The 144,179-nt window shown below is 40.0% G+C and overlaps 2 protein-coding genes across 2 annotated transcripts; both read left to right on the top strand.

The window, feature by feature from the left end:
* Positions 1 to 32,359: 32,359 nt before the first annotated feature.
* On the top strand, positions 32,360 to 79,739 carry nup58.S (nucleoporin 58kDa S homeolog; the record flags this gene model as incomplete). Its single annotated transcript, NM_001095809.1, is given in 14 exon segments — positions 32,360 to 32,623; positions 37,643 to 37,788; positions 39,664 to 39,813; positions 40,943 to 41,077; positions 43,254 to 43,508; positions 44,492 to 44,516; positions 47,965 to 48,030; positions 48,800 to 48,974; positions 49,213 to 49,292; positions 52,248 to 52,366; positions 54,333 to 54,415; positions 55,774 to 55,975; positions 77,923 to 78,018; positions 79,507 to 79,739. Coding segments are annotated over 14 exon segments (1,800 nt in total). The 3' UTR covers positions 79,674 to 79,739.
* Positions 79,740 to 107,410: 27,671 nt separating this feature from the next.
* On the top strand, positions 107,411 to 126,778 carry shisa2.S (shisa family member 2 S homeolog). The gene is made up of 2 exons (XM_018250278.2): positions 107,411 to 108,809; positions 125,725 to 126,778. Exons 1-2 carry the CDS (start codon positions 108,470 to 108,472, stop codon positions 126,276 to 126,278), a joined length of 894 nt encoding a protein of 297 aa, XP_018105767.1. The 5' UTR covers positions 107,411 to 108,469; the 3' UTR covers positions 126,279 to 126,778.
* Positions 126,779 to 144,179: the final 17,401 nt, after the last annotated feature.

Raw genomic sequence — 144,179 nt, 5'->3', positions numbered from 1 at the left:
AACTGAGAGCAATCTTCTAACCTGCCTGATCGACTAAACGACCGATCGTCATGGTACGAAAAATGTCGGGACGATCTGCACATGGTCCGAAAATCGTAAGAAACTTCGATTCGTACGACTATATCTTTGCGTCTATGACCAGCTTAAACCATCCCTTTAAGGTCCTGAACGGAGTAGATCACCCACTATACCCTGTTCTCACCTACATGTGCGTGCTTTGGTGTGGCCTCAATTTTGGTGGCACATATTGCTGCACAGACATGTGTATCGGCGCTTTGATATGCACATGATTTAATTGAAAACGAAACCCCCCAAACAATGGATGTGTCTATAAAAAGATACTGCATAAAACAGCTCATTTGTAAAACCCTGCTTCATGTAAATAAACTATTTTCATAAAAATATACTTTTTTAGTAGTATGTGTCATTGGGTAATCATAAATAGAAAATTGCTATTTTAAAAATCCCCCTGGGATCCTAAGATTCACAGTGCACACAAACATGATAGGTCACATGAGCCAATTAACAGACAGAGTTCTGTCTTTTGCTTCCACACTTCTTCCTGTTACAGTTGTAGTATTTCTGGTCAGGTGATCTCTGAGGCAGCACAGAGAATATAATAAAATGGGGGCTCAAGGGAAAAGATCTAAAAGGGCAATATTTAATTAAAGGAACAGTAACACCAAGAAATTAAAGTGTTTATAAAGTAATGACAATATAATGCAGTGTTGCCCTGCACTGTTAAAACTGATCTGTTTGCTTCAGAAACACAAATATAGTTCATATAAACAAGCTGCTGTGGAGCAATGGCGGAAATTGAAAAAAGTCTATATAACACAGGTTACATAGTGGGTAACAGATAACACCATTATGTTCTACAGAGCTTATCTGCTGTGTAACTTGAGCCTATTCTCCTTTGAATGGCTGCCCCCATTGCTAGACAGCAGCTTATTTATATAAACATTAGCAGTGTTTCTGCATCAAACACAGCAGTGTTACCAGTGCAGTACATTATATTGTCATTTCTTTGAAACACTTTCATTTTGTTGCTTTTACTGTTATTTTAAAAAAATATTCCAATGTTGCTTAAGTATTCATTTCGGGGATATAGTTATCCTTTAAGCTGGCCGTTATAAGTTGCTGTCTCGGGTCCTTTTAGTCTGAGTTGGCAGCTGATTGGCCTATGTGTGAGGAAAGTTGGCAGATGTTGGGCAAGTGTGAAACCTTTGTGGGGGAGACCCACTGTATAATCTGATCATTGGACCCCAGGCTATCAGTTTGGCTCAGTCACATGGTTGTTCAATTCAGGCAGTTATCTGCTCATCTGATAACTTCATTAAACAAATGGACCTCAGTGTATATCACGTCTTAGCATGTGAATCACTGTTGTTCCTATAAATGCCTATAGTTTTCACTTTCTATTGCATTTTCATCCAGGTCCTTACAAAAAAACTTGGCCTTCTATTACTCAGTTATCCATTTACCCCAAGTTGTGACCTAGCCTGTTCCTTGACCTTTCCCTCTTGCCAACTGCCCTAATATGACTCATTGTTTTGAACCTGACTTGTTCTGCTTACCTGGACCTGTTTTGTTTTAATTTTTTTTCAGTACCCTGATCTCTGTGATCTCTCTCCACTGTGATCTTACAGGCTACTCTGAACCCTTCTAGCAGATTAAGGGCAGAGACACATGTGGAGATTCGGGGGAGATTTAGTCGCCCGGCGAAAAATCGTCTCTTCTTCCGGCGACTAATCTACCCGAACTGCCTTCCCACCAGCTAGAATCTAAATCTCCGGCGGGATGGTACTCGGAAAGCTTTGTTTTCCAAAGTCGTCCGAAGTTGCCTCACGAGGAAACTTCGGGCCACTTCGGAAAACGTGGGAAGATTAGTCGCCCGAAGAAGAAGCTATTTGTCGCTGGCCGACTAATCTCCCCAAAATAGTGCAGGGGAGACCAGCATACAGTGACCAGCATAGTGTTCTGTTAAACATCAATGGAGAAAGTTCTGCAGGGCAAATATTTTACAAAAGGCCAGGGCCCCCCCATATTTCTAACTCAGGGCTTTTCCTGGAATCTAGACATACTGTATTCTGTGTATAACCTACATTTAGGCTCTTTCCGTTCATCCCACAGCACAAGGCTGGTGAGTGCAGTTTGAGTATATGTGTATAAAATATATATATGTAGTTGTGTTTATTGCACTCTGCTGATAACCTGAATTGCCCTAATCTAAACCTGATGAGCTGGTGTTCCATCAAATTATGCCTTGAATCCAAGATTGTGATTTTCAGCAAGATTCTGCCAAATCCAACTGCGTGGCCCGAACCAAATCTGGATCCTTAAAATCACGTGACTTTTGGTCACACAAACAAGGATGTAAAAAATATTTCATTTTTTACAGGTATGGGATCCGTTATCCGGAAACCCATTATCCAGAAAGTTCTGAATTACTGCATGGTGGTCTCCCATAGATTCCATTATAATCAAATAACTCAAATTTTTTTAAGGTGATTCCCTTTTTCTCTGCTATAATAAAACTGTAGCTTGTACTTGATCCAAACTAAGTTACAATTTATCCTTATTGAAGGCAAAACAAGAGGTTTGTTTCTATTTTTTGTTTATTTCGTTTTTAATTAAAAAACAGGGGAGAGGTCACCTGAATCAGTGGCAATTTTCTATTCCCCAATGACCTTCATATTCATAGCTAGCTGTATCTGTCAGGCTTTAGCCCAGCAGAGCAACACTGTGTCGATTGTTAGTGATGTGATAAGTTGCCAGTAACACTGGGGCCTCATATGATTGTGTAAAACATCCTTGGCCTAATTCTGTGCAGAGACAAACATGTACAGCTGCTGCTTCACAATTAAAGGGACACTGACACTTTCTGGGATTTTGTAGTTGCTGAACTTATAGGTGAATAACCCCTTTAAATGCAGGACCGGCTACTAGGGATGGGCGAATTTGACCTGTTTCGTTTCGCCAAAAATTCACCACTGGCGAAATGTCGCCGACGCCCATTAAAGTCTAAGGGCGTCAAAAAAATGTTGTCGCGCTGTGAAATTGTTTTGACGTGCGTCTTTTCTTCGGCAAAACAAGGCGAAAAAATTCGCCCATCCCTACCGGCTACCAGTGGAGCTCACTGCAAGTTGCTAAGGAGTAAGTACTTTTTTGAATAGCGTCAATAAGCAAGGCTAAATGGCTGTGGGGAATGAAATAAATAAACTATACATCCAGTGATAGCCTTTGGGCAAATCAATAGAAAAAATATACAACATGGCCCTAACTGTTAGTTCAGACCACCCTGTGTATGTATATATATATATATATATGTAGGGATGTGAAAATCTTGGACACCCTTACATATTACAGACAGGCACATCCCTAGTAATATGGACACCTCAGTGGGTCCTTATGGGGACCTTGTGCTTATGTAACCCCTGCAGTTCACACAGTGTACACTAGTGGCACTGTGCCAGAGTATAAAAGGTTTAGGAACCATGTGCTCTGGGTCCATTGCTTTAGCCCAACCAAGCAGGCTGGAAGGGAATGGGTGATGCTGACCCTAGTCGCCTTGGCCCTAGTAATTAGACAGCTATACTCGTTTTATAGATCGCTCTAGGAGTGATAGAGAGGTTAAATAGTTGAGCAGCTCAAGGCTCCCCCGAGGAGATTAGAGGGATTAAGATCCCAGGGTATTACTGACCCAAGTAAGGAACCAAGTGTTGAGATAGGGATGTCAGGAGTTCCCCTAGTCTGCCACTTGAAGATATCCTGAAAACCGGGCAATACCCACCACATGCTGTCAGCTTACTCTCTGCTATATATTCCCTAGCCTGTGGGGATTCAGCTTATACGTGCTTTGAGTATATGCTTCCTTTATGCTGCTGTGTATGTTCTATACTCCATTGTGGATCAATGTGCTTAATGATTTCTGTGCTACTGTTCAATAAATACTGTTCTTGGTTCAACTGTTAAAGAACTACTGGCGCCCATCATTGTGCTATTGCATCAGGTTACAGTTACACTACACCCTTGCCTCCACCCCGCTGCGAGGGCTTACCCCTGAGAAAGAGAGCTCATCGGTGGTCTCAGCCCACCAAGGAAAGTAGAGTAAACGGCCCTAGCACAAGTCAGTTTACTATAGCGCTATATATATAACATTCGCCCATAAGCGCTGTCTCTGCTGGCTCCCCTTTGCGGTTGCTAGCAGTTAAGTGCTCGGCGACGGACATGGGTTGCCTAGCAATGGTACAACACCGCTCACTGTGGGTTTGTGGTGCATTTCCAGCCCATCTATACAGGGCATAGGATGGGTAGCTCGCTACACATCAGAATAATGTGACAGAGTGGGGTAACAGTAGGACGCACCCTGTGTATAAGCAGAACTCTCCCATACAAAGGGGCATACCTAACATGGATAACAACATTTGCCTTTGTATCCACATGTATATACTGCTTTGCATAACAAACGATGAGTGACAGGCATCGTATACAGGTGTCTTGGAGCCATTTTTTACCCTATTTAAACCCCCAAACACTTGTGCACTGCTTTTCTTTCCCTGACGAAGGCTTCTGTGCGGAGCCGAAACGTTGGATCACCAATAAATCTCCACTTTCATTTGAATTATTGACTTGATGTATTTCCTTGGAGTGCTGTCAATCCCTGCATTTTATATATATATATATATATATATATATATATATATATATATTGTCATCCGCTGCTGGTAAAGAGTCGTTTTGTGGCAGTTTGACCTCATGAAACAGCAACAACACTGACTGCACTGTAATGTGCTCTGTTCAATATTTTACATTTTCTCCAGTACTTAGAGGAACTAAATAATGCATATGAGCTTCTATCCGTGATTTTAAATCCTCCCTAGGATTAATAGTAACCCTTACGTCTATATAAAAGGTTTGGCAAGGTTTCAATTCTAGAGGAAAGCAAATGTTACTTTATTTCATTGTTAAATAAAAGATTCAGTAAAAAAGCATTAGCAGCCCCAGCAGTTTGCAGGATGCATGGGTGTTCTTAGTATATAAAGGGCTCGGCACCCCCTGGAGCACGGCAAATGCATTGGACCCAAGTCATAGATGCACCTTGTTTACCAAAAATGTAGGGATCGTGCAAAACATGATGTGCAAATTGTTACACTTCTAGAATAAAGCAAGTCTGGTAATAGTTGGACACAAATGTGTTAATCAATGCAGAAAAAGATGGTGCAGTGTTAGCAATGGTTTTGCAGGTGACAGTCAGTAGCAGAAAAGGAACGCTGGTTATAGTATTGGGCATTATATGTGTGTATCAATGGTCTTGAATGCAAAAGAGTACAATGAATTTGGCTGGCTACACATAAACAATTAGAGGGAGAAGACTAGTCAAGTTTAGAACAGGAGCTCTTGTTTTTCTGGACATTTAAACTTCAGACTCATTCTCAGCCTTCCTCCATTTGATATGCAATTCCCTGGTTTTGTTCAGTACTAAAGTTATCATTTACCAGCTATCTAGAGAATATATAACTTTATTTGTTATTTCCACTTTATATTTTTTCTAACATGCTCCTCGATGCTCTATAGATGGGCTACTGGAGATGCTTATTAGTGAAAAGTTGACTATATTACAACCTAACCAACAAATGACATAAGTCAACTAAAATAAATTTTTCTGCTAAAAAAAAATCATGTTTCTGCATTGATGACCTTATTGGAGACATACACTGGCTGATCTACCAGAAATCTGAGTGGTTAGTATGCTGGATATGCTTCAAGATATCATGCAACTGGGCCATTCCCAATAAAACCCAAACAAGTTAAAATTAAATGAAATGATGAGGAGCTATGTCTGTATCTGTAGATGTATCATGCACCTGTTGTGACAATGACCAGAAGATTTCAGTTTAAAGTGGCCATTTGTGAGACTATACATTCCCAGATGGCAGGACAGTATGATCAAACTCACTAAATTGCCCAATCACATATGGGTAGGTATTGCATTCAAGATACAATAAGTTAAGATTATCTCATTTGGCAAGATCACCAAACAAACGGATCTTTGCCTCCTACATACTGGGACAAATCAGGATGATCCAATCGTTTGGACCCCAGGCGATAGGTCTCTATGCAGGCCATTAGGAAGAGGACCACATCAATGCCCCAATGCAGTTCTTACTCAATGGGATTTTGAAACCTGATAGATTTCTGGCTAAAGCAGATAAGATGGTCTAAATGGACCATTTCAGCAGTTTAAACCTGCTGCTGTATGACCAGCTTAGAGCAAGGTCGCCAAACAAGCAGATCTCTCCCCAATGTGCCCATCTTGATATAGACAATATTGGCCTGATTTGATCATGGGCCCTAGAGCCCAACGATCGGATCACAACAAACAGACCACATCAACAAACCGATGCAGTCCTCGATCCAACGGGAGTTTTATCCCTGCCGATCGACATCAGGCCAACAGAGCCCATCGCAGGGCCCCATACACAGCACAATAAGATGCCAACTTAATCTGTTAGTAGCTTATTTCTGCTTGTGTGCATACAAATAAAAAACAGGAGAGCCAAGTGTTGGTGCTGGCAGATGGAAGTTGCATCTGGGTCTTGCAATAGATCATCTTCCTCAAGTTTTGCAGGTGTGACGAATTTTCTAAGGAACTCGGTAACTTCTATTTACACCTGTGAATATATATATCAAAAAACTCAGCAGTAGTCGGCACTTCTGGAAGGGATTTTATAACAGCAGGCTGCACGTATATAACACCTAACGATTGCCGAGTATGTGATGTGGATGCAGTGGGGACACTGAGGACTGAACACCTGGCAAGGAAATAGGGAACTGGAATGGGGCGCTGGAACGGTCTCTTTGTTTTTTGTTTTTCCCCGCAGTGTGAATATATATAAGCAAATATACAATGTCGGGAGAGCACACCAATGTAACTCAGTAACAAGTCAATTAATAGTAACAAACAACATTTTCTTGGGCATTTTATTGAAATTAGCATTGGTATATAGAAAGCAATGAATAAGCACAGTACTCACCTATAAGCCTAATTGGATAATTGATCTTAAACGATCATCCTTCTCTGACCAATCATCGCCTTATCTCTTTAATCTTATGGTGCCACATACCTTAATAAACACCAAATAGTCAAGTGGTTCCTGAAAATAGTATCTTGAAATATGATGAAAGATAAATGAATTCCATAGAACAACCTATTTGCTGGTGCAAGTCAGTTGCATGGAGGGGAACCCTACTCAAGGCAGGTGTTCATTTCCCTTGCTTCCATGTGCGCAATGTTCTGTCAATGATTTTACATATTGCTATGTGTTTGATGGATATTTTTAACTTGTCAGTGACTTATATTTGCATATGTTGTAACCCACATATGAAATAATTTTTTTGTAGTTATCTTGTTCAGTTTTACATGAAAATTAATCTATTGTGACCACCTGAATGAGGAATAATTGAGTATAATGATGTATTTCTAGATGCTGGAAGCTATAGTGATCTATCCTTTTGACCCAGCCTTGGTGATCACAATTCTATGGCCATAGTTTTCTGATCACCAAGTCTGGATCAACAGGACAAATAGGTCAAAACAGATTCCATCATGAAGGTATTTGGCTTGCCTAAAGTCTTTAAGGGTTCTTACACACGAGCGTTTTTTTCCTGTGCTTCCTTGCACTTTCTTCCGTTTGCGCAGGAGTAGACGCACTCAATTATTGTGAAGGGGGCTGTACTCACACAGACGCATGCAAGCGCCATGACGCAGCATGTTGCATTTTTCCTGCGTTCAGCTCATACATGCGTCTGTGTGAGTACAGCCCCCTTCACAATAATTGAGTGCGTCTACTCCTGCACTCCCCTGCGGCTGAACAGAAGAAAGTGCAACGCAGGGGAGTGCACAAAAAAAACGCCCGTGTGTAAGAACCCTAAATCTAAACACCCTTTTGGATAAGGAGAGCTGGAGGGAATTCACAAAATTAAAGTAAATTGAAATCAGAGTAAGAAATATTATTGGAGTTAAACTGGATTTGAAAGCCCATCGAAGTCACAGAAGTCTTTATCCATTTCGTGAATATGTTGGTTTTATAAACTTTGGATTTAAATTGTTGTTCCAGAATAGCACTTTAGTCAATTATGAGTACTGAATTTGTCCATGCAGATCTGGAGTACAACTTATAGTTACATTGAGAAAGCTACAGTTAAACTAGCGATATTGGTTTCCTTTAAAATAAATTTGTCAAAAAAGACATTTTGCCATAGACATCAGGTGGCATAAAAAATGTAATTCAGACAATTGTGGATTTGCATTTTGATGATTTCAGTAAAGAAACAATTTGCACCAATGTACAGTAACTCTAAATTCTTGTTAATGGCAATTTTGTGAAGCCCCCCCTCCCTCTGGATTTAGTGATGGGCGAATTTATTCGCCATGCGTGAATTTGCGGCGAATTTGCGCGATTCGCCACCAGCGATAAATTCAAGAAAATTCCCCCGAAAAAATTTGGGCGCCGGCGTCAAAAAACGAGACGCCAGCGCCGTTTCACGAATTTTTCGGCGTTTCATGAATTTCATGCAAAATTGGCGAATTTTCCAGCGAAGCGAAACAGTGCAAATTCGCCCATCACTTTCTGGATTTCCTTTCCTAATTTTATAATTTTATATTTTTGCTCATTGTCCCTTGGTGCTGTGAGAAGGTTTCTTAAAGGAGTAGTTCACCTTTGTGTGAACTTTAAGTATGTTAAAGAGTGGCCAATTCTAAGCAATTTTCAATTGGTCTTCATTATTTATTTTTTTAATATTTGCCTTCTTCTGACTCTTTCCAGCTTTGATCACTGATCCCATCCAAAAAAACAAATGTTCGGTAAGACATTTATTGTATTTACTACTTTTTATTACTTATTTTTCTATTCAGGCCTCTCCTATTCAAATTCCAGTTTCTTATCGAATCAATGCATGGTTGCTAGCAGTGTCAGACTGGGACACCAGGGGCCCACCAATTAATCTTAGACCAGGAGCCCACCAATTTATCTTAGACAAGAGGCCCATCCTCAGTACTGTTATTCTTCCTCTCCTCACTCAACCTCTATTCTCCTAGTCTCTTTTCTTTACATACTATAATCTATTATTCCATCTATTTAGCCTCTTTGTTCTCATAGAAATAGGGAATGGCCATGAAATAGGCCAAATGTTTAGCAGCGTGAGGGTCCACTGACACCTGGGCCCACCGGGAGTTTTCCTGGTATCCTAATGGGCCAGTCCGACACTGGTTGCTAGGGTAATTTGGATGCTGATGATGTGACCAGATTGCTTTGATATGGAACATGTACCCATTCAGCCAAACTACCCTCTGGTTACCAGACCATTTGAAACACCAAGAACCTTCCTAATAAATGTTTGCTGGGCTGGGTTTGCTTGAACAGCGGTCCCCAACCTTTTTTGGCCCGGGGCAGGGACCGGTGTAGAGCCAATTTTTTTTGCAAGGACCGGGGGGGTCGGGGGTAGGGGGAGTCAGGACGGGGTTGGGAGGGGTTGGCGTCCAATTCGGCGCACCACGTTAATTGTTCGCTAGGCTCGGCAGCCCAATTCAAGACTGGCCGCAGCCCAGTTCTGGGCCATGGCCCTGTGGTTGGGGACCCCTGTTCTAGGTGTATCACCAATTTATCACGTCATATGGGAAACACAGTGGCTCAGTCTTACCATGCTGGAGTCCTGAGTTCAGTTTTGACTACAGTCTGCTACTTTTCTACTTGTGAATGTAATAGGGACATTAGATATCAAGCTCCTGTGGGGCAGGGACTGATGTATAAAGCCAGTGGCATAATTTTACAGAAAGCAGACCCCGCAGTGGCAGGGGGGCCTGAACTGTGGGGTCTGCTTTCTCTATAGCTAATAAGAAAACCCCTCCTCTTCAGCCACTCTCTTACCAGCGAGGAAGTTGACGAAAGTTGGGAAAGGACGTGGGAAGTCGGGACGGGGCATGGGTGGAGTCAGGCAGGATGTGGGCGGGAGGATGGGGATAGGAGTGCGCCGGGCCCATCGCAGGGGGCCCATCGCACTCTAGTTACGCCACTGTATAAAGCACTGATTTATATAAAGGATACCAAGTAATGATCTGGGCCACTGGGACGTGCCAAGGGAATAAACAGCGTGTGTGGGTTCTGCTCTAAAAATAAAAGGGCAGTTCAAAAAGCAATCAATAAAGCCACAATAGCTGGAATAATATATGGTCTCATTGCAGAGAACCCCAGTCTGTGGGTTACATGTTATCGCCAATGAAACAGCCTTAATGCAAAGGCACATCAAAAATTCAGACAGTAGTGAAAATTATTTTGATTAAAAGGTCATTCATAAGGACAAGGAGAAGCGTTTAGTTTTTAGCCTATGTGTAAGTGCCCTGCAAGGCACAAAACACATTAAGCTGTTCTCCCTAATAAATGATTTTTTAAAATCATTTTTACTACTGTCTGAATTTTTGATGCTCCTTTGCATTGAGGGTGCTTCATGACCCTTTGATAATAAAACCTATTACAAATCTATATCAGAGGCCCAGGTGCTGTTATTTTTTTTACCACATCTCTGGGAAATTAGCAGCCAGTCTATAGTTGCAATGTTGCATATCAATGTGCCGCATAGTTGACCTTCATGCCTGGAAACGAATAAATAAAAAATTAGCAATTAAATTCCGTATGGATGCGGTCACGCTTCTATATCACAGCAGAGATTATAGCACGAGACAGCTGATGTGACAGATTTTTTTTAAAAGCTTCCTACTCTGCTCGTCAAAATAAAATGGAATTGATGGTTTAATACTGAAAGTTATTATGAACAAACAGAAACAGTTATAGGGTAAATGTCCCTTCTGTGGCTTGGATTGGTAAATATATAATTGGCCTTTTGTGTGACCACCACCAGGGACCTCCTGCACCCATGGTCCTTCAGCAGTATTATTATCCTAGTATTCACCTAGTATTATTATCTTCCTCCCAATTAGCTAATGCCCAGAGAAAATACATGCAATCACAGTTCTTTGGATACAGACCAGCCTCTTATAGTTGACTATATGTATTTTGTGGTCACAGCCTCATTGCACCCCCGCCTAATGGTTTTAAAAAATAGTGGTGAGCACAACTTTCCCTTGTTTGTTATAGTTATACAGGAGCAGTGACCAGCTCCATGTTGTAGCTCCCACCCTTCCCAGCTATAGTCAGGTGATCCCACTGGTGTCTAATAAAAGGGCAGCCAAGTTTGGGAGTTTTACTTTGAAAGCAGCAAGTAAGTTGCAGATAAAACTTAGTCCCTGTGTAAAATGTATAAAGAAGCAATAGAATTCTTAATGAATCAGATGAAAATTGAGCGTAGGACTGGCCAGATATGGGATGACTTTGACGTAGTTGGCCAGCTTAAATATATTGCAATATATGGACAAACAATCCCTATGTTGTTTAAAGGGTAAGGCATTTTTTAGTAGCAGTATGCACAAAATGTCTCTGTCTTAAATATATTGATAATGGGTTGAGTGCAGAGGACTCTTGTAGTTGACTATATGTATTTTGTGGTCACACCCTCATTGCACCCCCGCCTAATGGTTTTAAAAAATAGTGGTGAGCACAACTTTCCCTTTTTTGTTACAGACCAGCCTCTGAAATGTACTAGGCACGCTTCCATTATCAAGAAACCTGTTATCCAGAAAGCTCAGAATTACGGGACAACCATCTCCCATGGATTCCATTTTAATAAATAATTCAAAATTTTAATATTGATTTCCTTTTTCTCTGTAGTAATAAAACAGAACCTTGTACATTATCCCAACTAAGATATAATTAATCCTTATTTGAAGTAAAACAATCCTACTGGGTTTAATTAATGTTTACTTTTTTTAGTAGACAAGGTATGGAGTTTCAAATTACGGAAAGACCCCTTATCCAGAAAAAAAACAGGTCCCAAGCATTCTGGATAACAGGTCCCATACCTGTATATATAAACTCTGAGAGTACCATAGATCCACCAACACCATTCTACACACAAATATATACTGTATATATATATATATATACACATCTCATTATACTGTATGTAGTGCCCAGATGCACCCTGGAAAATCTTTTCTGGAAGATCTAGAACAGTGTGCCAATACTTATGAGGCGTCTAATTCTAGTGATGTAGTCCCATTATGATCTACATCCATAAAAGCATTGTCCCATTGAAAACAAATATAAATTTCTAACAACTATTTATTATGTAACTTTAATAAATAAACTGTAATAAATATCTGAATGAAAAGCATGAAACAGGAGGGTGATTTAGACAAGCTGTTTGTGGACAGTGTATTGAGATCTACTGATCACCAGCTAAGGGCAGAGAAAGACGCTCCTATTTTGGGAGATTAGTTGCCCATCCGGCTAGAATGTAAATCGCCGGCGGGATGGCACAAATTGCCTCACAAGGAAACTTTTCGGGGAGATTAGTCGCCCGAAGAAGAGACAATTTGTCACTGGGGCGACTAAGTTTCCCCGAATCTAAGCGTGTGCCCTTACCCTAAAGCATGAAGTCTTTTCTCATATATTTTGTTATTTTGACCAGTGATTTCCATCTTAATTAATGCAGCAGGCAGATTATTTCTCATTAAACATGTCTGAGAATTTTAAATTCAAATGATGAGCCTAGAACACAGATTAGGCTATAAAGGTCTATACTTTATATTTTAGCCTTACATAACAGCCCAAAGCCACCACAGCCCTGCACAAGGAAGGTCTGGATCATTATTAGGGTTGTTGAACCTCTGGGCTGGTACTGTAAATTTAGTTTCAGTATGTTCATCTTTTTTTAGGCTTTAGTTGTCCTTTAACGTTAATGGCATATGGTCTTCTTATGGAGAATAACAGTGATGTCTAACCATCCCATATTCTGCTTTATTTTGCCCTGATTAGCTTAATTTGAGAGACACATGTACGTTCTTCCAGTTTCTTAACGTGTGCCCTTATCCTAAAGGTCTACTGTTAGATCCTGTTCTACTTTTTGAGCACCCCTGATCTGGAAGGTCCAGAACCATAACATCCTAAACTACCAGATGCTATTTGATCCATAATATTGTTTGCTTTATGTTTAACACTAGTAACATTAAGGGGCAAATTCATCAAGGGTCGAATATCGAGGGTTAATTAACGCTCGATATTCGACTGGGAATGAAAATCCTTCAAATTTGAATATCGAAGTCGAAGGATTTTGCGCAAATACTTCGATCGAACGATCGAAGGAATAATCGTTCGATCGAACAGTTAAATCCTTCGAAACGAACGATTCGAAGGATTTTAATCCAACGATCGAAGGATTATCCTTCGACCAAAAAATTTTAGCCAAGCCTATGGGGACCTTCCCCATAGGCTAACATTGGGTTCGGTAGCTTTTAGGTGGCGAACTAGGGGGTCGAAGTTTTTTCTTAAAGAGACAGTACTTCGACTTTCAAATGGTCGAATAGTGGAACGATTTTTAGTTTGAATCCCTCGATTCAAAGTCGAAGGTCGAAGTAGCCCATTCGATGGTCGAAGTAGCCAAAAAAACACTTTCGAAATTTGAAGTATTTTTTCTTCTATTCCTTCACTCGAAGTTAATGAATTGGCCCCTAAGCATTAGCATTTATATAATATGAAAATGAACATTGCCTTTTCCATCATACATTCAAATGTATCACTTTTGCTTATAGCACATTAGCATACAGATTACTAACATTACTAACCTAGTGCCCCTATATTTTAACCTCAAATAATCTGTAACCTGAGAGTGTTTGGATTAGATGAGCAGACAGAGCAACATCTTATTAGAACTATCAGAGGAGATTATGTTGCCATAGAGTTCACTCTGGGGAGACACAAAACAGTGAGTGCATGCATTGAGATTGAAGATTTTCTTACAGAAGGGCATTGGGCATCTTCCACTGTGTTGAATTCTGCATCTTGGAAAAAAATGCCATCTATCAGATGTACACGTGGGCTTTTTATAATGACATCTCATAAAGCACCTACCATTGGTTGGACTTTAAGAGGCCCAATTTTTTAGACTGAAATCTTAGCATGGACAACTGGTAGTAGCCATTGTTTTCGGATGATGCAATTTCTGGAGTTTGCTCAAATCTAAATGTAGGAATTGAGATTGAGATTCAGCTGTGGAGGGATTGATATTGGGCAAACCTAAAAATGATCTCTTGTAATCCTCTTGCTATACAAAAGTGCTTCCCTTTGTACTTTTCCGATCTGCTCCCTCCAAATTCACATAGTGTCTCCTGGTTCTACCCATATTCTGCTTCACGAAAAATGCCTCCCTCTGGAACACCTTTCCTTTGATTTAAATGCTTCTATCATAGCCACTTTCCTACTTCTCTCTTAAAGGGTATGGGCACATGCTAAGATTCAGGGACAAATCACCTCTTCTTCAGGCAACTAATCTCCCCGAAAAGCCTTCCCGCCGGCTAGAATCTAAATCGCCGGTGGGATGGCACTCGGAGTGCTTCATTTCCCGAAGACGCACAAAGTTTCCTCATGAGGCAACTTCGGGCAACTTTGGAAAACAAAGCACTCCGAGTGCCATCCCTGAATCTTAGCATGTGCCCTTACCCTAAAGCATGAAGTCTTTTCTCATATATTTTGTTATTTTGACCAGTGCTTTCCAGTTTAATTAATGCAGCCGGCAGATTTCTCATTTAACATATCTGAAAATTGTAAATGTATGATGTCATACAGTGCAGTCTAAGGAGCCTTTTAGCTGATTGGGAGCCATAAAAATCATTGGAGGGCTGCATCTGACACAAGGGTCTCCAGCTGGACTGCCCTCGATTAGACCATGAATCATCTTAGTTGCTCTTCTCTTTAGATAGAGCCTAGAAAACAGATTAGGCTATAAATGTCTATACTTTATATTTTGGGCTTCCATAACAGCCCAAACGAAGATCTGGATCGTTATTAGGGCTGGTACTGTAAATTTAGTTTCAGTATGTTCATCTTTTTTTGGCTTTAGTTGTCCTTTAAGATCAATGGCATATGGTCTTCTCATGGAGATCAACAGTGTCCAGTGATCCTACATTCTGCCTTATTTTGCCCTAATAAGCTTAATTTGAGAGACACATGTACATTCTTTCAGTTTCCCATTTAGAATTAGGTTTTCTAATTCTAATATATATTTTATATAAAGAACTTATTGCACCAGCCCAAAGTTTCAGCTTGTCAATAGCAGCAACGATCCAGGACTTCAAACTTGTCACAGGGGGTCACCATCTTGGAAAGTGTCTGTGACACTCACATGCTCAGTGGGCTCTGAGCAGCTGTTGAGAAGCTAAGCTTAGGGGTCGTAGCAAATTATCCAGCAGAAAATGAGGTTGGTCTGTAATATAAGCTGATGCTACAGGGCTGATTATTAAATTCTGATGCTAATTGCACTGGTTTCTGTGCTGCCATGTAGTAATTATCTGTATTAATTACTAATCAGCCTGATATTGTGACATTTCTATTCTTTGTGTACTGTATATTATGAGTCGGTCCCTAAGCTCAGTAAGTGACAGCAGCACAGAGCATGTGTAGTGAATCAACTGAAAAGAAGATGGGGAGCTACTGGGGCATCTTTGGAGACACAGATCTTTATTGCTAAATGGCTGTGGTTGAATTGGGCTGGTACAGAAACTCAAACATAATGTACAACATTTCTAGCTACTACTTTAGTTAGGCTTTAGTTATCCTTTAAACCTTTCTATTCTTTTCCTAAACAGCACAATGTGTCTGGAAATGCCCCAGCTTCCACTCCCAACACCCTCTATCCTCACCTAAATGCATCTCCTCATGCTGAGCATTTTATGTGTATCCCAGTGGATTTCCCTCTGCTTGGAACCTTTAAATTAGTAATTAGCACAGCAACCTGACTTCAGCCAGGCCTCCATGTAGTCTATATGGCTGGATCAGAAACATGCTGAATATTGTCTGGATCCATGGCTCTGCAGCTCTTTTCTAGATAAACTACTAATGTATTAAGAACTGCTATTAGTGGGAGCAGGATCCAGGGAACCCCATTGCTTATACATTGTAGTTAAGCTCCAAATATGAACAGCCTTCATATAAAGTGCTACTAACATATCTTACCTTGACATACACACTATCTCACACAGGGTTGGAGTTGGGGGGGTGGGAGACGAAATGCAGCAGAAACATTCAAGTATATGAAAAATAATTATGCAGTTCAGCCTTTGTGGGAAACTGAAATTGCAGTTCAATGACAACTGGACAGCTGCTGTGGTATATAGTAGAAATATTTAGCAGTTGTTATTCAATAATAAGTATAATATAGGAACTGCATCTGCCTGAAAAAAAATGCAAAAATCCATACCTCCCAACATTTTGGAAATAGAAAGAGGGACAAAAATATTTTCTGCACATAGACATTTTTGATCACGCCCATTTTGTGGCCACACCCCCTAATTACCATGTTCACTTTACAAAATGTGGCAGGTTCTACAAGTTTGAACCCATTCCTGTGGTTTTTATGTGTCATTATCTTGCTAATGAAGGTGAATTGCCCTTTAAGTCACAGTTTCCCCAAGAGACCTGCTTATCTTAAATTGTGACAATTGTCTCTTTGCTTATCTTAAATTGTTACAAAAGTATCTACGTGCACCTGCCGTGTATTCTGGGCTCTCTGATAAAAGCCATTTAAGTTTCAGAAACTTTGTATCTTTTTTTGGCTGTTCAGTGCAGGAGATCAAAGAGAAAGTCGGGACATTTCAGTAACCATCTGGGACTGCAGGTTAGCTGTCAAAATCGGGACTCTCCTGCTCAAAACGAGACAGTTGGGAGGTATGAAAATATGCCCCTTGTGTGCACTGCATTTGGAGGCAGATCCTGTCAATGCTCATGGAATTTGGGGCAAATCAGGGGAGGTTTTTGATCTTCTGGTGGTATAGAAAACAAGTATAACATTATCATTTTTGTATTTACTATGCCACCCTTACAGCCCCTTCCCCTACACTGAATACACACTCTCCCATAACTACAATGCAGCAGTAAAATTAAAGCAACAGGGCCACCCCCCCTCAAAAGAAAAATGTCAGCCCTCAATCATGTGTCACACATAACCCCTGCCCCTTGCCCATTCTTGCAAGGTCCCTACTCCCTGGGGTCCATTATGTCCTCTACTTACATCATCACTGCTTCCTTCACCCTGAAATCATTGTGATCTACTATACACGCTATCCCACAGTTATAGAGAGGCACCTTGTGTCAATGTCAAGTGCTTAAAACACCAAAAAAATGAAATAGTTTCTAAAGCTATGAAAATATAATGTAGTGTCGTGCTGCAATGGAAAGGTTGTGTGATTGCCTTAGAAAAACGACTATAGTTTATATAAACAAGCTGCTGTGTAGCCATGGGCAGCCATTTAAGCACAGGATACACAGTAGATAACAAATAAGTACTACTATAGTTTATATAAACAAGCTGCTGTGTAGCCATGGGGCAGCCATTCAAGCACAGGATACACAGTATATAACAGATAGGTACTACTATAGTTTATATAAACAAGCTGCTGTGTAGCCATGGGGGCAGCCATTCAAGCACAGGATACACAGTAGATAACAGATAGGTACTACTATAGTTTATATAAACAAGCTGCTGTGTAGCCATGGGGCAGCCATTCAAGCACAGGATACACAGTAGATAACAGATAGGTACTACTATAGTTTATATAAACAAGCTGCTGTGTAGCCATGGGGGCAGCCATTCAAGCACAGGATACACAGTAGATAACAGATAGGTACTACTATAGTTTATATAAACAAGCTGCTGTGTAGCCATGGGGGCAGCCATTCAAGCACAGGATACACAGTAGGTAACAGATAAGTACTTCTATAGTTTATATAAACAAGCTGCTGTGTAGCCATGGGGCAGCCATTCAAGCACAGGATACACAGTAGATAACAGATAGGTACTACTTAAGTTTATATAAACAAGCTGCTGTGTAGCCATGGGGGCAGCCATTCAATAAAAAAAGGAAAAAAAAAGGTTGCGGATCGGGAAAGGAAAAAGGAAAAAAGGCACAGGATACACAGCTGATAAAATATAAACTCTGTAGTATATAATGGGATTCTTCTTATCTGTTATCTACTGTGTATCCTGTGCTTGAATGGCTGCCCCCATGGCTACACAGCAGCTTGTTTATATGAACTATAGTAACGTTTCTGAAGCAAACGCACCAGTTTTACCAGTGCAGGACAGCTGTACCCTATATTGTCATTTCTATAAAACACTTTAATTTTCTGGCATTACTGTTCCTTTAAGGCTAGGGCCAGATGGGGTTCTCGTCGGGAAGCGTTGTGTTGGCTCCGGTACAAACACTCAGCCAAAGAAGCAATAAGGATTAAATCATCAGAATCAACAAATATTTACTGAAACGCCAATTTCTAATGATGTCACTTACAGTTTACAATGACAGCACTTCCTGTTTCTTGATGGTCAGCAGGTCGCGGATCGGGTTGCGTATAAGGTACTTGCGGGTCAGGTAGCGGGTCCAATCGGGTAAGTATGTGGGTTGCGGGTCCGGGTAGTGTTTAACAAATTGGTTCCGCGCAGGACTCAAGCAGGACGGGGGCTGAAATCAGACCCATTACGTCCCCACACCCTCTCATTGTGCTCCCTTCTCTGCCTGTTTCTGAGAACATTTGGGTACATTTTTAATGTTTTTTTTTTCAATGGTTGGGGTTAAACCTAGGGTGGAGCTGACCTTAGTGATATAAGAGCAAACCCTGTGAGCCTTGGGGACATTGAAGCACAGAATAGATGCCACCTGGCACCCTCCCTCCTGGTCAGGGGGTCATGGCAACTTGACATGGGCATATAGGCAAGTGATGTTAAACCACTGACTGGGCTGCTATTGCTGGTGACCGGGGGCAAATGAAGGTGACCCCAAACATGCAGTTTGTGCAGTTACAGGCTCTTCCTGTTACCCCATCCAGGCTCTTCCTGTAACCGCATCCATCCTACCAGTGACACAAAAATATTTGTGTTTTGTTTTTTTACTTGCCCACTGCATGCTGCTGCTGTGTCACAGGGCCACACTCCCAAAGGTGCTAAATAATCCGCAGAAAATACTCCGATTTAGATAAAACAAGAGAATTTTTCCATCCGGTATTAAAACATGCTTTTTTGACAATCCGCTAAATGCATTTAATGAACAGGCTTTTAAAATATGAATTCATGTATCACTTTGATCCCAAAGCATCATTTTTTTTTTAAAGTGAAATATTATCCTTTAAATGTTTTTTTTTTTTTACAAGCAAAAAGGAAGCTTTTAAAGAAGAGTGATAATGACAATGACACCTATTTCTGAACAGAATTAATGCTAAACAGTGAGATGTCTGGCTAAGCCTCAGCTTGGATGACAGCTCAATTGGAGACACAAAAGCCTGTGATTTCACGGATGAGCAATTGACACGAGGCAGAATTAAAAGCCCCACACCCGGTGCCGAGTGCCTGTGTATTGTGAGCACTGTATTTATTAAGAGGATTTTCAGGTTCACTGCTTTTTTTTGTGTTTAATTGGCAAAAATTGAATTAAATGTATCCTATTATTGTGGGGTAAGGAGCTTTATTAGGTTAGTTGTTATGTTTATTGTATGGGAAAAGCTTTATGTTAATAGAAAGAAAAGCAGATGAAAGGCAATGGGCATGGCTAGCATGCTTCTGCAACAAGGTTCACCCCCAGATCCTATGATTATCGTGAAAGTTGGCCAGGAGAGGTAAATGTATCACTTGTGCTGTCCAGGGCCATGATCAGAGGGCCACGGGGTACAGTTGTAAGGGGCCCGGGCCTAACGGCAGCCCAGCTGTGCTGCTCTTTCCGAATTAGCCGGACCTCCCTTGACAGCACGCAGGCTGAACCCGATGTCCTAAAGTGCTTATTTTCTATGGGGTCCCTGACCACCAAGTTTTTTTACTTGTAAGGGGGGGGGGTGGCTGACCACCAATGGGTTTTGTAACTTGTAGGGGGTGGCCTGGCCACCAGTGAAGTTTTTATAACTTTTATGGGGGACCCCTGACAACCAATTGTTTTTATTTTTTAAATTTTAGAGGGGACCCTGGCCACCAATGGGTTTTTAGCATCCATGTTTGCCTGGCTTTTTACTGTGGTGGTGTGTGGGGTATAGGATGGGACCTGTGGCGGTGGGTGGGGCCCAAGAAATTTTTGTCTTACGGGGCCCCCCGATTTCTGATGGAGGCCCTGGTGCTGCCTATGCAGATGCACTGGGGCCCTGGGGAAGCCACCTCTGTAGTTTTTAGTAGAACTGTTGACCTTAGAAAGGTTGGGGCTAAATGACAACCCTCACATCAGCAATTCATTTTGATCAGTATACTTGAAATCAGAACATGAAAAAAATTTGATTGGTTGCTATGCGCAACTGCACTGGTGCAGTTTATATATATGCGTTACCACGTTTTGAAAACACAATTCAGTCTCAGACATAATTAAGGCAGAGCAGTGTTGTAAAGGACAGGGACGATGATGATGGTGGATTGAGCAAGATGAGCCAGTTCTGTGTAACCCTCAAGTTTATTGATTGTATCATCACTGTGGTGTTGGTAAAGGTAGCCTTATCTCATGACAACCTCCCAACAACCCTATAATGCTCCACTGCAGCCGATTCAATTGTGTCTTATTCAATTATGTTGGATCAACCCCCCCCCCTTGAAGCTGCAATGATGCTGGAATTTTATGGGGAAACACTACATTCTGGGTAAATATCATGTTGAAGTGGTTTTTAAATTGCACTTTGCATTGGTCCAAGCAGGTGGGAACCTGCCTCGATGTGGTCTATTGCCTTGGTCTTTCCTATATACCTTGACCCAAGATGCAGCTTTCTATATGAGCTTATGTGGATTTTGGGGAGGCATTGAAACCCACACCTGAGTTGGTTCAGCATGTGCCGAAAATGTCCAACCTCTCCATCGCTCTCTAGCTGTCACTGATTTCTAGTTCTCTTTAGGAGTAGAGGTAATGGTAAACCAAAAGCAGCTGGAGGACTACAGGGTGGACAATAGCACCTAACAAACTGATGTCCTAAGGGTGCTCTGCTTCCAGTGGCACCCTAATAGGCTGCATTTCCATAAAGACATCTGAATATTCTCAAGGCTCTCGCTCGTCCTCTCACATCAACTCTTCTGTGAACAATGGTTCTGTTGTAAGAAACATCTCAGAACAGGAATGTTCCTGTGTGATGGGCACATGAAGTCAGCATTTATTTACATACATTGTATCTCTGGCCTGTGGACACCACGATCCCATTATTTACCAACACTCTCCAAAACAAGCCATTGTACGGAAGACTTCTAGTCCATTCCGATTATTTATTCCCATTCCCCCACTTGTCATAATCAGGCAAACAAGTGCGAATGCAAAAGGATGAACCTTGAAGGTGGAACTCATTTTAAATATAATAAAAGGGGATTCCCCGCAAAATAGTTACAGAGTTAATGGCATCTGGGAAGGTACTCTGATGGCTTTGTGAGATATTACAGGTTAAGGATCTGTTATCTGGAAGCCTGTTATCCAGAAAGCTTCAAATTCCAGAAAGGTTGTCGCTCTATTTTAATCAAATAATTTACATTTTGTTTTTTAAAGAAATTGATTTTTCCAAACAAGATATAATAAATCCTTATTGGAGCTAAATCAATCATATTGGTTTTATGTAATGTTTAAATAATTTTTTAGCAGACATGATATGGTGATCCAAATTATGGGAAGACCACTTTTCTGAAAAACCCCAGGTCTTGAGCATTCTGGAAAACAGGTCAAATACCTGTACAGTCTGTATGAAGAAAGGTTTATAATAAGAATAACATTCTGACACAAACCCAAGGTCTTTAGTCAGTTTATTTTTATCATACATATTTCAAGCACCCCGATGGCTAAGAGAGGCACTAAAATATTAATCTCTAAACAAAAATGCTCTCATGACAGATAAGCAGACAGACACATGAATTCCAAATAGTTCTAATTTGGACCAACAACCAGTGGACTATGTACACCAACAGGCATTATGGACACCCACAAGGCTCATTAAAGGGGAAGCAAATGCAAAATCAGTGTGGAGGGCAATTTGTTTAAAAAAAAGGGTGGTTCTAATTTCAAACTTCCTACTCCAAGCCTATGCTCCTTTAAAAATGCACAGGCCCATTGTACATTTGTGCAAAGTACACTACTGCCATCTTGTTCAAAGCTAGGCAGGGGTGATCCTGGCCCCTCCGCCGCCTGAGGCAGCAGCAGTTGCTGCTGCCCCCCTCCCCCAGAAATTCGCTCTTAAAGTACCAGGAGCAGCATTTTTGCTGCCCCTGGTACCTAGTGGGGTGCTGCCGCCTGAGGCAACAGCCTCAACTCGCCTCATTGGCGAAGCACCCCTGAAGCTAGGGTTGCCAGTCTCCCTATATTTTTATGTTTTTTTCCCTATAAATAACATTGGCATCAAGCAACATTTTTACCGACCAGGCCGGTAAAATACTGGCCAGGTGGCAACTCTATTCATAGCCCTCAGTGCCACCTTTGGTGGTCACATGTCCAGTACAGATTTCTCTACTATGTATGTGCCCACTCTGTACAAAGTACCCATGGCCAGTGCATTTTGAAAGCTGTCGCATGTTATGTCATTAGTGATTAGAATCAATGGCGGAGCCTAACAACTGGCACCCCCCCCCCACACTGATTTTAGGTTTCCTTTAAATCAGGAGCCAGTCAGTTTGCTTTTATTGACTTGGAAGAATTCTGAGAATATGAAGTCACACTAGGCTGTTCGTGCCTTTGGCAAAATACACATAAAAACAGTGAATTAAAGACACTGTAACAGAAGCCAACACTCACAGACTGGCCGTGTGCAAGAGCCCCTTGGCTGCAGGAAGCCGCACGAGCAATTTCTAATAAAACAATAGAGAATGTAGTGAATGTACTGGAAGGCTGATGTTTTCTGCCTAATTCAAATATCCATATTTCTCACTCTATCCCAATCTAACCCCCCCCAGGATTTGGTTTATTTAGATTTAATAATCTCTATTGAGTCCCTCCCTCTCCCAAATTGTCTCAGGTTTAGAGATAAGGAGTAGTTCATTTCAAAGGGGTTTAATAGGGAAGGGTAATTTAATAAACAGCTTTTTTCCTACAACAACAAAGGGTGGGATTAGGTGTAAACTGACCATTGTCTTCATCAGATTCAGAAAACATTTATTCATTACAATCGTGATACAGCCCTTTTAGGGTCAGGGCACACAGGCAGATTCGGGGAGATTAGTCGCCCAGCGACAAATCTCCTCTTCTTCAGAGCAATTTATCTCCATGCCTTCCGCTGGCAAAAATGAAAATCGCCTGGGGGCAGGCACTCGGAGCGCTTCGTTTTCCGAAGTCGTCTGAAGTTTCATTGTGAGGCAATTACAGGGCAGGGGAAGGAGATTAGTTGCCCTGAAGAAGAGGATATATCTGGCCAAGGTGCTCTTTTGGTGTTGCCATCTGGCCGGAATTTCATGGGCCTTGCTGGTAAAATACTGTCCGGGGCCGGTATTACAAATTTACCAGCAATGTAGCTGCCTGTAAATTTGTGATCACCAGTCAAACTGCTCCCACCCCTTTCTTCCCTTTATAACTACAATACTTACCGATTTCACACTCCACGACTCAGGTCCGCCCCTCGACATCATGACCCTGCCCATGTGACATCACGACCCCGTCCATTTACATCATGATCCTCCACCTCGTGCACCCGCCCCCTTCCTCCTTCTCAAACAGATGGCAACCCTATGCTCTATATGGTTATTTAGCAAATAACTGCATGACCTGTTTAAGCCAATATGGCTTCCTACGTTCATTCTCTTTTCTTATGCCTGCCACTGACAGATCATGGAGACACCCAGATCACCAGCTGCGATACAGTTCAGCCGATGGTATGACTGGCACTTAAAAGATTTGCCTCCGCTTAGAAGCATTTTCTTGGGGAAGAGTAATCAGACCACATACTATTAATAGAAGACCTTCTTGAGCAGGGATTTGAAACAGTGGCCCTCCAGTTGTAATGAAACTCCTATCTTCCCTGGATGGTATAAGGATGCCAGAGGATGCTGGGAGTTTAACAACAGCTCAAGGATTTCAGGTTAGACATCCCCATTCTAATGAATTCATTCTATAGACTGGTAAAAGTTTTCTGATGAATACAGTATATATATAAAATATCTACAGTATCCGCACTCCAATCAAGCAATCTCAGGGGTGCACGGCCAATTTTCAATCATATAATCAAAGTTTGGAATAAAGCATTCCTGGGCCAGCACTTCCCTTAGTGAAACAAGTGTCTTATTATTTTAATAGATGAGTTATACCTGGCTTATAGATATTTGATTAGTACACTGGAAGTGAATCCCAGACACACATACGATACACTATGAATATCAATATATGCTGGAGATCGATCAAACAGTATAGGACTAGACTCAACCCGTGGGGGCCTATCAGGCAGGTGTATAGCTGTAATCATCGAAGGATCAGTTTACAGAATGAACAGTGCATTTGTAGTACAAGCTTGGGCTGATATGCAAGTTTCTATCCATACAATGAGAAAGAATAGCAGCCCCCCAGCAATGCAGCAATGCTGGGGCCCCCTGCCTAAAAGGGGAGTTTACAGCTGTTGACTGATGAGAGCTTACTTCTTATGGAGGTGGCGGGATCTGGGGTGGTGCTCTGCACATCCCTAATGTATATATTGAACATATCTAATCATTGTTATACAATGCAATATGACTTCTGCATTTTATCTACAATATTCCCCCAAAGAGTCCCTCCGATGCTGAAGGCACTGGGGTATATTCCCTTCTTCCTTGTGAGAAATGACAATTTGTAGCTAATTAATAGCAGGCCATGGACCTTTATCCAAGTCCAAGTGCTGCTTGACGCTGTCTCCCAGCACCTCTGCAGCTCATGTTTGCCAACCATGTTTCTAAGCCTGGGGGATCCCATAGTTATTGCAAACCCCAAGGTTCCAGTGTAGCTGGCTGAACAATCCCATCTGATTCATGAAGCCCAATCTCTACGCTTGATCCTAAAACCTGTAAAGAAACATCTCACTTTCCTTCCAGTGTTGTATGAGCTACAGACCGGGGTCCTCCGAAAGCCGATAATCACACAGCAGTCTGTCCAGGAAATCCAAATTACTAACTGAAAGTCATTTTGGCAACACCAAACTCCAGGGTGATAACAGAGGGCTCAGCCTTTGCCAGTTCCTCAGTATACTCGCTGTACCGGTTGTCTGCTGTGTTGCTGCCCTCTTCTGTACAAATGGCATCACTGACTGGGCACATATCAAGCTCCTTCTCAAAGCCTGGTGAGTTCTTCAGCTCAGGGGAGGCTGGAGTAGTGGAGTGGAGAGAATCAGTGCTTCCAGAGCCCTCTTCCTTTGTCAGGTTTTGGATTTTCTGCAAGGGATTCAAAGGGAGAGTTTAGGCCCTCAAGTTGTTAGGAGCTGTAGTTCAGAGATGGAGGGATGAGACACTTTCCAGAACAATGACTTATAATGCAAATTATACAAATATCCCAAATATAGAATCTCCCTTTGTATATACAATCTCACATACAAACATATAGGGTAATGAGTTATATCTTTATGCATGACATCATGACCACTCCCTCCATTCACCAAAGACCCGCGTACCCCTCATCGCCCAGCTCCACTTATACAGCAAGCACACAAATTTTTTTCTTAAAAAGAGTATATTTTTAATATAGGCACCCAAAGGCTGCCACCCTAGGCACAGGCGTATTATTTATATATATATATATATATATATATATATATATATATATATATAAAAACGTTGGTTATCCGCACTCCACTGTATTCAGCAAGCAACCCAGGTGCTACTCAGAATCCGCATAATCAATATCTTCCAAAGTAAATTAGTGCACACTGGGAACCTATCGGCAGTTTAGTTTAAAAACATAATTTTATTTAAATAATTAAAAAACAGGCCTGTTTTTTAATTATTTAAATAAAATTATGTTTTTAAACTAAACTGCCGATAGGTTCCTATATATATATATATATATATATATATATATATATATATATATATATATATATATATATATATATATATATATATATATATATATATATATATATATATATATATATATATATATATATATATGCCACGAGGGACAGGAGAAGCCAGCTTTTTTACTCCTACCCTGGAAAGAACTGGGCAACCTGCAAGGGACAGCTAATTTTACAAAAACGCTTTTGAAACCTGATTAAAATGTGAGCGCAAATTTTTTATATTCTTTTAAATATAGATTGAAGCATACTACACAATATAAGTCTCTATTCTATGTACGAGTGACTACATGGAGTGACGGAAGAGGAGAGGGGTGCAGGTACCATTACATGCGATCTAAAGATTAACGTCTTGTAAGTAGGCATTTTAGCCATCCCTTGGTGGAAGCCACGCATGCTTGCTGAAAAGTAAAATTAAACACAGCCCCCTAAGTGGATGACAAAAAAAGAACTTTAAAGGGGAAACGATAAAACACAATATAAACTCTGTATACCAACACGTGGTGTGTAACTATCATCTTGGAAATACTACACTATATATCCATTTATTCTCTTTTTTTGTTTTATCCATTTTATATCCTATGTGAAGCATTCTACAGTTGAGAGACTGAAGTAGGATCGGTAGGAGGAAACTAAACTAAAGGACTAACTTTTTTTTATTTTATGTGCATATTTTGAATTTTTTGCACTTTATTGCATTTGGAGTATTTCTTTTGTAAATTTGATATACAGAGTTACAAAGTAAAAAAGCTGAGAGGTTTTCCTGACACACAGCTTGCTTACAATTCTAGCTGCTGGTTATTTATTTTAGACATGGCTGTCATGAAGAAATGTGTTCTTGGCTAATCTTTCAGATTTTGTAATTTCCTTTTTTCTATCTGATAGGAAAAAAACTTGTTATTTTAATCTAATACCATTGTTAAGTATGTAAAATACACTTAGGCAGGACAAAAACCAAATGTTAGGCACCCCCAAGTGAATGTATTTACCTATCTGAAACCCCGGGACGGGGTTATTCCAGTGAGCACCACGGAACGATCCTCTAATCCATCTTCAACTGCATAAGAATTAAGAAGCCAACCTGAACCCTGCAGCACTTATTTGGCTTTGCCTGGAAAAACATTCTTGATTTGTATCAGCAGCCCAATTAAATTTCACTAAAAAACTTCTTATCTAAACAAATATTATACAGTCCCTTAGGGTGAAGACATGGAGCTACTTGTCATGGCTAAAGAAATAGACAATGTTGATTATTACTGATAATTGTCTCTAAGTGTGTTTTAGCAGAGGCAATTCTCAGTTTTGTCGGTGGCAGAGAATTTTCTGATGTTTTGTAGCCGGTTGAGTCTTCACCCTTATTCTGGGTGACATTCAAGTGCTGTAATGAAAGAAGCAGAAATGGATTTACAGGATAAACAGACTGATCGGATCCCAGGAATATACTGTTTGCCTTTTCATATCGATCATGAGATTATGACACAATAGAGAACAAGACCTGTATCCTTTTGCTGGCAGCCCATAAATACAATTTAAAGGAATGCAGTCATCTGAGTTTGGTTTCTGTCTGTGACAAGACCCAGAACTAAGCTGGCCATACACAGGCAAACATAACTTGCCACCTCCTAGTTGACTGCTTTTGGCCCATGTATGGTACCTGTTGATCGTCTTTACTGACAAATATATGGCCAAAATCTGGTCAGGTTTCAAAATCCAGTAGGGTGAGGGCCACGTCAACACTCAGGGCCAATCCTCATAGGATCAACTGTATATTCCAAATATTACAAACAGAAATTTCAAGACAATTGCAAAAATGCTCACAAGAGCACACTTAGCTGATTTACTTTCATTTCCTTTTTAGACTCCAGATCCCCTTTAACTGCGTACCTACACCTTGTACTGAATCTAAAATCTGGGCACACAGCCAAGTGCAGTTATTTGACTCAGGGATAAATATATAATTTTGTGGTTCCTCAAAAGACTTTGATTTACATAAGTGTTCGGATATATGTTTTTGGAGGGAGTACTAAATGCTGAATTGTAGGGTAATCCTGTGCCAGTATAAGCACTTGGGCTCTTTCTGACTGTAGCATGTGTGAGTTGTACCCAGGGTTGTGAGGTTTTGCATTGCTAGGTTGTTTGCTGACTGTGCTGTTTGTCTCGTTTGGTTGCTCTGGTGTAGAGAGCACATTCACAATGTCACCTCCACTCTAAGCAACATCCCGACTGGTTGAAAAAAAACCCCCATCATTATGTTACAGTAAAGCGATTGTGTTCTGATTTTTATGATGTAGTTTTTATTTCTAAATTACACTGTTTACACTGCAAATAATTCACTCTACGATATACAATTTCATTCCTGAACCAACAAGTGTATTTTTTTAGTTGTTATATTGGTGTGTAGGTGCATTTTGCCTGGTCATGTGCTTTCAGAAAGAGCCAGCACTTTAGGGTGGAACTGCTTTCTGGCAGGCTGTTGTTTCTCCTACTCAATGTAACTGAATGTTTCACAGTGGGACCTGGATCGACTACTGAGTGCTGTTCTTAGATCTACCAGGCAGCTGTAATCTTGTGTTAGGGATCTGGTTACCTTCCCATTGTTCTGTTGTTAGGCTTCTGGGGAGGGGGGGGCGGAATGGAAGGGGGCTGATATAACTCCAGCTTGCAGTACAGCAGTAAAGAGTGACTGAAGTTTATCAGAGCACAAGTCACATGACTGGGGGCAGCTGGGAAACTGACAATTTGTCTAGACCCATGTCAGATTTCAAAATTAAATTTAAAAAAAAAAAAAAAATCAGGTTGTTCTTTTGAGAACCACTTTCAGTGCAGAATTCTACTGGAGCAGCACTATTAACTGGTGTGTTTTGAAAAAAACATGTTTTCCCTTTAATATAACACATTCCCATATACATTCATTACAGACCTTCAGCGTAGTGATGTGCAGGTCAGAAAAAAACAACCTACAGCTGGTGCTAACCTGCAAACCTAACCAAAACATACGGTCATTGTAGTGCCCGCGCCCAACCCGTACCTATATCTTCTCGTCTGTGGACTTCTTCTGTGCCCCTGGTTCCACGACAGGGAAAGCAGTTGTCTCTTTTCTTCTCTGCTGGTATTAATATTTCAATTACTTGCCTTGCCTCTTCTGCTTCTTTCCAGCATTCAAACCCTTGCAGCCAAATATATATAAATAATAGCTGAAGTTTCAGCTAGCACTCCAGCCTTTCTCAAAGTGATAAAGGCTAGAGTGCTAGCCGAAACGTCAGATTTATTTGCTAAATAATAGCTGACACCTACTTTCTGGATATCCATGGTTCTCCTGGTGCTGATAGCACCCAGGCACAAAACACAGCAGATTACGGGTTGTGCCGGCTCCCTACTGAATCAAGTTGGGGAGAAAACAATGTATCTAATCATAATCCACAATGTAAAACTTCAAAGATGTAGTGGTTACAGTTCATAAAACACCTATCCTGTGTAACCTGACAAGTTTAAATGAATGTGGAACATATGTTAAAATAAATGCAGTTGTAAAGTGTTGTAAAGATAGCTGCAAGGCTCGGCGGCGGCGTATGAGGCTAAATCTTAGCTTACACTTAAAGAACGCTAGGTAATAAAAAGCATCAATCCGAACATACCGATAGAAATTCCGGTGGCAAGTGGGAGAGAGGAGTGTCTCTCTCTTGTTGCAAAATGTAAATGTCCGGTATCGGTGATGGTGATGTTGCTCAGCCTGGGGGGGGGAGTCGGCGTGCTAGGATATCAACGTAGGGCCACAGTCCAATCAGCCATAGACAGTTGTTGGGCCAATAGAGGGCGCCAGAGAGTACATATTCGGGAAGCCGACTGGAGGCAGGTTACTAGGGGATGTGGACATAGCAACCAGCACGCAGTGGTGACAGGCTATCAGAAGTATGAGGCACAAAACAGTAACAGACATACTGAAATAGAGAGGAAAGTTTAGAAAAGTGCAGGCAGCATGTGAGAGGGTAAAAGGTAGGATCTAGAAGTAGAAAGGAGAGAGGAGTTGGGAATATGACCGACTGTGTCTGGGCTCACGTTGGGGCTAGTAATATAATGAAGTAGAACCACTTTTGACTGGGTAGGCGAATTCGATGCCATTGGAAGTCCTCGCACAATTGAGGTTACAGTGTGGAGGATTAGTGTGTGTCCGACAATATCGAGACACCTCTCAGGGCTAGTAAAAGATAAAATGCCCAAAATAGAGTGCGAGTGCACCGTGCCACTTGTGAGACCTCTGAACTACTGGCCAGAGGTGTAGTAGGAGACTCTTTATATATATATTGTAAGCTGCGGAATCCACGACAGACACTTCTCTTCTCTTTAAGGCAGTTTATTTACACACAGGGGTGCCCACTGGGCACTACCTTTACACATGAAGAGTTCCCTTACTAAACTGGGCCCCTTGTGGACTACCAGTAAGCAAACACATAAGTAGGGGTCACCCCTGTACTCACGAATCTCCTGGGGGATTGCTCAGTCTCCTGGCTTTCCTCAGACAGACAAACCCTCTGTCACTTGGTCTCCTCTCTCTGCACCTTGCAGTAGCAAATGGCACCCCCAGCCCCTCTGGGAGTTCCTCACACAGACAGGTGTCCTTCCTGCTCTGTGTCCTGCTCTGAGAGATTCCTAACAGGCCCACTAGAACTAAATACCTTTCCACAGGACAGCCTTCCTGTGGAAGGTGAGCTCTAATCCATGAGCTGGACTACTGGATCGGAGTACCTGGCTTGCCTGTTCTTTCCAGAATGCTCCAGCTTCCAGAACCTGGCCACCAAAACCTTTAACGAGAGAACCTATTCTCTCTTTATGAACACCCTTCCTGGTACCTACCTCTCCCACTAAGGAGAACGTAAAGGTAAAACACACATTTTCCCACATTGTTTTGGTCACTTTACCACAATATATATATATATACCAGATTCTGGGTTTCCTCTTTTTTAATGCTCTGCCAGGCCTTTACTGCAGCGGCTTTCAGTTGCTGTTTGGTTGTGGCCATTTATGTTTCAAAGTTAAGTCTTCAACAAATGAAATGCAGCTCAATTGGGTTCAGATCCGGTGACTGACTTGGCCATTCAAAAATATTCCACTGGGTTGCTTTGGCTCTATGTTTTGGATCATTGTCCACCCTAACTATAAAATGCTAATCCCTATTAATATGATAATAACTCCCCAATAGGGCACCAACAAGAGGTGTGAAATGAAGATTGGTTGAACCAAAGCAGAGCACGTTACTTTAGAATTGATTTTACACATGGGGAAGAGTTACACTGATCTTTACTCCATATTTAAAATGTCAGGAGCAAATGTAATTTACAATGTCGTTTTTGCACCATTTTATGTTGTTTAAAAGGCAAATTCACAAAAGTGGAGAAGTGGTTTGTGAATTTGGTGGCAAATCTGACACTTTTATCTCCACTTTTATTTTGTCTCAATATCACCGCTTTGTGAATTCCCCCCATTGAGTCGGGCACCCCAGACACATAATAAACAGTAAAAAGCTGTAGGTACTGACACTCCAGGCATATATACATATAAGAGACATTGATTTGACACTTGGGGGGGGGGGCAGAATAGCTGTTTAAAGTACAAAAGGGGAGATATTCTGGCTCCAATTGCTGTGATAGTGGCTGATTTCGCCATGAAATCTCTCTGCCCGGCATGTATGGAGCTGTAACAACCACTGCAATTGGCAATCTTTGCCAGATAAGCTGAACCAGGGACTTGTCACAGGGGGTCACCATCTTGGAAAGTGTCTGTGACACTCACATGCTCAGTGGGCTCTGAGCAGCTGTTGAGAAGCTAAGCTTAGGGCTCATCACTAATTATCCAGCAGAAAATGAGGTTGGTCTGTAATATAAGCTGATGCTACAGGGCTGATTATTAAATTCTGATGCTAATTGCACTGGTTTCTGTGCTGCCATGTAGTAATTAATATTACTAATCAGCCTTATATTTAGGTTTGCCACCTTTTCTGGAAAAAAATCCAGGCCTTCATATATATTTATTTGTTTCCCTATTAATAGAATAACATTGTGACCAACCATCATTTTTTCCCACAGGCAGTTAAAATACCAGCCAGGAGGCAGTGTGACAAATGTTACTCAGAATGACATTTTCTTTTGTTAAACAAATAAAGTTTTGGGTAGGAGTTTAACCCTCCGTCACAAAACCAAAAAAAAAAGAAAAGTTCTTGTCCACCCCAACACCCTTAGCGCGAATCCTGTTTTCTCAGTTTGGGAGCTTGCAGGACCCGTAGAAAGCACTTCGCGCAGCTCTTGACGTCATCAGCAAGCGCCTTTCCCTCGCTCTCACTCTCTCCCTGCAGCTACTGAGCGTAGAGTGACGGAAAACGAATAAGGCGCGTTTTCTCTGAAGTGGACGGACATGGCCTCCGGTTTCTCTTTTGGTACCGCGGCGGCCAGCACTACTACACTGAACCCAACGGCCGCAGCTCCTTTTTCATTCGGGGCAACTCCGGCAGCCAGGTGGGACGCGCGCAACCATAGTCTGCGACCCTAACTGACTGTTTGATAGACATGGCCAGTGTGGTGTTTATATGAGAGAGGCTCAGGCCTTGCCCACACAGATAACATAAAGCACAGGCAGAACCGTGTCTTTTTCCCTCAAGACTCGGCATTGGCCTCTTTCTATTGGCTTTCCGTATTAAAAGAGCCTGTTACAGACTTGACGTACTCGGGCCTCGTTTCTGCTTGTGTTTCTATATATAATGTACATTTCCATGCGTTCTCTTGCTGCCCTTGGCTCAGGGCTGGTCCTATCAAATGTGGGGCCCAATTGGGACCATGTTGGCGGGGCCCCTAGACAAAGTTTTGCTGGCTCCCGACACACCAAGTATTTAGGAAAATAAGGGCATACAGGCACAAAATAGAAAGGAAAGGGGCAGACAAGGTAAGAGAGTGAGAGGAGTTGGGGGCAGGCCAGGCAGCATCATGTGCTGGGGGAAATATTACCTGTGCTGCCCTCTGGTGCGGGGCCCCCAGAGGCGCGGGGCCCAATTGGGCCCAATTGGTCCAATAGGCCTAAGGCCGGCCCTGCCTTGGCTGTCTTGATTGACAACTACTGACCAAAATTTAAAGGAGACATTTAGTGTAAAAAATAAGAATGTACCAGTGCGTTATACTCATTTAGCTATAGAAGAATCGTACTTCAAAAAGTAGTGTTTCAAGCAGAGTTATTGAATATTTCTGCCTAATAATCCTTCCCTTCCACTTCCTGCTCCCTGAATTCCCAGACTGTGCAGGGGAGACCCGGCCTCACTGCACTGTAGGACATGAACCAATCAGCAGCTAGCAGGACCTGATAGGGAACTGAAGCCTCTCTGTGCTTGTGAGACTGCAGGACTGTGATTGGCTCTCCCCCTCCTACTGTGCTTCTGGCAGGGACCATTAGGACACGCCCACCTCTCATTTGAAACGGGACCAGTGAACATCTATAGGGAGCTCCAATAAAGGGGCTATTTTTAAAGGAGAATTCAACCTGTGGGGGAAAAACCCATACCCCCCCATCCCAGGTAGATCTTTCTCCCTCCTCCCCCCAGGCTAACTACCCCCCCCCAGGCAAATGCCCCATACTCCATACTTACCCCATCATCGCAGATTATTCCAGCGGAGTTTGCGAGCGCCCATCTTCCAGCTCCTCAGTAAGTTGACTGAGAGAAAATGAATGAAATTCTGCACATGCGCAGTTTTCGCAAACTGCTCCGACTGTGCATGCGCTGAAAGTCCGATCTCTGTCAGCTCACAGAGAACGCGGAAGATGGGTTCGTGCAACTCCGCTGGAAGAATCTGCGGCGAGGGTTATGTATGCGGTATGGGGCATTTCTGGGGTGGGGGGGGTAGTTAGCCTGGGGAGGGAGGGAGGTCTACGTGGGGTGGGGGGGTAGTTAGCCTGGGGGAGGGAGGGAGGTCTACGTGGGGTGGAGGGTATGGGTTTTTTCTCCAAAGGTTGAATTCTCCTTTAAAGATATTAATTTTAAGCACCATGTAAAAGCAACACCATATATTACTTCTAATTGCCTACAAATTTAGGGTTTTTTCATTTATCTTGTATGTCTCCTTTAATATCTGGCAATTTTACCAACTGGGTATTTCAGGAAAGGGGGAGATACTTAGAGCTGTGGTTCATGTTTAATTTAACTTTTAGTATGTTGTAACTGTTTGTATGTTATTGCCTAATTCTAAGCAACTTTTCACTTCGTCTTTGTTTTTTGTTATTTGCCTTCTTTTGACTTCTCTGCTCAGAAGTGGGGTCACTGACCCCTATCTAAAAAATAAATGCTCTGTAAAACTACAGATTTATTGTTGTTTTTTTTTTTAAAAATACTTGTCTTTCTATTCAGGCTTCTCCTATTCATATTCCAGTCTCTTATTCAAATCAAGGCATGGTTGCTAGGGTAAGTTGCACCCTTAGTCTACTGACACACGCTAAGATTCAGGGAGATTTAGTCGCCTAGCAACAAATCGCCTCTTCTTCGGCGACTAATCTCCCCAAAAAGCCTTCCCGCTGGCTAGAATCTAAATAGACAACGGGATGGCTCTCGGAGCGATTTGTTTTCCAAAGTCGCCCAAAGTTGCCTCTCAAGGAAACTTCTGGTGACTTCAGAAAACAAAGCGCTCAAAGCGCCATAGTTGCATCCTGTTGGCGATTTCAATTCTAGCCGTCGGGAAGGAGATTAGTCGCCTGACTAAATCTCCATGAATCTTAGCGTGTGTCACTAGCCTTACAATCTGCTTTAATTGCAAACTGGAGCGCTGCTGAATAAAAAGCTAAATAATACAAAAACCACAAACAAAAGAAAATGAAAACCAATTAAAATTTGTCTCGGAATATTACTCCCTACATCATACTAAAAGTAAATTTAAAGTTAAACAGCCCCTTTAATTTCATACAAATGAGTTTGAGTGACTTGGGACATGTCTCAGTGTGGCATGCTCTGACCTAAAATGCCCCATTTTTCAATTTCATATGGTATGGACTAGATAGGCAGTAGTTCTTAAAAGATACTATTTTAAATTTTAAAAACTGCGAATTGTTAGAGAGTATACCTTTCTAGCAAGAAATATGTATCTGAAGCAGTCATTGGACATCTCCTGTGTCCCTGGCAGTGTTGGGTGACGGTTAATGACAGGCAGTTAGTATCTGGAAGAATGGCAACGTCCAGGCAGCTATCATTATCTGATTTAATTTAGAACACATATTAACACCAACAAATCACACTGTTATTGCCTCATTAGAAAATGCTTTTGGCACACATACAGGCTGCAAATACCTTTTCTCAACATGAACCAAATGAAAAGGACTTGTTCATGTTATTATTTTAAATGTTTTTGTTTCTTGCCCTTAACAAGAAAACAAAACCACTTTGTTTTATGTACTTCCTGGCTCTGCCAAACCACAGAGGTACAGCCAGTAAAACAAAATGCTGCTACACAGATACATCTTTTGTATAATAAAGCTGCTCCTCAAAGCTTAGGCTGGTGGCACATGGGGAGATTAGTCGTTTAGCGATAAATCTTCGATACTAAGGGCTCAGATACTATGGGCTCAGATGCTGAAACCTCCGGCTGTTAGCCTGCATATATTTCAAGCAGATCTGCTCAGTGCTGCTGCTCCATTGATTTGAATCTGACCAGCCTGTGTGCGCTCACACACAGCAGAGCTGAAGCAAACAGGCTGCAGTTTGTTTATACAGAGACCTTTATCTCCCTAATATCTAATATCCTGATCATGGAGGAGAGGACAGGACTGCACAACTTTCCCCTGTCTAATTTAAATTTCCAGTTATTTTGTTTTCTTGCACATCACGCACAGGCACAAAAGTGTGAGATGTAATATACCGAGAGAGGAAAACATGACACTTTTTACATGTTTTAAGTACATTCTTTCTTGCCCCCTTTTTTGATTGACAAATCTCAAATTGATATTTAAGCTCCTACTTGCTAGAGTCCAATTTACCCTAGTAGCCAGGCAGTGCTTTGAACGCGAGATTAGAAGATGAATAGGAAGAGTCCTGAAAAGGTACTTAGAAACTAAAAATAACAATACAATTATAACCTCACAGAGCAATAGTACTTTGGCTGCCAGGGTCTGACTCCCACATTTGCACGTTGGAAAGCACACGGGTTATTTTGCTGCTTAGTTGTTAGTGAAATCCCTGAATATGAACCATGTGCCTCTTTATGCAAGCTCAGCTCTAAAGTATTCAAAGGAGAGAAACATTTATAAACACATATATGGAACATACAAACAAACAAAAGCTGATGCATTTTAGCGGTCAGGACTTGCAAGCCCAGAACATGGTATAGTGTAGTGACTAGGAAAATGCAAATCGGGGATCTTGAATCTGGCTGTGTTCATTGAGCAGGAACCTTAAAGGGGAATTATCACAAAAATGAAAATTTAATATACGCTTCAACATACTAAAATAAGAAATTTTGTAATTACAATCAATTAAATATTTTGCATAATTTCTGAAATAATCAAGTTTATGTTCACTATCCCCCTCTCAGCATCTGTTTTTCTTCATTCTGTCTTCATGCAGCAGTTAAGTGTCAGATATTCATTGACAGATCCAATATATCTTATAGGGGGCTTCCTTTCCTAGCAGATGAATTAGGGCTCATTAAACCAACTGATTCCAGAACAAAGAAAATATAACAAAATAACTGCCTTTTGCACAAATTCTGCATTTAGACAGACATAATTTCTTGTGATTTTAATAAATTGAGCTCTAATACATCTTCTAGGCAAAAGGAGCCCCCTTATAAGTTATGTTGGATCTAACCGTCAATGAATATCTAACACCCAACTCCTTCATGAAGACAGAAAGAAGAGAAACAGATGCTGAGAAACCAATAGTGAAGATAAACTTTATTATGTCAGAAACAGTTCATAATTTTTAATTGATTGTATTTAGAAAATTTCTTATTTTAGTATGCTGAAGCTTTTCATTTACGCAATAGTTCCCCTTTAATCCCCTGCTCTGCCTTTTTATATATATATATATATATAGATATATATCTATATATCTATCTATATATCTATCTATATATCTATATATCTATCTATCTATCTATCTATCTATCTATCTATCTATCTATCTATCTATCTATCTATCTATCTATCTATATATATATATATATATCATTTATTGGGTTTTTAAACTTAATAGAAATACAAATCCAAACAAAAATAACTCCGTAAGTTCTGTGAAACCTGATGTCAGCACTATATTTTCCATATCACCCTTGTCTGGGATCAGTGGATCAATAAGTCCATCTAAGTTTGTGGTGTAGTTGACCCTATATAATTACTCATATTGCAACTTTTATTTGCTTATAACTCTGTTCCTGTAAATGACTCTGAGCTGGTGCTTCAGCAAAAAGGAGCACTGGCCATGGTCTGGCAAAACTTGCATTGAAAGTAAAATGGGGAATCTGAAAATATCCCATTTAATATCTCTTTTTTAATATCTCATTTAACAGTAACACTGGCACAACTGGAGGACTTGGTTTTGGCGCATTTAATGCAGCTGCAACCCCTGCAACAACTACAGCTACAACAGGCCTTGGGGGAGGGCTTTTTGGAGCAAAACCTGCCGCTGGATTTACATTGGGTGGAGCAAATACAGGTACTCCTTTCTTACTTACATGGGATTCCAAGCAAAAAGCACTTAGAACATTTCAATTGGTTTTTAGTATGAAATACCAATAGTACAGCTAAAAAAAAATACACTTGTTGGGTTAGGAATTACATTTTACATGGTAGAGTGAATTATTTGCAGTGTAATCCGTGTAATTTAGAAATAAAAATGCCATCATAAAATCATGACAGAATCCCTTTTAAAGGACTAAAGCTAAACCCCCCTTCCCCCCGCACTGTGCATTAGTCAAAAAACAACCCGGGAGCTCCACTGCACTGCTCTGCATCATTTTAGGGTCAGATTTTTTTAAGGGGTTGTTTTTTGCCTATTGTACAGTGCGGCGAAGTGCAGCCTTTTTTGGTATGGGGGGGTTAGTTCTCCTTTAAGGTTTTCTGAATATTTACATATACATGCAACATGTAGAATTAGCTGCCTTGGTGTGTGTGTGTTTATTTTCCCTGACTGCCAGTTACTTGTGCTGTTTTATTTCTACACTGCAGCAAAATGGTGTATGATATTAAGGGGGTTATTTATTAAAGTCTGAATGCCAAAAACTTTAAAAAAATCCATAATTTAAAAAACTTGAATTTTTCGGGATTTATTATACCCGGAAGATGGAAAAAGTCCATAACCAAAAATCCGGCATCTCAGACCTGACAAGGTTTTATTTGTCAATGGAGAACTCCAGAAGTTCTCCTGATCTGAGCTGGGTTTCGTGCAATAATCCGATGATTTTGCGGTTTTTGGGCAAAAATCTGAGTTTTCAGGCAGATAATCCGAGAAATTCGTACAATTCAAATTTTCTTATGATTTTCACTATTTTTTCGAGTTTTTGGAATTTTTCAGAAAATGTATTGATTAGTAAGGGAAAATAACCCTTGGTTGGAGTTTATTTCACAAAATAATGAGAGATTCTCAGATTTTGATAAATACCCCCTAAATGATGGTGCTGTATTATGGAAGAGGCATTTTATTGCTGTTTTGCAAACATGAGCTGTACACACCACAGTTTGGAAGGAAATAACTGTGGTTGCCAAAAACGGTAGAACATTATTGTAAAGTTCCACTGACAGTTTGTTTTTGGTGAGGTCAATCTATCCATAGACTTTACAGATGAGACTTCCTCTGTATCAACATGAAGGGCATCTGAAAGGGTTGGAGCTGATATTTATCTGGCTCTGTAACTAGATTTGCATGAGCTATGGATATATCTATTTGCAGTTTGTGAATGCCATTGACTAAAGTTGAATTTCTTATACAAACATGTGTAGAAGTGCAGTCTGTTTAGAAGTATACTTAAAGGGGACCTGTCACCCAAAAAAAATATTCCAAATCCTATTTTTATTACATTAGTCAAGCAACATTAACTTTAATTACACTGTATAAATTATATGAATCTTGTTTCCTTTGATCTGGGAACTAATAATAATAGCAAGCAGGCAGGAGGCATTTTGTGGACACTGTTATTAAGACAAGCCTTGTATCATCTCAGAATCTTGTTTGTGCACCAGAATGGGGGACCTGATGTCCATCCCCATGCACTGGCTACACAATTAAATGGTTAAGAGAATGGGGGAATGTAGGAAGTGCTGAATGGAAAGTGAAAGTAACTGCCTGCCCACCTCTATGCCTAAGGCCTTGAGGAGGGGCAGGCAATATTTGATTGACAGCTGAGATTTTTAAATGCGTTTACAACAGCTATGAATGCTTTATTTAAAAAAAAAAGAATTTGGATTTCATGTTTAATTTGAAACATGTCTGGGTGACAGGTCCACTTTAAATGCTAAAGAATAAACAGCTGTGGTTAGTGGTGTGTATTTCATGTTACCCTTTGATAAAATGCTGCTATTTATCTTCTTACAGCCACTGCTACAACAACAGCAGCTTCCACAGGTTTTAGCGTTGGTTTCAATAAACCAGCAGGATCTGCCACCCCCTTCTCTCTTCCAGTTACTTCTACCTCTTCTGGGGGCCTCTCCTTGGCATCTGCTCTCACGTCTACTCCAGCCACAGGTACACTAAGCGTTCATATTCATGTCTTGTAATTACAAATATTTATCAGATCACTGATTAAGCTTTTAGCTCTAATCTGCCCAATTTAGGGACGAAGCTTGTTACATATTGTTGCTTAAATAATTGTCTGCTTTGGGTATTTAAAGAGCCTCAGTACATACAACTATAGAAGTGTTCCCATACAAGTAAATTAAGTGTGTTGGCCCATTTAGGGCATATTTAAGCTGATAGAATGGGATCAGAAGAACCATTTCTCTTTTGTGTTGGTGACATAGCCAGCTAAAATCAGAAAGAACAGTCCTCAATGTTTCCTCCTAACCTATACAGAGATGTGCCATTTAATATGAGGTTAAGTTCCCTAATTAATAACTGTTCAACAATACCATTGGACATTATGTAGCCATTTAATGGGGAATTTCCAAAACTTTTTTAGTCTCCTTTTTAATATTAAATGGCAGCACGTTGCACAGGTACCTTGCTTATCTACATATTTGTTAGTAGCAGCAGTTTTGACTACTCTCCTAAAGGAATTTGCATCCTAATTAACAAAATATTTAACAAATTAAAAACCTAATAGGTTTATTTAATAAAAGCCACCAAGTTTGCCCAGGAGCAGTTACCCATAGCAACCAATCAGCAGGTAGAATTTAGTAGTCACCTGTTTAAATGCATGCATCTTATTGGTTGCTGTTAGGGTTGCCACCCGGCCGGTATTTTACCGGCCTAGCCATTAAAACACCTGCAAAGGCCAAGACTGGTATTACAAATTTACCTGCAATGTTGCGGCCGGTAAATTTGTAATACCCTTAAAAAGACGCCTCGGCCCACCCTCTTTCCCCTGGAGACGTAACTTTTGTTCTCCGTCTTGAAATTTATGCGCCGCAGCCCTCCCCCTTTTACGTCATGACCCGCCCCTTTTGACATCACACTCTGCCCCTTTTTTTGCCGCCTCCCACCATCTGGTAAAAAATTTAGGAAAAGGTGGCAACCCTAGTTGCTGTGGGTTACTGCTCTTGTGCAAACGAAGTGCCTTTTATTAAATATGGGGGTTAATCATTTATGTGTAAGTGCATTGCCAACAAATGTGCCTCCTGCAGTTCTATCTAACACTGCTTATATTTTATTTTAGGGCCCTCTCCATTTACATTAAACTTGGGTAGTACACCTGCCACAACTACAGCAGCCGCCACTGGCTTGTCACTTGGTGGAACCCTGACTGGGCTTGGTGGGTCACTGTTTCAAAACACAAATCCTTCAGCAACAGGTACAATTTATTTGCTTTTTTATATGCATGATTGTGTACAGGGTTTAAACGTTTTTTTTTTTGTTTTTTGTTTTTATAGATCAAGCTCTTTATAATAATTTAAATTGTTTGTTTCAGACATTAGGGCTTTATTTTCAGCAATCAGCTGATGGTGTTGCCTTTGCTATCCAAAATGTTTTGCTTTTGCATATAAGAAATCTTTCCCTTTGGAATATCGTGCTTTGAGCCTTCCAAAGATCATACTACAATAAGTAATGGGCATTAGTGTTAGCTTGTGTTGGCTTAATTAAGTGTAATGCGGTGTCTAATAATTGGGTATATATGTTAATGGATCAAAAGTGACTAACTGTATGTTTATCCAAAAAGTTCTGCGAAATGGGAATTCCATTTCCAACATAGTCCTTCTTAAAGTCTTAACCCACAGTTACATAGTTTACTTGAGTTGAAAAAAAGTCAACTCTCCATCAAGTTCAACCTCCAGTGTATCCACTAGAATCACTAATCTTAAAGGGGCTTAAAAAATCACTGCTGTACCTACACACTAGTACTTTATTGACACACGATTCAGTATGCACTTTAGTTTTCATTTTAAGGTGTAGAGCACTCCATGGGGTTTTAACCCCCATGGCTCCTGTCCCTCCTTAAAGGTCAAGGAAAGTTAAACTAAAGAACAAGCTAGAAATGTTGTACATTATGTTTTGTGCTTCTGTACCAGCCCCAGGCAACCACAACCCTTTAGCAGTAAAGATCTGTGTCTCCAAAGATGCCCAAGTAGCTCCCCATCTTCTTTTTTGCTGATTCACTGCACATGCTCTGTGCTGCTGCTGTCACTTACTGAGCTTAGGGACCCACTCACAATATACAGTACACATAGAATAGAAATGTCACAATATAAGGCTGATTAGTAATTAATACAGATAATTACTACATGGCAGCACAGAAACCAGTGCAATTAGCATCATAATTTAATAATCAGCCCTGTAGCATTAGCTTATATCACAGGCCAAACCGAAAACCAATTAGGAGCAGGCACTCAATGAAGGCAAACTTCCACCAGGACAATAGTTCAGAGTGAAGAAAGTTTATTGTGTTCACAGCCTTACGCGTCTCGTGTCATAAACATTTAATGATAGGCTATATTACAGGCCAACCTCATTTTCTGCTGGATAATTAGTGACGACCCCTAAGCTTAGCTTCTCAACAGCTGCTCAGAGCCCACTGAGCATGTGAGTGTCACAGACACTTTCCAAGATGGTGACCCCCTGTGACAAGTTTGAAGTATATAAAACATGGCATTTTTAGTCCTATTAATTTTTAGGGTTTAGTTCTCCTTTAAACACATCAATCCCACTCCCAAAATCTGCCCTGTTCTCACCTACCTGTGTGCCAACTGCAGAGCTGTGCAATGGTATTGGCAGCCTGTTTAATGGCACTAATTGCTGAACAGACATCTGCACAAGTAGAGGCCAATTTATTAATGTTCGAGTTTGAATTTTTATTGTGTTTTTCTGAACTAAACCTCACGAGTTTGAATAAGAGTTTCAAAAGCATTTTAAAGATTTATTAAGCGCAAAAACTCGAATAAAAAAATTCGGCATCTAAAAGCTGCTGAGTTCATATAGAAGTCAATAGAAGTTCCAGGCAAAATATATTTGGATTATTTTAATAAATAAGCAAACATTCAGAGTTTGTTTTTTAAATTGTGAGTTTATTCAAAGTAGAAAATAACTAAAACCTCACAAATTAAAATTTTGATAAATATGCGGCAAAAGCCAACATTTGTTTAGAGGTTACCTAAATATGTGTTTTATAAGTGTAGCTTGATACCATATATATTAGGGATGCACCAAATCCACTATTTTGGGTTCAGCGGGAACCTTCGCGAAGGATTCGGCTGAATACCAAACCGAATCCTTATTTGCCTAATTTGGGAATGGGAAAGCATTTTTTACTTCCTTGTTTTGTGACAAAAAAAGTCATGGGATTTCCCTCTCCGACCCTAATTTCCATATGCAAATTAGGATTCGGTTCGGTCGTGCTGTAGGATTCCGACGAATCCTGCTGAAAAAGGCCGAATCCCAAACCTAATCCTGGATTCGGTGCATCCATAATTTTGTTATTTGAATGTAATTTGTGACTGTAAATCTTAACTGAAATCTTTGTCGTTTAATTCTAGGGCTTGGCCAGAGCACACTGGGCCAAAGCACACTGGGCCAAAGCACACTGGGCCAGAGCTTACTGGGCCAGAGCTTACTGGGCCAGAGCTTACTGGGCCAGAGCACACTGGGCCAAAGTACACTGGGCCAGAGTTTACTGGGCCAAAGCTTACTGGGCCTTGGTTTAAATTTAGGAGCTGTAGCCCCTGTCTCACAGGTTACAACACATGAAGGACTTGGAGGTTTGGATTTCAGCAGCTCTTCTGACAAAAAAAGTAAGTGGCCTTTTTGAACGTTGATACTGGTGTAATTCCACTGGTATACACCAGTTATAATATATGTTCTTTTTGTAAAGCAGACATGTAATCCCAGATAGAAAAATATGGATAATAAGAGGTGCCTCTTATTATCTGAGAATATGACACTCAACGTATTTTTATAGCAATTTACATTTACAAACAAAATTTGTACAGCATAAAAAAGTAATTAAATGACATGCAACTAGAATATGAAAAAGGAAAGAAAAATACAGAAAATAAGGTATGATGGAATGGCGAATTTCAAATATCCATAAATTTCAATACAGCAGCACCTGTAATGAGAACATTTTAAACCTTTGAAAAAGCAGTGTTTGTTTTTCTCTGGGAACAGAGAAACACTGGTGGAGAAAATGCCATTAGGCCCAAAAATGCTCACTTGCCAAAATATGACCTGTGTGAGCACCGACTTGTAGATTTTGCAGGTGCTTTCTCTGCTGGTGGAGACTTCTTGTTTGACATTGACCTTACATTGAGCAGACAGTAAGGGGGTTATTTATCAAAATCCGAATTTATCCCATTCTTTTCTGAAATATATTCCGACCAGTTCCGCACAGGTTATTCCCCCTTATTTATCAATACATTTTCCTGAAAAATTCCAGTTTGCGGAAAAAACTTTAAAATAAATCGTCTGAAACTTCAACTAGTAGGAATGATTCAGATATTCCACCCCGAAAACTCAGATTCGGATTTTTGCCTGAAAACCAAGAAATCTTCAGATTTTTTGCACGATCAGGATATCTTCGGGACTTCTCCCATTGACTTATATACATCCTCGGCAGGTCTGAGATGCCGTTTTTCAGATTCTGACTTTTTCCATCCTGGGAGTATATTAAATCCCAGAAAATTCGAGTTATTTTTACTCAAAATTCAGGTTTTATAGTAAAAAAAAAAAAAAAAACACATTTTAATTTAAAATCATGCTTATTTATTTCTTGCAGGTGACAAAGCCGGTACCAGACCAGAGTAAGTGTTGTCTTACTATTCCACCCGTATTTTTTTTCCCCCTACACCAAAATCTTACTGTTAACAAACCACCTATACTTAGGTCAAAATATTTGTAATATATATATTATTCATTTCTATCACTCTCTTGTATGTCTGACTATACAGTACAGGTACTAAATGTAGTGTTTTATAGGCTCAGCTAAAAGTTGAAAGGGGCATGATATCCATCAGGCATAGACCATTGAGTACTGCATTTAGCAGGGGCCAGTGGCTTATAGTAATCTTGAAGGAGTGCTGAATGAGTGAAGGCTTTTTTGAAGGGATCCTGTCATCGGAAAACGTGTTTTTTTCAAAACACATCATTTAATAGTGCTACTTCAGCAGAATTCTGCACTGAAATCCATTTCTCAAAAGAGCAAACAGATTTTTTTATATTCAATTTTGAAATTTGACATGGGGCTAGACATTTTGTCAATTTCCCAGCTGCCCCCATTCATGTGACTTGTGCCTGAAATGGGAGAAATGCTTTCTGGCAGGCTGCTGTTTTTCCTTCTCAATGTAAATGAATGTGTCTCAGTGGGACATGGGTTTTTACTATTGAGTGCTGTTCTTAGATCTACCAGGCAGCTGTTATCTTGTGTTAGGGAGCTGCTATCTTGTTTTCAAATGAATATGTAGAACACGGAGCACCAGCAGTAGTTAAAATCCATATTTTATTGAGCCTTCATTAAAAAGTTAAGCAGATCCTATGTTCCAACAGCACGCTTGACGCGTTTCGTGGACTAAGCCACTTTCTCAAAAGCTATGCTTGGCCTGTCCAGGTGAGCATTTAAAAAAAGGTAACACCACACCCCCATTAAAAACATTAACCCTTACATTGCTGTTCATCAGAACACTTAGAAACTTATGAGTACTGGCTATGAAACGTAAGAAGGGGGGGGTTTTAATCAAATTAACCATATTTTTATAATATCCTATTACAGTATCACACATCTCTCAAGTTACCATACAATTGACATATCTTATTAGCGAAAAAGTCTATCTTTTCTAATAGTAAATCAACTAATTCACAATGCATTCATGGACATAATTATCAAAGGGACAAATAGTAAGTAGAGAGAGCAGAGGGGCGAACCGGCTAAAATATATATATATATATATATATATATATATATATATATATATATATATATATATATACGATTAATATAGATAGTTAGTTATATAAATCTCAATATATAAAGAAGAAAGAAACCTACTGAGGCAGATTATTACCGATAGATTAGCCACAAAAGTGCAAATTATAACACTACATTTATTCTGTGGAATGCTATACCATACCACAGTAAACGGCTCTAGAAGCTCTATCTGGTTGTTCTTTTTTTATTTGGACTTTTAGCAGCATCGGGGTTTAATAAATCACAAAAAAGTTTTTTTTTTCCTCCAAAAAAAATGGTGTTTCCCCCTTTAAAACTCCATCCAGAAAAAAATAGAGTAGTATTAATAACTATAATTATATAATATAATTTGGCGATGTTGGTATACTGTAAAAAGCCCTAGTTTGAGTCTTTGCAAGGGATGCCTGGGAAATAAAATATGTCGGCACTCACCAGGCTGGTGAATTTTTTTTCTGAAGACCAGCACTGGACCAAAGAAAGACTTTGCAATCTAATTGACGGGGGAAGGAATGCACAAAATCCACATTTTTTTTTCTGATTCAGACATATTTGCTATGAAGGTTTTATATGAATCCCTAAATGAGTCTGAATTGTAATTTACATGTGCAAATAATTAAAATCGTTTTGGTTCAGATCTATTTGAGGTGTCATCCTGTTACCTAAACCCCACCATCTTGGAACTAGAACCTTTGATACTTATACGTTCTTAGCATTGGTTTTAATATAGATGACCTTAAAATAATGGGACAGGTATAGGATCCGTTATCTGGAAACCCATTATCCAGAAGGCTCCAAATTATGGAAAGGCTCTCTCCCATAGACTCCATTTTATCCAAATAATGCAAATTTTTAAAAACGATTTCCTTTTTCTCTGTAATAAAAAAACAGTAACCTGTACTTGATCCAAGCTAAGATATAATTAATCCTTATTAGAGGCAAAACCAGCCTATTGGGTTTATTTAATGTTTACATGATTTTCTAGTAGACTTAAGGTATGAAGATCCAAATTACAAAAAGATCCATTATCCGGAAACCCCCAGGTCCCGCTCGGGTATAAGCCGAGTTTTTCAGCATCCAAAATGTGCTGAAAAAGTCTACATCGGCTTATACTTGGGTCAGCGGTACCAGACCCGAGGAGCTGAGATTGCAGTCACTTTTAATCATTCCTATACCAACAGTTCACTTGGGGAGAGACTGCAATATCCCACAACGCCCTCTGTTGGTTATATGAAAGAATAACAGTGCGCCCTCTGTTGGTTTTATGAACGAATAACAGTGACTGCAATATCACACAGCACCATCTGTTGGTTGTATGAAAGAATAACAGTGCGCCCTCTGTTGGTTATATGAAAGATTAACAGTGCCTGCAATATCACACAGCGCCATCTGTTGGTTGTATGAAAGAATAACAGTGCGCCCTCTGTTGGTTATATTAAAGAATAACAGTGACTGCAATATCACACAGCACCCTCTGTTGGTTATATGAAAGAATAACAGTGCGCCCTCTGTTGGTTATATGAAAGAATAACAGTGACTGCAATATCACACAGCGCCATCTGTTGGTTATATGGAAGAATAACAGTGACTGCAATATCACACAGTGCCCTCTGTTGGTTATATTAAAGATTAACAGTGACTGCAATATCACACAGCACCCTCTGTTGGTTATATGAAAGATTAACAGTGACTGCAATATCACACAGCGCCCTCTGTTGGTTATATGAAAGAATAACAGTGACTGCAATATCACACAGCGCCATCTGTTGGTTATATGAAAGAATAACAGTGACTGCAATATCACACAGCGCCCTCTCTTGGTTATACGAAAGATTAACAGTGATGGCAATAACAAACAGCACCCTCTGCACATGGTAGTGGGACAGTGGGAAAATGCACACAGTAATCATTTGGCAATTCTCTGTCACCATCAACTTTGCAAAGAAGTCCGGTTGATCGCTGGGGGGGTCGCTTTGGCAGAATGTGCGCTGCTGGGAGACAGGGCTGTAGTTGTGTCTAGGCTTATACTAGAGTCAATAAGTTTTCCCAGTTTTCGTAGGTAAAATTAGGTACCTCGGCTTATACTCGGGTCGGCTTATACTCGAGTATATACGGTAACTGTCTTTTGCTACACTTGCATGATATTGAGGTTTATTTTAAGGTTTGTTTTGAGGTTTAGGATTGAGTGGGGGTTCATCTGGATGACAAAATCTTATAGCATTTTTAAAATTGTATTTTTTGCTTGCAAACTTTTTCTTTATTAATCCATAGTGGATATATTTTCTTCACAGGGATAGCAAAGCACTTAAAGATGAAAATCTACCTCAGTTGTTATGTCAAGATGTAGAAAATTTCCAGTAAGTATGGACGGAGAATTTCGATAACCAGTGACACAGTGGTTGACATTTTGGCTTCTGTTGATTTCTAAGAGTATTGGCAATCTTTTACAAGTCTTAAAGAAAAACGATATATTCGTAATTAATAGATAAAGGACTTGTAAATGAGGGGTGGCTAATTCAACCAGTAATAAAAAAAAACAAAAAACCTTCCCCTGGGTAGACCCTCCTCCCCCCAAGCAAATGCCCCTAATTTTTTACTCACCTCTCCGTACAGACTCTGTCCTAGAGTTCATGGGCGCCATCTTTTTTCTTCTGTCTTTTTCGGAAGTTTTCGGCGCATTTGGAGTACATTTCCAGTCCCGAACCACTGTTCATGCTCCGAAAGTCAGGAACATTTCTGAGGAATTTTCAGAAACTTTTGTGACTTTCGGCGCATGCGCAGTTGTTCAGGACCGGAAATGTATTTCCATTCTATTTCTGAAAAAGCTCTCCAAAAAGGATCTTTTTTGGGACTACGGGCGATTTCAAATAGTATTGTGTTTGTAGTAGCTGGCAATTTACATTTGCCAGCTGCAAACACATTTTCCTATAAATAGGGATTTTTTTTCATGGAACCATGAAGCATCCTCCCCTTTGTGTTGTGTGTGCATTCTTTTCAATGCTTGTTTAGAAAAATAGGAGATATAAACTAGGAGATACATGGCTTTATTAGCATTGCCAAAAACATTTTGGCTCTTTTTTAAACTTGCATTCTGAAAACTGGTACCTTTTGGTTCTTGGCTCACAGGAAATTTGTGAAGGAGCAGAAGCAAGTCCAGGAGGAGATCAGCCGAATGTCCTCCAAAGCAATGCTGAAAGTACAAGAAGACATTAAGGCATTAAAGCAGCTGTTATCTGTTGCATCCAGTGGCCTCCAAAGGAATGCATTGGCAATTGACAAGCTGAAAATTGAAACAGCTGAGGTAATTGTGGTGATGGCAGTGACTATAGTCTAAATACAATCAAGAAACCTGGGCCTGATATTCAGTCCAAAAAACATCATGACCACCCACATATATATATTTACAGCTAAATCATATAATGCATAGGGTATAAGAATGGTTGGAATTGGGTGTCCGTTCCAACAGTTCAGACCCTGTTAAGTATTTTACCTGTCATATTTTTTTATATTTGCTATATTTTTTGTTTCCTCTGTTTTAGGAACTTAAGAATGCTGAAATAGCTTTAAGGACACAGAAAACACCTCCGGGGCTTCAGCATGAAAATACTGCTCCAGCAGAGTAAGTTTATCTCTATAGTTATTGTTAAACATGCTGCCTTAGGTTTACTTAATGCCAAATAAAGAAAAACACGTTGATTGTAATCTAATAAAGATGCAAAGTCTGTGCCAGGTCTGGTAGCCCATAGCATTGTAATGCAGTTTTGTTAATGTTTAACAGGTTAAATTTAGGACCGAGTTTTTCAAGACTTGGTTGGAGCTTGTGTTTGCAATCTAACTTGTAGTCAGAGGTCCGTTCCTTAGTTTGAGTATCCAGTTCACCCCAAAATATGTTATGTAGGGATGCACCAAATCCAGGATTCCAGCCTTGCTGAACCAAATCCAAAAATCACGTGACTTTTCGTCACACAAACCACTTCCCCCGCCTTGATTTTCTAATTTGCATATGCAAATTATTGTTTGCATTTCAGTATTCTGAGTCTTTCTAAAATAGTGGATTTTCGGTATCCCTTATATTATGTAGTTTTCATTTCCAGCTACATTACTTAATGTTTACGTAATATTACCATCTACATAGCCAACTTAAAGTATTCAGACATTTCTGTTTGCAATTGTAGATAAATATCACCTCTATAGATGAGTCCTAACATTCATTTAGATTCATTTAGTGTTTCATTTAGTGTTTCATTTAAAAGGTTTCTCCAAAATGAAAAAATGGTTTAGTTCCCCTACAGCTCTAAGCACTGGTGCCGTGTGCAGCTTTATCCCCCTTGATTTCCTAATTTGCATTTCAGTATTCTGCTGAATCTTTCACAATGGATTTGGGGTTTGGCCGAAACCCTAAAATAGTTGATTTGGGGCATCCCTAATATTATGTAGTTTTCCTTTCTAGCTACATTTATCAAGGGTCATATTTCGAATTTATGTGAGTTTTTTAAAATTCACCTAAACTCCCATAAATTTGAAAGTCCACTAGTCTAAATTTATTAATAAAATCAAATTTTGTAAACTTTTTCTCCGAAAAAATTTGAATGTCAGGAAGGCTACAAACCACCAAATTGATCCCCGGACCTCTCCCATTGACTTATACGGTAATTCGGCAGATTTTAGGCGGTGAATATTGAAATGTGAATTTGAATTAAAATTCGAATCGAGTTTGGATAATTCACAATTCAAATGAGAGTTTTGACCAAAATTTTGTTTTTCAAAAATTCAAATTTTCACTTTGACCCTTAATAAATCTGCCCCTTAATGTTTACTTAAAGGAAAACTATACCTCCCAAACAATGTAGGTCTCTATAAAAAGATATTGCATGAAACAGTTCATATGTAAAATCCTGCTTCATGTAAATAAACCATTTTCATAATAATATACTTTTCTAGTAGTATGTGCCATTGGGTATTCCTAAATAGAAAATTACCATTTTAAAAAATAAGGCCCGCCCCCTGGGATCATACGATTCACGGTGCACACAAACATAACAACAAACCATACTTGTTAGGTCACATGAGCCAATTAATTGTCTTTTGCTTCAACACTTCTTCCTGTTACAGTTAGAGCTGTAGTATGTCACGACTGGCACCCAATACCAGAACAAGTGCCAAGCACCCTGGTCTCGGCTCGGCTTCACCAGTAGTGTGGCCACCGTTGGGCTTCGGGAGGAGCCCTCAGCTTACTTGGGTGCCACCTGGACTTAACGAGGGATGCAAGGCGAGATGTTCTGGCTGGCAAAGGGGCACGGCTGTTTTAGCAGAGTCTTTAGGCCAAAGGTCACAGTACAGAGGTCAAGGCAAGCGGATGGTCAGACAGGCTGGGTCGAGGCAGGCAGATAACAGAATCGTCAGGCAGGCAAGGGTCAAAACCGGGTATCAATCAGGCAAATGGGATCAGGCGAAGAGTAGTCAAAGTTCAGGCTGGGTCAATATACAGAGTTCAGAGTAGTCAGAATACAGGCAGGGTCAAACACGGATTAATCAAACAGATCTAGGTTCAGGCAACAGAAAGCACAGGGCTACGAGCACCAGGATAACAATCCTATCACGGGCAGTAAGAAAAAGCAGGAAGGTCCCTTTTAAACTTTCAAATATCGCGCCATTGCTCGCTGACGTCATCACGCCAGCGCGAATGCGCCTACTGAACCCGGAAGTGCGCGTCGCGCGCTCACTAGGCAGAACCTGGCGCATGAGAAGAGGAGCGGCGTGGCGGGCGTCCCCGCCGCACCACTAGACCACCAGGGTTAGTAATATTCCTTACATAGTATTTCTGTCAGGTGATCTTTGAGGCAGCACACAGACCATCATGAAATGGTGGCTCAAGGCAAGAGATGTAAAAGGGCAATATTTACTTAAATATAAAATATAGACCAGTTTGGTAAGATTCTTTAATATGCCACTTAATGTGATGTAAACTATATGTTGCTTAATTGTTCATTTTGGTGGTATAGTTTTGCTTTAATATCTACCGTCTACCTAGCCAAGGTAAATTATCCAGACATTTCTGTTTGCAAGTGTAAATAAATATCACCTATATAGATGAGTCCTAACATTCATTTTAGAGCACTTAGAGTGTGTTTCATTTAAAAGATTTCCCCAAAATGAAAAATGGTTTAGTTTGCCCTACAGCTCTAATCACTGGTGCCGCAACTTAATTAAGCTGATGATACAGAGGATGGTCAAGTTGTTAGTTGATTGGCATGTGTCGGACAGTTTAGAAAATACTGTAGGGTGATGACATCATCAAGCTGTTTTTGAAGTCCTCTCCCTAACATCTTACAATGACCCATATAATGATCAAATATTGTCCATAAGGGCATGCACTTAGATTAGGCCCACCAACTGGTGCAAAGATGGCCGTCTGGCAACTTTGTCAAGCTAACAGATATTTTGTTTCATGGGCAACTTTGCTAACATTCTGCAGATTCTCCCCTTTACTAAATGACGGTATACATAGTGCAACTCACAATGGCTGTTCAAATGAAAAGATAAATACTATTTTCTAAAAATTGTTTTTTTTTAGTTATTTTCACACACTGGTGCAGCAGTTTGAGGTTCAGTTACAGCAATACAGACAGCAAATTGAGGAACTGGAGAACCATCTAGCAACACAGTCAAATACTTTGCATTTGTCTCCTCAAGGTAATTTCTTTTATTTCTTTTTTTTTTTTTTTTTTAACTGTCATGCTTTATAAACTGGCAAAGTCAGAACAAACTATATTCCTGTTTGGGGAGTATAGAAAATATCACAAGAGTGTGCCGGCAGCCACAGGGCATACTTTCTGTTCCCAAATCGTATTTGTCATTGTGCAGACCAGCCGCTGGCAGCTGAGCTTTCTGAATAGAAATATGTTGAAAATGCTGTTTAAAACTAACAGTTTTAAAAGCATTTTTGGGCATTTCTTTGCTTTCTATACTAGTATATTCTAGCTAAACATTTCTTGTTAGTTTTCTATACTAGTACATTCTAGGGAGGGTCTAAACATTTCTTGTTAGCTTTTCTATACTAGTACATTCTAGGGAGGGTCTAAACATTTCTTGTTAGCTTTTCTATACTAATACATTCTAGGGAGGGTCTGATGGGGGTTGATATTGACCAAGGGTCTGTTTGCTTTAGGGATGCACCGAATCCAGGATTCGCCTTTTTCAGCAAGTTTCGGCAGAAACCTTCTGCCCTGCCGAACCGAATCCTAATTTGCATATGCAAATTAGAGGTGGCGAGGGAAATCACGTGACTTTTTTTTCACAAAACAACAACGAATTTTCCCCCTTCCCACCCCTAATTTGCATATGCAAATTAGGATTTGGATTCTGTTCGGTATTCGGCCTAATCTTTTGCGAAGGGTTCGGCCCAATCCAAAATAGTGGATTTGGTGCATTCCTAGTTTGCTGGTTTTTGTTATGCAAAAGAAGAACTGTTCTGAACAATGGAACCATTGGTACTTCTAATTGGGTGCTTTTTAAGGACCTTTAAGGGGCCAGGTTGTAAATAATTTTGGTTGTGCGAAAGCTTTAACTTAATTAGGAAATTCTTAGCGAGACAGGGTCAGGATAGGGAGAGCTTCAGGGCCGCTATCCAACTTTTGTCCATTGATTCAAATGCAGAGGTTTGTTCAACAAGCGATAGGGAACAGTTGAGTTTTCCTTTCTGTATGGTCTGGTCGGTTTGGTGAGTTTTGGGTAGGGTTTATAGTGATTGATAATAGACTATAGGTATGCATTCTGTGATTCCAAATGATTGGGATCAGGTGTTTTTGTATAATTTGCAGCTACATATCTTTAGGCATCTAACATATTTACATAAAAATGGCCAATAGAATTGTTTTGCCACAAACTGGAAAATATGCAGAATACATGCAGTTATCTTCATGCACAAAGTACTTTATAACAGGAAATAGCAAGTCAATGAAAGAAATGACTGCCATATTTCTAATCTTTTTGGATAGTGGACTATTGAATAATATCCCGTCTGTTACCCATTGTGGGGGTTTGTCTCAGAGCCATATAGTTTATAAAGTTTCTACCAACTATATTCACAAATAAGGGTCTTGGGGGAGGGGGATACTTATTTGTGTGTCTGGCCCTATATTTTGCTGCCTATGAATAAGTGCCTGTGGGTGCGAAACGCGTAGGGCGAAGTATCGGTTGGTCTGTATGCCTACTTTTTTAATATTTATGATGAATAAAAAGTGATTTTTTAACTTAGAGAATTGACTGGAAATATATCTTTGAATTTTTGAATTGAGTGCCCTTTGGAGTTGGGGGCTATATTCCAGCACTTGGCCCTTTTTGACAGGCCTATATAGACTGCAGCAGTTTAGTAAAGTTTTTTGGCCTATATTTTGCTGACCATGTTTTTGAAGTGCTTTTCTATCTGACTAGACTAGAACCTAGGAATATAGAATAGAATGTAGGATACAACAAAATGGCAAGTGCTAAGTTCATTTCATATGAAGAAGGCATTGTAGATCTTAATCATTTGTAAAGATTTAGGTACTGGTCAGTCTGCATTTTACTTTATATTGTCACTTGTTGCATCTTTTTATGTTCTGTATTATGCATTACCATCAACATTTCTAAACTATGCATTTTTGTTTTCCCATGCTAGATTTGTCCATGGCAATGCAGAAGCTTTACCAAACATTTGTGGCCTTAGCTGCCCAGCTTCAGGCAGTGAATGAAAACTTTAAGGTAGGCGATGTGGGAACTGGGGTTCATTTTTCTCTTGTTTGCTTGAGACTATATATCGGACACCAACTGGAACATGTACTGAATATATTTATGTATTTTATTACTTATCTGTATGTAAGAGGTATTATAAGATGCTGTGTTTATTTCCATGTTTGCTTTGCCTCATGCAATAAAAACCCAGGACTTCAGTGCTAAGTAAAACGCTATTCAAATACAGAGCAACATTGTTAAATGATAATAATTCCACCTTTACAATTGTATGTATAGCAGGGCATGAATTTTCAAATTTTTCAATTTTTTGTCATGGTTTTTTTTAATGAGCAATTCAATGTCTGTCTATATTCTCTGCCATTCCAAACTAAATATGAATCAAAGACCTTAACAGTTTTTTTTTTAATTACTTAGAGCTGTAGAAAATTGGGGTTGGGGAACTTGTGGATACCATCTAATGTAATGCTAACTAATACAGGTATGGGATCCGTTATCCGGAAACCCGTTATCCAGAAAGCTCTTAATTATGGAAAGGCCATCTCCCAGGTCCGGACTGAGAATTAAAACAGGCCCTGGCATTTCATGTACATAGAGGCCCAATCAGCCCAAACAGCCCCACCTGCCCACTAAATACTGACTTTCTATGGCAACTTATAGCAGCCCCTCTGGCATTTGCCAGAACCCACAGATTGCCAGTCCGGGCCTGGCTTCTCCCATAGACTCCGTTTTATCCAAATAATCAAAAAAATTTAAAATCATTTCCTTTTCTCTGTAATAATAAAACAGTAGCTTGTATTTGAACCCAACTAAGATATAATTAATCCTTATTGGAAGCAAAACCAGCCTATTGGGGTTATTTAATATTTATATGATTTTCCAGTAGACTCAAGAAATAGAGATCCAAATTACGGAAAGATCCATTATCCGGGAAAGCCTAAGTCTTGAGCATTCTGGGTAACAGGTCCCATACATGTATTTGATGTCTACTTAAAATCAATACTCCTTTATTTGCCAAACCACTGTAATAGTGCCCATAGATATGAGTGTATACACAGAATTGATGTTCTTGTCAAGCCTCTGGCCAAAGCAAAAGATTTAAATACAATTGGTAGCTGGGGTACCTCTAATAAGTCTGGTGGCAGTGTCCCTCTCATATTAAATTATAAATCCGCACCAAAAGGGCCAGTATTTTCTTTTTTCAACATTCTTTCTTTTTGGATTTTTAAAAACATGGGGGGGGGGTTAAAGGGGCAGTATTTTTAATTTGTCACAAATAACTTCACAGATAAGGGGATCTTAATAAATTGTGTCCAGTTGCTTTCTGTTATGCGCCTTTAGCTGTGCGAACTAAAATGGCTTTCCTTCAGATGCTCAAAGAACAGTACCTTGGCTACCGGAAAGCGTTTTTGGGCGATTCAACAGATGTGTTTGAGGCGAGGCGAGCAGAAGCAAAGAAGTGGCAGAATGCGCCTCGTGTTACCACAGGCCCCACCCCCTTCAGCAACATACCAAACGCCGCTGCCGTTGCAATGGCCGCAACATTAACGCAACAGCAGCAGCCTACCACAGGTCTGAATGCATTCAAGTTATAGATCTCTTCTGTTCTGACCTCAGTAAACGCCTGTCGACTTTTACACTGGGTCATCTTCTATGCTGACAAAACATTCATTATTTTATTTTTTTTTTACTACATAAAGCTTTTAGACTATGCGGGGTTATATTTGAGCAATAATAACGAGTCAGAAGTAGATACACGTGTGACTACAATATCATTTTTTTTAATAATATTGCCTCATCTCTGCTTAAAGCAGCAATTACACCTGCTTGTTTCCATTTTATTTTATTTTTAAACCAATGGCACTTTGAAGGTTTTATGGTATAGCTGTTCAACAGACTCTTATAATTACTCAATAAATGCAACAGATCACTGAAGCAAAACTTGAAAATAACCAGTAGGAATTGTAACCTGGCAACTCAAAATACTTTTTTTGTGTTTTTTTTATTTTTTTAAAATTGACAAGTATGGACAATCTACAGCTCTCCAGACATTGCCAAATAACAGTTCCCAACACCCCTTGACATCCTTTTGTTGTTAATGGGATCCTGGGAGTTGTAGTTCAAATACATTATAAGGGCCACTGCTTGGACATAACTGATTTTATAGGGTAGAAAAGCCATCAAATCATTGTTGTAAATGTATATTTTAAGAAACGCATAACACTTATTTTGGGTAAAACTTAAAAATTGTATAATACTCTGAAAAAAAGATTCGGAAAAGTGTGATATTTCCGTGCCAATGAAGTTGTAGAAGACAAAACATCATTTAGAGCAGGGATCCCCAACCTTTTTTATCCACGAGCCACATTCAAATGTAAAAAGAGTTGGGGAGCAACACAAGCATAAAAAAGTGCCAAATAAGGGATGTGATTGGCTATTTGGGAGCTCCTATATGGACTGGCAGCCTACAGGAGGCTCTACTTGGCACTATACTTAGTTTTTATGCAATTAAAACTTACTTCCAAGCCCGGAATTCAAAAATAATCGCCTACTTTGAGGACACTGGGAGCAACATCCAAGGGGTTGGAGAGCAACATGTTGCTCACGAGCTACTGGTTGGGGATCACTGATTTAGAGGAACATTTATCAAAGGTCGAATTTCATTCATTCCTTTTTTTTTTAACTCCTTTAAATTCGAATATACTCAAATTTCGATTAGAGTGTTATTGTTATAAAAAAATTTAAATATCTAAACGTTCACAAATTTTACCGACTTGGAAGAATCGAATTCAAATCAAATTCAACGAAACTCGATTTGGGGTTTTTTTTCTGACAAAAACTCGGAGGTCAGGAATGCTAGTAACGTGTCCAAATTGGTCCCTGGACGTCTCCCATTGACTTATACATGAACTCTGCAGGTTTTAGATGCCGAAATTTGAATTCGAATTAAAACTCGATAATTCACAATTCGAATTTGAGAGTTTTGACCATAAAAAAAGTCAAATTTGAATTTTCAATTCGATCCTTAATAAATCTGCTCCTGAATGGTCCCATTGGTATCTTGGTACAATGCCATCAGGCTATACAAAGTTGCAATATGCTTTTCAAAAAAAAAAAGTCCTTTTGTGAATATCTTATGAAAATGTGTTTGTGTTGAAGACTTTTTCCTGGGAAAGTAATGACAACCAAAGGCTTAGTATCGTACTTAAAGGGGTTGGTCACCTTTGAGTTAACTTTTAGTATGATGAGAGTGATATTCTGAGACAATTTGCAATTGTTTTTCATTATTATTTGTGTTTTTCGAGTTATTTCGCTTTTTATTCAGCAGATCTCCAGTTTCTCTGCAATTTCAGCTATCTGGTTGCTAGAGTCCAAATTACCCTAGCAACCTGACTATGAAGATTTTCATTGATCCAGGTCATGGTTTATCCAACAATCATACACTGATTTGAATAAGAGACTGGAATATGAATAGGAGAGGCCTGAATAGAAAAATGAATAATACAAAGTAGCAATAACTATACATTTGTAGCAATACTGAGCATTTGTTTTTTAGATGGGGTCAGTGACCCCCATTTGAAAGCCGGAAAGAAACAGAAGAAGAAGGCAAATAATTAAAACAAAAAACGATAGAAGTGCCAATTGAAGCCCAATTGAAAAGTTGCTTAGAATTAGCAATTCTATGCCATTCTAAAAAGTAACTTAAAGGTGAACCACCCCTTTCATCACTTTCCGCTGGGGATAATTGGAATGCCTCCTGGTATGACACATAGACTGTAAAATGCACCTTTTAATATTTTAATAATATTTTGTGTAAAGATCATACATCCTTCACTTCAGTACCTGCCCCAGTGGAGCTTACAGTCTAAGGTCCTTATCACATTCACACACACACACCATGGGTAATTTTACAAGGAGCCGATTAACCCGCCTGTATGTTTATGGAGTCGGCAAGAAAACCGGAGTATCCGGAGGAAACCTACTCAGGTGCACAGGGAGAGCAATTTTAGGGTTTGATGGTAAACACTTTGAAGTACCTGAGCAGATTCCATTTGCTCCAAAAGAGAGGTGATTATTCTACTGCTACTTTTTTAGAAAGTCTTATATCTTCCTATTGCCGACTGTGCCATACGATTTTAATAGAGGCAGATTGCTATTCAAGGTGAACTAGCACGAAAATGAAAATTTAATATAAGCTTCATCATACTGAAAATACAATCCGTTAAATATTCTGCATCGTTTCTGAAATAATAAAGTTTCTCTTCACTATTCCTCTCTCAGCATCTGTTTGTGTTCATTCTCTCTCTATTCAGCAGTTGGGTGTCAGATATTCATTGACAGATCCAAAATATCTTATGGTGGGCTTCCTTTCCTAACAGATGTATTAGAGCTCACTCAAATAACTGATTCCAGTATAAACAAATAACTGCCTTTTGCACAAATTCTGCATGTAGAGAGACATGATTTCTGGTGATTCCAATATCTCCTAGGCAAAAGGAGCCCCCCCCTATAAGATATATTGGATTATTCATCTGACACAGAGAGAATAAAGAGAAACAGATGCTGAGAGAGGAATAGTGAAGATGAACTTGATTATTTAAGAAACAGTACAGAATTCTAATTGATTGTATTTAGAAAGTTTCTTATTTCAGTATCATGAAGCTTATATTAAATTTTCATTTTCGCAATAGTTACCCTTTAAAATTCAGTAGTACTCACTATGGAAACAAGCAGAGTTGCTGTTTTAGGCAAGCTTACCTGACAGTATGAAGGGTAGTATATATATGGTTTTACTATGAACATTAGTGTTGTTACATAATTATGTATACGTGATGTGTGTGTTATAAACCTATCTGGTTTCTGAAATTCAAAATGATGCTGCATATTTTCTCTGATGCCATAAGTTAGTGCAAAAAGATTGTTTACACAATGTATTTTAAACTGAGAGACCAATGTTTACCTAGTTTTTATCATGGCTGTCGTGCATATTTTTTTTTTTGTTATGTGGCAGGCAGCTAATTACGTTATTTATTATGCAGATTCTAAAATAATTTTTCAAACTGGCACTACGGAAAAAATAATACCCTTTGCTTTGTATAATATGGCTTTGTGGGGTTTTTTTTTTGCAGCAGCAGCAGTGGAATTTGGGGGTAGACATTTGAAGTTTACTTTGTGAGATCAGTCATATTATGGAGGCTGTAGAAAATGTACCATGCCATTTATACATCATATTTATACTGGCGCATGGCAACAGGAGCTGGCTCGGGAATGTATTTTAGAGAATGCAATGATAGACACTAAGTAGGGAAACTGTAGACTAAACCATGCTGTTCCAAAGTCTCTTCACAACTACTTTTCTCATCCATCCGGTATAAACAATACATTGATGAGCATTTATCACTTATTTATTGTAGGAAAAGCTACTTTGATATTATTTTCCTTCTTACTATAGTACCTAGTGAAATATGCAGCTCATCAAGAAGAATATTTAACGGCATGTAAAGCCTACATTTTCCTACAAAAGAATATGATTTGGGCATATCTTCCCCACCAAAGCCACATCATTTTTAACGGGATATACCCCCTCTAGTTGCCAGCGCCATCACATTTTCCTAAAACAAATAGCTTTCACCCGGCAGCCATTGTCCCTCTGACAGGTCATCAGTAACGTTGACATCTGCAAAAATGTCCGGTATGCTGTAAAGTAGTAAAAAGCGGACACCCTGCAAAATAAGGGGAAGATGTTCAGGTGCGGGTCGGGTTGCGGGTCTAAATTTCCTATCTTATGTAAAATTGTCTACATTTTACTACTTTTAAAGTTTTACAAACCTTGTCTCTGTCCCCGCCCACTTTTGATAACGTCTCTTCCGGTTTGCAGCACCATCACTTCCTGTTTGATAGGGGTCGCCGGGTTGGGTTGCGGATAAGGCAGTTGGGGCAGTCCCAGTCGGGTAGCGTATCAAAGTGGGTAAATATGCGGGTTGCAGGGTCGGATCCGGGTCTTAGAAAATGGTCCTGTGCAGGACTCTACTGTAAGGTTCATGCAATGCAGAATGCAGCTTTACACAGGCACAACATACTTTGATAAAAAAAAAAGTTCTGCTAGGGTTGAGCACTGTAATGGTTAGGCTGAGCTCTGGAGAGGTGGTTAGCAGAAAGAAAATAGGATCAGACAGCTAGAGCAGAGTTTCTATGGGAACCAGCAATGCCATCTCTTCATTGGCTGTTAGATTGGAGGGTGTGTTTAGTGATCTAAGGTGAGAAGAACTGAGCATGCTTATAAGTTAACAGCCAATGCAAATTCCTGAGGGAGGGGGCTGAGTGGGTTAGAGGAGTAGAAGGATTTCTAAGTGATTAAGGATATGCTGCAGCTTTACTGTTGACCTTTTAAAACCAGATTGGCAGGTATCTAAAGATTTCAAACAGATTAAATTTTTGTGGAGTGGGTTTACATGTCCTTTAATCATTTAATTCAGGTTCTTTTTCCAATAAAGTTTACAATATAATTTTGCTTCATCCAAACATTGTAAAATCACAAAAAGCAAGACTACATCTCCTCATTGAAAAGGGAATCTGCTTTTTTTTCCCCCTCCTAAAATAATGCCTGGTAGAAGGGAATGCAAAGGTGCTGAATTTCAGTTTTTAGATTCGCCAGGAACAGCTTTTTGCCCCATTGGTGCAGCGCCCCTGTGAATACTTCTGTTATTCATATGTTTTCTCCATCAGAACAGGCTATAAACAATTTAAGTATTTAGTGTGTATGTTCCTTTTCTATGATTGCTTTGTACTATAAGTGGTTCCCTTGGTTCTGGCTGGGCCTATTATCATGTCAGACAGCTTTACCATCTGCTTGGCCTCAACAACGTGTATTATACTACATGTGTGGGACCTGTTATCCAGAATGCTCGGGACCTGGGGTTTTCCCGATAATGGATCTTTCTGTAATTTAGATCTTCATACCTTAAGTCTACTTGAAAATCATGTAACCATTTAATAAACCCAAGGCTGATTTGCTTCCAATAAGGATTTATTATACCTTAGTTGGGATCAAGTACAAGCTACTGTTTTATTATTACAGAGAAAAAGGAAATCATTTTAAAAATTTGGATTATTTGGATAATGGAGTCTATGGGAGACGGCCTTTCCATAATTCAGAGCTTTCTGGATAACGGCTTTCCTGATAACGGGTCCTATACCTGTATCTAACTTAGACTGATTTTGGCTGTAATATTGAAGAATTTGGGAAGAGAAATAATAATGGCAGCAGAGTTAGAAAGGATCAAGATGAACTGTTCAGATTTTTTACCTACAGAATTGGTTCTCCGTTTCTTGGCTCAAACTGGTGGGAATAATATAAGACTTTATGTCATAATGAAAACCAGTAATAATAATGAATGTAAATTCAAAATCATTTAGGAAATGATACACGACTTGAAACATATTGCAGGTACCTTGTATTTTTATTGTGTAACTTTTATCTGAGACATGGGGAGGCAGATTTATCAAGGTTCGAATTCATGTGATTTTTTATTAACTCTATTACATTTGATTTTCTTCGGAATCGCATATCTAAAACGCTGAGGAATTTAACCGAATTGAATTTGATTCAAATTCAGCCAAACTCGTTGGTCACTGGGCCTCTCCCATTGACTTCTACATAAATTCAGCAGGTTTTAGGTGGGGAATAGTAGAATTGGAATTCTTAATAAGGGCCAGAGTATGATAAATCTTGAAAATAAAATTAAAATTTTTAAAAAAAACTCTAATCGAGTTTGGACAATTCCCTTCAATTTGACAGTTTTGACCATAAAAAAAAAAAAAAACGAGCCCCTTAATAAATTTGCCCCTATGTATGCATAACCCAGACAATGTGAAATGTCTTTAAAATGTGATGGGGAAACAGAAATGTTTAATTAAAATTCAAGTATTAAACCTACAAAAATAGACTTCCATCTGCTGTTGGAACAGTCCTAAGGGTAGGACTACACCGACGTTTTCGACGCAATCCGACGCGCTGCGACAAATCGCATGTGATGGAAAAAAGCTAAGTGTCGGATGAAGTCGCAGATCATGTCGGATCGTGCCGAAAATGTCTGTGTAGTCCTATCCTTAAATATGGAGTCCTTTGTAATTGGGTTATTCTGTTTTTTTTTTTTTTTTTTGTGTAATACTATTGCTGATAAAAAGTCATATGTATTTTTTCGTTTAATATTGTTTAAGGTGCCTTGCATGGGTAGGTAGGGCAGGTAGGTGAACTCTTTGGTCTTACACAGCTGCTTTGTCCAGTTAATATTCTCTCGCCATAAGTGCCTGCTAGTGATGGGCGAATAAATTCCGCTGGTGGGAATTCCTGGGCAATTTCTGCATTTTGTCGCCGGCAAATAAATAAGCGAAACTGTGAAAATTCACAGGCGTCAAATAATTTTGGATGCATAACCGAAAAGCCGTTCGCTTCAAAATTGCTGCGCTCCAAAAGTATTCAGACTAGGGATGCACCGAATCCAGGATTCGGTTCGGGATTCTGCCTTTTTCTGCAGGATTCGGCCGAATCCTTCTGCCTGGCCAATCCAAATCCTAATTTGCATATGCAAATTAGGGGTGGTGAGGGAAATCGTTTGACTTTTTTTCACAAAACAAGGAAGTAAAACAAAAAGTTCCCCTTCCCACCCCTAATTTACATATGCAAATTAGGATTTGGTTCGGTATTCGGCCAAATCTTTCGCAGAGGATTCGGGGGTTCGACCGAATCCAAAATAGTGGATTCGGTGCATCCCTAATTCAGACTGCCATTGACTTTAAGCCGGCATCAAAATCGACACGGGCATCAATTTTCAAGTACTTCAAGTACTACAGTTTTGCGAATTTTGTAAATTTTTTTGCGAAATGGGAGCAATTCGCCCATCACTAGTGCCTGCTGATATGCCGATTTACTTTGTGGGGATTATCTTCCATTTGTTTTTCTCATTCCTTCCAAACAGTTTTTCAGTTGAGTTGTTTTCAGATTGATCTCCAGAAATAAAGACTTTTTTTCAATTGCTTTTGATTTTTATTTATTTTCTTACAGTTTTTCCAAAATCTAAGTTTAAAGTTGAATGTCCCGGGCTCTGGTGTTTGAGTCGGGCAGCTCAGTAATTCTGTGATTCTGTTACAATTTTGCAACATTTAGTTGATACATTTCTCAGCAGCATCTCTGGAATATCAGCAACTATTGTATCAATTCTAACAGCTGCCTGTAATGAAACTCAGGGATTCTGCTCAGCAGGGACACAGATAACAAATGTATCAACTAAATGTATCAATTTAGAACAGTTTACAGGGTCGGCGACCCACACTTCCCAGAGCTGCTTTACAAGGTGAAACATGACATTTTACACTTTACATTACATTTATTTCTGGTGAACTCTCTGAAACCAACTGAACTGAAAAAAGTGTTGGAAGGTGAACAACCCCTTTAAATGGATAACGGGTTTCCAGATAACGGATCCCATACCTGTATCCGTTTTATGTTTTTTTTATCATATCCTAGACTTTAGTAGTGTTCAGGTTTTTTTTTATTGCATTTGGTGAATTATTTAAAACATAGTCCATTATTTTTCTTTATACTCCTTAAAGTTGTCTAATCCTGATATATAATTTATACTGTTAATTTGAGTTTGAACCCCTAGGAATGTCAGCCTGCAGTGGTATATATATTTTAAAAACCATTCTTAAAGCACTTGTAGCCTTCAGAGTCACATAGTGTTCTGTCTACAGAGAACATGCCTTTAGAAAGCAAGGGGGCATTTGTGTTACTGGTCAAGCATGTATTCCCATTCCCCTGCAACTGTCTTAAAAAATTAGACCCTGTTTTTAAATGGGATCTTTCACAAAAATACAAATTTAATATAAGCTTCATCTCCCCGAAATAAAACACTTTCTAAATATAATCCATTCAAATTTCTGTACATAAAGGAGAACTATACCCCCAAAATGAATGCTTCAGCAACAGATAGTGTATATCATATTTAGTAGGGATGCACCGAATCCAGGATTAGGTTCGGGATTCGGCCTTTTTCAGCAGGATTCGGCCGAACATCTACTAGGAAAGGGAGTCCCCTCAAAAAAAGACATATTAGACCCACTTGTCAATAAAAATCTGACCCAGATCTCTGCATGAAGAGTGACGGGTGTTAAGAGTGAGATACCGAAAGAGTAACTTGATTATTTCTTAAACGGTACAGACTTTTTAATTGATTATATTTAGAAAGTGTCTTATTTCGCTGATATGAAGAATATATTAAAGGAGAAGTCAACCCGTAATAAAAAAAAACCCTCCCTCCTCCCCCCAGCCTACCTGCCCCCCCCCCCCCGGGCAAATGCCCCTAATTTTTTACTCACCCGTCCGTGCATATTCTGGCCTCGGAATTCATGGGCGACATCTTCTTTCTTCGTTTTTTTTTCGGAAGTTTAGACGCATGCACAGTTGTAATAAATTTTTGGTCCTGAACCACTGTGTATGCGACGAAAGTCACTAACATTTCCGGAAAAAAATTTAAATTTTTGTGACTTTTCGCCGAAATGCCGTCAAGACCCAAAATTTACTGGAGAAGAAGAAGATGGCTGCCGTGAACTCCGAGGCCAGAATCTGCACGAAAGGGTGAGTAAAAAAATTGTGGCATTTGCCCCCGGGGGTGGGGGGTGGGTCAGGTAGGCTGGGTGGGAGGAGGGAGGGGGGTTTACCCAGTGTAGCGGAGAGGGTTTTTTTTTTTTTTTTATTACGGGTTGAATTCTCCTTTAAACCTTCATTTTCACCATAGATGCACTTTTGTATGGTAGGTTTGATTCAGACACAAAGAATGTTTAGCTTGTATCTGGCAACAAACAGCACTGTGTGTCATTGCCTCTAAAGGCACCTGACACTTAAAGGAAAACTATACCCCCAAACAATGTAGGTCTCTATTAAAAGATACTGAGTAAAACAGCTCATGTGTAAAACCCTGCTTCATGTAAATGAACCATTATCATAATAATATACTTTTTAAGTAGTATGTGCCATTGGGTAATCATAAATAGAAAATTGCCATTTTAAAAAATAAGGGCCGCCCCCTGAGATCGTAAGATTCACTGTGCACACATACAAACCACATGTAAGGTCACATGAGCCAATTAACAGACAGAGTTCTGCCTTTTGCTTCCTCACTTCTTCCTGTTACAGTTAGTGTTGTAGTATTTCTGGTCAGGTGATCTCTGAGACAGCACAGATAGAGTCACGAAATGGTGGTTCAAGGCAAGAGATGTAAAAGGGCAATATTTATGTAAAATATTCCAGTTTGGTAAGATTCTTTAATATGTCATTCAATTTGATATAAACTATCTGTTGCTTAAGTATTCATTTTGGGCGTATAGTTTTCCTTTAATACAGCACTTATAACTCTCACTGGTTTTTTGTGCCTCTTTTATGGAGGATCAATTTAGATTTTAGTTCTATGTTACTATGGATCTATTGAACAAAGTGGTTGTTCGGCCTTCATACAACTATCAAGTATGGAAAGCTGCCACTACCTATAGTTCACTAATGAATTGATATGGTACCGGTATTGGACCTATTATCCTGAATCCTCGGGACGTGGGGCTTTCCGGATAACGGATCTTTCCTTCATTTGGATCTTCATAGCTTAAGTCTACTAGAAAATCATATAAACGTAAAATAAACACTTTAGGCTGGTTTTGTTCCCAATAAGGATTAATTATATCTTAGTTGGGATCATGTAAAAGCTACTGTTTTATTACAGCGAAAAAGGAAATACTTTTTTTACTTAGATTATTTGATCGTAATGGAGTCTATGGGAGACGGCCTTTTCATAATTTGAAGCTTTCTTAATAACTGGTTTCCGAATAACAGATCCCATACCTGGACATGGTTCTATTAAGTAAATCCTGCCTAAATCGTGCAATGTTTGCCTTGCATCTCCCACAGTGGAATTCTTTTTTACTTCAGTGCATAAAATGAAAGAATCTCTTGCTAGTGGCAATATTGGGAATGCTTTATTGTTTCAATCTGTGCATAAAAAAAATCAGTGCAACGTGTGTCAGAGTTCACCACCACTAAACACTGCACAGTCACGGTACAAGCAACAGTTGCCCTTTAAATCATTTCAATGGCGTTGAAAGCCGTCTAAAACAAAACCATTTTAATAGTGTAAAGCTTTCTAAACTGCGCCACAGAATATGCTGTAGGCTGAACCATTTTAGTTATAATACAAAAATCTAGGGGGACGGTGGAAGCACTCTTAAGGCCAATTTAAATATAATGGAAGTGCCACTTACAATGCACTTCCCTGGGCCCCTGTCTCATAAGTAATTCAGTATAAATGCAAATGCATGTGTTTACAAAACAGGGGTTTTTAGTTACAAAGTTATGATCATAAAATTGAAAAGCCACCATACCACGTCAAGGTAAACCCCATATGGCGGTCCCTAACTTACTTAACTCAGGTCACAATATAAAAAGATACTTCTCTGCATAATAGCATTACCTGTACACAATGTGTGTTGTGCAATGGTTTCAATCCGAAAGCTAAATCCTCCCCCGCCAGCAAGGGCTTTTAAGAGAGAGAGATTGCTTAAACCAACGCCCATATTTAAAAGCATAGGACCACCATTAGTATAAAGGGGTGGGTATGGGGTGCTATTAAAAAACCACACTGAGCTGAGCCACAGCTTCAGGCGAACATACAAAAATCTAGGGGGACGGTGGAAGCACTCTTAAGGCCAATTTAAGTATAATGGAAGTGCCACTTACAATGCACTTCCCTGGGCCCCTGTTTCATAAGTAATTCAATATAAATGCAAATGCATGTGTTTACAAAACAGGGGTTTTTAGTTACAAAGTTATGATCATAAAGTTGAAAAGCCACCATACCACGTCAAGGTAAACCCCATATGTACTTTTTGTACAGAGATCTTAAACCGACACCCGAAATTAAAACCTTTTTGTACATCTATCGTAACATCTTCGAATGTGGTTTATAATTTTGTCATAAAAGTATTTGCCTGATGCTGTACATTTATCGAATCCCCCATGTTCCTCTATGAGGGGGCTGCCATATTTGTGCAGCCGTAATCTGTTAGCATTAGAAACTCTGTCAGGTTAAAAAGGGACAGTCAGGTTGGCAAAACAGTCAGGTTGGCAAAACAGTCAGGTTTAGGAACTTCAAATAACAATTACTTACAAAAGCAGAATTATCAGGGAAAAATTATCAACATGACCTATAGTCGAATTAGAACTTCATCTGCTAGGAAAGGAAGCCCCCCTATAAGATATAGTGGATCTAACTGTCAATGAATATCTGACTGTCCTCAGATGGTAGGAGATCATTTTAGACGTTTCATTGTTGATTTAATAATGTTTTGCTTTTAAGCATATATTTCAGTAGGTTATTCTGCCTTGAAGCTGCCATAACGCTCCAATGGAATGTGCCAACAAATGCCTTGCTAGTATCTGTGCATGACAACTGTTGTGGGCCCGGGTTTTTCTACACTATTTATTCACACAGGCTTGTGGATTTGTTCAGCCCAGAAAAAAATCAACACATATATACCTCGCAACAGTCCCTCTTTTGACAGCTCAACCTGCAGTCCCTCGTTTGTACTGGAAAGTTCCGATTTTCTCTGCACTGAACAGTCAGAAAAAGAAACAGTTTCTAATTTAATTGGCTTTTGGCAGAGAGCCCAGAGCAGCCACAGCTGCAGACAAGATACTTTTGTAACAATTTTGAGATAAGCAAATAAGTAATTGTAACAATATAAGATAACTGGTCTCTTGGGTGAAGTTAAACTCACAGCTTAAAGGGCAGTTCACCTTCATTAGCAAAACTGTAATAACTGAAATAAAAATAACAGAAATATGTTCAGACTTTTATAACCTGCCAAATTTTGTAAAATGAACATGGTAATTAGGGGGTGTGGCCACAAAATTGGGCAGGGTCAATAACATTCGCCACACTGCAACTTTTTTGTCTCTTTTTATTTCCAAAATGTTGGGAGGTATGCACATTGTATATAATCATTTCCTCCATGCCTCCTCATGCCATGTCTTTACAATCTTATTAGGACGTCTAGTTGAATTCAGATGTAATTAGCCGAGCTTAATTATTTAGGAATGCACCGAGTCCCCTATTTTGGATTCGGCCGAACGCCCCAATCCTTCGCGAAACTGAATCTGAATCCTAATTTGCATATGCAAATTAGAGGTGGGAAGGGGAAAAAATGTACTTCCTTGTTTTGCAACAAAAAGTCACGCAATTTCCCTCCCGGCCCCTACTTTTTGCATATGCGGATTTGGTTCGGCCAAATCCGAATACTGCTGAAAAAGGCCAAATCCCAAAGTGAATCCTGGATTCGGTACATCCCTAATATCATCATTATTAAACAGATATGTTGTGGATTCTCTTACTTTACTTTGTAAAGTACTATAAACTATAATAAAGGGTGGAAATATCCACTTAAAGGGCAACTGTTGGGTAAAAATGTTATTCCCAACCAAAGGTGCGGACTAATAGAAGCCCGCATTCCGGTTGGGGATAACAGTAGTTTATTTTTAAAAAAATTCCCCCGCCAGTTACTACTGTTATCCCCAACCGGAATGCGAGCTCTATTAGTCCGCACCTTTGGTTGGGAATAACATTTGTACCCAACAGGTCCCTTTAAAACTTGTAACTTTAAGGGGCAGATTTATCAAGGGTCGAATTTCGAGTTCATGGAAGTTTTTTTTAAAACTCCCATGAACTCCATTCGACCAATCGAAATTTATTAAAAAAAATAAAAAATGTAATTTTTCAAAGTCGGGTGAATAGGATCTACCCGCAAAACTTTAATGTCAGAAAGGCTGCAAACAACTCTAAATTGATTCCAGGACGTCCTCCATAGACTCACAGCAATTCGCAGGTTTAAGGTGACAAATAGTTGAATTTAAGTTATAAAAGGGCCATTGTTTGATAAATCTCAAATCGAATTCGAATTTTTAAAAAAACTCAAATCGAATTCTAATAATTCAGTTGAATTTGACAGTTTTGGCCATCAAAAAACTTGAAAATTCAAAATTTGAATTTGAAATTTCTTATTTTCACTTTGAACCATGATAAATCTACCCCTACATTTTAAAAAAAAATTGGTGTAATTTAATGCTCGTTTATTACATGTTTATGATCATGGCCTTTTTCCCTATGCCACCCAACTGTACAGTCATAGAGGCAATAGTGTATATATTATCTAGAGTAGCAAGGAGTAAAATTATTAAAAAGTGCCAATTAATCAAGTAAGCTATTCTTCAAATGAGGGTCACTGACCCCATCTAAAAACAAATGCTCTGTAAGGCTACACATTTATTGTTATTGCTACTTTTTATTACTCTTATTTCAGGCCTCTCCTATTCATATTCTAGTTTCTTATACAGTGTAGGGTTGTTAGGGTAATTTGGACCCTAGCAACCAGACTGCTGAAATTGCAGAGAGCTGCTAAATAAAAAAACTAAATAACTCAAATGACACAAATAAAAATCAAAAATTAGCTCAGAATATCACTCCCTACATCATACTAAAAGTTTAAAGGTGAATAATCCCTTTAAAGGAAATGTTCAGTATAAAAATAAAAACTGGGTAAATAGGCTGTGCAAAATAAAAAATGTTTCTAATATAGTTAGTTAGGCAAAAATATATAATGTATAAAGGCTGGAGAGACTGGATGTCTAATAGCCAGCACACTACTTCCTGCTTTGCAGCTCTCTTGGTTTCCACTGACTGGTTACCAGGCAGTAGCCAATCAGAGACTTGAGGGGGGGGCACATGGGTCATAACTGTTGCTTTTGAATCTGAGCTGAATTCTGAGGATAAATTGTAAACTCACTGAACAGTTATGTCCCATGTGGGCCCCTTTATAGTCACTGACTAACTCAGAGTTAGAGAGCTGAAAAGCAGGAAGTAGTGTTCTGGCAGTTATGTTAGACATCCAGTCACTCCAGCCTTTATACATTTTTGCCTAACTATATTAGAAATATGTTTTATTTTGCACAGCCTATCTATTTACCCAGTTTTTATTTTTACTCTGAACTGTACCTTTAAGGGTATATTTATGAAAGGGTCAAAACAAAATCACTTTGTTTTTAACCATTTGACAAATAAGCCCCTAAAATTATATAGAAGAAAACAGAGCTGTGAAATTTACTTTTGGTGAACTCAATTTTCACTCTTTGATAAATAGTTTTTTTTTTTTTTTATAAAATGTGCATTTGTTACTTGCCTTCAAATTGTATTTCAGTGTCTTGGAAAACTGGAATTACTGCAATGAAATAAAATTTTGTACACTTACGGGACCCGTTATCCAGAAAGCTCCGAATTAGGGAAAGGTCATCTCTCATAGACTCCATTTTATCCAAACAATCCAAATTTTGAAAAATGATTTCCTTTTTCTCTGTAATAATAAAACTACCTTGTACTTGATCCCAACTAAGATATAATTGATCCTTATTGGAAGCAAAACCAGCCTATTGGGTTTATTTCATGTTTACATGATTTTCTAGTAGACTTAAGGTATGAAGAACTAAATTACGTAAAGCCCCAGGTCTTTATTTTATGGTAGCCATATTGATTCTGGAGAGCACAGTGGCAGTTTATCTTGGCAAGTCGTTGATCCTGTTTATCAAATCACTGCTTTTTTGTAGATGAAGATCAGCACATGTAAAGCTTTACATAGACCTGTGCTTGCTAAAGGAACTATAATAAATCCACCTTTTGAAACTTAAAAAATATTCTTGATGTATTTTAAAATGACACAATGGTACATTTACATTTCCTATTGATTTCTCAGATATGAGCAGATCTTGGCGTAGCCAGTTTAGTTGTCACTACTTAAAGCTTATCTTAGTAGTTGTCACTACTTAAAGCTGTATGCTCATCTTAAGAATTTGTTTGGATTCATATGCAGGTATGGGACAAGTTATCCAGAAAGCTCGGGACCTGGGGTTTTCCGGATAATGGATATTTCTGTAATTAGGAACTTCATACCATACGTTCATGGGAAAACATGTTTTTTCCGAAATGCATCAGTTAATAGTGCTGCTCCAGCAGAATTCTGCACTGAAATCCATTTCTCAAAAGAGCAAACAGATTTTTTTATATTCAATTTTGAAATCTGACATGGGGCTAGACATATTGTCAGTTTCCCAGCTGCCCCAGTCATGTGATTTGTGCCAGCACTTTAGGATGGAACTACTTTCTGGCAGGCTGTTATTTCTCCAACTTAGTGTCTCAGTCTTACTATAAAGTGCTGTTCTTAGATCTACCAGGGAGCTGTTATCTTGTGTTAGGAAGCTGCTATCTGGTTACCTTCCTATTGTTCTGTTGTTAGGCTGCTGGGGGGAGGGGAGTGACATCACTCCAACTTGCAGTACAGCAGTAAAGACTGACTGAAGTTTATTACAAGTCACATGACTGGGGGCAGCTGGTAAACTGACAATATGTCTAGCCGCATGTCAGATTTCAAAATTAAATATAAAAAAATCTGTTTGCTCTTTTGAGAAATGGATTTCAGTGCAGAATTCTGCTGGAGTAGCACTATTAACTGATGCGTTTTGAAAAAAAAACATGTTTTCCCATGACAGTATCCCTTTAGGTCTACTAGAAAATCATGTAAACATTAAATAAACCCAATAGGCTGATTTTGCTTCCAATAAGGATTAATTATATCTTAGTTTGGATCAAGTACAAGCTACTGTTTTATTATTACAAAGAAAAAGGAAATAATTTTTAAAAATCTGAATTATTTGATTATAATGTAGTCTATGGGAGACAGCCCTTCGGTAATTTGAAGCATTCTGGGTTTCCGGATAATGGATCCCATACCTGTTATGCAAAAAATGCTGGGATTTGGCCTTATTTCAAACTGAATCTTGGATGCATCCTAACCCTGTAATCTAGCACCAGTAGGGCAGCCAAATGTTTGGTTCCCCCCAGCTCCTAGAAATCATATTGTAGACAGAGAAGGTGGGATTCTCAAGGGACTATCGTTAAATGTGCTATTGGCGCTTGGAAAGGACAGTTTTGAAAAAGGTTTGCTATGGGGCACATTTACCTAGGGTCGAATATCGAGGGTTAATTAACCCTCGATATTCGACCGTCAAAGTAAAATCCTTTGACTTCGAATATTGAAGTCGAAGGATTTTGCGCTATTCCTCTTGAAGGAATAATCGTTCGATTCGAAGGATTTTAATCCATCGATCGAAGGATATTCCTTAGTTCAGGAAATTGTTAGGAAGCCTATGGGGACCTTCCCCATGGGCTAACATTGGCCTCGGTAGGTTTTAGGTGGCGAACTAGGGGGTCGAAGAATTTTTTAAAGAGACAGTACTTCGACTATCGAATAGTCGAACGATTTTTAGTTTGATTCGAAGGTCAGAGTCGAATTAGCCGTATTCGAAATTCGAACTATTTTTCCTCTATTCCTTCACAAAGACAGTTCCCAGCACACACTTGGCTTTAGTAATTTGCTTTGAGATTTGTAATCCATTAACAACACTATTCATATCCGCTTTATCTTCTCTTTGTATGAGCTGCTTGTGTGGCTACCAGTAAGACATAAAGGGCTTGTGTTATACCTCGACTTGAATGATTGATGCAATAGCCAGGGAAATGCAAGGGAAATTGCACAAACTTGACCTGTTAAACTGCATTTAAGACATTTTTTTCTTTTACCACTTCCATGCAGCAGGGAGCCTACAGATCTCTGCTGCTTTCTTAGCACTGAAAGTGCTAAGGAGAATGAGGCTCTTGTCTTTTTCCTTTTTTTTCCCCCCTCTTTTTTGAAATCATGTAATATGCAGGTCAACCTCCGATTCGATTTCTGTGAACACATTTTAATTGTCATGTTACAGTTTGATTGACTTGCTAAAGTTTGAACAATAAACGACACTTTAAAAAGAGAACGTCTTGTTGTTTTATCTACTCACTCACCGGTTTGTAGCCGTTTCTTGCTTTTCACTAAATTCTGAAATAAGATTCATTTGAAATAAGGTATGATTTTGTAAACATGTAATGGTTGTTTTTATTTTTGTAAAGAGTAAGGAAGTTTTTTTTTTTTTTTTTGTTTTGTGTTTTTCTTTTTTGTGTTTTTAATTTCAAATTTCATATTAGGGCCTCGGCCTTCACTCGGAGTTAATTTTGGAACACCATTCGGTTCAGCTATGAACGCTGGCTTGCAACCAAGTGTCTTGGGCTCTTCAGGCCTCGGAGGTACTTTTAGCCTTTGTTTTTCCTGTAAATTACAATTAAATCCAATTTCACATCCGATCAAAATGAAATCTGCAATTTTAAATGATGGCAGTACAGTTAGCGGCCCATTTATCAAAGGTCGAATTTCGAATTCATGTGAGTTTTTTTTTTACTCTAATAAATTAGAATATACTGGAAATTCAATTGGGAGGTTATTTAAGAAATGACTCTAAAACTCATAGAATTTGATTCAAATTAGACTAAACTGGAATAGTTTTTTCTCCGAAAAAAACTCGAAAGGCTACTATCATCTTCAAATGGGTCACTGGACCTCTCCTAATGACTTATACATGAACATTTAGGTGGTGAATAGTCGAATTCGAATTATTACCAGGGTAAAGGTTTGATAAATATCAAAATTCAAATCGAGTTTGCATTGTCCCCAATTCGAATTTGTGAGTTTTGACCAAAAAATTACAATTTGAAAATTCAAATTTCCTGTTCGACCCTTAATAAATCTGCCCCTTAAAGTGTGCTTCTACTTGTGGTGTTATGAACATTATGTTTAGTTTATACTTGATTGCAACATTAATTGACCTCTAATCTTTCAAACCAATCACAATTAATATTGCCTACTGAAAAATGAATTCTCTTGTGTTGGTAGATGTGGTAACATGTAATGCACATTCAGTGCCAAGTATAATCTGCACCTAAATGATATACAGATTCATCATGTTCCTCTAGACGTCTATTCTGTGTTGGAGAAACCAAGACTTCATAACCTTGAAATATTAGTTTTTTTTTTTTTTATTTTTAAGACAAGCATGTTAATGGTACTAAAAAATCTAGTTTTTTTTTTTTCAACCCTAATATTGGCCTATGCAGAGCTCACAGAAGAGGTGCTCTTGGAATCTTTGTCTGTTTGGCATTTCCTAATCTGTTCAATAGCTATTTGGCTGGTTTGTTTTTTTTTTTGGACAGATCAAATCAGTCACGCCATCAAAAGGCCCCCCCATACCTGAGCCTAGTCTTTGTCACTTTTCTCAGCCCATGTGTAGCCAATTTAAAAGGGGAACTATTGTGAAAATGAAAATTTAATATAAGCTTCATCATACTGAAATAAGAAACTTTCTAAATACAATACATTTTCAAATCAATATTCTGCACTGTTTCTGAAATAATCAAATTTATCATCACTATCCCTCTCAGCATCTCTCTTCATTCTGTCTTCATGCAACATTTGGGTCCACACAAAAATTAATGTGAAAATTTTTTTTTTACAAAATTTGAAACTATTTATTAAAAATACAGCAATCTGAGACTCAAGGTTAGTACCTCTACCGCATCAAATACCCCTTCTTTCAAAGCATTTCAGGGTATGTAGATCATGTGCTGGTACTGGTCTTCAGATTGTTCTCTGTTCAATGGCCTCATGCAACATTTGGGTGTCAGATATTCATTGACCATTAGATCCAATATATCTTATAGGGGCTTTCTTTCCTAGCAGATGAATTAGAGCTTACTCAAATAACTGATTCCAGTACAAACAAAATCTAACAAAATAACTGCCTTTTGCACAAATTCTGCATCTAGAGAGACATGATGTCTTGTGATTTTAATAGTGAGCTCTAATACATCTTCTAGACAATAGGAGCCCCCAATAAGATATATTGGATCTGTCAATGAATATCTGACACCCAACTCCTGAATGAAGAGAAACAGATGTTGAGAGAGGAATATTGAAGATAAACGTCATTATTTCCGAAACAATGCAGAATATTTAAATGATTGTATTTAGAAAGTTTCTTATTTCAGTATGATGAAGCTTATATTAAGAAAAGATTTGAAGAGCACTCCATTCACCCGTTCGATTAAAAGAAGTAAATATTTATTTCAACATATTAAAAACATCAATTCAAGGGAATTGATGTTTTTAATATGTTGAAATAAATATTTACTTCTTTTAATCAAACGGGTAAATGGAGTGCTCTTCAAATCTTTTCTACTGACTGTGACTCACCGATAGCTACCGGCTTGTGGCGATGCACCCGGGCCACCCGTCTGATCTGGTGAGTTCCTTCTCGTTTATTACCCTTCATACTGTTTAAGGCACAAGTGCTTGATGCTTGATAAAGGGGTTGTCCCCGAAACGTTGCATGTCGCACCATTAAACTTTAAAGCAAGGGTTTTTCACCCTGCCAGCAATACCTGTGTGCCGGTGAATTCTTTCTTCGTAAGGCACAAGTGAACCCAGGAGCGGGACCCGGAGTTTATACACCTGGGTCACCATCTATTTTGGGTGAGCGGTTTAAAAGTGCATTTTTGAAAGAACCCGTGAAAGAAACCTGCATCATCTAGCATAGGCTTTAATACAAAGGTGTTGTGTTGCATAGTATTAGTCGGGTTTATCTCCGTTTAATCTATGTAAACGGAACCAAATTTAGCACATAAACCTTTGTATACAAAGCTTATATTAAATCTTCATTTTCGCCATAGTTCCCCTTTAAAACACAGGGATTTGAATTCCAACCTAACTTCATTTATTGGAGCGATATTCAATTTTCACTTCTAACCATGAGAGTTCAAGATATACATTTTGTATAAACTGGTTGATAAACCTGCTTTTTTGCAAAGATTTGGTAACCAATGGTGAAGCTGGGGAGAATCCAGCCAAATTGTGACTATTCGTAACAAGTGCAAAATTATAATATTTTGGGGCTTCCTATGACCCAGCACAGCCAACTATGTTTGTTATGGGCAACTAATGCTGCTCTGCACTTCGTTCAGTTTGATTAGCATCTGCCCTCAATAGGAGGGGCATGAACAATGTTGCTTATACAGTTCAGTTGGAAAGTAAATGGTAATAAAGACAGTAAGGCCGCCTTTATTCTTGGTTAACTACGCTGTAGTAGCCACTTAAAGGACCAGTAACATCATTTTTTTTTTTTTTATTAAAAAATTTGTTTGTGTAGAACGAAAAAAAACCACGAAGCTACAGTAAACTTTTAAATCGCTAAGTCTTTATTTAGAAATAACTGACCGAAACTCCGCTTGCGGAGGCGACACTGTGACGATCCATCGTGCGGCGCTCGATTTCTCCTCCCTGGCTATCTCCTATAAGGAAAGCAGGGAGGAGAAATCGAGCGCCGCACGATGGATCCGTCGGATCGCCTTTTCTGAAGAGGAGCACAAGCGAAGTTTCGGTAAGTTATTTCTTAATAAAGACTTAGCGATTTAAAAGTTTAATATCTCTTTGTTTTTTTCGTTTTACACTAACGAATATTTTAATGAAAAAAATTGATGTTACTGATCCTTTAAGATGTACCAGAAAGGAACAGTAACACTAAAAAATAAGTGTTTTAAAGTAATGAAAATATCATGTACTTTTGCCCTGCATTGGTAAAACTGATGTGTTTGCTTCAGAAACACCACTATAGTTCATATAAACAAGCTGCTGTGTAGCAATGGCGGAAATTGAAAAAAGGCTATGTGGCACAGGTTAAATAGTGGATAACAGATTCAGTAACATCATTATGTTCTACAGAGCATACCTGCTGTGTAACCTGAGCCTTTTCTCCTTAGCTTCAGAATACTGAAACAAGAAACTTTCTAAATATAATCATCTAAAAATTCTCTATCGTTTCTGAAATAATCAAGTCCGTCTTCACCATTCCTCTCTCAGCATCTGTTTCTCCTCATTATGTCTTCATTCAGGAGTTGTGTGTCAGATGAATGATCTAAAATATATTATAGGGGGGCTCCTTTTGCCTAGAAGATGTATTAGAGCTCACTCTATTAAAATCACCAGACATCATGTCTCTCTACTTGCAGAATTTGTGCAAAAGGCAGTTGTTTTGTTTGTACTGGAATCCGTTATTTGAGTGAGCTCTGTTAGGAATGGCAGCCCTCCCATAAGATATATTGGAGCATTGAAGGTGATTATTGCAGAATTTTTAATTGATTGTATTTAAAAAGTTTCTTACTTCAGTATAAGGAAGCTTAAATTTCATTTTCGCGATAGTTCCCCTTTAGTATATTGGCTTCGGAGTTTGCCATAAAACAGTCATTTGTGTTGTGTTGTATCCTATAATGAAGGCAGGGAATTCTTTGGCCATGAGCATTGCCATTAGTTCCTTTTTATTTTCATTTATTCGCAGACCATTAAGGCTGACCTCATTATTTCTGAAGATATGTTTTTAACCAGATGCTTATGTTTTAAGAATAAAATAAAATTAATTGGTTGTATTAAATACCTTTTATTTAATACTATTCCAATAGGATTTGGAAGTAGCTCTGCTTTTGGTGGCAACACCTCTGGCTCATCTTCCTTTGGCTTTGGAACGGCAAATAAACCATCGGGAAGCCTAAGTGCAGGTTTGTATGGAAAAATAGACCAAGGGCATAAAAAAAATGACGTATACCTTTATAGGTGATATCGTTAGTCATGTCTTGGTTTTCAGGGGTTTGTAGGTGTTATTTACACAATACGCTTCTAGGGTTATGACAGCATGGTCAGTCACTTCAGCTTTTTTAGGGATTTATGCTCCAAAATCGGATCAAAGTTGAACCTTGAGTTTACATAAAATTTCCATAAAAGCCCTGGCTGCAAAAATATTAAATAAATAAGTATGGAACTCAAATCTTGCCTTCAGACTGGAGCCAACCATCCATTGCTGTAAGCCATCCTAGCTGGGCAACCTCAAATTTTGAAAACCCATGAAGATAAGTTTGGGCAGCCTTCCCTGTACAGTTAAACGGGAACTATCGTGAAAATGAAAATTTATTAGCTTCAGGATACTGAAATAAGAAACTAAAAATTCAATTAAATATCAATTAAAAATTCTGAAATAATCAAATTTATCTTCACTATTCCTCTTTCAGCATCTGTTTCTCCTCATTCTCTCTTCATTCAAGAGTTGGGTGTCAGATATTCATTGACAGTTAGATCCAATATATCTTATAGGGGGGCTTCCTTTTGCTTAGAAGATGTATTAGAGCTCACTCTATTAAAATCACCAGACATCATGTCTCTCTACATGCAGGAATTGTGCAAAAGGCAGTTATTTTGTTAGTTTTTTTTTTGTACTAGAATCCGTTATTCGAGTGAGCTCTAATTCATCTGCTAGGAAAGGAAACGCCCCATAAGATATATTGGATCTAACGTCAATGAATATCTGACACCCAACTGCTACATGTAGACAAAATTAACAGAAACAGATGCTGAGAGAAGGATAGTAAATATAAACTTTATTATTTCAGAAACGATGCAGAATATTTAATTTATGTATTTAGAAAGTTTCTTATTTCGGTATGATGAAGCGTATATTAAATTTTCATATTGACGGTAATTTCCCTTTAAAGTGTCCATTACAGAATGGCGGTCTCGCATTGACTTCATTTTATCCAAATAATCCAAATTCTTTTAAATAATTTCCTTTTTCTCTGTAATAATAAAACATTACCTTGTACTTGATCCCAACTAATATTAATTAATCCTTATTGGAAGCAGAACCAGCCTATTTTGATTTATTTCATATTTACATGATTTTCTAGTAGACCATGTATGAAGATCTAAATAACGCAAAGATCAGTTACCCGGAAAGCCACAGTCCCTGAGCATTCTAGTTAACCGGTCCCATGAAAAAAATGAACAGAAATAGACAGTTTGTATTAATACAAGCCTTTCTGTTAAATTTTGAATATAGTTTTATCTGGAAAATGTCAGCTTCTTTTATCCTTTAATGTTCTACTTTTAATGCAAAGTTAAATATTAAGGATGTGTAATAGCCTGGCTAAGGTTATTTACTCGAAAGCTTTTCTTCACTTCAATTAATGGTTTCAAATGTATTTTATCCCCCGAAGGGTTTGGCAGTACATCTACATCTGGATTTAACTTCAGCAATCCTGGCATCAATGCATCAGCTGGCTTAACCTTCGGAGTATCCAACCCTTCATCTACAAGTTTTGGGACAGGACAGCTGCTTCAGCTTAAGAAGCCTCCAGCTGGAAACAAGAGAGGGAAACGATAGACCTGTTTTTGTTTTGTTGTTTTGGTGACCTTTCTACTTGTTATTACACAAAATAAATCTATTTTTCTAAATCAGTGCTGCAAGTGTGCCCAAAATAGTTTATACCATTTGGATCTCTTATGGAGAGGTTTTGTTTTTTTTTCACATTCTGCAAATGTACTGGTTCACAGAAATTAAGGAACCTATTATATCCTCCCTACCACCGCCAGTGGTGTTTCCTATGGCCAAGTTATCAACGTTTTCTGTACATACATATTGCACATCATTTTGTAATTTTTTTTTTTTTTTTAAATATCTGATTATTAGGTTAAGGCATATGTAATATTGTCTGAAAATGTAAACTTTTGGGACCATTCCTCTGTACAATCGCACGGGGATGGGGCTGGAGTCCATTACACGCTTATTGACGCCTGTTTTAGAATCTCTAGTGTTTCAATAGTTTCTGATTTATTTGTACAGCGAAAATCCACTATACTTATTACACTCACACGTTCATGGCTGTAGAAAAACAATGGCTTATCTTTTCAAGAATTCATTTTTTTGATGGCTCTATGTATCCGTCCACTATATAGCTGAAAGTTATGATGTCCTACACCTTTCCCTTATACTGTCCGTTTCATGTATTAGTTTAGGATATTATCAATGTCTTGGGACGTGTGCATTGGTTTCCACCAGCCTTTGACTGTGTTAATCTGCCTATAGTGTCTATGAAGTGTTTTAATATCTCTGTGTATGGTGCAATTCTAAAATCTCTTCTCCTCTCTCTTTATTGGGTTTTCAGAACTTCACTCACTTGTTTTGAGTAGGTGTCATGTTATGAGCATAGGAGACAACTGTACAGATGTTTAAATATTCACTTTATAACACTTTTCCTGATTTGTGTCATCCAATTGCAGGATTTATCTAATTTATATTTTGTTTCGCTGACTTTCTCCTCATCTGCATTGTCCAGTCTACAGCTTTAGGTCAAATAACTTCAAAATTTTGCAGTACGATGCATTTCTGAAAGCACACCCATTGGATGGTATACAAATTAAACAAAGAAATGAAGTGTTTTAAAGGAACTGTTCAGTGTAAAAATAAAAACTGGGTAAATAGGCTGTGCAAAATAAAAAATGTTTATAATATAGTTAGCCAAAAATGTAATGTATAAAGGCTGGAGTGACTGGATGTCTAACATAATAGCCAGAACACTACTTCCTGCTTTTCAGCTCTCTAACTCTGAGTCAGTAAGTCACTATAAAGGAGAAGGAAAGCTCCAAGACGGTTTATTGTCAACAGATTAGCCTCAATAGTGCAAGTTAGAACGCTATATTTATTCTGCAGAATGCTTTACCATACCTGAGTAAACAGCTCTAGACACTGTCTCTGTTTGTTTAGTATAGAAGCTGCCATATAAACTTGGTGTGACATCACTTCCTGCCTGAGTCTCTCCCTGCTCACAGCAGGGAGGGGAGAGGAGCAAACTGAGCATGCTCAAGCCCTGCCCTGGAGGTTTACGCTGAAAACAGGAAGTCTGATACAGAAGCCCATGTGTACACAATAAAAGGAAAGAAATACTGTTTCTTTTGACAGAGGACTCAGAGCAGCATTACTTTGAGGGTTAACTGGTGTATTTATATAGACCTTTCTGATAAGGCTTATTTAATTTTAGCCTTTCCTTCTCCTATAAGGGTGGCCACATGGAACAAAACTGTTCAGTGAGTTTGCAATTGATCCTCAGCATTCAGCTCAGATTCAAAAGCAACAGATTTATGACCCATGTGCCCCCCCCCCTCCTCAAGTGTCTGATTGGTTACTGCCTGGTAACCAAGAGAGCTGCAAAGCAGGAAGTAGTGTTCTGGCTATTATGTTACACATCCAGTCACTCCAGCCTTTATACATTACATTTTTGGCTAACTAACTGTATTGGAAACATTTATTATTTTGCACAGCCTATCTATTTACCCGGTTTTTATTTTTACAAAGAATTGTTCCTTTAAGGTTGTTTTTGTTATATAATTATACATTTTACTCTTGTACGGTCTGTTTTAAAAGATGTTAATTTTAAGTGTATGCTGTCATATATATCATCATCTTAAAATGTTCCTTATTTAAATGTTTACTTTTATGCATCAGTGTCTTAGTGCTGGCCAATGTCCCACATGCACATTCCACATGCACTGTAACAAATTTCATATGTTAATATCGGCATGGAGCTATTTTGTGTGCTTTCCTAATTTTTAGGTCCTGCAATAATGTAAGCAGATGGTTTCAGATAAAATTTTGGAGCACGGACAGACTATAGCTAGAATTGCAGCCATTAAGCATGATAGAACTGCTGCGTTGTGAGACAGATTAAAGGAGACTTGGCTGCTTGATCACAATTCAATATTCAAGTCAATCTTTTATAAGTCGAACTATAACTAAAGGTGGTCATACACAGGCAGATTAAAGCTGCCGATATCGGTCCTTTAGACCAGTTAGGCATCTCATCTGCTTCCGTGTCCCCCCCAATTGATATTTCCAAAAATTGGCCTGATATTAATGGGGCAGGTTTGTTTTTTCCTTCGATCAAGTACCGCATTGGCTGGCGATGATGCGGTACTATGACCCGTCAACGCCCTTTCGCTTCGTTGTAATTCGATCCTTCAGATCAACCCAATATCACCCTGCCGTTAGTAGGCATATCGGGGAAAGATCCGCTAGTTTGCAACCTCGCCAAACGAGTGGATCTAATAGTGTATGGCCACCTTAAAGGGATACTGTCATGGGAAAAAATATTTTTTTCAAAATGAATCGGTTAATAGTGCTACTCCATTTCTCAAAAGAGCAAACAGATTTTTTTATATTCAATTTTGAAATCTGACATGGGGCTAGACATGTTGTCAATTTCCCAGCTGCCCCAAGTCATGTGACTTGTGCTCTGATAAACTTCAATCACTCTTTACTGCTGTACTGCAAGTTGGAGTGATATCACCCCCTCCCTTTTCCCCCTCAACAGCCAAACAACAGAACAATGGGAAGGTAACCAGATAGCAGCTCCCTAACACAAGATAACAGCTGCCTGGTAGATCTAAGAACAACACTCAATAGTAAAAACCCATGTCCCACTGAGACACATTCAGTTACATTGAGAAGGAAAAACAGCAGCCTGCCAGAAAGCATTTCTCTCCTAAAGTGCAGGCACAAGTCACATGACCAGGGGCAGCTGGGAAATTGACAATATGTCTAGCCCCATGTCAGATTTCAAAATTGAATATAAAAAAATCTGTTTGCTCTTTTGAGAAATTTATTTCAGTGCAGAATTCTGCTGGAGCAGCACTATTAACTGATGCATTTGAAAAAAAACGTTTTCCGATGACAGGATCCCTTTAAGTCTGTTCTTTTCCAAACCTATTCTTCTAACCGTTTTTCAATGCAAATTTTGTTGGTTGAAGTGAAGTGAGTGGAAACAATATATATTTTCCTCCGTTATACAAGCTAAATTTTAAATTCTTTACCAGTCGCAGAGCAAAACAATGCAGTAGCTATTTATTTCAGAGAGCGTGTCAGCGGTTGTCTCCTGTTAGGGCAGTGATCCACGTATTAAATCCGCATTGTTCGACAGTAGAGTCTACACACTATCTTTCAGTTAAACCTAAGAAATGTTTATTTATTATTTTCATTGTTCATCTTTGAGTTTTCTTTAAAAAATGTTCTCCTTTCTGTATGACCTTTTTGAAGATTTGTGTTACATATTGATGTTTTGTACTTGAAGACGTCTGTAAACTTTGCATTGTCTCCTTTTTCAGAAGCCGTGCCTCAGACAGTAGTTTATTTCATTATTGAAAGCTTTTTCCGTCTCCTGCTTTCTGTTGTACGTGACAATATTTGAAACCATTGATGTCTCAATCAATAAAATGAAATGAAACTATAGCTGCTAATATACTGATTTCAGACACTAAATGTGACCAACTCATGTGATAGACGTAAATGTTCTAACATTAATGTAGTCAGTTTGTAGTTTCTGGAGGCATCACCTCTATGTTGTATCTGCTACGACTATATCATCCGAAAAGCCTAAAATAAGTATATTCAACATTTGTATACATGTTTCTAAAATATATTTTTATCTGACCATGAACTATGCATGGTACAACTGCACTTCGCTGATCCATCATATTTTGCTTCTTTTAATGTTTTTATAATTATCGTTAGTGCAACAGTCTTTATAATAAGATTTCTGGGAAGCTGTTGGCAGGTAAGGTTGCGTGCTTTGACCGCTTGGTTTCTGTTTTTGTTGGGTACATTTTGTTTGTTAATATTCTATATTAGGGACTTTACTATAAACTTCATAATTCCTTATTAACTGGCCCAAAGAGGATATGCTGGATGCAAGTAAGTAAGAAAAAGTTACTAGTTTTACCAATGCAGTTTTGATTCATGGAATGGTGTTAATCTCCTTTTGGAGTCATTGTTTATTTTTTTTGTCCTTCTAAGCTAAATTTGAGAGTGCTTTGGTTGGGGTTCCCCCTCCCCCTTTACTTTTAAAACTGTTGGGCTGCCCACCCTCCCCCCCCCCCCCACACCAATGTCGCCTAAACCAGTAGCTGGGGCCTGGGGGTCTAGGCTGAAGACCAGTTAGAGAAATTTTAAGAGAGAATGCTTATTTGACCTCCTGAATACCGTTGGAAGCCCAACTTGAAAATCACTTTGGTTTGGAATGAACTCTATTGCAGACCTAGCCCCTTGACTCATTGGCTGATACAACAATGTTTTCAACTGTCAATAACTTTGTTAGCTAACTGGGGTCTGACCAAATGTTGGACCAAAAATGTCCAAAAACCATTAATCTGTGAAGTTAGGTAGGATTTACTTTGGCGAAACACTAAACTCCAAGGAAATGTGTCAACTTTAAACCACCTTGTTTCTTACTAAAAGTATGTGTTTATTCTTTCACAAAGCATGATTCACATATGTATCTGGGGGAAACAAATAGATTGGCAAGTGCACAAAGGTATAATAATGGAGCCTTGCAGACCAAATCTATCTGCAACGAGGTAGGAGGTCTTGGGGGGTTTTTAATGAAGGCATGGAAAGGCTGAGCCTCCCCAAACCAACAACAAACTGGATGGAGGAAATATACATGAAGTTGGTACTGTATTTATCCTATGTGTTCCAAGGCGATTATACATTAAACTGACCCCTTATACTACCATGAATTCTTGGGTTTGTGTATATGAAATTGGCTCTTTATACTGCCGTGTCTTCTGGAATGTATAAAATTAGCATTGTATGAAACCTGCCCTGTGTCTGCGGTATGAGAAGGATGCTGTGAAGGAATATGCCTTTAAGTAGCCTCCCAAACACAGAATTTACCCTCCGTTTATGGTCCTTTCCTACACTTCACTTCTCAGACTTAGGTCTGATTGTGACCCAATTAACTTGCACCAAGACGGTCACTCCAGCCAATTTGATAACAATCACACTGTGTGTTTAAATCAGATATTTTGATCAAAATATTACTTGAGGATTTAATCTGATCTTTATGATTTTGTCAGGAGATATTGCTGCTGTGGTCCAATTACAGCATTTGGGTTGGAAATGCGATCAAAGATGTGTCTGAAGAAAGTGACGACTTCTGAGAGAAATTTAAGTTGGGGCGGTATTTGCAATCTTCTGGTATCCCTCAGACAGTGACCAGCCCTTCCTTCAACATTCAATGAAAAATTAATAGAGTGGGGTCTTAGTAGAGCCTATGGGGAAAATTTACTAAAGGGCGAAAATCCGCCAGTGTGAAGTCATTTCGGTACTTCGCCGATTTACTAAAGGTCACCGGCGTAACTTCGCTAGTGAAGGAGATAGACTCTAGCGCTACTTTGCTCCCTAACGCCTGGCGAATTTGCTCTCTGATGATGCTCTCTCAAAAAACACTGGCAACTTTTTATTTTTCAGGGTGATAGGCTGAAAAACAGCGTAAATTTTTGGGTAACCGGCTTCCCCCCTACATTTCCTAACATATAGCACATAAACTATACACTGGGCTCATGTGTAGGGCAATATAACAACTCTATTTTATTAAGGTTTCCTGGGCTTGTGTAGTGTAATGTATTTGCTGCAGCATCTACGTCCATTCAACGTTAACTTCCCGCCTTATGCAAATTAGCCAACGCTAGCGCCAGCATCACCGTTTTAGCCAGATGAAACTATTATGATGGCATTTACCTTTAAGACCATTTACATATTAACCATTTGGAGAACAGCTAAGATCCAAGCACCATCTACTTTCCTACATCTACAACCTTTAACTTGGAGTTATACGAAGACTAGTCCTAGACTCTCTGCTGATGGTGGTCTCAAGGTAATGAGCCTGTATCTTCCTGCGAGGTTGCAAACCCACTATTGTTTGACATAAACAGATGTCTAGAAACATATCTCCAAGATGCAAAAGTGACCTTTTTTTATAATTATCCCAGCAAGGTGAGAGAGCATTTATGGTAATGATGAACAATGTTACTGGGAAAAGGGACACCAGAAGGTGTGGGTGTTTTCGGAAGTGTATGGCAGTATCCTGGGCATTAAAGGAAGAAGTGCATACATACCATTTACATCTCACCACTTACATGAAGTTTTGTCAGCTGATTAGTGGTCAGATTTATCAAGGGTCGAATAGTAAATTTTAATCCCCCTATTCGAATGTAAATTTAAAAGTGAGCTTTATGACACCTCGACCCTGGAAACAGTCATAACTCGAATATTCGCCATCTAAAGCCTGCCGAGTTCATGTCCAAGTCAATGGCAGGTCCGTTAAGCCATTTGGAAATGTTCACTGCCTTCCTGACATTCCGGGAGAAAAACTCGATTTGTACAAATTAAATACAATTGTAATTTTCAAGTTGTCGATAGAATAATAGACATTCAAATTTTTTCTTAAATAACCTCCCAGTCGAATTGTGAACATATGAGAAATCACACGAATTTGACCTTTGATAAATGGGCATCTAGATGTTAGATTGCTGGGATAACTCTAAATTACCACTAGATGTCAGATTTGCCAAGCCGATTGGTTTCAGACTTTGCGTAATGTCTAAAGAAATATGTTCTGTTTATAATATGAACTTAGCTAAGCTGCATAGTAATAACTGTGTTTGTATGATCAGAGATATCCGTGAGTTCTGTAAAAGAGGTAACCCTGCTAACAGGTTGCTATGGTTTACTATACCATGAACAATCATTGCACCTTTTATTACATTGTTTAATTTTATTTTTTGGAATTTCAATATGGTGATTGCTTACCCTTGCCACCAGACATTGGTTAGCATAACTAAATAGGAGAGGGTCTTAAAAGAAAGGCGGATAATTAAAAAAACACTTAAGATAGAAAAAGGTAAAATATCAGTCTTCTGTGTCTGCGTGAACTTTCCCTTTAACACCAGCCTGCTGAGACTGAATGGGGTTCATTTATAAACATTGGGAAAATTTGCACCAGGGCAGTAACCCATAGCAACCAGTCAGTGATTAGCTTTGTTCAACCAGCTGCAGGTTGAGCAGTGAAAGTGACCATCATGGTTGCCATGGGTAACTGCCCAGGTGCAAATTTGCCCAGTGTTTATAAATAAGCCCCAATGTGTTCTCAGGCAAAATGCCATGCCTAGCACTTTTGCCTTCCAGCACCAGAGTCCAAAGTTCAAATCCAACCAGGGCACTATCTGCAAGGAGTTTGTATGTTCTCCCCATGTCTAGGTGGGGTTTCTTACGGGTGCTCCGGTTTCCTCCCTCACTCCAAATATACACAGGCAGGTTAATTGGCTGCTGATACAATTGACCGTATTGAATGTGAATGTTATAGGGATCTTAGATGGTAACCTCCACTGGGGTAGGCACTGATGGGAATCTTGTTTGATGATATATAACATATAATGGTAAAAAATAAAATAAACTTGCTGTCATTTCTATTAGCAACCATATGGTAGTATCAGGAAATTTGGGGGAAAATGTACTGAATTCCCAAAATCATTATCTATGACGTGGGTCTTTGGGCAATGGCACATGTTGGCATATAGACAAATACAAGAGTCCTCTGCACTCAACCCATTATCAATATATATAAGACATTGAGACATGTTGTGCATACTGCTACTGAAAAATGCCTTACCCTTTAAACAAAACAGGGGTTGTTTGACCATACATTGCAATGCAATTTGTGTAGGACTGGCCAGATATGGGATGACTTTGACATAGTTGGCCAGCTTAAATATATTGCAACTGCACTCTGAACTAAAAAAAATGGAAATTTGGACCTTGAAGTTGCTGCCCTCTGCACTCAACCCATTATCAATGTATTTAAGACAGCGACATTTTAGGGCCCATTTACTTAGTTCGAGTGAAGGAATAGAGGAAAAATAGTTAGAATTTCAAATGTTTTTTTTGGCTACTTCGACCATCGAATGGGCTACTTCGATTACGACCTTCGAATCGAACGATTCGTACTAAAAATCGTTCGACTATTCGATAGTCGAAGTACTGTCTCTTTAAAAAATTCTTCGACCCCCTAGTTCGACAACTAAAACCTACCGAGGCCAATGTTAGCCTATGGGGAAGGTCCCCATAGGCTTCCTAACAATTTTCTGATCGAAGGAATATCCTTCGATTGATGGATTAAAATCCTTTGAATCGTTCGATCGTAGGAATAGCGGTAAATCCTTCGATTTCGATATTCGAAGTCGAAGGATTTTACTTCGATGGTCGAATATCGAGGGTTAATTAACCCTCGATATTTGACCCTAGGTAAATGTATACCTATGTAAACGTATACTGCTACTAAAAATGCCTTACCCTTTAAACAAAACAGGGATTGTTTGTCCATTGTCAAACCCAAAAGCACCCCTGGGTGGCACCACCTTGGTAGCAAAATGGTCAGTGGTGCCCTCATGTTGACCTCTCATAATAACCTTGGTGAGAGAAGGTGCAGGACATGGTTAAATACAAGCACCGTAGCCATCCGGCCTGTACTGTTACACTCAACCATGTAATGTTTTGTACCTCATAAATGTATTTGTAGAAATGTTGGCAATCATTTATCGTGATCAGGAAGTAACGGTGACGGATCCCAGTGACAGGGATGCGAGAGCCAATTGCTGGACAAGTTGTGAGCGGGAATGTGGCCTCGCCAGAAGTCAACCTCAGCCCGTGTATGTCATCCGCCAAACTGCCCAGACGCGGTGCTTTCGTTGCTTGCCAAAAAGACTAAAGAGCTGCAAACACACAAATGAAGCAATTTATGAGGTGAGGCTGATACAGAAATCAAACAAAGTCATTACCTACACCCCAAAGCAATGCAAGAATCTCCAAGGGGCACCGCAGCCAAGCTGAGCGAGCATGTATCATGATGATCACTGTTCCTTCCTCCTCCATTAGCAAATGTAAATTAAGAAGTTGATTAGAATGTTTATAATGAATTGCAGTTTGGAGGCAAGGGCAGAAATCCAGAAAAGTCAAGCCCGAGCGTCTGTTCTGGGTTACAATATCTCACAAACTCTGCCTAGAAATTAAAAGTGCACTGGTCTAGAATTGGGTTTGGGATTTGGAGGAATCTTTTTGTTGGATTCGGTTTCGGTCAAATTATAAGTGTTCTATTAAAGGAATTGTTCAGTGTAAAAATAAAATCTGGGTAAATAGAGAGGCTGTGCAAAATAAAACATGTTTCTAATATAGTTAGTTAGCCAAAAATGTAATGTATAAAGGCTGGAGTGATTTGATGTATAACAAGTCAGTCAGAACTCTACTTCCTGCTTTTCAGCTCTCTTGGTTTACACTGACTAGTTACCCTGGCTACCAGACAGTAACCAATCAGAGACTTGAGGGGGGCCACATGGGTCATATCTGTTGCTTTTGAATCTGAGCTGAATGCTGAGGATCAATTGCAAACTTACTGAACAGAAATGTACCATGTGGCCCCCCTTCAAGTCGCTGACTAACTCAGAGTTATAGAGCTGAAAAGCAGGACGTTGGATTCTGGCTGTTTTATTAGACATCTGTTCACTTCAGCCTTTATACATTACATTTGTGGCTAACTAACTATATTAGAAACATTTTTTATTTTGCACAGCCTATCTATTTATCCAGTTTTTATTTTTACACTGAACTATTCCTTTAAAGCGAATCCCAACCTTCAAAGTCAACTAGAATACTCTGGAAACTGAACATGACAATTTAGATGAGATTTTTTTTTTTATTTGAGTTTTCTCAAATTAGGATTCTGCTTTCGTTCAGTATTTGGGCAAATCCAAAAACATACATCCTTACTTTTAATATTATGAAACTTAAGTATGTAGAAACTGCACAACATTATTTAAGGCTGGGATGCACTGAATCCAGGGTTGTGTTCAGCAAGTTTCAAGAACTTGTTGCAAAAATCCGATACAGCCATAGAGTACTGGTTCAACTGAGTGTCTTGTGACTTTAAAAAAGAAAGAAAGGTTAAAACTAAGTAAGCTTTATCAAAAAGGTCTATATAGATACACTAATAAACCCTCAAAGTAATGCTGCTCTGAGTCCTCTGTCAAAAGAAACACCACATTTCTTTCCTTCTGTTGCGTACACATGGGCTTCTGTATCAGACTTCCTGTTTTCAGCTTAAACCTCCAGGGCTAGGGCTTGAGCATGCTCAGTTTGCTCCTCCCCTCCCTGCTGCAATCTTAGCCCAGAGCTATGAGCGAGCAGGGAGAGACTCAGGCTAATATGGCAGCTGCTATTCTAAACATGAGAAGACAGCTTCTAGAGCTGTTTACATATGGAAAAGCATTCTAAAGAATAAAAGTGGTGTTCTAGCTTGCACTGTTGTGGCTAATCTATTGGCAATAAACTGCCTTGGAAGCTTTCCTTCTCCTGGGGGGCAAATTTACTTACCTCCAATATTGCGCCAGTATCGCAACACTTTGCCAGGCATGGATTTGCCAGGACAATGCTAATTCACAAAATTCCAAAAATGCGTCCAGGGTTACGATAAGCAATTCGAAGTTACGCTAGCGATGCCTTATTTGCATACGACATGAAGTTAAAGTACAATGGACGTATATGTTGCAGCAAATACATTACATTACACAAGCCTGGGAACCTTAGTAAAATAAAATAAAGTTGTTATATTGCCCTACACATGAGCCCAGTGTATAGTTTATGTGCCATATGTTAAGAAATGTAGGAGGGAACTCAAAAAAGAATTTACAATCTTTTTCAGCCTATCAACGTGTAAAAAGTAAAAGACGCCAGCGTTTTTTGGGACTTAGAAAAATTTTCAACTTTTTTTTGGAGGAAGTCCTATCTACTTTATTGCACTTTGCCTGGTCTGAGTTGGCAAAGGCAAGTCTGGCGCAAGAGGTAACGTTCAGTAAAATCAGCATCTTAGTGAATTTGTGAATTAGTTACATCCATTCGCCAGAGCGCAAAGTCGCCTAGAGTTAGAAGTAGCGCTAGAGTCTATCTCCTTCGCTAGCAAATTTACGCCAGCTCCCGTTAGTAAATCGGCGAAGGCCCGAAATGACGTCACGCTGGCGAATTTTTGCCAGCGTTAGTCACTTCGCCCTTTAGTAAATTTACCCCCCTCGAGCAATGAAGTTTTTTTTTCGTGAACCTTCTTAGTCCACCCCCTTATGAGGTGGTGATTGGAGGCAGTTCCTGATAAGTTGACTTGTTTCATTCTCAATGCATCTCAATTTGAATTCTGTATTGTGCTGATAACTCTCTGCATTATTTTATAATTCTGCAGTTTGCAGTGGCCTCACCAGCAAGTATTGCAGGGTAGTGCAAGCTGGTTAGACTGTCCTTTTTTTAAATGCACTGGTCTTGTTAAAAGTCTCAGGCATTGTTACATAAGAGCAACCTTGGGCTTACAGTTAGACGATCCTTGCTTCATACTATAATGATTTCTTCAATATTAGGACGTGATGTTTATGTGAATAAGCTTATTTATTGCAAATGATTATGATTCAGGCAGAACTGGTAAGAACGACTCATCCGGATCCCAGAGCCAATTATTAGTATCATTCCATAACTAACTGCTCACAAACAGCTGCAATTTGCACAATTGCAAAGGCTACCATTTCTTTTATCATCGAATTTAATTTCTAAGACAAGCTTTGATATTTTCTGTTAAATTAGAGGTTTTGGTTGATATATTTCAGGGGTAGTTCTTCCCTCAGCATCATCCAAGCTTTCTGTGCTCTTCTATTCCCATTGCTGTCAGTTAAAGGCATCTCCAGCCAGGGAAAGAGGAAACGTAAAGGGTTTCTTGGGAGGTAGAAAGATATTTGTCTTTTTAGATACTTGCTTTGATCCCAATTGTATTTTAGAATTCTCTTCTCTCTTTCAGCCCTTCAAAGGAATACCATAAAATATAGTCAACACACTAATGGCCAACACAGCCCTTGTCTACGGAGGGTGAAGCAACTTTTAGGTGATAGGTGCTCTTAAAGGGCATGTAAAGGCAAAAAAATAAAATACAATTTTTACTTTCTTTAATGAAAAAGAAACCTATCTCCAATATACTTTAATTACAAAATGTGTACCGTAGTTATAAGAAAGCTGACTGTGTGCAGTGAAATTCTCCCTTCATTTACTGCTGTGGATAAGAATTCTCAGACGGTCCCTAACTGCTGAGCAGGGAAACAATCATACTTATGAACAGCAGGGGGAGCCCCCGCCTTACTTTCCAGCCATGCAGAACTCCAGCAGCTTTGTTTGTTTCCCTGTAGAGCAGCCGGCGACTGTGTATATTTGTATTGGATTTTATTTTTGCCCTTACATCCCCTTTACTGTTTCCAACTCCAGATCATGGAGAAAGATTTAAACAGATAAACTAGGATTTTATTTGGAGGATTATTTTGCTGCAGCCACAGGTTCTGGAGAGTTGGAGAAAGTTTGTATTAAACAATACAAAAACTATAAAATCCACATTAGATTACATGACAACCCAGGACCCGGTGCAGTCTGCATATTCTGATTATTAATCAGTCTTGCTGTTTCGGCTTCTGGCAGATATTATTTGACTTGTGCTGTTTTGATAGTTTATGACGATCCCTAAGCAGCCCAGACCACACTGAGCATGTGCACAGTCTTAGTCTTGCAAAGAAGTTTAACAAAGTTACAAGATGGTGACCCCCTGTGGCCAACTTTGAAAGCATAAATGATTTGTTTGATTAGGCTTGTGGTGCAGTAAGTTCATGTTTATATTTAGTATACACAATACAGCATTTCTAGCCTTATTTTATTTTAGACGTTACTTCCCCTTTCATATTCATCATTAGGTGACTGCAGAGAGCAAGGGAGCTTACTTCTTAATGACTCTTATAGGCAGGTGGTCACTCCAAGTGTGGACTGCAATGTTGGGACACGTGCATGCGTGTGGTGTAGGATCAATTATTAGGTGACAGTTGCAGAGTTCAGCTAGCAACACCAATCCAATGGGTGCATGTGCTCTGCTCATGGGGCTCAAGGTTTCTATCTAAATGTAGCACATAATGGGTATGAATACATGGAATGACAAGGCTGATTATTGTAACAATATGTGCAAAGTGCACATTTTGGTTTGTGTTAAGCAAGAAGTGTTTATTGTGTTCTGGCTGTCGTTTCTTGCACATCATTAGAGATGGCTGCTACGCATTGCCAGAGCCGCTTAAGGTGAATTTCGTTTCATTTAGAAGAAAATCTAAAATATTAGTTGCTTTATTATCGTGACGTGTTCCTATCCTTGTACTGGTGAAGCCGGCTCATCAACCCAGGGCTGTGGGAAAGTCTACCCTATAATACTTATCCTCTCCATATGTCTGTCTTCTGCTCATTTCCCTTCTACGTTCTTCTCATTCAAATGGAACCTATACATGTTCATCTGGCCAATGGCTTATTTCTATGTAGCACCAGGGATGAGCCAGGAGTCAGTGTTGGTAGCTGTGCTTTATGTATGGCTGGTCAACAACCTCGCTTTTCCTATGTGTCCTATGCAATCCGGCTGTGTGCAAGTGACTTGGCTCATACAATTCTATTGCACAGGACACATGAGAGTGGATGGCAAGTTAAACGTTTCTGTACACGGCCCAGTTATAACTACTGAGTAAACCTCTAGAATATGGGGGTTGTGTATTAAAGTCTGAATGCCAAAAACATGAAAAATTTGCGGGTTTTTTTTTTTACTGTAAAATCCCAATTTTTAGTGGAAAAAAATAACATTCAATTTTTCGGGATTTATTATAACCCAAGGATAGAAAAATTCAGAATCCGAAAATCCGGCATCTCAGACCTGGCGAGGTTGTATATAAGTCAATAGGAGAAGGCCTGAAGATATCATGATCTGCGCTGGGTTTCTTGCAATTATCTAAAGATTTAGTGGTTTTTGGGCGACAATCCGGAAAATTTCCTACGAAACAAATTTTTCGTGATTTTTGCGTTTTTCCCGCACAGTGAAGTTTCAGAAAAATAAATGGATAAATAAGGAAAAATAGCCTGTGCGGATTTGGTCGGATTATAATTTAAAAAAATACTGAGATAAATTCAGATTTTGATAAATAGCAGCTTCCTGCTCTAGGGATGATAATGAATGGAATCTGTGCGTTTTCTCATAGTGATAAGGAATGAGGGAATGATGAGGAACCACCGTGAATCTGGGAGAAATCACAGTATTGCCTAAAAGGTCCAATAATAAAGTCAAGAAAAACATTAGAATTTATTAAAGGAACTCTAAAAGCAGAAACAAAAGTGCCTGCTTGTTTCCTATTGGCTGACACTCTGCTCAATAGAATTAGTAACAAGCATGGGAAATACACACCCTAAGAAAATAAATGAGGTGCCAATCCACTGGAATCAGCCCACAAACGATCCCGTATCTATTAAACAAAAGAAGCCAAGGAATTGCACACTCCAAAAATAAAGGTACAAAGGTCTTTATTAAATAATCACATCATAAAAAAGCCTAATGCGTTTCAACCAGAAAAGGTGGCCTTCATCAGGGAAAAAAATTACAAAAAGTGTCAGGAATTTGCTCAATAGTGTCTTGGTCTATAGAAGCCAATTAAGCACTACTGTACATAGGGGGCATTTAAAGGCCCCTGGAGCATCACTAGAGTGCAATATCATGCTGAACTCTACATTTTGTTTGGGATTAAAAATCCGGCACAAGGGGAGGGCACAGCACTGGCAGGCACAATGCAGCCCTAACCTTATTGTAGGGACAGGGCTCTTTTGCACCCTGTGACTGTCAGCACTTGCACATCTAGAGGGCAAAGACTTTAACCAATGGTACAAAGTACAGGCCAGAGTGCAACCATGGAGATTTGCACTTTTTATTTGCACTTCGCACACTGCCCAAAACATTTTAAATGACCCCTTAAATTTCTTACTCTTAGACCTTTTAGTGCCGATGAGCTTTGTCCTGTTTATTATACAAGTGAAAATAAATATAAATATATGTGTAGTTTGCTACGCTGCCAACAGAGGAAGAATTGTTGCCCTCTATACCTCCATTTAAAACACAGACGTAACAGCAGGGTCGGACTTGGCCAGTGGGGGAAAAAATGTGGCGGGACCTGCCCATCATAGGCCCTTCATGATTCAGTTCAGCTCCAATGGCACTGAAGCAGCTCCTCTTGCCTGAGCTGAAATAAAACGTATGTGATGCAGAGTGGGGCAAGGGGGAGATGGGGGGCAGACATTGGAGAGGGGGCCCTTGATGTGGCAGACCTGGTGGCCCTGGACACCCAGTTTGAAGTTGTGCCTGCTGACCACCCCCCTGACTCCAATTGTGGCCGCAAGAAGAGAAGGTACGCAACTCGTCTGGGGGTTGTTGGGGTGGGAAGTCCCAAAGGGGGGATGCAGCTGGGGTTGGGGCCCCTGATATGGATGCTCGGTGGGCCACAGCCCCCCAGCGTGAAGCTGAGTAACAGCTCTTGCACACTTCTCTCCTTAATCCCCAATGTGCCATAGGGTTGCTGGGATACTGTGCCCTGCATAACATTGTCCACAGAGATTTTACTTTAGAAGAGGCAGCATGAGACGTCCAACCTGTAGCCCGGCCTCTACTTGTACTACAACTTTCAGCAGTCTCCAAAAGCCAGGTTGCCAGGGAATCTGGGAACTGTGTCCAGCAGCAGCTCAGGGGGTTGAAATTTGGATGGACTTCCCTGACTCTAATCTATATGTGCGATTATATGAAGCATCACTAGGGTTACCACATTTTGGCCAGTCTAACTCCGGGCAGAGCCAACAGCCCTTCAAAAAAACTGGATGTCTGGGTCAAAACCAGACAGGTGGCAATCCTAACCAACACATTTATGGATTTGGAATTTCCTCCCTAATGGAAAACACTGTATATTATAGGAAATTAGAGTCATTACAGTCATACCTAGATATTAATAATTGCCAATAGAAAGCCATGTTTACCCATTACTTATCTTGGGATACAGAGAGAGGAAAGTATTGAACTGGAGTTTACTGAGTTTTTATGAACAGAATGTTTTTCACACTGAGGCAGATCCAATCAGAAGGATAATAAATAAGGATCTACCAGGCATGAACAACAAATATGCTACGTATCCCTGCAGTGCTATGTAAATAAAGTTATACATTCCTGCACGTAATAGACTGAGGTGGAAATTTTAAAGTAAAGCTCATGCCAGCAATGTCCACTAGGGGGCAATGTATTTCTGTGTTTTAAAATCCCACATGGTACTCTAATAAATTCCAAGCTCTGACATATACTGTATGTGTGTACCCTCTTAAACTTGTCAGAGATGTAGATAAAAAAAGCAGGGGCCACCTTTCAACTGTTGTTACACTACAACTCCCAGAACCCCGTGTAGTGCTTCAGTTGGACATCAGCAATGCTTTATATATATTATAATTATCTATATATAATATATTTATTAGGGATGCACCGAATCCACTTTGCGAATGCAAATTAGGGGTGGGAATGGGAAAAAATGTTTACTTCCTTGTTTTGTGACGAAAAGTCACACAATCTCCCTCCCCGCCCCTAATTTACATATGAAAATTAGTATTTGGTTCGGCCCGGCAGAAGGATTCGGCTAAATCCGAATCCTGCTGAAAAAGGCCGAATCCTGAACTGAATCCTGGATTCGGTGCTTCCTTAATATTTATGTATAATATACTTTGCAATGCTCTATTACACTGTAATCACTGAACTTTATTATTATTGTAGAATTATCTGTAATTCTATTTCATATTGTAATAATCTAGATGTGTCTTACTGCTCTATGCTGCACCCGAAATTTCTATGAAAGAGTCTTTTTACACTGACATTGTAGTGTCATCTATCAGGCTGGAATTTGCTAGGGTAGGGGGACAGGTGGCTGTTACCATGAGATTCAGGGTAAAATGTCTAAAGGTTGAAGGTTACTCACAGGCCACCTTCCAAAATCTTCCAAAAGCTCCTAACCTGAAACATGTAGTGGAGCATTCACTTCCCCAATAAAACTATTTCCAGTCGAAAATGACTGCCTTTATCATTCTTTCTTTGAGTCATTTGGGTTGTTGACACAGGACACCCTGCAGGATAACCTACAGAAGAACCGTTATTGGTGAGCTACAGTTTACCGAATTATATGATTTACACCTTCCAAAAGCCCTTCTACTGTCTCTCCCACCAATTCTGCAGGTAGGTTCAATACAAGGGGTCTTACTACACAGCTGCTGTATGTGATTAAAGCACACCCCTACACCAGCTTGGAAAAAAGGGCCTTAGAACCAACCAATCGGCAGTGAGAGTATTAGAATGTTCTCAAATGAGACAACTGCCATTGCCTCGGGCTTGTTTCATGGGGTTCAGCCCGGTAGAGATGACCCAGTCTCTTGCAGACCCGTATACCAGAAGTTGCACAAACAACCATGTTAGTTAGTGAAGCCTCATTGTATGGCACGCACTTGGGATACTTGAGATACTCTTGGGCAATTAATCTGTTTAGTTTGTTTGCTAATTGTTGGCAAGAGCACTTTCCCCTGACCTGCTGCCAAAGGTGAGCTCATGTCATGAGGAAAGAGAAGCAGGGAGCGCATAGATTTATAGCAAATACTCTATGAGACAGGTACACCTACTGTAATTTGAGTTTTGCAAATAGAAGACTTGCCTGATCATATATAATAAGGTTGGTACCTAAAGCTCCTTGGGGATCTGAAGTAAAGACACTTCTGGCCTTTATAAAACCATCCCTTTCATACAAGCCTTTATTTTCTTAAAGGTATTACAGAAAATAAGCTTGTTTGGTTGCTTTTATGATATATTATATATATTATACTAACCCTCCATGGAGCCCCAGTTATGCTTGGGGGACCCAGCTTAAATGCCTTTCCCTACTCATCTCTAAATATTTAGAAGCCCTCTGATTGAGGCTCAAATGCATTGATTGAGTATATCACGCCATATTTGAATTTTCTGGATGCCGCAGATATATGAATTAATATTGTGGTAATTTGAGAGATGGTTGAACTTGAACTCTTGTGGACCAACCTCCAGAACCCCAGAATTATCTTTTACAACAAGTGTGTTTGGCAGCATATCTCCAATCTGCTCCTTCCCTTGTGATTACCTGGGCTAAAGACATGGATCTTTTTTCCTCCTAATATTGGATTTCTTCAACTTTCAAAAATGAATATTGAAAAAAAAGAAAAAACATTTTTTTCTTGAGATATCAAGTGAGAGATTATTTTTTAAACTTTTTAGGCTTTAAGGGCAGAGACACATGCTGCTATTTCGCGGGAGATTAGTCGCCCATCGACAAATGGGCTTCTTCTTTGGGCGACTAATCTCCCTGAACTGCCTTTCCACCAGCTAGAATATAAATCACCGGTGGGATGGCACTCGGAGCGCTTCATTTTCCGAAGTCCCCAGAAGTTGCTTCATGAGGAAACTTCGGGCGATTTCAGAAAGTCAAATCGATCCGAGTGCCATCTCGCCGGCGATTTACATTCTAGCCAGCGGGAAGTCAGTTCGGGGGGAGATTAGTCGCCCGAAGAAGAAGCGATTTGTCCCTAGTCGACGAATCTCCGGAAATAGCAGCGTGTGTCTCTGCCCTAAAAGTAGCAAGGAAATTTTGGTCAGAAGTGTAAATGATTTTTAAGGGTCTCTTTATTGATTTGCTTAATTTTTTATCTTTTTGATTGTTTTATGAATCAATAGACTGGCCAGTCGCTGATTATATTGTGTATGACGTATTTAGTCAATTAAAAGATATTGATTTTAATTCTACTTTGTGTTTTTTAAAACTTACACTATTGCCTCCCACAGGGCCGCTACTGTCTTCATTATCACATTAAAAGAGAAGGCATATTTAATTGGGGTGCCAAAAGTTAGGTGCCCCCAAGTGATCGTATGTATTTACCTGACACCCCGGGCCAGTGCTCCTATCAGAAGAAAACTGCAACCGTCCTGGGGTTCTTCCAACAAGCACCATGGAGTGATGGGCTCCTTCTTCTTCTTTCTTCAAATTTACCAGGGCAGACGCATGTGGTGTACAGGTATGGGACCTGTTATCCAGAATGCTCGGGACCAGGGGTTTTCCGGATAACAGATCTCTCTGTAATTTGGATCTTCATACCTTAAGTCTACTAGAAAATCATTTAAACATTAAATAAACCCAATTGGCTGGTTTTGCTTCCAATAAGGATTAATTATATCTTAGTTTGGATCAAGTACAAGCTACTGTTTTATTATTACAGAGAAAAAGGAAACCATTTTTTAATAGTTGGATTATTTGATGATAATGGAGTCTATGGGAGACTGCCTTTCCTTAATTCGGAGCTTTCAGGATAACAAGTTTCTGGATATCGGATCCCATACCTGTAAAACTAAATAGCCAACTTCTTCATTAAAGTTTGGTTTTTCGCGCTACTGAGCATGTGCACCCGCGCAAAGAAAGAAGGAGCTGGAAGCCGATTACTTTGTGGTGCTCGCTGTAAGAACCCCTGGACCGGTGCAGTTTTCTGCTGATAGTAACACCAGCCAGAAGTAAGTAAATACAATCACTTGGGGGTGCCTAACTTTTGGCACTCCCAATAAAGAGCACCTTTCCTTTCCTTCTAAGCACCCTTCAAAAGGGGAGTGGTCAATCAGCCCAATAGACATGGAATGATGTTACTGGGGGAGTGGTCAACCAATTAGGGCATTAAATTACATTTTTAATAATAGAGGCAATTTGCTACACTGTGAAAATTGTCGAACTACAAGTGTCAGCACCCTCTGTCGCCCCTTAGTGGGGTCATTGGCCAACAACAGCTGAAGGGCCATGGATTGGATATAAATGTAAAATATAACAATTATGAACAAAGTAATAGTAATAATCAAGTTGGTCATTTGTCAAGGACATATTTTGACCATGGGTGCACCAGTGGGTTTTTAAACTGATGCAAATGGTTTCATGTCTTCTCTGCTATAGATCCGTGATCCAAACCCTTTTACTCTCCCCACTCAAGAGTACACTCATTTCCCCTATGCACATTCATTTCCTAGGAGAGACCCTTGGTTGATCAAGAACAGAAATGTATAACATGGCATTAGGCTCTACGAGATACCTACTGGAATGAATGTTCTTCCCATTTTCCCTTCACTGCAATGCTACAGTCTGTGCTGGATTCCTGCCCTGCAGACACGTGTCCCCCCCCCACCCAACACCATCTGACACCAGCCCATAAACAACAGCTGAGCAATGATGATGCTATTTGAGGATTTGGTTTCCCCACAAAATAGGTGTTCTGCTCACATGTAGGATCTTTATGGGCTGGAGTCAGGTGGCCAAGTGGGAAGGCAGATGGTGTTGTGGGGAACTGCTGCCCAGGCTTTTACATATTTCCCAAATGCACAGATTCATCTATACATAGTCTGTTCTGTGCTCTGACACACCAACATCAGCACTGCCCATACTTTAATTAACTGTGGTACTGTCCAACATTTTAAATTTGAACAAGCTTCCTGCACCTTTGTCTGGTATTTGCCACAAATATATGATATAAGCCACAGTCACACTCCCTTCCCAGAGACTATTGTCCCACTGTTACTATAGGCACCATCTCTCCCTACTATACCTGCTATCCCACAGTCACACTCCCTTCCCAGAGACTATTATCCACTGTTACTATAGGCACCATCTCTCCCTACTATACCTGCTATCCCACAGTCACACTCCCTATCCAGAGACTATTATCCACTGTTACTATAGACACCATCTCTCCCTACTATACCTGCTATCCCACAGTCACACTCCCTTCCCAGAGACTATTATCCCACTGTTACTATAGGCACCATCTCTCCCTACTATACCTGCTATCCCACAGTCACACTCCCTTCCCAGAGCCTATTATCCACTGTTACTATAGGCACCATCTCTCCCTACTATACCTGCTATCCCACAGTCACACTCCCTTCCCAGAGACTATTATCCACTGTTACTATAGGCACCATCTCTCCCTACTATACCTGCTATCCCACAGTCACACTCCCTATCCAGAGACTATTATCCACTGTTACTATAGACACCATCTCTCCCTACTATACCTGCTATCCCACAGTCACACTCCCTATCCAGAGACTATTATCCACTGTTACTATAGGCACCATCTCTCCCTACTATACCTGCTATCCCACAGTCACACTCCCTTCCCAGAGACTATTATCCCACTGTTACTATAGGCACCATCTCTCCCTACTATACCTGCTATCCCACAGTCACACTCCCTTCCCAGAGACTATTATCCCACTCTTACTATAGGCATCATCTCTCCCTACTATACCTGATATCCCACAGTCACACTCCCTGCTACTTTATGTAATACTGTGCTATTATCAAAATGTGAATATTCTGAGCCTTTTCAACTTTCTCACAGCATTTCTATCTACAGGACACATTCCCTCCTGATATCATTACTGGGCCTGCAGAGCTGTATGGTGTAGTTGGCACTAGGGCTTCTCTGGGGTGTTTGGTGCAGTTGGGCAACTCAAACATTGTCAATATTTCTTTACTACAAAGATTCTCATGGCTTAGACATACAGTATCTCTGCAGTACCTAACACATGTTGTGTATGCACTAATAAGAAATTCTTAGCAACACGTGGGCTCCTCAGGTTTCACTGGTTAATGATGACTTGTATATGAATGGTTATATACAGCTTGGCAACGGCATGTTGTGTGCCAGCTCTGAAACAACAAACAATGCTGCCCTTATGGCTGTGTGTAGCACTTAATATTCATCCGTGCCAGTTATCTGATGGGGTGTTAGATTTCCCTTGTGCAGTCGGTTAACTCTACCTTGAGCATTAGCATTTAAGTAACAGAATTACTATAAAGAAGATATAGTTATAGGAGTCAGTATCACACAGACCCTCCAACAACTGGGAGTGGGGAGCGACTATTTTGGCTTAGAAGGCAGTCACATAAGGCAGTAATGTTGCTCTGCAGCTGTTGCTGAACTGCAACACACTTATCCTCAGCAGCTGTTTCTGAGGCTGGATACGGTAGCTGCATGTGCCAGTGCTATGGGATGGGATCCGTTATCTGGAAACCCGTTATCCAGAGAGCTCCGAATTACAGAAAGGTGATCTCCCACATCCTCCATTATAATCAAATAATCCACATTTTTAAAAATGATTTCCATTTTCTCTGTAATAATAGCTTGTACTTGAATGCAAAGACATTTAAAAATAGCGTTAAAAACATGGAAACAGTCTGATTAATGAATATTGGATAGAATGACATTTTCTTGTGTGATGCTAAATTTTATATTTGGGTTTATATCCTCTTTAAAGACCACAAGACAGTTTGTTGTATGAAAAGTCTATTAAAAAAACAATTTGCACCTGAACAGACGGAGCAGTTGCAGCTGTTGCGGTTGGTGCAAGATTGTCCCACGTTAATAATACCGCAGTCTAATGTGGCGTGAGCTGGGGGGGGGGTGCCGGCATGTGAGCCCACCTGTGATGCAGGGAATCTCCTAAAATACTGCTCATGTGACGTCACTCTTCAAAAGTCTGCAACTTTTGTCACCAAGATGCTGTGACACTATGATGTAGAAATGGGCAGCGTGTATGTGGCATCTCTTTTGCTCTGTGAGGCTACAGTTTTATTCTTACTCTTTATTCATTCTCTTTCTGTTCAAACCCTCTCTTAGTCTCTCACTATCCCACTGCCTTGTTGCCATGGTAAATTGGACCTTAGCAACCAGATAGCTGCTGAAGTTCCAAACTGGAGTGCTGCAGAACAAAAACCTAAATACAGTGGAACTCCAGTTTTATGTTTTCCCTGGAACCACAAAAAAAAAATCTAAAATATATAATTCCGGAAGGAACGAACGTGACTTAAGTACTCCGGCCTGCGAAGAAAAGACGTCATATTTGGGAAAACTTTAAAATGAGTTTCCACTGTAATTTAAAAACCATAAAAAAAGACCAACTGCAAATTCACTCACTGACTACGTCATGCTGACATTTAATCTAAAGGGACACTCCACCTTTAAAGTCATTAAAGGGGTTGTTCACCTTTGAGTTGACTGTTAGTATGATGTAGACTGAGAGTGATATTCTGAGACAATTTGCAATTGGTTTTCATTTTCTTATGTTACGATTTGTCGTTTTTGAGTTATTTAACTTTTTATTGAGCAGCTTTCAGTTTGAAATTTGAGCTAAGGTCCAAATTCCCCCCTAGCAAAGATGCATTGATCTGAATACGAGACTGGAATATAAATAGAAGAGGACCTGGATAGAAAAATGAGTAATAAAAAGATTGCAATGAGAATAAATGTATAGCCTCTCTGAGCATTTGTTTTAGCTGGAGTCAAAAGAAGAAGGCACATAATTAGTGATGGGCGAATTTATTCGCCAGGCGCGAATTTGCGGCAAATTTGCGTGAAACAGCGTTAAAAAACGGGCGTTGGCGTCAAAAACGGGTGCAGTTTCGCAAATTTTTCGCCGTTTTGTGATTCTCTCTTGATTTCTTATGATGTTGTTTTTATTTCTAAATTACACTGTTTAAACTGCAAATAATTTACTCTATAAAATGTCATTCCTGAACCAGCAAGTGTATGTTTTTTTTAGTTGTAATATTGGTGTGTAGGTGAATCTCTGGTCATTTTGCCTGGTCATGTGCTTTCAGAAAGAGCCAGCACTTTAGGATGGAACTGCTTTCTGACAGGCTGTTGTTTCTCCTACTCAATGTAACTGAATGTGACGCAGTGGGACCTGGATTTTAATACTGAGTTTTGTTTTTAGATCTACCAGGCAGCTGTTATCTCGTGTTAGGGAGCTGTTATCTGGTTACCTTCCCATTGTTCTTTTGTTAGGCTGCAGGGGGGGGGGGGGGAAGGGAGGGGGTGATATCACTCCAACTTGCAGTACAGCAGTAAAGAGTGACTGAAGTTCATCAGAGCACAAGTCACATGACTGGGGGAAGCTGGGAAACTGACAATATATCCCCATGTCAGATTTCAAAATTAAATATCTGTTCTCTTTTGAAAAAGGGATTTCAGTGCAGAATTCTGTATTCAGAATTGTATTCTTATAATGCACTTATTGTTACTTTTTATTCCAATGACCCCTTGTTTGTTACTACTAATTTATTGTTTTGTTGTACAGTGCTTTGCCCTCAAGGAGCGCTTTACAAATAAAAATATACATACATACATACATACATGTTGACGTCGCTGTCCGTTTAAATGAGAATCTCCACCACAAACTGTATCATGAAGCAAAATATCACATCCCTTTCTGTTCTCTGATCCTCGCTCTTGAAACAATATAATCACTTCTCCTCCTCCGGATCTTTTAATCAGCCTTTACCAGGTACACAGTTTCAGGAGTCAGAACCAAGAGTGCAGAGAATATAAACAGACACTGCTTTCAATCAGCCATGCCATTTCCAATAAGCAAATAAAAAGGTTGAAGGGATGTATATTGGAAAGTGACTTATTAATGTCCAATGACGCAATTAACATGGATATTTGAAGGAAGCTGTAATTAAAGAGACAAAGATACTACTGATATATATTGTGTATAAATGCTAAATCAAATGCAAAGATGACAATAGGATCGTTTTCCTCTCGAGGCCGTGCAGTGGCAGGCGAGTAGCTCTGATTCTCTGAAGCACATGTAGCCTGGAGCCTTTACTGATAATGATTTTCTTCTTCTTCTGGGGTCCGGCTTGTTATGATCCAGCAGGGCTTGGTGCTACGTGTGTTTATGCTATTGCTATGGGCGGAAAAATAATATAGAGTTTACTTAAAGACAGCTTGGATCTGAAATGTGAAATACAGGAAATCTTAACCCCAAAAAAATCTCCATGTTTTCTGGTAGCTCTAATGAGGGGAGCACAGCCGTGTCACACTAGGTCCCCAATTAGGGGAAAAGACTGCTGTATGCAAAGACTAGAAGAAAAGGAGGAAGACTCCTATTAAGGCAACAGACACAAATGACTCACTCCAATAAGCCAAATTGTATTGAAATAAAGTGCAGTATATGACTTCCCTGCCTTATAGGGACAGCTGGTGCTTTTATCCACAGAGAGGGGCAGAAGAATGTCTGGGAAAAGGGGTATATGGGTATTTTACCCCTGATGTACTGAATAGAGATGCAAAGAAAAGACAAACAAATGAAGCTGTGCAGTTACAATGAACACAGCGATGCTGCATGCGTGGCAAGCTGGAGAGGTGAAACATATATTACTATTACAGAGGTGTTTTAAAAAAATATGGGGGTTTACAGTATAGGGGGAGGGGCTGGTGAGGCACCTTGTGATAAGCAGTGTCAGTGTATGATTAGAAATAATGTATGATGAGTATTCCCAAAGTGTAGGGAGAGGTTAAAGTGTCTCCTGTGGGGCCCAGTAACTTCTAGTTATGATGTTGAAAATGGAAACCCCCTTGGCTTGGGGCTCGTGGGGCCCACTGGAAAACCAAGGGCAAGTGAATGCACAATCTCCCCTAGACCCCCACTGTGATCATGGGCACATCTAGCCTTTTCAATCATTATATCTTTTTTATTTTAATATTTACTTCTATAACTACTGAGGAAGCAGACTCTGCAGCTAGGGGGCCCAAGTGTACAGGGGCCGGCAGGGGTCTACTACTTTCATTATATGTGAGTTGGGAAGATTGTTGGTAACCAGAGAGTTTGTGCAGCGGAGGGGCGCAGGTGAGCACCCATTATCTTCTGCGGGGGGATCACTGGTCACCTATAATTATGTGCACAGGGAGGCCTGGAAAAAAATCTTCATGGGGATCTGGGCCCCCGATATTATATCAATAATGCAGCCAAATGCAGCAGGAGCCTGGAAAGGGGGAGTGTGGATGTAACGTAGGGGCCCCCACATCTCATTTATCCTCTACTGCAAAGAAACCGCCCCCATATAGTGATGAGCGAATCTGTCCTCTTTTGCTTCACCTAAAAATTTCTAAATGGATTTAAGTCAATGGCATCAAAATAATTTTGACAAATTTTACAAACGCGACTTATTTGTCCAAACCAAAAAGTCAATGGGCGTCAAAAGTTTTTATGCACGCAACATTTTTGTTGCAGCAAATTTTTCTGCCATGATGTATACAGCAGTTTGGCGGAAAAAAAAATTGTAGAATCCATGCCTGGCGAATAAATTGGCCCATCACTGCCCCCATATAATTGTCAGTGAGGTGTAGTGGTGCAGGTGATGCTAGAGCGCTGGGACAAAGAGCAAGTAAAGAAGATATTCTATGGTAAGGGGACAAGCCTGGGGCATCAGGACTAGTGATGGGCGTATAAATTCACCTGTCACGAATTTGCTGTGAATTTACGCATTTCACCGCTGGCGAATAAATTCGTGAATCTGCCGCGAAAATTCTCCTGCAAAAATCTGCCTGCGTCAAAACATTTTGGAGGCCTTCCGAAAAGACGATTGCATCAAAATCGCAGTGCGTCAACACTATTGGGACGCCCATTGACTTTAACGCCAGCGTCAAAATTGATGTGAGCGACTTTTCGGACGTGCGTCCAAAATTGAACGCGGGTGTCAATTTACATTTTCACGTTTTATTCGTGAATTTTTCGCCGTTTTGCAAAGTTTGCGGGAAATTCATGAATTTTCTGGCAAAGCGAAAAGGGAGAAATTCGCCCATAACTGATGAGGACCAAAATTATATTTGGCATCACGCCCACTTCCGACAGCCGAAGACTGTTTGCGAAATTTTATAGTTTACGCCAATGCGCAGTAAATGGAATAAAACGTCTTGCTGAAAAAGTCGCCCCAAACGATTACGACACCTTCAAGCACTTTTTAAGAGGGCGCAATTAAAATTCGCAATGCGATAACAGTTTAAGGAACGATAATACATTGTGAGATGTGGAATTTTATTCTTATTTATTTTATCTTATTCTTATTGGTGCGAATTGTTTTTCTCTTTGGGAATTTAATTACATTTCCCCCTAAAGTATTACTGTAGTACTGATCATTAACATGTATTTATATAGTGCACCTCATAAAGTTCTAATGCCAGGAGTATCTAGTACATAACATGGGCATCCCATCCCCCCCCCAATCTCATAATCCTAAATGCTGGGACCCCCACCCACTGCTTGAGCCCCTTTGGGTGTTGAAGCCCTAAAACAATGGCTGCAAACAGAAGTGTGTAAAGAAAGTGCGAGTGTAGAGACAGAGAGGCAGCAGGAGAATGATATATGAATGATATATGAGTGATACATGAATGATAAATGAGTGATAAATGGCTTTGCACATGCGTGCGCTGCTGGCGCTGAATGGTTCCTACAAGTGCTGCTGCTGCTGCTGCTGCCGGTGCTGCTCAGACCTTTCTTTACAGAGTGAGGGAGGCGCATTGGAGTGACAGAGGCGGCTGCTACTGATCCTCACTCCCCGCGCTGCTGCTTCTACTGCAACTGCCAGTTGCTCTTCTACTGACAAGTGGCCGGTGTCTGCGACTGCTCTTCCCCGGCGGCAGGAGGAACAGGCGGCTCGTGCGGCCCTGGGAGTTCGGAATATAACGGTGGGACTGGGATGCGGCCATGGACCTTGGTGCGGGGGGACAAGCGGGGAAAGTTACTGAGGAGCAGTCGGTCGCACCGGGAATCTGAGCGCTGACAGCAGCTGGATCTGTGAGCTTTCTCACCCGCCTTCTCTTTCTTCACCTTCCGGAGCTCCTATATTATTCTCCAAGGATCCTGAGCCCCCACTGTCCTTCTTTTGCACTGCGCCTGCCCCCAGCTCTGGCACCCACTGTCCTTCTATTGCCCCCAGCTCTGGCACCCACTGGCTTCTCTTTGGTCCCCTGACTCCTGCCCCCTCCACTGAGCTCAGATACTTTATCCCACAACTTCATATTCACAGCTAAAAGTTTTGCACCAAGTTCCCTGTGCCAGGCCAAACCAAGTGCCCACTCCCTGTGCCCTCACCTTGTGCTGCTCATTCCTTTCTGCATTACCCCCTCTCCCTGTGCCCAGACCCAGTTCTGCCTCTGCATTACCCCTTTTAATTTCTGCCCTGATCCATCCTTATTTTGTGCATTATCCCTACTCCTACCCCTACTCCTACCTCTTCTCCTACCCCTACTCCTACCTCTACCCTGATCCCTGCCCATTTAACAAGTTACTATTGGCCAGTGAAGGTGCCACCGGTCACTGAACTTTGGAAGTGAATAAACCTCTGCCCAGTTGGCACCAGATTCTCAGCAGGGACCCAAGTCTCAGTGGATTTAAAGTAACAGAGCAGCATTATTCATGGCAGCCAAGTAACCAGTGTGGGATAAGTATCAGCTGGAGACGTTGCCTATCCCTGGGCTACAAGGAGCTGCCTGGCACTGAGTTCTGCTGCCCCATGAGAGGAGTTAGTGCTGCCCCAGTCATGTGGTTGGAGGGCTCCCCCCTGGCACTATTGGCGGCTGTTTCTTTCCTTCTCTCAGTGCTGGCGGCTGCCCAGGGGAGCGGGGAATACTGCCACGGTTGGCTGGATGCCCAGGCCGTGTGGAGGGACGGATTCCAGTGCCCGGAGCGATTTGATGGGGACGATTCGACCATCTGCTGCGGCAAGTGTGAGCTGCGCTACTGCTGTTCCAGCGCTGAGGCCAGGCTCGATCAGGGCACGTGTGATAACGACCGACAGCAGGGGGCGCCAGATCACGGCAGGCCGGACAAGGACAGTCACGATTCGGCAGCAGGTAAGTCTGAGCTGTCACTGGCGGAGCTGGGGATGATGGAATTTACATGCAGGGTCTGTATCAGGGTTACCAGGTCTAATTTTCAAAACCAGCCAAAGTCGGCTACAAAACCAGCCCAAAACTGGCCGAGAGGCACTTCAAAAGTAGCCCAAAAATAGCTCAACATGTGCAGTAAAAAAAAGTCTAAAAATAAATGAATATATGTGAAAATATGCCTTTTTCAAATTTGCAAAGATTTACCTGTCACCAGGGTGACTACAGAGGGGGGCCCCATAAAACCCTAATTCATACACAGTTTCAATAAATATTGGTAACAAATAAAAAAAAAAAAACAAATACAAAAAGTATTGTACAAGTGATACCTATATTGGCTAATACATTGCAAGTTTTATGAGCACCAAGGCTCCTTCGTCAGGCATTGGTAAAACGGGACAACCTCTAGGCATTTTGGTGGTCAGCAGATTGTTGCCCCAAAATTGCCTGAAATTGAGGAAAGTCACTGGAAAAGCGTGACTGGAGACTGGGGTACACAGCCCTAAATCTGGTAACTCCCGAGTTCCGACACAAGTTAATCCTCATTGCATTCTGGGTATTGTAGTCTTACATCAAACTTGGCAATTTGTTAAACAATAAGTACCAGCCAAAGACCCAAAAAGTAGCCCAAATACGTACCTTGGCTAGTTTGCCCTTTCGAAACCAGCCTGGGCTTTCAATTAGTAGCCCAATTTGGCTGGAAAGCCACCAACCTGGCAATCCTGTTCTGTATCAGCTTCAGTCGTTCTATAAATATCAGGGGGGATCGTGTAGGAGACACCAGTCACATGACCCCCCAGATACTGATCATTCAACCTGTTCAGCTTATGGCCGGGTTATCATTACTTCTGTAATAACTACACCCCTTAATTAGTTTCCTGTAATAAACTCCACTTTATTCAGATATCATTCCCATTGCAGTCTGTAGCCCCGGCCACTAGTGATGGGCGATTTTATTCGGCAGGCGCCAATTTGCGGCGAATTTGCGCGATTCGCCACCAGCGAATAAATTCGCAAAACGCCTGCGAAAATTCACAGACGAAAATTTGCATCAAAAAATTTTTCCTGTCGGCGTCGAAAACAACGGACGCCGGCATCAAAAACGAGACGCCGGCGCAGTTTTGCAAATTTTTTGCTGTTTCACAAATTCGTGAAACGGCGCAAATTCGCCCATCACTACCGGCCACACTGTAACTGCTAAACCTGCTTCATTGTGCAGCAGCAGCAGAAACTATGATGTTGAGCTTCAAACTTTTACTATTCTATGGTGCTTAGAATTCAGACTACCCCCTGCCACATCCAGTGCTCAGGATGCTGCAAGTTATAGTTCAGCAAGTGCTGGGCACATTCTAATTGGGTATCAGTGCCCCTGATTATCCCCTGGGATCTCCCACAACTTGATCCTAAAGAAAGACTCAGGGTTTGGGCACAGCAGATCTGCCTCCTTTAGTGGTGGCCTACAATTATAACCTTTGATGGGATCTGTCGTCTGAGTGTCTGTGTGCAGGGGAAGGATGGGTTCTGCAGGGCATAGGAAACAAAGCAGTGTTTGCAGAGAGGCAGTGGTACAATAAAATAGTCATAATAATGTTAAATACGGCAAAAAAGTGCATTGAACAAATTGCACTTTGAGCAATTTTCCCCTACAGTTGTGCAATTACACTGGCTACACACAGATCAAATGATATTGCTGGGCCGTAACTGGTCTGACAGTCACCCTAATATTCCAGTGGGACGTAGTTCAGAGATGTAGAGATTGGGATGGGACATACTGGGAAATCTATTTGGCCACTGATCAGTGTCGGCCAGTGTGAGCAAACAGCACAGAATTATCCCACTGGAGCCCTCAGTGTTTGGTCTGTTGCTAAGAAAATGGATTATTGACATTTAACAGGCGTTGTTCCCCTTTAAACTAACTTTTAGTATAATGTAGGGAGTTATAACTGGTTTTCTGTGTTTATGCTTAAACGGGTTGTTCACCTTTGAGATAACTTTTAGTACGATGTAGAGAGGGATATTCTGAGACAATTTGCAATTGGTTTTCATTTTTTTTTATTTGTGGTTTTTTAGTTATTTAGCTTTTTATTCAGCAGCTCTCCAGTTTGCAGTTACAGCCATCTGGTAACTATGGTCTAAATTAACCTAGCAACCATGCAATGATTTGAATAAGAGACTGGAATATGAATAGGAAAAGGCCTGAATAGAAGGATCTGTGATAAAAAGTAGCAATAACAATACATTTGTAGCCTCACAGAGCATTTGTTTTTTTAGAAGGGAGTCAGTGACCCCCATTTGAAAGCTGCAAAGAGTCAGAAGAAAAAGGCAAATAACTATAAAACTATAAAAAATAAATAACGAATAGTGATGGGCGAATTTCTCCAGAAAAATTCACAAATTTCACTTAAAAAATTGTAAAATCAGAAAGTTCCCAGAAAAATCGGGAAATTCTTACATTTTCACGAAAAAATTGTGAAGATCAGACATTTTCACGCGAAATCGAGAAAATCAGAAATTGACGCCGGCTAATTTTTCGCGGGAGCTTCATGAATCTTTTCGCCGGTGGTGAAACGCGGAAATTCGACGCGAATTCGTGTCAGGCGAATTTATTCTCCCATTACTATTAACGAAGACCAAAATAATAAAAGTTACCGTAAAGGTGAACCATCCCTTTAAGTAACAAAAATGACTGAGCAATAATAGCAACTGAGCGAAAAATCTAGAGATATAATTGGCTATAATGAAGGGTGTCACTACTCCCTTAATATAAACCTAAAACACACAATAGGACTTAATCCCTAGAAAACAATATGATACCGTACTTAATCGATAATGAATATAGTTAAAATGACAATATTTATTGATCAACCATGCTATTAAAAACACATTAAAAACCCTAAAAAAAGAGCCATGTGTGACACAAACAATTGTATTACAAAATAATAATAATAATGTTCTCACAATGAATATGATTGGTAGCAGCTGTTGCTATGTTGAACTGGAAAGTCCACCAAAAGTTAGTACAGGTATGGGACCTGTTATCCAGAATGCTCGGGACCTGGGGTAGTTTGGATAACGGATCTTTCTGTAATTTGGATTTTTATACCTTAAGTGTACTAGAAAATCATGTAAACATTAAATAAACCCAATAGGCTGGTTTTGCTTCCAATAAGGATTAATTATATCGTAGTTTGGATCAAGTACAAGCTACTGTTTTATTATTACAGAGAAAAAGGAAATAATTTTTAAAGATTTTGATTATAATGGAGTCTATGGGAAACGGCCTTTCCGTAATTCAGAGCTTTCTGGATAACGGGTTTCTGGATAACAGATACCATACCTGTATAATAGCCACAAAAATTTCTCACTCCTATTTATAAGCTTGATATATTCGTTTTGAAAGGGTTTCAAGGAGAGGTGCATCTGCTGCAGACTGATTGTAATTAAACGTGTTTCCTCAAAGGTAAATGTTCAATATAAGGGTAAGGGCACACCTGGCGATTCGGAGAGATTTAATCTCCTCTTCTTTGGGGCGACATATCTCCCCGAACGGTTTCCCCCTGTCTTTCGCCAGCTATAACGAACAGTTGCCTGCGGCATGGCACACACAGCACTTCGTTTTCCGTTCGGGGAGATTAGTCGCCCCCCAAAGAAGAGACGATTAGTCGCCAAGCGACTAAATCTCCCCGAATCGCCAGGTGTGCCCTTACCTTAATTTACAGAGAATGTCTTGTTTACCAGAATTAATCTCCTATTTGTAAACAGCTCCTATTTAGGCGATTATCTTATTACAGGTATAGTGTACATAAACTCAATGTTTCTCGCCCACTGTTTTGGCTTCCATTAAGGGTAGAGGCACATAATGCTATTTGGGGACATTAGTCGCCCAGCGACAAATCGGCTCTTCTTCGGGCAACTAATCTCCTCGCAATGCCTTCCAGCCAGATAGAATCTAAATCACAAGCGGGATGGCACTCGGAGTGCTTAGTTTTCCGAAGTCGCCCGAAGTTTCCTTGTGAGGCAACTTCTGGCAACTTCTGAAAACGAATCGATCCGAGTGCCATCCCGCTGGCGATTTCGATTCTATCTGGCTGGAAGGCATTGCGAGGAGATTAGTTGCCCGAAGAAGAGGCGATTTGTCACCAGGCGACTAAATCTCCCCGAATCTTAGCGTGTGCCATTACCCTTAGACCTCCGTGACATGGTGATATTCAGCTGTATCAACATGTCCAGAAGTGTAAATTAAAGGGTAAAAATACACTATTCCCAACAAATTTATTATGAAAAATACCTAAAAAGCCCAAAAGGGGTTTATTTAAGTATTTAAAGGGGTTATTCACCTTTGAGTTAACTTTTAGTATAATGTAGAGAGTGGTTTTCTGATACATATAGCGGTCGGTTTTCATTTGTTATTATTTGTGAGATTGTTTGCGTTATTTAGCTTTTTATTCAGCAGCTCTGCAGTTTGCAGTTTCAACAATCTGGTTGCTAGGGTCCAGAATTCCCTAGCAACCATGCATTGATTGGAATGAGAGAATGGAATATGAATAGGAGAGGGCTTTAGAAAGATAAGTAATAAAACTAGCACTAACAGTGCATTTGTAGCCTTGCAGAGCATTTGTTTTTTAGATGGGGTCAGTGACCCCCATTTGAAAGCTGGAAAGAGTCAGAAGAAAATGGAAAAATTAAAAAATAACTATAAATAATGAAGACTAATTGAAAAGTCGCTTAGAATTGACCATTGTGTAACATGCTAAAAGTTAACTTAAAGGTGTATGTAAGTGTTCTAAAGTTTTTAGCCAATCTTTTTTTTTTTTACTAATCCCCTGTTTATTATTATTATTATTATTATTAACATGTATTTATATAGCACCAACATATTTAGCAGTGCTTTGGGTGCCCAGACTTGCACAGACTACATCTTCCAGCATGCTTCATATCTTGATAGTATGGTGAAGGATGCTGGGAGTTGTAGGCCAGTAACACTGGGGACTCAAGGTTATGAACCAGGGCTCTACATCCTCATTTACCCTTAGGGTGTGAGCTCTCTCCAGGCAGCAAAGCTGAGTCCTTTGTGGGGTGCCAGGGCTAATGATTAGGTTGGAATTCAAGGGCAGATCTGCAAGCTGTATTTTTGTATAGCATGACAGTTGCCCTATTATTGTAGAAATAGAAGCAAAGTTGTGAGTTCTTGTACAGGTATGGGATATGTTATCCGGAATGCTTGGGTCCTGGGAATTTCCAGATAAAGGGTCTTTGGATCGCTGATGGGATATATTATCCGGAACGCTTGGGACCTGGGGATTTCCAGATAGAGGGCCTTTAGATCACTGGTGGGGATATATTATCCGGAATGCTTGGGACCTGGGGATTTCAAGATAAGGGGTCTTTGGATCACTGTGCCATTAGGCTACTAAAAATATTTAAACTTTAAAGGAATTAAAAATGAGGCAATCCCTGGCCCTGGAATACATTAAAAGGAATATCACAAAGGCGAGGTATTGGCCTGCGGTGCCTTTTTGCTCTTGGGAAACTTTAGAAAGGTTCAGCGATCCGTATTCACTTACAGCGGGTTCCCAGGATAAAAGAGATGGCGGCCCCGGGGCCATGCTTTAGCTTAATTGTCTTGTTTCTCTCTTCCTTTAGAAAGTATAAAAGTTTGTCTGAATGAATTCAAAGGGTAACTGACATTATGAAGCGCACAAACTTCCTTTTAGGGGAATAAACTGAAGGCGCTGGAACGTTATCCCTTGTAACTGTGACGCATCATTTCTATAGGGGAATGGGTAGACATTGTATCAACTGAGCAAAAGTAAGTGACAGCGTGGGAACTAGTTACAGTGATAAACAACAATAAAGGGGGCAATGTTTCCTAAGGTGTGCGCACACAAATTTTGAGGCCAGCACACACAACAACCTGTGGTGCACACAGAACATTTTGTATCAGTTCTTACCTGAACACACAGTCTTTAAAAACTGTTCACGCAACTTTTAAATGTGGGAGAAGCTGGTTACCCAAAAAAATTTCACACTCTTTTGCAGCCTATCACCCTGAAAAAAGGAAAAGACGCTAGCGTGTTTTTTCACGCTAAATTTTGACAAAGTCCTATCTACTCTATTGCACTTCTTCTGGTCTGAGGTGGCGAAGGTAAGTGGCGCAAGAGGTAACGTTCAGTTACATCCACATCTTACTGAATTTGTGGAGTTACGTCCCTTCGCCAGAGCGAAAATGATCTCTAGCGTTTATCATCTTTGCTAACGAAGTGATGCCTGCGCCCGTTAGGGAATCTGCAAAGTTACTTTGCCCTTTAAGGAATCTGCCCCTTAGAGAGCTGAAAAGCAGGAATTTGTGTTTGACATCTGCTCTCTCCAGCCTTTATATATTACATTTTTGCCTAACTAACTATATTAGAAACATTTTTTATTTTGCACAGCCTATCTATTTACCCAGTTTTTATTTTTACACTGAACTGTTCCTTTAAGGAGATAATGAGGCTTTAGTTGGCTATGCAGAGACAATGGCTGAAACTGCAAGTTGCGCCATTCACCCCAAGACTCATGAATTCGATTTTGTATTTTTATATTGTTTCAGCCTGATACTAAAATTGTCATTATTTGGGTTGGGAAATGCTTGAAAGGACAAGGACCGGCTCATTTCAGGGGATAACGCATTAGTGCATGTTCAGGCAGGGGCAATTTTTGGTAGCACGCTGAAAAATATGGAGCACAGAATGCCTTAAATAGGGCCTGCTTGTAATGCAATTTTATTATATTGTTTCCAACAAATAAATCCATTTGTCCATGCTCCATGTAGCGCCATGCAGTTATTCATCCAATCAAGTGGGACTTTTAGGTGGCTATACACTCGCTGATACTCTTCAGTATCCAATGAATGGGCCCCATTGTATGTGGGCATGCACAGTATGGCTCCCTTTCTATTCTTCTGGTCTTTGGGCTAACAGGTTGATCATTCAGAAGTGCAGGGAGTAAAGTGGGGATGTGCTGCCCTTTCACTTCTTCATCAGCCCTGGCCAACATGGGACATCATCTGATTTCATTCTCAAATCTGCCCAATCAGTGAAGTGGCTGAAATCTGCCCAACATACTTACTTCTCTTTTATATCAGCAGCCTGACATTGTTATAGGCAGAGCAATCAATGACAAACTGCTAAGGGATCAGCAGGTTCACAGTGCCAAATATTTCCTTTGCTTATTGTAAAGAAAAATGCATAAAATAATGGAGAAAACAGGACATTTTTGCTGTAAAATTCCCAGAAAAAAAAAAATCATATTTAATGAATGGAGTGTAAATTACAGGCAAATGTAAAATCCAGGCTGAACTGAGTTTGATCTGAAAGGTCACGTGGTGCAGCTCGCCAGTGCGTATGTACAAGTTCATGAAATAATTTGTCTATTTTATGACCATCTGGGGGAAATTGTTCATGGTTTGTCAAAGACAATTGAAATCCGCTGTATATTAGGAAGTCTAATTGTTGCAACGTGCTCGTACAAATAAGTGCGAATGGAACCTTTTAACAGGCGGCCAACTCAGCGTTTCGCTCAGGAACAATCCAACTTTCTGTTATTCCACAGAGCATTTTTTGGAAACGTTCCCAAAATACTGACCTAGAAGCAGAAAGCGGATTCTCTCAGTGGTATCATAGATCCTATTTAGAAGCAGGGCTTGCACTCACTTTGTTTCCCTGGAAAGGTCATTCTACCTGGTATATTTGCATGTGCGTGGGAGCAGCCATATTTGTACTGGCGAGGTGATCTCATGCAAATACTGTTGTGAAACAGTGGCCTCTAGTGGCCAAAACACAAGGGCAATGGCATGTGCCGCCCCCTGTGTAGGCAGACAGCATAACGCTTGCAAATGCACCCTATAGACATTCATTGGAATTGCACTAACCCTCTAAATCATCTTTTAAAAACATGACTAGTGATCATAACATGGTCTCCTTTGAGATTCTGATGCAGAAGCAATTCTATAAGGGAGTAACTAAAACACTAAGGGTGTAATTACACTAGCGAAGGAGATAGACTCTGGCGCAACTTCGCACTCTAACGCCAGGCGAATTTTCGCTCTGGCGAAAGAGCGTAACTACGCAAATTCACTATGTTTTTGATTTTGCTGAACGTTACCTCTATCGCCAGACTTGCCTTCACCACCTCAGACCAGGCGAAGTGCAATAGAGTAGATAGGACTTGGTCCAAAAAAAGTTGAATTTTTTTTTCCCAAAAACGCCGGCGGCTTTTCCTTTTTACAGGCTGATAGGCTGAAAAAGATCAAAACATTTTTTGGGGTACCCTCCTTCCCCCCTACATTTCCTAACATATCGAAACTAAACTAAACTGTGGGCTCATGTGTAGGGCAATATAACAACTTTATATAATTTTATTAAGGTTCCCTGGCCTTGTGTAATGTAATGTATTTGCTGCAGCATATACGGCCATTGTACTTTAACTGCACGCCGTATGCAAATTAGCCAACGCTAACGTAACTTCGAACTGCTGATCGTATGTATCGACCTGTGCGCAACTTCGGATCTTCGTGAATTAGCATTGTCCAGGCGAATTTACACCTGGCGAAGTGTTGCGATGTGCGCAAAGCCAGCGCTGGCGGATTTTCACAGGTAATTTCCCCCCTAAATTTCAGTCTTTAAAATGCTGCTTAATAAATATACATAAATATACATGTCAGTATATTCCCCTTGTAAGCAAGGAACGTCGTTGCAAAGCAAAACCTTTTTGGTTCAATAGAAGTGTTGGTGTTTAGGTTTGTTGATTACAAAGAGTGGTGGTAAATGGAACGTTTTCTAATTGTTGTTAGTGGAGTACCGCAGGGCTCTGTACTAGGTCCCTTGCTTTTCAACTTGTTTATTAATGACCTGGAGGTGGGCATTGAAAGTACTGTTTCTATTTTTGTAGATGATACTAAATCTGTGGCTACTAAAGCAAATAAAGTTCTGTCTTGCATAAAAAAGGGCATAAACTCAAGGGATAAAACATAACTTTTGCCTCTTTACAGGTCCCTAGTAAGGCCTCATCTGGAGTATGCAGTGCAGTTTTGGACTCCAGTCCTTAAGAGGGATATAAATGAGCTGGAGAGAGTGCAGAGACTAAGTGCAACTAAACTGGTTAGAGGGAGGGAAGAGTTCAATTATGAGGGTAGACTGTCAAGGTTGGGGTTGTTTTCTCTGGAAAAAAGGCGCTTGCGAGGAGACACGATTACACTTTACAAGTACATTAGAGGATATTATAGACAAATAGCAGGGGACCTTTTTACCCATAAAGAGGATCACCGTACCAGAGGCCTCCCCTTCAGACTAGAAGAAAAGAACTCTCATTTGAAGCAACGTAGGGGGTTCTTCACAGTCAGGACAGTGAGGTTGTGGAATGCACTGCCGGGTGATGTTGTGATGCTGATTCAGTTAATGACTATAAGAATGACTTGGATGATTTCTTGGACAGACATAATATCAAAGGCTATTGTGATTCTAAACTCTATAGTTAGTATAGATATGGGTATATAGAATTTATGTGAAAGTAGGGAGGGGTGTGTGTATGGATGCTGGGTTTTCATTTGAAGGGGTTGAACTTGATGGAATTTTTTCAACCCAATTTAACTATGTAACTATGATTTAACTATGTATGATGTGTAGTCTCTATAAAGAACTGAGTAAATCTACCAGTGCTATATACAATAAAGGATCATAGTTAATCATTCCTAGCCTGGTTTGTATGAGAGCTGCAGTTCAGCAAAAGCAGGTGGGCAACAGATTCACAGGCTTCTGACATACAAACAATATTCACTTATCTAGACCAATTATGACATAAGTATCAACTTACCTTCTTTATGTCAACCTTTAAAGTGGGGGTAGAGGTTGTGCAGCCTCCTAGACTCACAGCTTGGTGCTGACAAGACCTCAGTAAAGCCTGAAAACAAGTGATTTGTTTCAGTTCTGTGGTGACATTTCAGGGACTCTTATTTCTGCAAAAAGCGATACCAATAATATTATATAGAAATCCCTTTATTAAGCCCAGGCAGATAACTGACAGCCCTGCCTTAGTTAAATTGTTTTATATATATTAGTGATTTGCAGGCCCGGCTGAGACCTGCGGGTTGGGCGGATGTCGGGCTGACCTCGATTTCCCATTTGCGGGCTTCCGATTCCCGGCTTCCAGTTTTTAGGCTCCCACCTGCCTGTCTCGCCCCATCATTGGTGGGACTAGTCTATCAAAGGAAAGTGGTTGTGGGTCTGGGTCAGGTGCTCGACATTACATATATATATATATATATTAGGGATGCACCGAATCGGTTCGGGATTTGGCCTATTTCAGCAGGATTCGGGCAAATCCTTGTGCCTGGCCAAACCAAATCCAAATCCTAATGTAAATTAGGGGCGGTAGGGAAATTGTGTGACTTTTCATCACAAAAGAAGAATTTTTGCACTTTTTACTTTTCTGCCCCTTATTTGCATATACAAATTCGGATTCGGTATTTGGCCGAATCTTTCACCAAGGATTCGGGGATTCGGCCAATCCCAAATAGTGAATTCAGTGCATCCCTAATATATATATATATATATATATATATATATATATATTTAGTACTAGCAGGATATGTGTGCTCTAAAAATATCATTTCTATTTCAGAAATTCCCCCTTTCATAAAGTATACTATAAACAATGCTACATTAGTGTATTCAACTAACTAAAGCACACCGGCTCTTTAAAAACAAAATGGCTCCCGCAAATTGCTGAGTTTCCAAAGGTTGGCTACTTTTCCCTAATTGCTTTGTTTTATATTCTTTCCAAAAAAAATAAAAGTAATCAGCAATCAGAGTACCCTTGCCCTCCAAATTAAAAAAAGGGGGGGGGGCATTCAGTCTTATTTAGAAATGAGTCCAAGGATAAACCCTTGATGTCATTATTGCAGGCTGCATTTATTGGATACATTCCCTGATGGAATCAGGGGGATAAGAGGAGGCAGTGCCCACCCACAATGATTGACAGAATGAGAGCCTGGCCAGCTTGTTAGATAGGCTTTACAGCTCAGATATGACTATGGAATTGCACCAATGTGATAGGCTCCGAAATATGTGCCAGCACAGGTGTCCAAAAGGGTGCCCTGCCTAGATGTGGGCTTTGAGCAGCTGCCAGGGTTTGTTTTTCTCTTGGAGCCGAGAATACAAGCTCTAAAGAGCAGCTGAGCGTGTGGTGGAGACACATGTAGTAAGAGCCCTCACCATAATGGTTTAATAATAGCAGAACATTATTTGCCATCTGGAGCCTAATGCTGCTAGCCGGCCAATGCCCAAACATTGTTTTCAGATGTATTTTTGTTTTTGTAAAGGCTACAGTGGAACATGCTCTGGAATGTAGACAGTGATGATTTCAGTGTTATTCCTTGCCTTGTACAAATAATTGAAGCTGAAAAGTCCCTGCAGCACATGATTGTAATAGGGGGTTAGGGAGTGTCCTGAGATGGAATTGACTACGTAATAGTAATATGCCCAACAGTTGGTCTACAGAAATGTCTGTGCTCTATAAGGGAGCCACTTGCATGGAGTCGTGTGTCGGTAATTTTTTCTTTTTTTTTTTGGTGAATTTGGAGGGTGCCGATCCCTCTTACCATGTACCGAACTTGCTTTTGCTGAGAGGCCAGTTGGAGGTTGTATGTTGGACTTCCCTTGTATTTAAAGAAGAACCAACCCCTAAAAATGAATATGGCTAGGAATGCCATATTTTATATACTGAACTTACTGCTCCAGCTTAGAGGTTCAGAATCTCTGTAATAGTAATGATCCAGGCCTTCAAATCTTTCACAGGAGTTTTCCATCTTGGAAAGTGTCTGTGACACACACATGCTCAGTGGGCTCTGAGCAGTTGTTGAGAAGTTAAGCTTAGGGGTCGTCACAAATTATCAAGCAGAACATGTAGTTAACCTCTCATAGAGGCTGATGCTACAGGACTGATTATTGAATTCTGATGCTTTGTGTGCTGGTTTCTGAGCTGTCCTTTATCAATAATCTTATTTATTTACTAATAAGCCTTACATTGTGACATTTCTATTCTATGTGTACTGTATATTGTGAGTGGGTCCCTAAGCTCAGTAAGTGACAGCAGCACAGAGCATGTGCAGTGAATCAGCAGAAAAGAAGATGAGGAGCTACTGGGGCATCTTTGGAGACACAGATCTTTACTGCTAAAGGGCTGTGGTTGCCTTGGGCTGGTACAGAAGCACAAAACATAATGTACAAAATTTTTGCCCTACTTCTTTAGTTAAGCTTTAGTTCTACTATAATGGGAACTTTTTGTCAAGTGAGAAAATACCAAACTGCTGGAAGTTCATCTCATAGTACAGAACTGACTCTGGGACCGATTGCTGTTTAGGATTCAGAAGGAATTGATTCCAACAATGTGGCAATATACTGTAGACAGGGTTTTCGTGCCTTCTTCTGGCTCAACTTGAGACTAAGAGAGAATTATTAGAGAAAAATTATTGTTTGATTATTTTTCCAATTTCAGCGGCTATGTAACAGTGCGTCAAGCTGCATGCATGAACTGCTTGGAATTGCTGCCCACGGCCGCAATAGTATTCACTTGTATGTCATTGGCTGGGTTGCTGAGATCACTCGCTGTGACACGCATAAAATCATTCAAAACACAATGTTTGATTGGCTGGAAATAATGAGTAAACCCTTACAAGTGAATCATGGGGACTAGGAGCAGGTAAAGTGGTCCCCTGAGCTTGCCCTATGAGTGGGCACCTTGGTTGAATCCAGTTAAAGGGCATGTAAAGTCTAAAATAGAATAAGGCTAGAAATGCTGTATTTTGTATACTAAACATAAACATGAACTTATTGCACCACAAGCCTAATCAAACAAATAATTTATGCTTTCAAAGTTGGCTACAGGGGGTCACCATCTTGTAACTTTGTTAAACATCTTTGCAAGACTAAGACTGTGCACATGCTCAGTGTGGTCTGGGCTGCTTAGGGATCGTCATAAACAAAGCTGCTTGAGTTCTGCATGGCTGGGAAGTAAGGCGGGGTCTCCCCCTGCTGCTCATAAGTATGATTGTTTCCCTGCTCAGCAGTTAGGGACCGTCTGACAATTCCTATCCACAGCAGTAAATGAAGGGAGAATTTCACTGCATACAGTCAGGTTTCTTATAAAAACGGTACACACTTTTTTATTAAAGTATATTGGAGATAGGTTTCTTTTTCATTAAAGAAAGTAAAAATGGGATTTTATTGTTTTGCCTTTACATGCCCTTTAATGCAGTTCTATTCAGTCCATGTTGGGAGTCGGAAGTTTGGCAGCTCTTAGCTAAAGGCACATGGTGCATTGAGACCCTACAGATTAAAAAACAGCAGCAGTCAAAATGCTCCTGCTCAACTGTCATTAATGAATGAAAAGCAAAGCACCCTACTACATGCTCACGGTGAGTGTATTGATGCTTCTGTCGGCCTGTTACTGTTCCATGTGTATCCAGCAGGGCGCTATTCATTCACTCACGTCAGAGGAACAGCAGGAGCATTTGGTCTGCCATAGCACAACTGCCCGCTAACGTCAATACATGCTGGGTTTAGGGTAAGAAGTTTTTATTCACTTTCTTATAAAGTTTGGAAAGTTTAGTTTTATTGACCCTTGAAGTGGTGCAACATTGAGGAGAGTTTGATGTGCATCTGGGGTGTCTGATTGTAGCTGAGTGGATCGAGGCATGACAGTAGCGTAACTATGTATCAGCAGACCCTGCACTCAACCCATTATCAATATATAGACATTTTGTGCATACTGCTACTAAAAAATGCTTTACCCTTTAAACAAAACAGGGATTGTTTGTCCATATATTGCAATATATTTAAGCTGGCCAACTACGTCAAAGTCATCCCATATCTGGCCAGTCCTACGCTCAATTTTCATCTGATTCATTAAGAATTCTATGGTTTCATTATACATTTTACACAGGGACTAAGTTTTACCTGCAACTTACTTGCTGCTTTCAAAGTAAAACTCCCAAACTTGGCTGCCCTTTTATTGGCCACCACTGGGATCCCCTGACTATAGCTGGGAAGGGTGGGAGCTACAACATGGAGCTGGTCACTGCTCCTGTATAACTATAACAAACAAGGGAAAGTTGTGCTCACCACTCATTTTTAAAACCATTAGGCGGGGGTGCAATGAGGGTGTGACCACAAAATACAAATAGACAAATACAAGAGTCCTCTGCACTCAACCCATTATCAATATATTTAAGACAGCGACATTTTGTGCATACTGCTACTATAAAATGCCTTACCCTTTAAACAAAACAGGGATTGTTTGTCCATATATTGCAATATATTTAAGCTGGCCAACTACGTCAAAGTCATCCCATATCTGGCCAGTCCTATGCTTAATTTTCATCTGATTCATTAAGAATTCTATTGTATATATGTATATGGTACATGTGCCCCTAGGTAACCTCTAGAGTTACTAGCTAACCTCATTATAATCAGACATTCAACATGGTGAATTAGAATTTAAACTGCAGTCTGTATGTTTTATGCCATTCAGGAGGTAGGCATTGAAAAGCATAAAACGCTATGACTTCTGATGACTTTTATGTGCTTGCTCCTAATCGTTAGCTCTTTACCTTCTTTACACCTATTTCCTCCAAGGACCATTTAGTGAATCCCCCCCATGTCCCTTTATGGGAAACTGTTTAGAATGATAACTGCCTCTAACGCATTTCACCCTCATAAAATTAGTGGAAACATTCTCTTTATCATTAAGATTCCTTCCTGTTATTCGATGTGTTCCCTTTTCCTGTGTCAGGGGCAGCCTGGGTGGACTAATGAAAAAATTGTTTCAATCAGTGAAATGATCCCACCTGCCTAATGCCCGCGATCCTGGCACATAATTGGTGCCTCTGTTTTCGCAGGATGCTTTTATTTCAGGCTTTGCAATTGGAGCTCACTCAATTAAGGGGGGAATAGAAGCATTCTGCACGGCTGCTTGGCTGGATTAAAACATTGCCGTTTCTCATTAGTGGGGGCCTCGGCTTTTGATGTTAAAAAGTTCATATATTCCCTTCTTTTTTTATTTATTTGATTGATTAAAAGCAGATAATCTTGCTCAGGGAGTGGAGATATTTTAGGAGCAGTGGGAAACTGATTTACAAACATTTGGGCCAATTTCAGATGGTTCCGCACACATGTAAGCTATTTGTAACATACACAAGCGTTTGGCTTTTTTAGACTGAACCTTCTCCCAAAGACTTTGGGTATTTTAATGAGAAAGTGTCTGGCAACGCAGAATAGATGATGTGCCTTCAGTCTTGCCTTTCATTGTGGAGGTGGCTGTTGATGGACTAAAACTAGATTTCCAGTATGTGTATATTGGGTGGACAATTCCCCTAAATTTTCCTATCGTGGATATCTGTTGATTCTTTGACTGGACATGTTTAAAAATGTCATCTGCTGATGCACCATGTTGATGGGTTCATGGCAGATTGGCAGGCTATTGGCATGGGGTGAACAGTTTTGGCTCCTCATATGTCACCAGTCAGCCTGCAGGTCAGTTGGTTGGGTACCAAAGAGTATCACCAAGTGTATGGCCATCATTGTTTGCTTTTGTTCTCATCGGTGTCCCCTGTGCCAATTCTTGGACAGTATGTGTACAGTACAGGAATCTCGGAAAATGTCTTGTACTGTGCATGTATTTGCCCTAGACTGATAGGGGTGACCTGGAAAATCAAAAGTAGATAGTGGTGCAATGCTTTGCTAGGAGTATTCCCGCATGGATGGTTTTATTGGAAAAGAGGAGCACCAGTCCAGGTTAAAGCAATTGCAATCACCAAAATTGGAAAAAATTGAAAGGTAAAATCTGTGCCCGCCCCCGAAACGTTACATCACAAGACTTGAATAAACACGCAGGGGTCCGCCCCGCTTCACTTGCTGTTGAGTGTCTGGTGAATTTTTCGTCTCTATGTAAGGTGCCGACCTCTTTTCCGGACACCACGCTATTTGACTGAGAGGCTGGGGAATCAGGAATCCTTTTTGTGAGTTACAAGTTGTCTCATTTGGTCATACATTATAGGATCCGCCTGTGGCCACAAACAGTCAGGTCATTCAGATTGGACTCAGCGTATTGATGGCTAAATCAGGATGATCCAAACTTTTAGCCCCTGATCCAACGATCGGATGAAAATGGGGGCTTACTGATACATTTCGGGAGAGGACTGCCTCTGCACATTGATCAGCTGACGGCATTTTCAAAGCTGCCTGATATCTGGCGATCACATGTATGATATAGATAGAAACCAAGATTCTCTGACTTTCGTGATCTGATTTCATCAGTGAAAAATGTGTTCGGTTCTTGCTCTTCACATTTTTCAGATTTGCACTGACCCCCTCTAAATACACTGCTACAAATGCCGTTTTTTACTTTATGTCTTACCATCAATTTTATAAAACCGGGTATCTATAGGAAATATTTAGAGTTTTTTCCTAAGAGGCAAACATCCGTTTGCTCCCTTCTGTGCTTTAAATCTAGATATTGACCTTCGTCATGAAGGATTCTCTAGAAGATTTTCAATAGAGCTTTAATTCTACTCTGTATATGTGTGACTTACTATAGTTTTTGCCTTTTGCATTGAGGGAAAGCCTATATTAACTACAGTATGGAACTCTATATGCCTTGACGTCTCAAGCATATGAGGAAGCCCCTTGGAGATAAAAATAGGTTGGTGTTAAATAAAAAATGTTGAAGAAAGGATTATTTTTCATTGGTTACAAATGTTTTCACCCAAAACAAAGTATGTCGCTGTGTTCTGTGCTGGATTCATGTTTATGCTTCCCTGCTAAATCTGTTCCGTCTTTTTCTTTTACAGTTCCTATCTATGTGCCATTTTTAATCGTGGGCTCTGTTTTTGTGGCCTTCATTATCGTGGGTTCTCTGGTGGCAGTGTGCTGTTGCAGATGTCTACGTCCAAAACAAGAGCCCCAGCAGAGCCGACCTTCTGGAAGTAACCGGTTGATGGAGACCATCCCTATGATCTCAAGTGCCAGCACATCCCGTGGTTCTTCTTCTCGTCAATCCAGCACGGCAGCCAGTTCTAGTTCCAGTGCCAATTCTGGAGCAAGGGCACCTCCAACCCGATCCCAAACCAACTGTTGTTTGCCGGAAGGGGCAATGAATAACCTTTATGTAAACATGCCTACCAACTTCTCAGTGTTGAACTGCCAACAGGCCACACAGCTTGTTCCACACCAAGGACAGTATCTTCACCCTCAGTTTGTAGGCTATGCTGTGCCACATGACTCTGTACCCATGACTCCAGTGCCCCCGTTTATGGACGGTCTGCAAGGGGGATATAGGCAAATGCAGTCACCGTACCCACACAGTAACCCTGAACAGATGATGTACCCAGCTGTGACTGTGTAAATAGCAGCACCTCAGACTCATTTGGGAATGAAAGCATTGAAATTACTGCTTGCAGCTTGGACTTGAGAAGATTTGGGAACACTGTGTATTGGGCTACGTGGTGAGGGAAAATACTGAATGGTGATCTTGTACCATGCATGAATTACAATCACTAAGAGGTTGTTTTTAAAACTCTTCTGAATGTGCATTTACATTTTTTAAGGATACATTTTTTTGTGTTGGAGAAACCTGAGCCATTAACTCTCTTGTTTGCTGGAACTTTCAGGAGAGCTTCAGCAATGGGGAGATGAGAAGTATCCTTCTTCTGCTAGAACTTCTCCCATCGCTCAATGCAAGTGTAAAAATTCAGGGGCTGGCATTGTGTTTGGAGATAAGGGGCATGTAAAGTCTAAAATAGAATAAGGCTAGAAATGCTGTATTTTGTATACTAAATATAAACATGAACCTACTGCACCACAAGCCCAATCAAACAAATAATTTATGCTTTCAAAGTTGGCTACAGGGGGTCACCATCTTCTAACTTTGTTAAACATCTTTGCAAGACCAAGACTGTGCACATGCTCAGTGTGGTCTGGGCTGCTTAGGATTCGTCATAAACAAAGCTGCTTGAGTTCTGCATGGCTGGAAAGTAAGGCGGGGGCTCCCCCTGCTGTTCATAAGTATGATTGTTTCCCTGCTCAGCAGTTAGGGACTGTCTGATAATTCCTATACACAGCAGTAAATGACAGGAGAATTTCACTGCATACAGTCAGGTTTCTTATAAAAATGGTACACATGTTTTAATTAAAGTATATTGGAGATAGGTTTCTTTTTCATTAAAGAAAGTGAAAATGGGAATTTTTTTTTTGCGTTTACATGCCCTTTAAAGGAGAAGCAAACCCAAAAGTTAAAAAACCCTATCCCCTACCCCACATAGACCCTCCTCCCCCCAGCCTAAGTGTTACCCCAGGCAAATGCCCAAAAGTGTTTACTTCCGTGCAGATTCTGTCCAGCGGAGTTCACGCACCCCATCTTCTTCTCTTCGATAATCTTCGGAATGAGACTGACTGAGCAGCGCATGCGCAGTTGGAGCAATTTTCTGTTTCACAACTGCCATGTGCTGAAACTCGCGAAAATTACTGAAGCACTGGTCTGATTCCGAAGATTACCGAAGCAGCTGAAGATGTCGCCCGTGAACTCCGATGCCTGAATCTGTACCGAGGGGTAAGTAAAAACACTTAGGCTGGGGGGAGGAAGAAGGGGAGTCTATGTAGGGTAAGTTTTTTTTAACTTTTTGGTTTGCTTCTCCTTTAACATAGACCAGGGTGGTCCAATACCAATCCTACAGGATTTCAGTATTTCCCAACAGGTTTAGTGAGCTGGCCATTTTCAAGGACCCACCTGCTCATGAGGAAAAGCCTAAAGGTGGCCATAGACGCACCAATAATATCATACGAAACACATTTTCATACAATATTCGGTGCGTGTATGGTGGGAGACGAGATGACCGATATGGGCAGAAGACTTGGGTATTGGTCGGCTCGTCGATTGGGATGGCCGGAAATTTTTGATTGGGGTCCTTTAAATTCTATTGTTTCTACCTGTATATTATATATTCAGCTCTACACACTTGTACAGTGCCGGGCCAAGTCGACTGGGCTCCCTAGGCAACCCAGCCGACTAGGTCACCCCCCCCCCTCGCGCCTGTACAGAAGAAGGAAGCGTGAGTGCGCATGCGCAGAAGAGCGGCGAGGCCGCGCCATTACGCAAGCGTGAGACATCGCAAGAGACGGTGAAGTGAGAGTGTGCATGTGCCAAAGAGCACACACTCGAGAAAACGGATGCTGCAAGTTCTGCACAAAATGGTCCAAACTAGGGGAAGGCGTAAAGAGGTACGTGCCTGGCGCCCTTCTGCCTTTGCGCCCTAGGCATGTGCCTCTTCTGCCTACCCCTTGTTCCGGCCCTGCACTTGTATTTAAACAAACAATATTTCTTTGAAAGGTCTTTACCAGGAAACATCTATGGCCACCTTTAGACTTGGCTTGGTGAGGCACTTGAGGCTTGGGTTTGGACTGCCCTGACATAGACAATCATTCAGACAATCAACCAGGGTAATGGCTTTCCATTCTATATCAAGCTTGCTTTGGGCCTGTACGTTTTGTAACATAAGAACTTCACATTATAGCTTTCAAAACAATAATATCAGTAAATTATATGTGACGATTTGGGGTCTACAGAGTTCTGCAAAATACTCTTTTATACCCATGTGGTTAATTTAGGGATGGGCAGCCCAAGGTTGTAAATTTCCATTAATTGTTACTCTACAAATCCCAGCATTCCCATGTCCAAGCTATAGCCGAAGAGCGTTATGGGGAGGGGGGGTTTGCTGTACTATAACACCAGTGGAATAGCCAAGAGTATCCGGTCCCCGTTGACGTGCCATAGAAAATAAGTCTCAGGACATATTCAGAGGATGAATGTAGCTGACAAACAATAAAAGGTATATTGTATTATAAAATATTTTCGCTTGTTTTTGCTATTGGTTAAACAGCTACTCAACTGTGGTAAATCTGCTGGAATTTATTCCATTTGCCACTCGTATCATGGTGTGAGCTATGAAGGTAAACCCATCATGGTTCTTCCTAAATCTCTTGCATTGAAGGTCATACTAACAAAGAGCTGTCGTAAGTGGCACTAGGTGACCAGATTCCCAAATACAAATTATTTTGGCTGGTTTATGCCGACCTGTCGCCAATGGTCGATAATATAATTACTCTACATATTAACTGAACATGGCCACTGGCTAGCTGGTCTGTTTTCATTTTGATGGTTTCTAGCAGTCATCTGGGAATTGCCCAAGCCTTTTCATCTGAAATGTGTGCTCCATTAATGTGTCTACTGACTCTTTCAAAAATCTTCAATAAGGTGGTGCAATTTATATAATAAATCTCATGTTTCTTCTCTAAAATTCCACCCGTACTAGAAAACAAAAATATCCTCATATCTACACTTTAACCAGAAGACGCCACCTTAATTACAATGTTGCAATCTCTTTATATGTTATAATATATATAATTAGGAAATGGTTTCATTTGTCCAACAGTTATCACCTCCCAGAGTTGAACTGTAGACCCTGAAACATGGCTTGTTGCATTTGGAAGTTGTATTTCATGTATAAGGGTCAGATTAGAGTACAAGGACAATGCCATCCATAGAGGTCAACCCTTCAGAAGCCTGGGAGCCATAAAATCTCTTGGAGGGCCTATGGACCTCTAATTGGACTGCCCTGCACCAACCTACTTGGTGGGTCCCATTGTTCTTGATGCATGTTCTTATCTATTTTTATCTATTTTCTCATGATACTTTTGTAGTCTAGCAGTATTTCATGGAATGGGGGCCAAATTAGAGCAATCAAACTTTCCATCATCGAAGCTTTCTGAAAGAGGACATTTAATGGCTTTACTACTTTTTGTAAGAGTATTCTGGTTGGTTCATTAATAGTTTCCCCTTCCTGCATGGATTTTTGATTGGCAGCATTGGAATTAAATGGCCTATACTCATTAATAAAGGCTAAACAAATCTAAATACTCTGTTGATACATATGATTTAGCTTTATTTGATATAAATACACAGTCGTATGGCGAGAAGGGAAGCAAGCAATGGGGAATCACCCATTTATACGCCCAAATCCAAAAGATATTCCCAGCACCCATTAAATCTTGCACTCATACCCGTATGGAAAAATACAGCCTAGAAACGCAACGTATCAATAGATGATATGTCCCTTAATGCACTCAGCATGTTGCACATATAATCCAGTAAGGGCCCTCTGCACTGGTCTGTCACTGTCAGGGGTTAATCAGTTGTAAGTTGTTTACTGTAAAATATGTTTAAAACAAAAATTTGTAAGTTAAGATTTTTAAGGGTAAAAAATATTTTGGAATTTCTCAAAACATTAGCTTTTTGAATTAAAAAAAAAAAAAAAAGGTTGTGCGATATGTGTGTGATTTTTCATGTTTTCTAAGTATAATGTATTATAGTGTAAAAGAATTCATGTTGATGTTTGCCTTTGTTTATGATCTCCCATAGGGCACTTAAATTAAAGTGTTTCTTACAAAGTGAAGTCACCTGTCTCTTATTGGCACTTCTTGTGTGGTTTCCTATATTTAATGTCAAAACATTCTCCTTAGATTAACATCAGGTGCTGGCATGGCTGTCCTTAATGGTGGCATTTACCCTGCAAGGGGCTAAAACAGATTTCAGCTTTGAAGGATTGCATATTGGGCAACATTTATACACAGTTACACACCATCTAAATCCTCACTGCCACAGGCTCAATCTCACCATATTTTACCTGCAGTCCCACAGCCCATTCCGAGAGACTATTATCCCACTGTTACTATAGACACCATCTCTCCCTACTATACCTGCTATCCCACAGTCACACTCCCTTCCCAGAGACTATTATCCATTGTTACTATAGGCACCATCTCTCCCTACTATACCTGCTATCCCACAGTCACACTCCCTTCCCAGAGACTATTATCCACTGTTACTATAGACACCATCTCTCCCTACTATACCTGCTATCCCACAGTCACACTTCCTTCCCAGAGACTATTATCCCACTGTTACTATAGACACCATCTCTCCCTACTATACCTGCTATCCCACAGTCACACTCCCTTCCCAGTAGGGATGTAGCGAACCGCCGAGTATGTGTTCGCGAACGCCGTTCGCGAACACCGGCAAAAAATGCGAACAGTTCGCGAACTGTTCGCGAACTTCGAACATCCGAAAATCGTTTGATTCGAACGATCGAAGGATTTTAATCGAACGAAAATCGTTCGATTTTAGCGATCGAATGGTCGAACGATTTTGACGCGAACGCCTATTGGCGAACGTCGCGCGACGTTCGCGAACTTGCGGCGGACGCGAACAGTCGAAGTTCGCGCGAACTAGTTCGCCGGCGAACAGTTCGCTACATCCCTACTTCCCAGAGACTATTATCCACTGTTACTATAGGCACCGTCTCTCCATACTATACCTGTTATCCCACAGCCACACTCCCTTCCCAGAGACTATTATCCCACTGTTACTATAGGCACCATCTCTCCCTACTATACCTGCTATCCCACAGCCACAGTCCCTTCCCAGAGACTATTATCCCACTGTTACTATAGGCATCATCTCTCCCTACTATACCTGCTATCCCACAGTCACACTCCCTTCCCTTAGACTATTATCCCACTGTTACTATAGGCTCCATAGCTCCCTACTATACCTGTTATCCCACAGTCACACTCCCTTCCCAGAGACTATTATCCCAGTGTTACTATAGGCACCATCTCTCCCTACTATACCTGCTATCCCACAGTCACACTCCCTTCCCAGAGACTATTATCCCACTGTTACTATAGACACCATCTCTCCCTACTATACCTGCTATCCCACAGCCACACTCCCTTCCCAGAGACTATTATCCCACTGTTACTATAGGCACCATCTCTCCCTACTATACCTGCTATCCCACAGTCACACTCCCTTCCCAGAGACTATTATCCACTGTTACTATAGACACCATCTCTCCCTACTATACCTGCTATCCCACAGTCACACTCCCTTCCCAGAGACTATTATCCACTGTTACTATAGACACCATCTCTCCCTACTATACCTGTTATCCCACAGTCACACTCCCTTCCCAGAGACTATTATCCCACTGTTACTATAGACACCATCTCTCCCTACTATACTTGCTATCCCACAGTCACACTCCCTTCCCAGAGACTATTATCCCACTGTTACTATAGGCACCATCTCTCCCTACTATACCTGCTATCCCACAGTCACACTCCCTTCCCAGAGACTATTATCCCACTGTTACTATAGACACCATCTCTCCCTACTATACCTGCTATCCGACAGCCACACTCCCTTCCCAGAGACTATTATCCCACTGTTACTATAGACACCATCTCTCCCTACTATACCTGCTATCCGACAGCCACACTCCCTTCCCAGAGACTATTATCCCACTGTTACTATAGACACCATCTCTCCCTACTATACCTGCTATCCCACAGTCACACTCTCTTCCCAGAGACTATTATCCCACTGTAACTATAGGCACCATCTCTCCCTACTATACCTGCTATCCCACAGTCACACTCCCTTCCCAGAGACTATTATCCACTGTTACTATAGACACCATCTCTCCCTACTATACCTGCTATCCCACAGTCACACTCCCTTCCCAGAGAATATTATCCCCACTGCTACTATAATTACCATCTCTCCCTACTATAAGTGGGAAAGTGGGTGGCAGTGTGTGTGGAGAGGAGCGTGTTAAAGATGGATCTGAACACGAATGAATGACGAATGGGTTATTAACTGATAAGACGGTGTTGGAGCCTTTAACTGATCCTATATCTGACTGGCTGATTGGAGGCCTGGAGCCACCTATCAGTCTGAATCCCAGCCTCTCCCTAATGCCCTGTGTGGTACTGCAATTCAATGCTCTGATTCAAACCGAAGGGATTGTTTATTATGATGGTGAATTAATATGTCATAATTTAACATTCAAAGGGCCATCAAAATCTTTGCCACGTTTTCAAGCTCAAACTTGGGATGGATCTCTGTGTCAAACTGCAGTCAGCCAAAAGGAAGAGAAAAGCAGCCAAATCTGTGAAGGCCATATGTACCGCAGCGATTCTGGAACTGCCATTTTGTGAATTTAGAATGGAAATGCAAATGTTTTACATGGCTGTGTGCGTTTCTCCTTTGTGTCAGTGTCTGACCCTCCAGATATACTAAAACAAATCGACAGAATGCAGTTAATTTGCAAGTGTGCTCTATGTGCTAAACATAACCATTGTTGTACAATAACACATGTTCTTCATGCTGGGGATCTATTACCTGAAATACTGGGGGTTTCTGGAAAAGGTTTGTTTCTGTCATTTGGATTACCGTTTCTTTATGCTACAAGAACATTATTACATAGACAGGATAATTTTGGCACCAATGTGGATTTACAGGACTGACTTGTGGGCACAAAGCAAATGTTTTCTCTGCTCTGTCCATTCTCAGAACAAGCCCTGGTACCTACCAGTGTATTTGGGGTCACGAAGAACCATTATATTTCTAATTTTCTAAGCCTTCAAATAAAATCACTCAGGGGGCCTCAAGTTTATGTTCATCTAATCAGAGTCATATCATCCTTTGGGCACATGCTCCCTGGGTCCCACAGAAATAAGTTCCACATAGATGTCACTGCCAATAACATATACTTTCTCGAAAACGTATTCTCCTGACCTCCTCTATCCCTGACACAGATTTGCTCCGTGAAGCATGTTGCTTTCTCTACTGCTGTACATAATGCTCAATGGATTCCTTTATTCTGGGTCTTACTGGGAACTCTTCATAGTAGATAATCCATGTAATTAATTGACATTAAAAATGGACGTGGTCATTTTTTTTTCTATGTGTTCTGCCACGTGAACTGACTGAAAATCACTTCCAGTTGCCCCTTCATTACAGGGTATGGAAACTTAGTCAAAATCTCAGCATTTTTGTATTTTCAGGTAAAAATAGTCTTGCGCCCTTCATCTGACATATGACAATAGACAGAGAGAGAGACAAATAGGTTGGAAGTGCTCAAGTGTTGTTGGCAGTGCCAGGTAATAGCAGGCTTTTTCAATGTGTTTTTGCACATTTTTGCACATCGGTGGAAAGCTTTCGACAGACCTACCCCTTTCTATGCTATACTGGCCTTGTGCTCAGCAAGCCTTTTGTTTTGTCTAGCCAGTAACAGGCCACAGATGGTGCAAGTCTAAGCAATGGAGGTGAAGCAAGGTTGTATTTTTCTTTTAAATTAGGGAGTTAAACATGACATGCCAATTTATTCATGTAAACTTGATCCAGGGTGTTCTTTGAGCCAAAACCACCATGGGTTCTAAAGGATGGACTAACAATGGGGTGAATGGAGCTGTAGCTAGGGTTGCCACCTGGCTAGTATTTCACTGGCTGGGCCGGTAAAAATGATGCTTGATGCCAATGATATTAATAGGAAAAAATTCCAAGAATATAGGAAGGCCGGTATTTTTTTCCAGAAAAGGTGGCAACCCTAGCTGTAGCCCATAAACATGTTTAGCTCCATGACTTTCAGCTACTGATGGGCTTCTCTGAAAAATTTGTGAAACTCCAAAAACATTCACCAAACCGTGAAAACTTTGCATTATTGAAGTCGATGGGCGTTTTGACGCAAGCAATATATGTGCGACTTTTGTATCAAAGTCAATGGGCGTCAGTATAATTTTGACACACGTCAATTTTTATGCGCGCAACAATACTGACATGCGACAAATTTTTCCACAGCAAATTTTTGCAGCAGTTCACATTGAAAAAGTCTGCTATTATTAGCCCATTGTAGCCCATTATCCAGCTGGATTTTTTTCTGAAGTGTTTTAAAGAATGGCATATCATACCTTTCTGTAAGCATTTCCCGGCACACTGGGTACCATCTTTTGGTTTCAGTTGATCACCCTAGAGAATTGCTGAGGTTCTGTAAGATAAAACAGTCTGTTATGATCACAGTCCTGTTAGTATGACCCCAGTGTAATATCTACCCTAAGTCTACCCTAGTGCTCTTACAAACAAGGAAATAGCAGGTGCTTATCCTTACAAATCAAGGTGCCGCCTCTAATCTGTTTGGAGGGGAAATAAAAAGGGCACCTTGCTCTATGACTTTCCTGCTGTTCCACACATAGGTATCTGCCCTACCAACTGCTGCAGTTTGTTATGAGACTGCAACAACTTAAGTTCCTCACTTTCTGGAGATGCTGTACATTTACACTTTGCAGGGCACTCCACTCCTGAATCTACAGATTCCTCTTACATACACTTTCTTTTATATGTTTACAGCCAATTCAAAAAGCAAAAAAAAATACATCTCAGATCCATCAATCTTGTTCCTAAGGAGACAGTGTGATGGGCAGCTCTGCCCCTGAACTATGTATGATACTTGTGATGAGGACAAAGACCTTGAACCCAGAGCAGAAGTCTTCATATACAGTATCAATGTCGGACTGGCCCTCCTGGATACCAGGAAAACTACCGGTGGGCCCAGGTGTCAGTGGGCCCTCATGCTGCTAAATATTTGGTCTATTTCATGGCCATTCCCTATTTCTATGAGAACAAAGAGGCTAAATAGATGGAATAATAGATTATAATATGTAAAGAAAACAAACTAGGAGAATAGAGGCTGAGTGAGGAGAAGAAGAATAATAGTACTGAGAGTGGGCCCCTGGTCTAAGGTTTTTTGGTGGGCCCCTGGTGTCCTAGTCCGCCACTGTACAGTATGACTATTATATGGTGTACAGGACACCCATGCATTTTTATACTTATATACATATATTGCTTACATTTAACTTTGCAGCATCTGTCCCATGTTAAAGGGGCACTAATTAAATCATATTCATTAAAGGGGAACTCCACACAAACATAACTTGAGCTTTTTGAAAAGTAAACATAATTTCAAGCAACTTTTCAATATACATCAATTAAAAAATATGCAGACTTTTCATGATTCTTAATGGTTTGGAACAGTTCCCTAAGCCTAGCCCCCTGCTCTCCTGCTGATCTGTCTGACTACTTTGCTGAGCTGACTGACTACTGTTACTTTGTATCAACAGCCATCTGTCCTAACCCCACAATTCCCAGCACACGTGATTTCAATAAGGAAAGGAACATCACAGTGAAATGCATTGTGGGTTATGTAGTTCCTGCATGCTGTCTGTAAGCTGTGGAGAAGTTGTTACAATTGGTAACATCAGTGTTTAGTCCCTCCTTCCCTGCCAGGATTTCAAATGATCCAACCAGTGTCGGACTGGCCCGAGGGACACCGGGAAAAAACCCAGTGGGCCCCGACCCTCGTGGGCCCCCGCCGGTCCAGACCCCCTCTACCAATATAAAAATTTTGAAGAAAAAAAAGTTGTCGGCGATGCAAATTGGTGCTTGCGCATGCGCATGGCGGCGTTCGAGCGGCGCATACGCACAGTCACGTTCGGTGCGTCACAGTAGGGGGGCGGGGGGACTTGGACCAGCAGTTCCGGTGGGCCCCGGGCCCCCCAGTCCGACCCTGGATGCAATAAGAGAAGAACTGTTAAACAGCTGGATTTCAGCATAGAAAATGGCATTTATTCCTACTTTTTGAAGAAACAGGTAATCGTGATGGGTAAATTAGGGGTATCTGTGTTATGTGGGCCTCTTTATCAAATTTTGGTTTGGAAGCCGGAGTTCCCCTTTAAACTGTGCACATGGCTCCAGACATTGACATTTAAATATTCTTATTTATTTCACATATTAAATATGAACATTACTGACATGTAGTACTAGTAAATAATAAAACAGTTTAATCGTGTTTTTTTTATATGCCTGTTTATAAAGAGCCATATTACGTAGCCCTGTGCAATTTTAGGCATGTTTGCTGAAGGCCAGTGTTGACCCAGCGGCCCTTGGTGCACATAAATTTCTGTGTCACTGAGAAAGATCTCCCAGTTCAGCAGGCAGGACAAGCCGATGCTTTCAAATGAGCTCACGAGGAGCATGTTTATTTCTGGCTGCCCCCAGACCAGACAGGAACACTGGGCAGAGAAGCTCAGGCTGAACAGAATGTGTCTGTGTTCTGCACAAGACAGATCTTTACTCAACTGTCCTATGTGTGAGCTTCTCTTGCACAGCTCACTATTTGTTGCTAGGGCTTTGCTTTATTGTCAGCTTTTATGGACTGATATTATTTCTTCCCCAATTTCGGCTATTCCATATAAAAGAAAACAGCTGTACTGGCTGAAGTGAAACAATTTCACCTGACATAAAAATGAATGACGTGCAACACATAAAACACATATATAACCGGTGGTGTAATATACATTACTCTTTAGGATCATTTTCCCTATCTTTGGCTCTTCCCACGCTCATGCCTTTAATCCTGCCTTCCATCAACCCCTCTCAATGAGCCAGGACTGCGGTTGAATCAGTGCTATGCAGTGCTGTGCTTGAGGTTAGGGATATGGTAGGCTTGCTATTATGGTATCTATGTTCATCATCATCTTACTATCCTCTCAAATGTTCTTTTTTTAAAAATATTTTTTTTTATTGTATTTACAGAATATACAGCAGATTTGGACAAAAGCTGGACAATTAAACACACCTATTCAGCTTTCTGAGCAAAAGTCATTCAAAGAAAAAGATATTAATATTAAACAGTGATGCCACCTATACGTTTTACCAAATTAAAAGACAGGTAAACTAGAATTAAATCTAACAACAACGTAAAAACACTAAGGGGCACATTTACAAAGCTCGAGTGAAGGATTCGAATTAAAAAAACTTCGAATTACGAAGTGTTTTTTGGGCTACTTCGACCATCGAATGGGCTACTTCGACCTTCGACAACGACTTCGACTACGAATCGAACGATTCGAATTAAAAATCGTTCGACTATTCGACCATTCAATAGTCGAAGTACTGTCTCTTTAAGAAAAACTTCGACCCCCTAGTTCGGCAGCCTGAGTTTTTTTTGATCGAAGGATATTCCTTCGATCGTTGGATTAAAATCCTTCGAATCGTTCGATTCGAAGGATTTAATCGTTCGATCGAACGAATAATCCTTCGATCGTTCGATCGTAGGATTTGCGCTAAATCGTTCGACTTCGATATTCGAAGTCGAAGGATTTTAGTTCCTAGTCGAATATCGAGGGTTAATTAACCCTCGATATTCGACTCTTGATGAATCGGCCCCTAAGTAAATACACAAGGATCTTAAGCAATACATTCATACAGCAAGGAATGAAATGTTATTCTGTGAACATAATGGTTCAACTACTGCAGTTTAGATTATATTCGTAGCAAGCCAAGAGTGCGTGATTTAAAGCTAGAGTCTAGTGATGGGCGAATTTGTTCCATTTTGTTTTACCGGAAAAGTAGCGAATTTACAACGAAATTCAGGAAACAGCGCAAAATTTGTGAAACGCATTGAAGCCACTAGGAATGAAAATTATTTTAATGTGCGGCAATTTTGACGCCTGTGACAATTTTTATATGCGTGCCTATTTAGTCCAAATGAGTTAAAGTCAACGGGTGTCCAAATAATTTTGGGCGTCCAAATAATTATGACGTGCGACAATTCTTATGCATGCGACTATTCTAACTTTTTCAAGGTCAATTTTCTGGGATTTAATTGACTCTAGTAGTGATGAGCGAATATATTCGGCAGGCACAAATTCATTGGCAAAGTGTATTTTTTTTTCGTTTAAAATATTTTATTTGATTTTCATATTAAACAAATGAAATCAAAATGACAACAAATGTTATGCAGATGAAGAAAATATGTTGCAAAGGAGACAATGGCATGATAGTATCAAAACTATATCATTCATGAAAAATAACAAAAAACGAACTAAAAATTAACTAAGCCAGTGGATGCACAAGTAATAAAAGAAAGAAAAAGCCCATTTATCATCTGGAGTGTCAGATAGGTCATCTAACTATTGAAGAAAGCGCATTATTTGATCGCCAGTATTGGAGTTACAGATTTCAAAATAAGGAGACCAAACCAGCCTAAAAGAATCTTTGGAAATACTTCCTTTAGTTTTAGTTATTAAGGCTTCTTGCCAACTAAGCTGATTCATATAAGAGATGATGTCCGATAATGAGGGGGGTTCCTTTTGTAACCAGAAATTAAATAAAGCTTTCCTAGAAGCAGCTAGAAAAAAGGAAGTCAATAATTTACTCTCATGGGAGATAATATTTGACTTAGGATTTGCAGAAAGCATATTAATATCTAGATGCAGTAAAGCAATACACGGACATAGTTTAATTTTTATCTTCAGTCTAGAATTCAAAAAATTAGTAACTTCCCTCCAAAAAAGGTTAATTTTTGGACAGGACCATAAATAATGAAAAATTGACACATTAGTCTCGTCACATTTAGGACAAAATGATATAGGACTATTAGAGGTACTTTTAGCAAACATTTTCCCATATCCTAAATGAATAAGCTTAAAGTGTTGTATTCTCCAACTCTAAATTAATTAAATTAATTTATTATAAGTATTAATAGATTTCACCAAATCTGAGGGAGACACTTGACATTGTAAAAACTCAGTCCATTTAATGGACGATTTAGATAATGGATGTGAGTCTGTACCATAAATATTCCAAAATTTTTTAGATAAAGAGTTAATTGAAATCAAACAGGGGAGTTCCAAAAATTCTGCCAAATCATCTGCTAGCTTGTGGTCAGCTAAAATCAAATTGTTTTTATCATGCAGTAGAGAAAGACCGCATTGACAAGCTAAGTAATAATATCTATCAGATTCATTAAGCTTGTACTCATTTTTGAGTTTTGACCAAGACAATAAAGTTTTCTTATGTGGATCAAATAAGTCTTTAACTAAGACTAGTAAATTTCTCTTAGCAGAAAATAGAAAGGAATCAGACTTTTGAAAAGTGAATTTATTCGCCCATCACTACTAGAGTCAATTAAATCCCAGAAAACTGACCCTGAAAAATATTTCATTGTGATGCACTTATTTAATACTAAATATTAGGGATGCACCAAATCAAGGATTCGGTTCGGGATTTGACCAGGATTTAGCCTTTTTCAGCAGGATTCAGATTCGGCCGAATCCTTCTGCCCGGCCGAACCAAATCCAAACCCTAATTTGCATATGCAAATTAGGGATGGGGAGGGAAATTGTGTGACTTTTTGTCACAAAACAAGGAAATCTATTTTTTCCCTCTTCCCATCCCTAATTTGCATATGCAAATTAGAGTTCGGTTCGGTATTCGGCCGAATCTTTCACAAAGGATTCGGGGGTTTGGCCGAATCCAAAATAGTGGATTCGGTGCATCCCTACTAAATGTATCTAGTTCTCATTAAATAGACTAAACTTCTGTGGTGTTGCTTTACTTTGTCTTAATTAGCTTTCTTCTAATTGTTCCTGCTAAGGACTCCAATTAAAAATCAATGGTTGTGAGGGCAGGACCACTGTGGTCTGAAAAAACTGCAAAATCAGATTTCTGTGCTCTGAAACTGAAGCCGTCCTGATAAATGAAGTGCTGCATTCACGAGGAGCACGTGGCATGTAGGCGTCCTACCTTACTCTCCCCCTCCACCTCTTGGGGAGAGATTTGGGGTGAATATGTATATTCGTGTAAATTATGACTGACAGGACAAGCTAGAGTTCATTCTATGGAAGGTGTCTGTGACTTGAAGGGGCAGATTTATCAAGGGTCAAATTGAAAATTCTTTCCTAGTTTTTTTTAAAAGATTTTCAAGATTTAGCATATTCTGGCCCTTTAAGAACTCAAATTCGACTATTCGCCACCGAAAATCTGCCGAATTGCTGTTTTAGTCAATGGAATACGTTCTGGGATCAATTTAGAGTTGTTTGTGGCCTTCCTGACATTCTAAATTTTTTCGGAGAAAAAACTCGAATCTAATTAGATTCGAGTTTTCGGGTCGATCCTATTTACCCGAGTTTAGAAAATTAAATTTTTTTTTTATAAATTTTGATTGGTCGAATTTCGAGTTGATGGGAATTTAAATAAACTTCCATGAATTCGAAATTCGACCCTTGATAAATCTGCCCATAATTGTCACTCAAGACCAGTGTGCCCTTTACATTGGGGCCAATGGAGATACTGTTCCTTTTCAATCTAAGACAAATATTAAATTTTTAACCTTATTTTTGGCGGCCATTGTGGAGTTTTCTGAGTGCCTGATACCCCTCTTCTTGTATTTTGCTGGTTTATCCGCTCCCTAAGTTGAGGGTCTTTGAGTGGTGCACCTGTTCTCCATGGTGAGCGATCTACATATTTTGTGTCCCGTGCCCCCTTTTTTAATAGTTTAAGAAATGTACCAAGTCAGTGACTATATATTCTATATCCAAAGGCCAAACAAAGACTGATATTTTCTTATATTAATATAGAAATAAACTAAAAATAAATGCAAAGACTGGTGCATTCGCATAAAATCTGACCTGGGCATTGGCACTTATTTTGCAATGTCATCCACTGTAACCTGCAGCATTTAATATCCTCCTATTTATGTCTGTACGTTACCTTTTTATTTAGATTGTGAGCTCTACTGGGCATGGGACATCCATCCTCTTGTTTTCTTTAAAACTAAGCTCTTGTTCTCTAATGTACTCTGTACTTTGTGTTTATTTGTATAAATGTATTGTTCTGCTGTACAATTCAGCATACATAAATAGTATTATATACATAAAAATATACATACACATATCTGTACTATGAGCTAATGGGGGCCTAACCCAAGGTTGGACTTTCAAGTGCTGCTTGTACTGCACTAAGGGAATCTTAGAAACCAGGGTTGGACTGGGGGGCTTGGGGCCCACCGGGCTACTGCCCCAGGGCCCCGCTCCGTCCCCTGCTGCCGCTCCGGCTTGCTTCATTGGGCTAGTGGGCATGCATGATTAATAATCTTGGTAAAGCTCTGTGGAATATGTTGATTCCATATTAATAAGGGTCATTAAATCTTTCAACTAATCAGAGTGGCTGAATATCAGTGCAGTAGTGCAAATACTGTTGCGGCTAAACAGACAGTTACTGTACATCAGGAGTTGGGTATCGAGGAGCAGATTGTGTGGAGGTTCTAAGGGATCCTTTGTGAGTGCCACAGAACACTTCTTACTTACAGGGGCCGACTGAAAAAGACTTGTAAAAGAGACCTTAGCAGCTCAAACTAATTGGCATTTTTTTGTTGTTGTGTTCAAAAGAAACATGTTCTGAAAGTGTGTTCCATGGCTGACAATGAGCCAGGGAGCTGGGAAAGGCTCGGGGAGGATGGAAATGAAGGCAGAGACATTGCATTGTATGAGATTCCTGAGGCAGCCAGTCACCAGGCAAACACACTTAGTAACCAAAATGGATGGGAAAGCGTCCAGCTGTTATCAAATATCAGTAAATGTACAAAATGGGCTTAGAATGAGTGACATCTTGGCCAAAATAGCACCGTATGTTTTATCTCTTCCCTGTATGATGTTGATAGAAGGCAAGAGAGGACGTTTAATTGGAAAGGGATGGGAACATGTAAAGAACAAAATATAGATTCAACAGAGGTTTCTTACTGTATATACAGAAATAACTGTAACCTTGCCTCGGTCCAACAACTCTCCCCTTGTTGTTTATAAGTGAGGCACAGGGGCCAGAATTAAAAGGGTCCTTTATCGGCAGAGAACTTAAAAGGGTTGTTCACCTTCAAACACTTTTTCCTGTTCCATTGGTTTCAGATTGTTCACCAGAAATAAAGACTTTTTCCAATAGCATTCTATTTTCTATTTGTGACCGTTTTTCTAATATTGAAGTGTAAAGTTGAATTTGCCACCTTCTAAAGCAGCTTGGGGGGAGGGTCGCTGACACTTTAACTGTTTAAAATGATACATTAAGTTGATACAATTATTATCTTTGTCCCTGCTGAGCAGAATCTCAGGGTTTCATTAAAGGCAGCTGTTAGAATTGATCCAATAGTTGCTGATATTCCACAGATACTGCTGAGAAATGTATCAACTAATTGTATCAACTAAATGTAGCAAATTGTTACAGTTCAGAATCTGCACCAGGATCGCTGAGCTGCCAGACTGAAACACTAGAGACACAAACATTCAACTTTAATTTTGGGAAAACTGTAAACAATAAAAGATAGAAAACAAGTGAAATAAAGTCTTTATTTCTGGTGAACAACCTGAAAACAACTCAACTGAAAAAAGTGTTCAGAAGGTGAACAAGAAGTGAATGTTCCACAAGTTGCAGGAAAGTTTCACAATTCTACAAGTTGCATGAAAGTTCCACATGAAACATCTCAGGATAATGTTGTAGAAATTAAGATGGGCTGCAGAGCACCAAGCCTTCTGAATGCTGCAATCTCCATAGTTGTGACAAGCAAAACACCCTGAAGAACCCAGAAGACAGCTGACCATCTGCTATGTGTCTATATTGATTCAGAGCTCCGAAACTACAATGTAAAAGTGCTTAAACTATGGGGCTGCTAGTCTTGGAGGAGGGGAACCTAGCAGAAACAGGAGGGGCTCAGCTTAAGGTGGCCATAGACGTAACAATTAAGATCTTTCTTGGAAAAGATCTTAACAAGAAAGATCGTTTCTTTCAATACACACGTGTAGAGCTGAATTGTCAGATATACAGTACAGGTAGAAACAATAGAATTCTACCTGTATCTGATGATTCAGCACTAACAAAGGCCGATGTTTGGGTGCCTTTAAAGGCACCCGATCTAAATTTTCTGTCCAGCCCAATCAACGAGCCGACCGATATCCAATATCAGCCAGCTCTTTTCCCACCATACACACACCCAATATCATATCAAATTGGTTTTGTATGATATTATCTGTGCCAGTTAGGGTGAAATTAAGACAGTATTTGCTCTCCTAGATCCTAGATCATAGACTTAGAAAGTCTATTTGGGTTGATTAGGGTGAGATTTGGGGAGAAAACCTTTTGCTGTCCTTGATATTCTTGGAACTATGATGGCAGAATGGCTGATATACCAATTTATTCCCATGGCTCATGGCCCAAGTGCCGACTATAAAATAAACAGATGCCAGGAATTTAGTTAAATTTAGAAATCTAGAGAATGAATAGATTATCATGAAATCACCCCTGTAATGAGTTTATCAGGCAATAATACCCTGAGGCCTTTTATAACATATAGCTGAAACAGGGTGTGGGTGCCAACATGTCAAACTTATTAATTCAGTCTACTGGTTGAAGTCAGCGCCGTACTGAAATGACACATAGAGCTCAGTCTAGAACAATAAGACAGTTCTCTGCGGATATATTTGTAATGCTCGCAAGGATTGTTTGGTGTGTAACAAGCAAAGT

Source organism: Xenopus laevis, chromosome 2S (genome assembly GCF_017654675.1).
Source record: "Xenopus laevis strain J_2021 chromosome 2S, Xenopus_laevis_v10.1, whole genome shotgun sequence".
Lineage (NCBI taxonomy): Eukaryota > Metazoa > Chordata > Amphibia > Anura > Pipidae > Xenopus > Xenopus laevis.
The sequence above is the reverse complement of the archived record's forward strand: the minus strand, read 5'-3'. Positions and strand labels throughout refer to the sequence as shown.

What these genes read in the sequence shown, in the direction of transcription:
- shisa2.S (XM_018250278.2), top strand. Translation starts at nt 108,470, where the DNA reads ATGAGAGGAGTTAGTGCTGCCCCAGTCATGTGGTTGGAGGGCTCCCCC. An exon ending in CAGTCACGATTCGGCAGCAG is followed by an intron (nt 108,810 to 125,724) that starts GTAAGTCTGAGC and finishes TTTCTTTTACAG; the next exon opens with TTCCTATCTATGTGCCATTT.